The 122,089-nt window shown below is 49.8% G+C and overlaps 5 protein-coding genes, 1 long non-coding RNA gene and 1 pseudogene across 17 annotated transcripts; 4 read left to right on the top strand and 3 right to left on the bottom strand.

The window, feature by feature from the left end:
• The first annotated feature begins 1,605 nt into the window (after positions 1–1,605).
• On the top strand, positions 1,606–31,104 carry AXL (AXL receptor tyrosine kinase). Of its 5 annotated transcripts, XM_059666449.1 has the most exons (20): positions 1,606–1,922; positions 3,009–3,231; positions 3,550–3,650; positions 5,064–5,240; positions 10,321–10,401; positions 10,539–10,654; positions 12,928–13,138; positions 13,444–13,583; positions 14,249–14,399; positions 14,609–14,635; positions 16,533–16,665; positions 16,960–17,051; positions 19,248–19,343; positions 19,478–19,555; positions 21,174–21,266; positions 21,645–21,766; positions 22,377–22,486; positions 26,474–26,633; positions 27,131–27,267; positions 28,887–31,104. In XM_059666449.1, the coding sequence occupies exons 1-20, from the start codon at positions 1,859–1,861 to the stop codon at positions 29,236–29,238; spliced, it is 2,664 nt and encodes an 887-aa protein (XP_059522432.1). In that variant the 5' UTR covers positions 1,606–1,858; the 3' UTR covers positions 29,239–31,104. The 5 variants fall into 5 exon arrangements, with proteins under 5 accessions (XP_059522432.1, XP_059522433.1, XP_059522434.1 ...); XM_059666450.1 differs by lacking the exon at positions 14,609–14,635; XM_059666451.1 differs by lacking the exons at positions 13,444–13,583; positions 14,249–14,399 and having other exon boundaries at positions 1,716–1,922.
• LOC132216854 (ubiquitin-associated protein 1-like) lies at positions 23,771–25,798 on the bottom strand (annotated as a pseudogene).
• Positions 31,105–33,512: 2,408 nt separating the features above from the next.
• Positions 33,513–70,211, top strand: HNRNPUL1 (heterogeneous nuclear ribonucleoprotein U like 1). 2 transcript variants are annotated; one of them, XM_059666438.1, is made up of 15 exons: positions 33,513–33,961; positions 38,326–38,448; positions 40,777–40,933; positions 41,943–42,016; positions 43,638–43,777; positions 46,268–46,367; positions 48,301–48,413; positions 53,969–54,235; positions 55,365–55,487; positions 55,591–55,719; positions 64,310–64,478; positions 65,015–65,299; positions 66,372–66,661; positions 68,200–68,391; positions 68,987–70,211. In XM_059666438.1, the coding sequence occupies exons 1-15, from the start codon at positions 33,661–33,663 to the stop codon at positions 69,101–69,103; spliced, it is 2,580 nt and encodes an 859-aa protein (XP_059522421.1). In that variant the 5' UTR covers positions 33,513–33,660; the 3' UTR covers positions 69,104–70,211. The 2 variants fall into 2 exon arrangements, with proteins under 2 accessions (XP_059522421.1, XP_059522422.1); XM_059666439.1 differs by lacking the exon at positions 33,513–33,961 and adding an exon at positions 33,982–34,105.
• Positions 70,212–71,984: 1,773 nt separating this feature from the next.
• CCDC97 (coiled-coil domain containing 97) lies at positions 71,985–94,354 on the top strand. Of its 4 annotated transcripts, none has more exons than XM_059666441.1 (6): positions 71,985–72,720; positions 76,501–76,956; positions 78,624–78,905; positions 79,381–79,510; positions 81,360–81,422; positions 93,945–94,354. In XM_059666441.1, exons 1-6 carry the CDS (start codon positions 72,672–72,674, stop codon positions 94,111–94,113), a joined length of 1,149 nt encoding a protein of 382 aa, XP_059522424.1. In that variant the 5' UTR covers positions 71,985–72,671; the 3' UTR covers positions 94,114–94,354. The 4 variants fall into 4 exon arrangements, with proteins under 4 accessions (XP_059522424.1, XP_059522425.1, XP_059522429.1 ...); XM_059666442.1 differs by lacking the exon at positions 93,945–94,354 and adding an exon at positions 93,548–93,811; XM_059666446.1 differs by lacking the exon at positions 93,945–94,354 and adding an exon at positions 82,890–83,450.
• On the bottom strand, positions 87,441–102,756 carry TGFB1 (transforming growth factor beta 1). The gene is made up of 7 exons (XM_059666440.1): positions 101,502–102,756; positions 98,489–98,649; positions 96,714–96,831; positions 95,052–95,129; positions 94,742–94,889; positions 88,915–89,068; positions 87,441–88,490 (listed from the first exon to the last, which is right to left on the bottom strand). The coding sequence occupies exons 1-7, from the start codon at positions 101,854–101,856 to the stop codon at positions 88,332–88,334; spliced, it is 1,173 nt and encodes a 390-aa protein (XP_059522423.1). The 5' UTR covers positions 101,857–102,756; the 3' UTR covers positions 87,441–88,331.
• Positions 89,067–91,666, top strand: LOC132216841 (uncharacterized). Its single transcript, XR_009448807.1, has 2 exons — positions 89,067–90,638; positions 90,889–91,666. It is a non-coding gene; the product is annotated as an uncharacterized LOC132216841 (long non-coding RNA).
• A 503-nt stretch (positions 102,757–103,259) lies between the features above and the next one.
• On the bottom strand, positions 103,260–109,818 carry B9D2 (B9 domain containing 2). 4 transcript variants are annotated; one of them, XM_059666434.1, is made up of 4 exons: positions 109,437–109,671; positions 108,975–109,066; positions 106,005–106,130; positions 103,260–103,849 (listed from the first exon to the last, which is right to left on the bottom strand). In XM_059666434.1, exons 1-4 carry the CDS (start codon positions 109,469–109,471, stop codon positions 103,536–103,538), a joined length of 567 nt encoding a protein of 188 aa, XP_059522417.1. In that variant the 5' UTR covers positions 109,472–109,671; the 3' UTR covers positions 103,260–103,535. The 4 variants fall into 4 exon arrangements, with proteins under 4 accessions (XP_059522417.1, XP_059522418.1, XP_059522419.1 ...); XM_059666435.1 differs by having other exon boundaries at positions 109,497–109,665; XM_059666436.1 differs by lacking the exon at positions 106,005–106,130 and having other exon boundaries at positions 109,437–109,818.
• Between the last annotated feature and the right edge of the window lie 12,271 nt (positions 109,819–122,089).

Raw genomic sequence — 122,089 nt, 5'->3', positions numbered from 1 at the left:
AGCTCGCCCTGAGGGCAGTAAGGAGCTAAGGTCAAGCAGGGGAGGGACAGGGCAGATGTGAATTTCTGAAACACCCGTCTGGTTGCTGAATGGGAGATGGTTTGGAGAAAGCAAGAATGGACGCAAGGAGGCCAGGGAGGAGGCCAGGACAGGGGGCCGGTAAGAAAGGATGGGGCTGCATTCAGATGGGAGAAGGGGCAGTGGGAGACATCAGGAGGCTGAAAGGACAGGACTTTGTGATGAGCTGTAGGGATAACAACAGACAGAAGGGTTAAGGGCAGAGAGATGGCTGCCCAACTCCACCCACCCCTCCACCTCCCCCAGCCCCCAGAAATGCAGGCTTACAGAGAACTCCATGTGCAAAATACATAGGGGTATAGAAATGGACAGGCAGCAGAACCCACATACAGGCCCCAGGTCTGCAAGGACCACAGTGCAAGTGCACAGAGAAACACACAGAAGGCATGCCAAAAATCAAGGGCGCCTGGTCAGCGGTCATCATCATGTGCAAAGAAGAACTGCTCATGCACTGGACCAGGATGTCCTCCCTCTAGCCTGCTTATTCCCATCTTACAGATGGACAAACTGAGGCCTAGAGAGGCCAGTCACTTCTAAGATCACCAGTTCCTGGTGGGGCTGGGATTCCAGCCCAACTCTTCAGGCACCAGCCCCAAAGTGCACCCTGGGGTCTTGTTCCTTTTTAAAAAATAGATTCTTTTTTTAAATTTTATTGATTTTTAGAGAGAGGAAGAGAGAGAGAGAGAGAGAAGAGAGAGAGAGAGAGAGAGAGAGAGACCAATGTCAGAGAGAAACATTGATTGACTGCCTCCACGTGCCATGACCGGGGATGGAACCCACCACTTTTTTGGTACAAGATGATGTTGATGCCACACCAGCCAGGGCGGGTGCTGTTTCTGTGCCCAGGTGGGTCTCTTGGGCAGGAGGCTCCCCATCTCCCTGAGTGTGCCCCGGGGATGCCACCAGCAGGTGTTCTTCAGGTTCTGGTTTCTGAGATTTCTCCAGGACTGGAGTTCCTGACCTGGCTTGTCTTCTGAGTATGTCCCATGGGCTGGCAGCGTGCCCCTGCATGTCTCCTCCTGTCCCAGCCTCTGTGTGTTGATGACATCTGACTGTGTGAGTGTGTGTGTGTGTCCTTGGAGGAGGAGAGGAGGGGGGAGGAGAAGAGGAGGGGGGAGGAGGGGGGAGGAGGGAGGAGGAGGGGGGAGGAGGACAAGGAGGGGGAGGAGGGGGGAGGAGGAGGAAGGGGGGGGGAGGAGCTGTGAGTGTGAGAGGAGTGCCTGACTGGGGCTGGGCTGGGGGTGGAGGCCGGGGAGGGGGCATCGCCGGGCTGAGCGGGGAGTGGAGTTCTGAAGGAATGTTTACGGGACATCCAGAGGGCCCAGGGCGACAGCGCCCTGCGCCGGGCAGAGAAACACACAGCCTCCCTGCCTCTCTGGCCCAGGCTCAGGGGTGAAGCCACCAGGGCTCCTTTCCCTCCTCAGCCTCCCTCCAGGGTCCCTTTAAGACAGGGCTGGTCCTCTCCTCTCCAAAGTTAACCCCTCGAAATCCCAGTGGCCCCCTCGGCTCCCAGCCCGGTGGGTGGAGGCAGGGGGAGGCAGGGGCGGGGGAACGGGTTTCGGAGGTCTGGGAGGGAGAAGAAGATCAGGGAGCAGGGAAGGTGGCCACGGAGTGGAGTGGAGCCGGTGAGGAGCCCTTCCTGTGCCAGGCAGGCAGAGCCAAAGCCGGGGAGCCCGGAGCTGGGGGGAGGGCCGGGGACAACCCGGCCCTGCCCCCTCCCCCTCCGTGTGCCCAGCAACTTCTGAGGAAAGTTTGGCAGAGCTCGCGCGCTGCCCCGAGGATGGGCAGGGTCCCGCTGGCCTGGTGGTTGGCTCTGTGCTGCTGGGGGTGCATGGCCCCCAACGGTGAGTGATGGTGGCCTGAGGGGCAGGACCACCTGTGGAGGGGCTGGGGCGGGTGGGGGGGGGATGGCAGGTGTTGGGGTGGTCCCCAGTTGGCTCAGGGAATTTTCTTGGGACAACAGAGAGGGAGACGGGAGACACAGAGACAAACCCAGGGAGGCCCCGGGGGACAGAGAGGGGCTCTGAGAGAGGAACAGAGGGACAAGAAATAGAAACTAGGAGGCTCCGAGACGGGAAGAGATGCACGGGCTGAGACAGACACCCAGGAGAAGCTGAGGGCAGGGTGGGGGCTGGACTGGAGTGGGGTCCCTGGGGAGAGGCTGAGATGGGGGCTTCCAGGGAAGGAAATTTCCAGAAAGGAGTACTCAGTCCGGCGGCAGCGGACGGGGAGGGCTTGGGAACCCTAGGGGAAAACCCTCAGCACAGTCACCCCCACACCCTTGTCCCTGCCCCACCATTGTCTGCTCCATCTCTGGGACCGAGGCTCTGTCTCAGGCTCCAGCTCTCCCATCTCTGCGGGTCTCCCTCCCTCCCTCTCTCCCTGTCTCTATCAATGTCACTGCCGTTTTCTCGTGTCTCTCCACCACTTTTTTCCCCTAGGGTGTCTCTTCATCTCTCACCCTCTGTCTCTCTCTGGGTCTCTGTTCCTTTCTGTCTCTGACTCCCCCTGTTCAACTTTTCTCTGGCTTCTCTCCCCGTCTCTCCTTCTCTCTCTCCCTCCCCCTCTCCCTCTCCTTCCCTCCTTTTCTTCCCCACCATCCACCAGCCTGACCTGTCAAGTCTCTGGAGACCCTAAGGGAGGGCAGCGGGGCAAGAGCTGGCCCTGCCCGGCAGGCCGGGACGTGGGAGGCTGCCAGACCCCGGCCTTCTTCCCAAAGTTGAAGGATGAAGGCTGGACCCTAATCCCTGGGGAGGCTCCCATCCTCCCCTCAAGGCGCCTCCCTCCAGCCCCCGCTGAGGTCACTCTACAGCTATGTGGGCCTAAAGGCCTGGCAAGGTCGTGGCTGCCATAAGCAGGCCCGGAGGGTGGGACTGAGGAATTGGAGGGAAGTGGAGTTTCCTAAGCCGGCTCTTCCCGTCTCCCTGCAGGCTCACAGGCTCAGGAGAACCCCTTTGTGGGGAGCCCAGGGAACATCACTGGTGCCCGGGAACTCACTGGGACCCTTCAGTGTGAGCTTCTGGTTCATGGGGAGCCCCCTGAGGTGACCTGGCTTCGGGATGGACAGGCCCTGGAGCTGGCAGACAGCACCCAGATCCAGGTGCCCCTGGGTGAAGATGAGGAGGACGACTGGAAAGTGGTCAGCAAGCTCAGGTGACCAGCCTCTCCCTGACCAACCCCATCCCTACATCCCCCCTGACCCCTGACCCCCACCACCTCCATCACATGGTGGTTGAAAAAGTCACCACCAGGCGCTCCACCCGGGTTGGAGCCCCAGCTTGGCCACTGGCCGGCTGTGTGGCTGTGAGCATGTGATGTAGCCCCGGGTTTCACTTTCCTCTTTTGTAAAAGGAGTTAATAATAGCGCCCACCTCTTAGCTCACGTGTTTCCAGTCCAGACCCCCATCTTTCAGTTCTGATGAGTCCCTTGCAGTGTCCAGCTCTGATCCCAAACCTCTCTGTCCCTGTCAGGATCTTGTCCTTGCAGCTCTCGGACGTGGGATGGTACCAGTGCGCAGTGGTCCTGGGAGGAAGGAACTTTGTGTCCCAGCCCGGCTATATTGGACTGGAGGGTGAGCTCTGGGCTCAGAGGTCATGGGAGGTCAGGAACCCCAGGGGTCAGAGGGTGCTGGAAGATTCAGGATGTCTGCCAGGGACATACATACTAAGAATGTCAGAGATCTGAAGGGATCAGGAAGCTTGGGCCATAAATTATTGGGATTATATATCCTGCGGAAGAAGACATCTTGGGGTAGGGGGAGTGTTGTTGGATATCCTGGGGTCAGCCATGGTTGGGTGCTGGGGTCCAACCCCAGTGGGTCCAGGGATCCCCAAAGGTGTGGATGGAGTCGGCGAAGAAGGAATGACATGGACACAGCGTTCAGTTGATCAGCAGCCTAGCCAGGATCTCTAGCCAGGATCTCCAGCCAAGTTCTGTTCAGGATCTCCAGCGAAGTTCTGCTTAGGATCTCCAGCGAAGTTCTGCTTAGGATCTCCAGCCAGGTTCTGTGTCCATGTTCTCTTGCTAGGTTCTCCAGCCAGGTTCTGTCCAGGTTCTCCAGCCAGGTTCAGTCACCAGGTTCTAGTCAGGTTCTCCTGCCATGTTCTATCCAGGTCCTGTAGCCAGGTTCTGTCTCTAGGTTCTTCAGTCAGGTTCTCTCACTAGGTTCTGTCTCCAGTTTCTGTCCAGGATCTTTTGCCATGTTCTCTCGCTAGGTATGTCTCTAGGTTCTGTCTCCAGTTTCTGTCCAGGATCTTTTGCCATGTTCTCTCCAGCGAAGTTCTTCTGTCTCTAGGTTCTGTGTAGGTTCTGTGTCTAGGTTCTGTGTCCTGTTGTCTTGTTACATCTGTATTTATACCAGTTGATTCCAATCCTATCAATCTCTATTCCAAAGGTTAGGGCATTTCTTATCTCCATTCCAGGGAGTAAAGATTATGTAGCTTAAGCATGATTGTTCATGGTTAAAGTGATTAATTACCCGCCTGGCACTTAGTTAAGGGGTTTTATTCCCTCCCTAACTTCAGGGGAAAATCCCTACCTGGGGAAACAACCTTTCTCAGAGAGGTGACCTTGGTTAAAACACAGTGCCAAGAAGGTGAGCAAACATATTAAGAGCAGTATGCCATATATGCCAGGTCCCTTGAAACAGCAAGCATGGACCGGCTCCCGGCAGTTGGGGTAGGATATTTTTCGAACAGATAAGGTTTCAGAGGCATGACTTAACCGTCTTCCCATCCTCAGGGGCCCCCGCTTCCTCATTGGTAAAATGGGATGAGAAGTCAGACATTCTGGAAAAGGAGGGGCTTATATGTCCTGGGGGTTCGACATTGGTTGGGGGAAACAGGTATTGTGATGATGTGTCCTGGGGGTAGAGGCTTGAGGGGACATACGGGTTAAAGAGCCTGCAGGCTCCAACAGCCTGGCAGTGAGTCAGACACCTGGGGGGCTCAGAGAGACCCAGCCTCTGCCATCACCCCCCACCCAGGCCTGCCCTACTTCTTGGAGGAGCCTGAGGACAGGACTGTTACTGCCAACACCCCCTTCAACCTGAGCTGCCGGGCCCAGGGTCCCCCAGAGCCCGTGGACCTGTTCTGGCTCCAGGATGCTGTCCCCCTGGCTGCGGCCACAGGCCACACCCCCCAGCACATACTTCATGTTCCAGGTGAGTCCGGGGATGTGGCCAGCTCACTGTAGAGGCCCTGGCAGGATGGAAGTGGGAGAAGCGTGCCCTTCATGCTCCTGTGTGAGTGTCTGCCTGTCCCTCTGTCCTTCTCTGTCCGTCTCTCTCGGTTCCTGTGTCTCTGCCTCTGAGTCTATCTCTGCATCTTTGCCTCTGTCTACCTCCTCACTTCTCCCCATACACTTTCTCCATCTCCTTCTGTCTCTGTTCTCCATCGCTCTGTTTCTCCATGTCCTGTCTCTCTGCTCTTTCTCCCTCCAACTACCCCAGCCCGTCTCTGAATAGAATTCTTTGTCCTGGGTTTCCTCTGAGCTGTTCCATAGCCCAAGTGTGTGTAGGCCTGATGGCCCTTTGTCAGCCCTTGACCCCAAGCAGGGCACCAGAATCAACCGTGCCCTCCTCTCCTCCACCTCCCCCAACCTGTCTACCCCTGTCACTGAAGGGCCCCACTGGTGGGTACAGAACGTGAAGCAAAGAGAGAAAATGAAAGTGGGAGACAGAGAATGAGAAAGAGAGAGAGAGAGAGAGAGAGAGAGAGAAAATCAGAGACAGAGAGGGACAGACCACAGAGGTAACCCAAGATGGGGCAGGACCAAGCTTGGGGTCACACAGCGGTCCGTGGCATTGCTGGGGGACCATGGACACGGGGGTTCCCCTTCACTGAGAAAGGAGAGAGAGGAATACAGAGGGGGAGACTCAATTAGTCAGAGGGAGGTGGCTGGACCCTGTAGGGTATCAGCTTCCAGCACCCCCAACCTGCTCTCCAACTGCTGGGATGGAGAGGGGACTCCTTACTGAGGGTCTCCCAGGGTGGAGGGAGGTGCCCACATTCCCGGCATTCTGGGGACCCTGAGTGTGCAAGGGAAAGGTGGTGAGCATGCCAGCCCCCAGAGGGCTGACTCAGGCCAGTGGCTCTGGGGACTGAGTCAGCTTGGCAGGACCCCAGAGAGGGGGAGGGAGAGGAGCCCGGTTGCCCAACTCCATCCCAGGAAGAAGGAAAAATGTGGGGGAACACAGGTGGGAGAGGTCTGTGCATGTATCAGTATTTGGTACAACTGTGAGGGCGATCTGTGTGTGTGTGTGTGTTAGTGTGGGGGGGGTTTCGGGGGGAGGTTCTGGGTGCGTATCCATGTCCCTTTGGATCTGTGTCTCAGTGTCTGTCAGCATCAACCTCTTTGGATGAGGCGGGGGGAAGGGAGGGGGGTGTTAGCAAGGGCCAGCTTCTGTAGCTGTCTCAGTGCGTGGGGGAGGGGTGAGTGTGTGTGTGTGCCCGCATGTACACCAGTGTCAGCCTGCGTCTGCCTTTGTGTTTGTGTGCTCACAGCTGTGACACTCTGTGTGAGGGTGGAGTGTGTATGTGTGTTGGGGGAGAGGTGGCAGAGTGAGGGATCGCAGTGTGTTTTGTGGCTATTTCCCATACCTCCCTATATAGAGGAGACAATGTCAGCTTACAGGTGTGCACCTATGGGTGTGAGTATCATGGTGTGGGCTTTTGCTTCCATGGAATTAGATTGTGTCAATGGACAACTTACTGTGCTTTTTAGTGTGTTTCCACTGACTGTGGTTGTCTGTGTGTATACATATCTGTGTCCATGGATATCTGTGGTGTCTGTGTATTTGTCACAGGGTGAGCATATTGGTATGGACTATGTCGCATGGACCCCTGTGTGTGTCTGTGTGTGTGTACGCACGTGTGACTCTCAGCAGACAGCAGCAACACCTTTCTGCCTTTGTCTGCTCTCCCTGAGTAGTACCAGTCCGGCCCCATGCCCTCTGGGTGGATGGACATGGGGTGCTAGCAGCCAGTGTGTAGATGTGTCTGTGCCACCTGTGTGCACATGTCTCCCCTCTTGTGTGTCTGCCACAGCCCTCGTGTCCATGCAAATGAGTGTGCTGTTGTATCAGTCTGCATCTCGATGAATGTCTTAAGCATCCTGAGTAAGTCCAGCTGTGTTTTGAAATCTTGGCTATATTTTTGTGCGAGCAAGTCCACATTAACCTCTACGGGTTCCGGTGTGTATTATCTGTCCGCTTCAACCTCAACTTGTGATTGTCCCTTGGTGTGTGCCTCCCAACATGCAGGGAGGTTTGTGTCTGTCGGCTGCAGCCTAGGTGTATGTGGTCTTGCCAGGTGTTTGTAGTTCATGTGTGCACGTCTGATTGTGTTTATGTTTGGTCTCTTCCTTTATTTGCGTCAGCCCGTGTGCATGGAAGTCACGGAGTGTGTATTTGTGTCACTGCGTGTTTGCCACAGCATCAGCCTTGTGCGTAGCTTGTTGAGCGCCGCATTCTCTGCTTTTGTGCCAATAACGGTCCCTGTGTGTTAAGAGTGATTCATTGAGGCGGGGGGGGGGGGGGGGGGGGCTGTGTTAAGGAATGTTAGCCCATTTGTGTGCATCTGTCCCTTGATCTGACTCAGGGCGTGCCCCCTCTCTCCTTCCATCCCTCTCTTTCCCTCGGAAAAAGCACAGGGTTGGGGGGAGGAGCAGGAGCAGACAGGAGGTGGACAGAGCATCTGGAAAGCACATCTGGAGTGGGCCTGCTCCGGCTGTGAGGGAGAGCCTGCTGCAGGGAAGGGGTCCCAGGTCCCTTCATCCCTGCTCTCCCCTCCCTCAAGGTGTTGGTGTCCAAGCCTGGGAAGGGGGATCCTGGGCCTCTCCCCCGCAAGGCCAGCCGGAAGTGCAGGGGGTGGGGCCTGGTGACTCACTCAGACGGGGGCAGGAATGCTGTGGTCGGAACAGGACCAGGCTCCAGAACCCCCATCCTGCCCCAGGGCTCCTCTGGAGGACAGTGCCAGCTCCCACACAGTGACCCTGGCGGCCCCCACATGCCAGGTTGTTGGAGGGGACCCAGACTTCCCGCCCCTGCCGGCTGCCCGCCTGCCCAGGGCCGTCCTGTCCCTCCCCCGGCAGCAGCGGCTGGCTGTGGGGCTGCGGGGGCAGGCGGGCACCTGACCTTGGCTGGGAACTAGCGCCTGGACAGCGGAACTGAGGAGCTTCCCTGCCCACCCCTTTGGGCCCCCAGCCGGCTTTCCACTCCCTCTGCTGACTAAGAAAAGGAAACTTTGTGTCTGCGGTAGATGGTGGTGAGAACAGGCGCAGAACAAACGCAAGAGGCACACGCAAGCACCCAACATCCATAGACACTCACAGGTCCACTAGCACACTGGTACAGGCATGGGCAGACAGGCACGAGCTACAGTTATACATGCAGACTTAAGACTTAGTCCTCCTTACATCCTGTCACCCAGGGCATGCATGTGTGTGTGTGTGTGGTGTGTGTATCTGCCTGTGTTCCCACCATCATCACACTGGGGAGGAGAGGCAAGACACTCAAAAACAGTTATTCATGACACATACATTAACTCACCCTCAGAAGTACCCATGCTCACATTTCTGCATACACAGCCAGAAACACTCATAAGTACACAAATGTATACACATAAATTCATTCACTCATTCGACAAGCATTTATAGAGCACCTACTGGGTGCCAGGCCATCTTAGACACAGGCGATACAGCAGGGGACAAGGCAGACAGAAACCCTGCCCGTGTTGCTGACATGCTAGTGGAGTTGACATTGTGATGAGAATAGCCAAAGGGAAAATAATAAAGCAGAAAAAAGGCTAGATATGGAGGGAGGTTCCAAATTTATTTCTTTTTAAAATTTTTAATATGTTCCCATTCATTTCAGAGAAAGGAAGGGAGAGGGAGAGAGACAGAAACATCAATGATGAGAGGGAATTCAATCCTCTGCCTCCCAAATGCCCCCCGCTGGGGACCAAACCTTGACCTCCTGGTTTAATCCCTGAACCACACCGGCCATGCAGTTCTGATTTTAAACAAGGTGGCCAGGGACAGAGGGCTGAGAAGGTGGGATCTGAGTAACAATGTGAAGGGGTGGGGAGTGAGCCACTTGGATGCCAGTGGGAACACTGTTCCAAAAAGAAGGAACAGGAGGACAAAGTTCCCGAGGTGGGAACGTGCTTGATGCGTGCTTCCCAGAAACACCAGGAGAGTGAGGTGTGAGTGAGCGAGGGGGAGTGGACTTGGTAGGAACCGAGCTTATAAACAAACTAGAGGCCCAGTACACAAAATTCATGCACGGGGCGGGGGGGGGGGGTCCCACAGCCCAGCCTGCGCCCTCTTGCAATCCAGACTTCTCAGGGGATGTCTGACTGCCGGTTTAGGCCTGATCCCTGCAGTCGGACATCCATCAGTCGGACATCCCTCTCGCAATCCAGGACTGCTCGCCCCTGACCACTCGCCCCTAACTGCTCACCTGCCTGCCTGTTGCCCCTAACCACTCACCTGCCTGTCTATTTGCCCCTAACCTCTCGCCTGCCTGCCTGCTCGGTGCATGTCAGAGCAACCGGTGGTTCTACCATAATGGTCACTTAGGCTTTTATGTATATAGATAAATACCTCTACATTTATACACACCCATGAGAGCCTGTTTCTTAGGTGTGTGCTTATTATATGTATATGCCTCTATGTGTGTCTGTGTTTCAGCCTCTAGGTGAGTGTGTGTGTCTGTCTGTGTGTCTAGCTATGAGTATGTGTGTTTCTGTCTGTGAGTGTGTTTCTTTGTGTGTTCATGGGTATAACTGTGGGTATTGGTGTAGGTGACTTGTGTATAACTATGAGTATGTGTTTCTACGTGTGCCTTTGTATAACTCTGTATCTGTGTGTCTTGCTGTGTGAATGTGTTTCTAAGTGTGCTTATGTGTATGTGTGAGTACAATATGTATCTCTATCTGTGCATAAGTGTGTGTACAAGAGTGTGCGTGTCTCTATGTGTGTGTATGTGTTTCTGTGTATGTATGTGAGTCTATCCATGTGTGTGCCTGTGTCTGCTTATATGTGTGTCTATGTGGTGGGGCACTAGGGGCACTAGGGCTGAGGCCCCCAGACCTGTCCCAGTGTTTGGGATGGAGGCCTGTGTTCCCTTCCCATAGTCTCCTTCTAAGCAGGTGCCCCTATAGGCTAGACTGGCCCTGTCAGGTGGGGCATGGTATGGGCACCTCTCTGACACTGGGCCCCACCCTCATATGACTTCCCAGGCCTGAACAAGACGTCTTCTTTCTCCTGTGAAGCCCATAATGCCAAGGGGGTCACCACATCCCGCACAGCCATCATCACAGGTAACAGAAAAGGGATCTGGGAAGTTGGGTGTCAGATGGTGTGGGACTGGGGTCAAAGGCCAGAGCTGGGGTAGGAGGCAGGGTGAGGAGTTTTGGGCAAAGGCCCCCCAGGTCAGTCCTTCCTCTCATCTCCACAGTGCTTCCCCAGCGGCCCCATGACCTCCACTTGGTTTCCAGTCTGCCCACAAAGCTGGAGGCGGTTTGGACACCAGGCCTGAGCGGCATCTATCCCCTCACCCACTGCACCCTGCAGGTGAGACTCAGACTTTACTAACCTCAGGCTCCCCTCCAACCACACCCACAAGCCCTCAGCATCTCCCTGGATAACCAGCCCTCCCCAGCTTTTGTGTGTTGAGAGGCAGTAGAGCCTCGGGTTAAGGCAGCTGTCGTGGGTTCAAATCCTGGCTCCACCAGCTGATGGCTGCATGAGCTCAGGTAGGTGACTGTGTCTCAGTTCTCTCATCTATAAAATGGGCATAATGGTAGTACTACTGGAAAGGCTTGTTGTGGGAATTCAATAAGTAAATGCAATGGAAATGTATAATAAACTATTAGCTGTTTTCAGTGGGTGTTTTTTTTTTTTGTATCAGTGATATTGACTGTAGTCAGAATGGGAACCCTGAGACAGCCATCTTGGTCACCACTGGCTACCCCCAACCCTGCTTCTCACACCTCAGCCCTGACCACTCTGGGTTGTCACTGTCTGGGGGTGAGTCTGTCTCCCCACTGGACTGAGCTCTGGGAGGGCACAGCCAGGATGTCTCAGTCACCACTCAGTCCTCATTATTGCCTGGCTCAGGGCCAGTCAGAAGAAGACTACCTGACAGCTGAGAAGGGCCAGACCAGCCTTCTGCACCCAAGTTGCTCCTCCTCTAGTGTAAGAAAAACAAATACACAGACATGTGAATACAAGACCCAGTTCTGGCCTGAAGATCTCTGTGATTCGGAAGTTGGTATGGCATTGCCCATGATAGGAGATGATAATTAATAATGGCCAGTTTTCATTGAGTGCCAACTATGTGTTGGGCCTATGTGTTACCCTTGTGTGTTCGTGAAATGTGGTCTGTGTTTACAACCTTTTTTCAGATGAAGAAACTAAAGCTCAGAGCAGTTAAGAAACTTGCCCAAGGTGACAGCCAGGAAGTGGAGAGGTGGGATTCGAACCCTTGTCTCACCAAACCCAAAGGATGCTCCTTACTGCCTTAGAGACCCTTTCGAGCCAGTACTTGATTAAACAGCAGCTGTCTTTCTTACAATTATGTGCCTTGGACACAACCTGATTCACTTGTCATTTTAACCTTAAAAGTAGTGGTTGTCAATCTTCCCATTTTCAAGGTAAGGAACTGAGGCCCAGGGAGAAGAAATGACCAGTCCCCCCACAGTGCCTAAAGAGGATGAAATTGATCCAATCCCAGAGGCCAGGCCAGTTTGGGAGAGCTCAGATGCCAGGTCAGGTGTCAGCTGTACCCCCACCCCACACCCATCCAGTGTCCGCAGGAAAGCAGAAGTGTGTCCTCTTCCCTCTGCAGGTCTCACTTCCTGCTGTGCATAGGCTGGGGCTGAAGGGTTCGAATGGGAGGGTCACAGCCATCCCAGGGAAAAGAGAAGTGGGAGCGGGCATGGGAGGCTGAGTGTCTGCATCCTTGTCCCCTTTGTCCCAGCAGAGGTTCCTCTTCCTGGCTGTCACTGTGGGCCAAAGAGCAGGCAAGGGGACAGTCTCCCCTCATCCTGCTACCCACCTTTTGCCCGCCTCCTCCCCAGGCCTCTGGGTGGTATTATCTCCACATGTGGGAGCCCTGTGACTTTGAGCAAGTGTCTGAATCTCTCTGGGCTTCTGTTTCCTCATCTGTAAAATAGGAATGAAAAAAGAAATTGACCCCATAGAGTGGTGGTAAGAAGTCACTGAGTTCACCCAAACATGCACTTGACAGGGTGCTTGACACATAGTTAACACTCAAGAAATGTTCGCTGTTGGTGTGATGTTCAAACCAGTTTATGTGCTGCACAGGTGTATTCCCCAGCTGTAGCCCTGCCATCCTGACCTGGCCGTTCCTGGGGGGCAGGTGGGTGTGCCAGCCTATGCCGATGTGCAAGGTGTGTGGAATTGGACACTTGTTGCCAAGGCAACCTCACACACACACACACACACACACACACACACAATACTAATAACGGCAAACACTCAATACATACGGGCACTCTTCTAAATGCTTAGGAACATCATTTCAGTCAACCCTTCGAAGTAGGGAGACATTATACCCCATTTTAAAGATGAGGAAACTGAGGTTCAATGAGGGAACGTCTTGCCAGAGGTAGCTTTTGCAAGTGATGACAGAATCACATTGTGCACCTGGATGGTCTCCTCACTTTGCAAATGCAGGTGCCCATGGAGCACTAGAATGAAGCTATCACACACACACACATCCTTTCAAAGTTGTGTAATCACAAGGACCACCACCGAGCGTTGTCTGACTGCTCATGTGATTGCATGGCCATCCTGTCCTCACACCCCTTTCCTGTCCCCAGGCTGTGCTGTCAGATGATGGGGTCGGCATCAGGCTGGGAGAGCCAGATCCCCCGGAGGAGCCCCTCACCATGCAAGTATCCGTCCCCCCTCACCAACTACAGCTGGACAGCCTCCGTCCTCACAGTCCTTATCACATCAGGGTGGCATGTGCCAGTAGCCAGGGCCCCTCACCCTGGACCCACTGGCTTCCCGTGGAGACGCCTGAGGGAGGTAAGAAGGGGCTGGTGGGGGAGACGTTGCCCTCTTCCCCCTGGACCTTGCTCATATCAGTGCCACCCTCAGCATCTCCTCTCACCCATTTACCCCATGTGGCCTCCATCTCCTTCCTGCTCAGTCCCCACTCCTCAGCACAGCACTGGCATCTCTCCCGGACCTCTTCCCTATGCTTCCGCTCCTGGGAGGCCTGCATGAGTTGCCCATGCGCATGCTCTTTGCACCCTGCCTTCACTTACTGGGGTCAGGGAGAAGTCAGGAAGAGGTAGGGGTGCCAGCTTCCCCTCTTCCCTGTCCTCCAGTGCCTCTGGGCCCCCCTAAGAACGTTACCGCCATACGGAATGGGAGCCAAGCCATCGTGCGTTGGCAGAAGCCAATGGCACCTCTGCAGGGCACTCTGTTAGGGTACCGGCTGGCCTATCGAGGCCAGGACACTCCTGAGGTGGGTGCTGCTGGCTGGGGTTGGGTAGAGGAGCTGAGAAGGAGGGAAATGGGGAGGAGAAGATGACAGGGCAGATATGGACAGTTAGTTGTACAGGTTGGGTAGTGCAGAGGAGAGCACATTGTGGGAAGGTTAAAGGGGTCCAGGGGAAGGGGAGGGAATGGCTATTTATGAATCATTATAAATAGTGTTTCAGTGGACATGTTTCCTTGGTCATTTATCCCAGGAGCCTCCATGTTTTACCATGACGATGTTACAGCAGATAGTTGTATAGCATCTTGAGGAAGGGATGCCTTTTCTAATTTGCACAGTTATTATCTGTGCAAACAGCATCCCTGGGGTGGAGAAGTAGGGTGGGAAAAAGGGTGAGATTTAGAAGGGGATGGAGAGATGAGAGTGAAAGATGAGAATTCAGTTTTCAGCCATGCACTGTTGTAGGACTTGCGGACATGGCAGTGAATGAGACAAAGTCCTGTCCTAGTCCTGTCCTAGTGGAACTGATATTTTAGTGGGCACGGGGATGGTGATAAAAGGAGTGGGGATGAAAAGGTAGGAAGAAGAAGGTAAGAAGGTATTGGAGATGAGAAGGTTTCCAGAAGGTTGGGGAGTTGAGGCCTAAGCGTTTAGAACCTGACCTCTACCCTGATGCTGTCTGGATGTCCTAGGTGCTAATGGACATAGGACTAAAGCAAGAGGTGACCCTGGAGCTGCGGGAGGACAGGACCGTGCCCAACCTGACGGTGTGTGTGGCAGCCTACACCGCCTCTGGGGATGGACCCTGGAGCCTCCCCGTGCCCCTAGAGCCTTGGCGCCCAGGTAACTCCAAAGTCATGCCAGCCCCCTTCAAAGTACCCAGAAGAACCTTATCTCCCCAAGATGCTCCTGACTTGCTCTCTGCAACTTTCAGTGTTGCCCAAATCTAGGCTCTGTTCCTATCAGAATCTTACTGAGCCTCACACCTCACCTGCGTCCCACCAGTCTTGCCCTCCTTGAGCATGTCCTCCCTCTGTCCTTTCTCCTCACAGGGCAAAGACAGCCAGTGCACCAGCTGGGTAAGGGCTTTCGCATCCCCTCACCTCCCTCCCTTCCCAGTGAGGACCCTATCACCACACTCATATGCTTTACACATCCCTTTCATGTTTCTCAGACTCATCACTCTAATCCTCTATGTCTTGTTTTTATGTGGTCCTTGATGGAGGTGCCTGGAATAGCCCAGCATATTGTAGGTACTCAGTGAATGGTAGACGGGTGGATGGATGGATGGATAGATAGGTGGATGAATGGGGTGGGTGGAAGGAACGAAAGAAGGATGGATGGGTGGGTGGATGGATGGATGGATGGATGGATGGATGGATGGATGGAATAGTACATGAGTTATCCCCTTCACATTCATCCTTCTCAAATGTTTCTTAAAAATACTCAAACATTCCTCCTACTCCCTTTGTATCCTCCTAGCACCATTCCATTCCACCTCTTATAACTCATCCCACTATCCTTAAATATTTTTCACGTCTTCCTGCACTTCTTTGCATACCCTTTCCACACTAACCCACCCTCATTACATGTTCATCCCATTATAATTCTTCATACCTTACACATGCCTCCAAAACCTAATACTTCCCACACCTCTCATTCACAAACTCTGTGCACACTTTTTACACACACACCATACATTCCACATTGCAAACACTGAAAAACTTTCAGTCCACACTATCCCACACTCTACAACTCTCCTTGTAGACTCATCTAATACTCCTTCCATGTTACTCCCTCACCGCTAGGTAATCCTAACCCATCCCCATTCTCTGCACACACCCACACAAACTCCTGGCACCCTTAGCACATTCCCATTCTCTATTTCTTATTCACCCACTCCCACCCTATTTGAACACCCTTTTTATTCATCCTTGGCTCATCTGTCCTTTCCACACATTTTACATGCTCATTGCACACTCTTCTCACACCAAAGTTAATTCTTACAAATCACTGCTCACTCCTTGAATCTAAAACTCCTTGAATAATCCTCACTCACACACCCCCAATTCCTTCAACATCCATCCGCACCCTGTACACATTCCTTTGCACACTACACCCCTTTGCACATTTACTTCACTCTCTTAGTGAAAACCCTTCCACAGTCATCACACAATCCTCAAAAATATTCTTTGGTCATTTATCCCAGGAGCCTCACTGTTCTTGCATACTTATTGCACATGCCTCATATACCCATCCTACACTGCATGCATTCTCTCCCCTACTCGCCTGTTTTTCCACACCCAAGTTCCCCTTCTTGCACAATTATCACATATATCACACACCCCTCTCCTAGCAATTTACTCACACCCATCTCATGTTCATCAGCCCTCCTTGCATTATTTTTGTTGTGTTGTTATTCCTCACCTGAGGATATTTTTCCCATTGATTTTTAGAGAGAGAACAAGGGAGGGAGGGGGAAGAGAGAGAGAAACATTGATGTGAGAGAGACACATCGACTGGTTGCTTTCCTCACGCACCCTGACCTGGGCCAGGTATCAAGCATGTAACCTAGGTATGTGCTCTTGACCAAGAATTGAACCTGTGACCCTTCGGTTCACAGGCTAATACTTTAATCACTTAGCAACACTGACCAGGGCACTCCTTGTATTATTATAACCCATCCCACACTCCTTTCACACTCAGCACACACTCCTCAACTGTCCTCAACTGTCCATCCCACTCTTAAGTCACCTCAGCCACCCTACAAGTCTCATGCTCCTACTTTAACACTCACTCATATCACACTCATTGCATGCCTTGCCCAGCCCAGCCCTGTCTCCTCATATATGTGAATGCACCCATGATAGACCTAATCAAATATATCCACATCTGCTCCCTCCAACATCACCCCCTTGGGTCTCAGGGAGATGGACACAGGGCCTTAGCCATGACCTGTCCCCCATGCCCTGACAGTGAGTGAACCTCCAGCCCCCTCCTTCTCATGGCCCTGGTGGTATGTACTGCTGGGAGCAGTTGTGGCCGCTGCCTGTGTCTTCATCTTGGCCCTGTTCCTCATCCATCGGCGGAAGAAGGAGACCCGCTATGGGTGAGTTGGAACTCTGTGAATAGGGAGGCTCACATAGACTAGAATGGAGAACTTGGAAGCAGGGAGACCATGGAGAGGCTAGTGCAGGAGGAGAGATTACCAAGAACTGAAATTAGGGCGAGGGTCTGGGGAATGAATGGAAGGAAGAAGGTAGCAGCAGTCCAAGATATGCTCAGCAAACGCTGGAGGAGAGGAAAGGCAGGACTTGGGATTGGGACAGTGCTTGCTTTCACTGCTAGTGGAAGGAGGGGGTTCCACATGGCTCTACCCTCACCTCCTCCCCATTCCCCCCAGAGAGGTGTTTGAACCAACAGTGGAGAGGGGCGAGCTGGTGGTCAGGTATCGTGTTCGCAAGTCCTACAGTCGCCGGACTACTGAAGCCACCTGTAAGTGAACTCCATGCCTCCATGCACTGGTTTGGGGATAATAAGTGTAGAGATTCAGTCTTCTGTATATACGTGAACCAAACGTTTCTGAAGGCCTTGGAATACTAGGATGTTAGGACCACAGACTCTAAGAACAACAGAATTGTAGAATCACACAGAAGAACCTTAGAACAATAGAATCTTAGACACAATAAATCTTGGAAGACAAAACCTCAGAGCCATAAGATATTAGAACAATGTGTTGACCATTTTAATGACAATGATGTTATGATTATGATGCTGATAATGACAGCCAACCCTAACATTTCCTTTGTGACAGACACTGTTCTAAATGCTCTACACATGTCACTTAATTTAATCCTCAGAGCAATCCAGTGAGGTAGGCATGTTATTCCCCCTTCACTTCACAGATGAGGAAACGGTAGCATAGAGTGGTTAAGACACGTGCTCAAGGCCACACAGCTTGTCAGTTGGAGAGCTGGGATTCTAACCCAGGTAGTTTGGCTCTGAAGTCCATCTTCTTTACTGCCTCTTAGGATTATAGGATGTGAGAGAGGTAGAATAGATCTTGGCCTAAAAAATTATAGGCTCAGTACTATAGACTCTTGGGGTCTTGAAAATTATAGAATCTTAAAACTATAGGCTCTCTGTTAGAGGATTGTAGAGTTATGGAGGGTCCCAGCTCCGGAGGAGCTCAGAGGCCACCCAGTCAAATCTCTTCATCTTTCCATTGGGGAAACCTAAATCCAGGAAAAAGGGGGGGGGCAGAGTTAGGTCTCTTCCTAGCACACAGTGAGAAGGCTTCCAGGCCCCAAGGAGATTCCAGAAGGGGCTGGAAAAGCCATTAATTTAAGAGAAGGAAGAGGAAGTGAGCAGGTCACACTCATCTAATGGAATCACATGCAGCACCAATTCTCAAAGTATGATCCAGTCCCTGGGGGGCACTGAGATCTTTGCAGGAGGTCCATAAGGTCAAAACTATTTTCATAATAATATCAAGATATGTTTTGCCCTTTTGCACTCTCACTTTCTCACAGGGATTCCATGGAGTTTTCCAGGAACTTTCTAATGCGTGATGATGTCATCACTCTGTTGGTTGACAGAATGTGTGCTTATGTATTCTTGTTTTTTAAAAATCTATTTGCTTTAATTTTGAATACAGTAAATATCAACAGACAGGATATCTCAAAAACGTATACACACTTTGTTGTTTCTTTGTGTGTGTGGTTTTTTTAATCCTTACCCAAGGATATTTTTTTCCATTGATTTTTAGAGAGAGTAGAAGGGAGAGGTAGAGACAGAGAGAAACACTAATGTGAGAGAGACACATCGACCGGTTGCCTCTTGCATGCCCCCAAGCAAGGCTGGGAGCCTGCAACTGAGGTATATGCTCTTGACCGAAATGGAACCTAGGACCCTTCAGTCTGAGCCAAACCAGCTCAGGCTATACACACTTTGAATAATTATTCATTCCAATGGGTTAAATCTGAAAAGAAAGAAACATCAATTGAGCTATCAGCAGTTAAAGTGTGTATACATTTTTGAGGGACACTCTCTACATACCCCACGTAAATAAGAGCTCTTTGCAGTACTCCCTAATTTTAAGAATGTAAAAGGGTCCTGAGGCCAATAAGTTTGGGAACTCTTCCTATAGAGCAATGAAAATGAATCGATTATAACTACGACAAGTGTGTCGTAGACATCGGGTTGATTGAAAGAAGACAAACACAAAAGAGAATACAATATGTGATTCTATGTTTATAACATCCCCAAACAGAGAAGGCCAATCTATGGTAAGAGAGTCAGGAAAGTGGCCACCCCTGAGAGGGTAGGTCATGGTCTGTTCTTGACCTGGGTGCTAGTTAGACTGCTGGGTTGGTTTGTGAAAATTCATTGAGCTGGTCACTTATGATTTCTACGTATTATATACCTCAATAAAACTTTAATAAATATTATGAACAACTGGTATGGCAGAACACTAACCAATCAATGTGCCCACTGATGTGAGATTATGTGACAGGCTCCAACCTTTTAGGTGCCCCTCTTGGGGAATATTCAAGGGGTCTAGAGGAGGAGCTAGGGTGGGAGTGGAGGGTGCTCAGGACAGTAGGTATTTCTGAATAAATGCAGAAGTATCTCTGAGCATGTAAATGTCAGCCCAGCTCTATGGCTCTGTCATCCCCACTCCCCATGCAGTGAACAGCCTGGGAATCAGCGAAGAGCTGAAGGAGAAGCTGCGGGATGTGATGGTGGACCGGCATAAGGTGGCCCTGGGGAAGACCCTGGGAGAAGGTGAGTCCCCCTGGCACACATATATATCCCCCCGAACTAAGGAGTCCTTCACTTCCCCACGTCCACCCAACCACACGAAAATGCAATCCCTGTGAGCGCCCCTGAGGTCAGTGTCTCCCTCTGGTCCCCTACAGGAGAGTTTGGAGCTGTGATGGAGGGCCAGCTCAACCAGGATGACTCCATCCTCAAGGTGGCTGTGAAGACAATGAAGAGTGAGTCTGTGCACACATGTGGGACCCCCATCCCGCCTACCCTTCCCAATGCCCCAAAGGAGGCAGAAGAGCAGAAGAGTTAATAGCAAATTGGCTTTACCACCGAACCTCAGTGTTTCCAGGCAGGAAATTAAGTCCGTGCTAGGTACTTCTACGGGAGAAATTTAATATGGTGAGATTACTACAAAGGTGTAGGAAGGACTGAAGGAACACCTGGGAGCAGCGACGCCACCTGGAGGTCAGCAGCAGCAGTAGTCGTTCCCACCTCTAGGCCTGAAGGGCAGAGGGAGGAATGAGCAGGATTACCAGGGCCCATGGCCTGTCAGGGTTTGGGAATCACAGAGTTAGCAGAAACCTCATGGGAGCTTGAAACACAAAGGAGACACAGCCACCACCAAGGAACTACTGGAAGGCTTCCAAGACCGGGTGAAATACCCTGGCGTCTCCCCTCCTCCTTCCTGCCCACCTGCCAGTCTCCCATTAGTGCTTCCCATTGGCAAAGTCCAACAACAAACCAGTAGGAAAGGGAGCCTGGGAAATGTAGTTTTCAAGGGCCAGCCCCCTGTGATACATAGCAGAGCAAGAAAGATCTGAAATGAGGTACACCTGGCTTCATCATTTACCAGCAGTGTTATCTCAGGCAAGTGACTATCCCTCTCTGAGCCTCCCATTCCTCATGTGGAAAAAAGGATCATAATGGCCCTACCTCCTAGGACAGTGGTCGGCAAACTGCGGCTCGTGAGCCACATGCGGCTCTTTGGCCCCTTGAGTGTGGCCACAAAGTTTCAATCGCACTGTACGTGCGGGCCTGCAAGTGGTATTTTGTGGAAGAGCCACACGCAAGGGGCCGCAGTTTGCCGACCACTGTCCTAGGATGTTGTGAGACAAAGCACTTAATGTTAGGTGTGGAACATGTACATGCAGTTGATGTGGACTGTGACTGTCCTATTTACACCATCAGAGAAGGTGCAAGCCAGTCCAGGGGCACACAGCACAGGAAGTCCACGGCAGGAAATCATTTCCATACAGGGAAAAAGCATAGAGGGTCAGGCTGGAGGTGAGGGAGGAACAATCCTTTCTGAATCACTGGGGCCAAAAGTTTGGGTTATGCAGTCATCACTTAGTCACTCACTCAGTCGTTTTTGAACATCTCCTATGTTCTTGACCTGGGTTTCAACCCCAGCTGTGTGGCCTTGGGCAAGTCACTTTGCCTCTGTGAGCCACTTTCCTGAGCTGTAAAACAGGAAAATCACACAGACCTCACCACTGCTATTGGAAATGTGTTGGGACATAGCCTACTGTGGTGTGTGCACTTGGACCCGGAGCCTGACTTTGAATTCTGCCTATTCCTTCTGCAAGCTGTGTATGCCCTCAGGCAGGTTCCTTAACCATTCTGTGCCTTGGTTTCTCTCCTTTAAAATGGAGAAAATAATCCTCAGAGGATTAAATGAGTTAATACATGTAAAATTCTGAGTATAGCACCTGGCACTTAACAGTCATGTTTAATGAAGAAGAAGATGATGATGATAATGAAAGAGAGGAGGAAGAGGGGAAATACTCCCTCCCCTGCTTCCCCTCTCATCCCCTCCTTCTTACCCTCCTTTCTCTCTCCCCCAAGTTGCCATCTGCACAAGGTCGGAGCTGGAGGATTTCCTGAGTGAAGCTGTCTGCATGAAAGAATTTGACCACCCAAATGTCATGAGGCTCATCGGTGAGGGACAGCAGGTTTAGGGGGCCTACAGGCTTTGTGGAGGCAACACTAAAGGGAAGATCCCTCTGGCATTGGGAAGATCAAAGCTCCAAGCTCCGATGTTTCCCCCTCTCTCAGAGTCAGCAAACTGCCCCCTCCTTCTCTCCCTCAGCTTGGAATGTGACCTGTGACCTTTCCCAGAAATAGCTGAGGCCCCCAGGAGGACTGGGGAAACATCCTTGGGAACAGTGTTGGAAATGTCTTCTCTGAAGCTTGGTCCTTGCCACCCCTAAAACAATTTGGAGGCCAGATTTGAGGGAGAGGGAGAGACTGAGCTGGGAGAGGGGGTGGCTTCCCTTTCTGTCCAGCTGGAGTGACAGGGTTGCCTGGGGATCTCAGGCGTCTGTTTCCAGGGTTCCGAACTAGATGGCTTCCCTGCACCTGTGGTCATCTTACCTTTCATGAAACATGGAGATCTACACAGCTTCCTTCTCTATTCTCGACTCGGGGACCAGCCAGTGGTGAGGGCATGTAATCATCTACAAGTTTTAATTATCTACAAGTATTAATTGAGCACCTACCAGGTACCTGGTGCTACTCAGACACCAGGAAGACCATGGTGACCAAGAACTGGCTCTCATGGAACTGTCTGCCAGTGGGGGGACAGCAATAAACAAGTTAAAAAATAAATAGGCAAGATGATTTGAGTACTAGGAAGGAATTATAGAGTAAGAGGAATGAGAGGAGGCCAGGCAATTAGTTTGGATAGACAAGGAGGTCTCACTAAGGAGCGGAGCCAGCCGGTGGGAGGTGGAGAGATCTGGGAGGAAGCAATCCTGAAGGGAACATGGGCAAAGGCTTGAGGTGGGAACAAGCATGGCTTGTTTGAAGACTAGAAAGGAGGCCCCTGGAAGGAGTGTATGTCAAGGGAAAGAACAGTAGGAGATTAAGTCACAGAGGAAGGCAGAATGGGATTATATAGGGCCTTGTTAGAAAGGGTTAGATTTAATTCTTGTAGCCATGGGAAACCTTTGCAGGGCAAAGCTAGGCACACACAGGAAGGAAAGGGGGAAGGAAGGAGGGATGGGTCTCAGGAACTCAACTGACCTTCCTCCTGCCCTGGTCCCCTAGTTCCTGCCCACTCAGATGCTGGTGAAGTTTATGGCAGACATTGCCAGTGGCATGGAGTATTTGAGCACCAAGAGATTCATACATCGGGACCTGGCCGCCAGGAACTGCATGTGAGTGTTGAGTCTTCCAGGGACACCCTAAACCCTATAGGGAGTGCCTTTCCTCCTTCTCAGGATGAAAGAAGGGGCTAGGCACACACACACATACCCTTTGCACGGGTCAGAATTCAGGACTGGGATAGAGAGGTCAGCAAGGGGATTGGGGAAGGCTTACTAGAGGTGATGGGCCATGAACTGAAATCTTAAAGGAGTATTTGAATGTGGAGAGAGAAGAGGCAAGAGGGTGGGCTCAGTGGGCAGCATGAGTGAGCAAAGGGGCAGAGGTGACCGATGAGGGTGGTGACATTTAAGCCTCATTTCTCTCCCTCTCTATGCTGAGTGTCTTATCTGGGGCTGCCCTTGGGGAGGGGCCAAATTGGATAAGGAGACTAGACCCCTCCCCCCATTAATAGACGTGTGTGTGTGTGTGTGTGTGTGTGTGTGTGTGTGTGTGTGTGTAAATACAGGCTTAGAATATTAGTCTCATTATAATGTTGGACTCATAGAAATTGGAGCTGAAGAATCAGAGTATCTGTTATAAAATGTGTAAATGTTCACAACTCTCAGAAATATAGAAAATATTTTATTCCTCCCAACACTTTTTATTTTGAAAAAATTTCAATCCTACAGAAAAGTTGAAAGACTTCTATAATGAACACCCACATACCCTCCTTGTTGAGATTTTTCCATTTTCCTCTATTCTCTTTTTCTCTCTCCCCTCAACCATTTGAAAGTAAGTTGCCAAGATGGTGACCCTTCACCCTAAATCTTCAGTAGGTATTTTCTAGGAATAAGGAATTATGCCTAAGTAAAAACAGTAATTCTGTTATCACATCTAAGAAGATTATCAATAATTTGTACATAATCTAATATCCAATCCATATTCAAATTCTTCCAATTGTCTTCTGAAATATCTTTAGGGCTATTTTTCTCTCTAAAACAGGACCTATTCAAGGTTCCCACACTGCATTTGATTGTTATGCCCCTGTAGTCTCTCTTATTTATTTATTTTTATTTTTAATTTGTTTTTCAATATCAACTTTTTCATTTTTATTTTAAATATATTTTTATTTTAAATATATTTTTATTGATTTCAGAGAGTAAGAGAGAGGGAGATAGAAACATCAACAATGAGAGAGAATCATTGATCAGCTGCCTCCTGCACACCCTCTACTGGGAATTGAGCCCACACCCAGGCAAGTGCCCTTGACTAGAATTGAACCCAGGGCCTCTCTGGAGGGCCGAGGTGGGAAAGACACTTCTCAAAATACAAAAACATTTAATATAGAAGGAACCAGGACAGTTTTAAGGGCATTCACATGCCCAAACCTTCCCCACCTTCTCCCCAGCTCAGGGCCTAGACTCATAGAGACTGACCCTCCATCCCCAAAAGAAAATCTGGAAAATCTTCTCCTTCCCCACAGGTGAAGGGCTTAAGCAGGGCCTTGCCTCAGCTGGCTTCAGCCTGAGCCATGCAGTCTTCCAAAGTATTACCCTGGTCATTGTCATGTAATAGCATAACTCCCTTACTGTCTTTCAGTTCAAAGACCATTTCCTTAAATTTGCTAATTAATTGAAGGAGCTCTATCATATTGTCCTCTGAATACTGATGTATTTCCAGAGCCTCTTCCACTAAAAGAGGGTGGAAGCCCTTCCCACAGAGCTGTCTGTATACAAAGACAGTCAAGAATCTGCTCAGAGCCGAAAGTGGTTTGGCTCAGTGGATAGAGCGTCGGCTTGCGGACTGAAGGGTCCCAGGTTCGATTCCGGTCAAGGGCATGTACCTGGGTTGCAGGCACATCCCCAGTGGGAGATGTGCAGGAGGCAGCTGATCGATGCTTCTCTCTCATCGATGTTTCTAACTCTCTATCTCTCTCCCTTCCTCTCTCTAAAAAATCAATAAAATATATTAAAAAAAAAAAAAAGAATCTTCTCAGATTTCTCTCCTTTCCTCCTCTTCATGGCTCTCAGGACATACTCATATGAGTAGCCCATGTTGACCACTGTCTCCACACACTACTGCTCACAGAGGACAGCGTCTGCAGGTCAGAATAAGACTGGGGACAGCTGGGAGTGTTGGGCACTTGTGACATTGAGAGATTAGGAGGTGTGACCATGGGACTTATATTTGGAGGTGACGATTCTTCTGTACACACAGACAAGACAGAGAGGGAAGGCATCTGGGAAATCATATCAGAAAGGGTCAGGTTTGGCACCTCTGTGCCACTGTCTAAGTTCAAAGCTGAAAGCCCAAGATTTTGATGCCCATTGAGCTCACTGGTACTGCTTTGGGTGGAAGATTTTAGGGAATTCTGGAATGTGCCATTTCGGAGGCAGAATGTGTTAGGAAAGTGCTTGCTAGCTTGGCTGTCTTCTGATTGCTGTCATCAGAGTTAAGTTTGGGGAAGGTCAGGGATTTGATATTGCTTATTGCAGGAATGGGGGGGAGGGACACTTTGGAAGACAGTGACATCTTTTCACAGTTGCCCAACTGTGGTAAGGTTATAAAGCCATTGGGTTTATGAAGAAGCTTGAAATCTAATGTTGCCTGCTCCAAGGATGCCTGTAATACAGACCCAGAGCCTCCTCTAGGCAAGTTACTGTCCAATAACAGCCAGTGGTTCCTACCAGAATGTTTCTCAGCTCTTCCTTCTCATCAATCATTTTTAACTCGAGATTATCAAATGGGTCTTCTTCACACTCAAAGTCAAGAGGATTGAAATCTGCCTTTGTGTGGGGTGAGCTGAGGACTTTCTGTTTCGTGGCACTGCTGCTGATCTGAGAAGGGGTGAGGATGCTGTTGTGCTGAAGGTGGCAAGGATGGGGTTAATAGGAAGTGGCACCATGGCTGTGCTATGAGTCTTGGGGAGGCTCATTTTGATATCGCCTTCGGAGCCACTCTTAGAATTCACTTTAGCTTCTGCTTCCTCAACCTTACCCTCTGCTTCCCGCTGGGCTTCTTCGATTTTCTTAATATCTTCAGCCCACTCAATGGTTTCATTTTCCAAGGAGGAGTCATACTGTACTTTTCTGACAACCTGCAAACAATCAGGCAAGGAGAAGCCAATAGGTAGACCAACTTTAGCTGGTGTTTTGAATTTGTCTCCGATCTTAAATGGGACATCATCAAAGCAACTGAAAGTCCCATGAAAATCTGCATTCAACTTAGAAACCATTTAGAACCTGAACGCCACTGCCACCGCAGCTGTCCCAGAAGCCGAACGGTGCTGGCACCACTGCCAACTGCCTAGGTTTGGTCCCCACTGAGCTCCTGATGGCCCCTCGGGAGAGCAAACACCACCACCTTCAACTCTGCCGACCCAGGGCTAGGTCATCACCACAGCCACAGCCAGTACTACAGTCACCATCTTGAAGTCCTCTTCCCCTCACTGCTCTGCTGTCCCTTATCCTTATAGGTCACACAAATGAGACCATGCAGTTTGTACTCCTTGATGTCTGGCTTCTTTCGCTCAGCATGATGTTTTTGAGATTGGTCCATATTGTGTGTGTGTGTGTGTGTTTGTGTGTGTGTGTGTGTGTGTGTGTGTGTGTTTCAGTGGTTTGTTCTTTTTTTTGTTGTTTTCTGTATAATATTCCTTGTATGGGTGTCCCATAATATTCTGTTTCTTTAATCTGTGCACTGATTCCATGGGAGTGTTTGTGAAAATTCAGATTTGTGCATATATATTATACATCAAGAAAACAGTTTTGTTTTGTTTTTAAAACAGATAATCAAACTCGAGGAGCTTAGGAAGGACTTTAGAATCTGGCAAGAAGCCAGAGCTGGGAAGGCCCTTAGTAGCTTTTTGTCCCGCCCTCATTTTATGGAAGAAACAAGAAGTGACACAGTTCCTTCCAAATCTGGGGCAAGGAGGAGAGACAGGCCCTAATCCCAAGCAGGACAGCCAGGGTGGAGATAGAGATGTGTCTGAGAGTGAGAGTAGGCTTCCTGGTGGAGAACCCATGTCATGACACTGTTCCTTTCCCCAATCCTGGCAGGCTGAATGAGAACATGTCCGTGTGTGTGGCGGACTTTGGGCTCTCCAAAAAGATCTACAATGGGGACTACTACCGCCAGGGACGTATTGCCAAGATGCCAGTCAAGTGGATCGCCATTGAGAGCCTGGCTGACCGTGTCTACACCAGCAAGAGTGATGTGGTATGTGCACCTCTGATAGGAGTGGGTAACAACAGGAGGGTGTGTCCCGATCATCTCACACTGCACCTGGGCTCACAGGGATCTGTCCACGTGGGCTACTCATGTCTGGGTTATGGTGGGCGACTATGAACAGTGTTGTGGACATGCTAGGGATGTGGACAGGTCCATGTGTGCATGGTGGCAGGTTCTACATGGGACATATAGACAGTTAAGGTTATAAGAGGTGGTGGTAAGTATGTATACATGTGTATAGGCAGGCTGTGGCGGGTGACACATGAGACCATGTGTCCATTAAGTGTGTAAATGTGTGCATGGGTGAGCATGTCTGTGTGCACAAAAGTTACCTCTATGAGGGTGTACCTGTGCCAAAGTGGTTCTGTTAATAGCTGTGATGCACCCACAAAGATAGCTTTGTGCACATGTGTACATAAATGTGTGTTCAGGGGTGTCTTTGTGCAGGAGAAACACTCTAATTCTCTCCCCTCTGCCCTCCACAGTGGTCCTTCGGGGTGACAATGTGGGAAATTGCCACTCGGGGCCAAACCCCATATCCAGGAGTGGAGAACAGTGAGATTTACGACTACCTGCATCAGGGAAACCGCCTGAAGCAGCCTGTGGACTGTCTGGATGGATTGTGAGGACCCTTAGGACCCCCTCCCCCATCTCCACTTAATCCCAGATTTCACTCCAAAACATATCCAGGACCCTATAAAACCTGTACAGAATCCCTTAGACTGTTGGGGAGGCCACCTGCCCTCCCCACCACTGTTCCACAGGGGTGTGAATTAGCAAAAGGTGCCCTTTCCTCCTTTGCCTTGTGCATGGAGTGCAGGCTGGATCAGCCTCCTCAGCCAGTTATCCATGAGCAGTGAATAACTACACAATCTTACCTGGGGGCTCTGCCTGTGAGACTCCCCCACTCCCAAAGAATTCTAATCCATCCCAGACTCCTGAGCACCCACGCTTTCACCAGATGCTCTTCAACCCCCAGGACCCTCTGCAAAATCCTTCAGGTTGTTATATTGAGCTTCCCCAAACCATCAAGTCTCCTCTGAGATGTTCTCGGGCTTCTTTAGGATGGTGCTTATCAAACTTCGTCGCCTGTTGACACCCAGAGAGCAGAACATTTATCCAGCATGATATTGCTGGGCCAGGAGAGGATAGCCTGGGGCTGCAGACTCCCCAGGTCCTCCTTGGGTGTCCAGAAGCTGAGGGGAGCAAGAATAATAGCTAGTGTTTCTATAGAACTTACTCAAAGGCACTGTTTTAGGCACTTTGCATATATTAACTCATTTGGTCCTTAAAATGGCCACATGAAGTATTATTATTCCTATTTGCAGGAGAAGAAACTGGGGCCCAGAGATGGTAAATCACTTGCCAAAGGCTGCATAGCTAGTGTATTAGTTACCCATACCCCCAAATCCAGTAGCTCAAAATAAGAAGCATTTATTACCTTCAGTTTCTGAAGGTCAAAGTCTGAGAACAGCTTGGCAGGGTGATCCTGAATTAAGATTTCTAATGAGGTTACAGCCAAGATTCAGGGTGATTCTGAGTCAGGGTTTCTAATGAGGTTGCTGTCAAGATGGGCTTGCAGCCATCTGATGATTGGGACCTGAAGATTGTTTTCAAGGCAGCTCAATCACATGGCTATGGCAGGAGGCCTTAGTTCTTCTCTATGAAACCCCTGCCATAGTGCTGCTTGAGCTTCCTCACAACATGGTGGCCGGCCTCACCCAGATGAGCATCCTATGGGAAAGAGCAGGGAGGAAACCACGGTGCCTTTTTCAGGCTCGTCTCAGAAGTCACACACAACATCACGGCTGTACGTCAGAATCAAGTCAAGAAGCCCAGTCCACATTGAAGGGGAGGGAAATTAGGTTCTATCTTTTGGAAAAAAAGAATGTCAAAGAATTTGAGCACATATTTTAAATCAGCACAGCTTGCAAGTCTTTGATGCCAGTCTGCTCTGGGGAGCCACACTGGAAAGCTCTGCTGTAGCAAACTATCACTAGAATACCATCCCATCCGTAGAGAGGTTTTCCAATACCCTTTCCAGCTCCCAAGTGTCCCAGAAATCCTTCAGAAACTCTTGAGAAGTCTTCAGTCCTCATAGATGCCCCCAACTGTAATAGTTCCCTCCAGCCCCATGAAATGTCCTTGGTCCCCTGAGTGTCCTCAATTTTCCCCTAACTCTCAGAATGTTCCCCTTCTAAGTCCCTGCTCAGTTTCTCACCCCTCACTCTGCTGTCCTAGGTATGCCCTGATGTCCCAGTGCTGGGAGCTAAACCCCCAGGACCGGCCAAGTTTTTCACAGCTACGGGAAGATCTGGAGAACACACTAAAGACCCTGCCACCTGCCCAGGAGCCTGATGAAATCCTCTATGTCAACATGGATGAGGGTGGGAGTCATGCTGAACCACTTGGAGCTGCTGGAGGAGCTGACCCCCCAAACCAGCCTGACCCTAAGGATTCCTGCAGCTGCCTCACCGCGGCTGAGGTCCATCCTGCTGGGCGCTATGTCCTCTGCCCTTCTACAGCCCCTGGCCCCACCTTACCTGCTGACAGGGGCTCCCCAGCACCACCAGGGCAGGAGGATGGAGCCTGAGACAACCCTCTGCCTGGGACTTCCTCTCAGGACCCAAGCTAGGCACTGCCACCTACGTTCCCATTCCAGACCTTACTCACAACTGCAGCTCTCTCTTCCTACCAATTCCACTTCCATCTCCCACAAATCCTTTCGCTTTCCACATCTTAGTGTCCCCGTGTGTAAAAGGAAGGGGTTGGACTGCAATCCCTAAGCGTCCTCCTAAGTCTAACATTCCAAGATTTTGGATTCTAAGGTTTAAAGAGCCTAGGTTCTGGGTTTCAAAGACGTTATGAGTCTTAGGTTCTAAGGACCTGAAATTCCAAATTATCTAATTTTAAAGTGCTAAGGTTCTAGACATGAAAGCTCTAAGGTCTATATTGGCAAGTTCTGAGATTCTACGGCCCTAGATTTTCCTGTTTTTAAGATTCTTGATAAAATCTGTAAGTTTTGGGGTTCTAAAATTCTGATTCTAGGCATAGGATATAAGACTCTAGGTTCTAAAATTCTAGAATTCTAGACATAGAGGTTTTAAGGCCTAATGTTCTAAACTTTGATGTTCTAAGCCTCTTAGAGTATAAATCCCCTGGCTGACTCTAGACTCTAGCAGTGGTTCTCAACCTTCCTAATGCCGTGACCCTTTAATACAGTTCCTCATGTTGTGGTGACCCCCAACCATAAAATTATTTTCGTTGCTACTTCATAACTGTAATTTTGCTACTGTTATGAATCGTAATGTAAATATCTGATATGCAGGATGTATTTTCATTGTTCACGACCCACAGGTTGAGAACCGCTGCGTCTAGAGCATAAGGGCTTCAAGATTTTATCCCTTCAAGTTCTAAGATTCTAATGATGATACCCTAGCTGGTTTGGGTCAGTGAATAGAGCGTCGGCCTGCGGACTGAAGGGTCCCAGGTTCGATTCCGGTCAAGGGCACATGCCGGGGTTGCGGGCTCGATCCCCAGTGTGGGGCATGCAGGAGGCAGCCTATCGATGATTCACTTATCATTGATGTTTCTATCTCTCCGTCTCCCTTCCTCTCTGAAATTAATTTTTTAAAAAAATTTTTAAAAAAAATAAGATTCTAATGATGGTCAATTAGAGTTTCTAAGGCTTTATGATCCTTGAAGCTCTTGTTATGAGATTCTGGATCCTAAAGGTCTAAGATTCTAGATTCTGTAATTCAAAAGTTCTAAGAATCTACAGATGGAGGTTCTAAAGTCTAATGTTCTCAGATGTGATGTTCTAAGACTTAGTCTAAGAACCTAGATTCTCTGTGTCTAAGATTCAGGATCATATGTTTCAAGGTCCTAGATTATTAAAACCTAAGATTTTAATGTTAAGTTCTGTATTCCAAGGCACTCTAGATTCTATTGGTCCAAGATTCTGGATCCTCAGCATCAAAGGTATAAGACTCTACAGTTAGTTGTGATTAACTAGATACCAAAGTTCTAATAATTTCTAATGTTGGACACCTTTAGGCTCTATGTTGCATTCTGCCTTTCTAGGATTTTAGTTAAGGGTCCAAGAATCCATGATTCTAAATCTTAAGATTCTAGGCACTGCAGTTCTAAAATTCAAATGTAAGGTTTTAAAGGTCTACAGATCTTGAACTCCAAGGTTCCAAGGTTCTAACTTTATAGTATTCTTCTATGTGACCCGCCCGAGCCACCTCTGCTTCCTCCTCCCCTCATGTGGGGTTTGCCCCCCCCCCCCCCAAGCCTGTGCAATGCATTAGGAATGCCTCCTTTCCCCAGGGGACAATCTTCCTCCTTTTGGGCCATGCTGCCCGCACCCTGAGCCAGTCCCTCATATCCCCCTGTACAGAGTGTGGACTCTGACACCTCCAAAGGGGCTTATATCACATAAAACTTTGTAACCACACTTCTATCTCTTGTCTCTCTCTACAATCATGTGGTCTCCTTGGAACTCAGTTTCCGCGTCATAAAAAGAAGGGTTTGATGGGATCCAGGAGTTCTCCCCTTTTAAAGAAGATAGAAATAAACATGCACATAGACAAAAAGTCACACAAAGAAAAGCAGACTCGCCAAAACCCCTACTGAGGAATAGGCACATAAATACAGGGTCACATAGAGACACCCATTAGTGGGCATACACCCGGTCACAAATACAGAGATACTGAAATTCAGACACATAGAGCAACAGAGACAAAATTATAGATACAAACAAACATGATACACAGGCAGATACTCACCAACATTCGGAAGAAACTAAAGTAACACAAAGAGTACAGCTACACAGAGACATAGAGTACAACAGGCACTCACAGACCCAAACATTCAGATTCACATAGCAACACAGGCACAGGATATCGCCAATAATCTCCAGCCCACAAAGGAACTCCTGCAAGACAAGCCCACACTGTTTTGCATGCAGGGCGGACACAAGTTCCTGGGTGTGTCCCACCGCAAATGGAGGAGCCCTTGGCAGCGCCCGGACGCCCCCCGGTGGCAGCTCCTGGACGCTGACAACAGTTCAATCTGGGCCACAAACTTTTTTAGGATAAATCTGTGGGAAGCTGGGAGGAGAGAGGAAGTCAGACGTTATGTTGATCAGGGGCGGGGTGTCTGGATTGGAACCTCCGGGCCCACGTGAGCGTCTGTCCGGCTTCTGAGTGGGCGCTGTGTGTCTAGGTTGCTGTAATGTAAGCTTGTGTTGTAATATACCCCGTGCCTTTATCATTTGGCGCCTCCTGCCGGTGCGGAACTTAGTGGGCATATCTACACTGCAGTTTGGTGTATTGTCCCTTGAATTGATGCATGTGATCTGATCTCACCGTCACATGTTTATCTGTGTTGTGTGTGCCTTTGTCTACATAGAGGTTGTGTGTGGCTTTTGTGGGCTTAAGGTAAGGCTCAGTGGGCAGCCGGAGTTTACATGTGTATTTCAGTTGTATATCTTACAGAAGTTTTGTGTCCGTTCAGTTCCAGGCGACAGGTGGTGCAGGGTTAGATACTGTGAAACTGGCGCTCATATTTAGCTCAAACATACAGGCTTAGCTACCACCGACCTGTGTGTTTGAGCTTGTCAGTACAGACGCCAAACAGCCAGATATACTGAACAGCAATTTAAAGGATTTGGGGTAGAGATCCGAGAACTTCTGGAGGCCTTCCGGGGAAGGGGGGAGGGGGGGGGAGGCTCTATGTTCGCATCAGAGCACCCATCGGAATACCAATCATAGAGGAAGATGGCAGCGAAGCTATAATCGTGGCAGGAGGCGCCCTGAGATTTACTTTCAAGGGGAGAGGGTGCGATTTCCTTTACAACTTTTCTCACGCTGTTAGTCTAGCCTCTATTATCAAACCTTCAGGACTCACTGAAGTCAACTAGTATTTCCAGATCAAGAATAACTTATCTAGCCCAGCCGGAGTGACTCAGTGGGTGAGCATCTACCTATGAACCAGGAAATCGTGGTTGGGTTCCCGCTCAGGGCACATGCCCGGGTTGCCCCCTCGAGCCCGTGTGGATCGTGCAGGAAGCAGCCGATCAATGATTCTCTTTCATCGTTGATGTTTCTTCCTCTCCCTTCCTCTCTGAAATCAATAACAGCATTTAAAAAAAAAAAAAAGAATAACTTATTTACTTAATCACTAGCTCATGTACCTCACTCCACAGTGAAATTTGTGAGGCTATCCGCTGAAGAATAGCCAATCTGGTGAGTTTTTCCTAAAGCGACCCAACTGTACGAGCTTTGGTGAGATAAGACAATAATTGCGATTGGTGGACAGATTGTTTTGAAACCGCCCTAACGGCAAGGGGCGGGTCCCTCGTGAATTCATCTCTTTCCGGTTTCTTAAAGGCAATAGTGAAAGAGGGGGGTGTCTGTTGACCCTCCACTTCATTGGTTCTAGTGAGTTTACCCGCTTGGACTCCTCTAGGGGCGGGAGATTTAGACCAATCAGGATATGTGTTACAGAGACACTAGTTTGATGCTGGGGCTGCGCAGGAAAGGCTGTGAGGCGCGCTCATTCTGAGATCTCATCGCTGATTGGCCTAAATTTTTACTCCCTTTACCTCATTCGACCCTACAGAAGCGAGTGCAGGGTCGTCACCCAATCACCGTGCGCCCCGCCTCCCGCCTCTTCCCGCCCTCCACTGGGGCCGCTGAATCGACGTAGGCCAACGCTTCCTCCCCGGCAGCTCCTGCGCTCTTTCATCGACCAGCTTTTGAAAGGCACTTTCTGATTGGTCGAGTCTCGGGCCCGCGCCCGTTGCTCCCAATGCGGTGGCCAATTGGCACCCATGTTGCACAGCATGGAGCCAGGGAGGAGGGGGAGGTGGCGGCGGCCATTTTGAGTTGCCGCCGCCATTGGAGTGAGCCCCCCCCTTTCCCCCTCGCCGCCTGACAGTAAAGGTTTAAGGGGGACAGGGCCCTGGGAGGCCGGGCCGGGCTCGGGGGCCACCCCGGGGGCCCGGGCCATGGATGTGCGCCGTCTGAAGGTGAACGAACTTCGGGAGGAGCTGCAGCGCCGCGGCCTGGACACTCGGGGCCTCAAGGCCGAGCTTGCTGAGCGGCTGCAGGCGGCGCTGGAGGCCGAGGAGCCCGAAGACGAGCGGGAGCTCGAGGCTGAGGAGGAACCGGGGATACCTGGGCACAATAACGAGGAGGTCGAGACCGAGGGGGGCTCCCAGCTGGAAGGGACCTCGCAGCCGCAGCCACCGCCGCCGGGGCTGCAGCCGCATCCGGAACCTGGCGGCTACTCGGGGCCGGACGGACATTGTGAGAGTGCGCGGGGCGGGGGGCCGGGGAGTCTAGAGTCCAGGCCGAGGAAGGGCTGTGGGATGCGGGAGTCTGGCGCCTGTGGGCTCCCGCTACCCGCCGCTGGAAAGGATCCGGGGACCAGGGCCTCGGGACAGCCGACGGGTGGGTCCTGGCGTTCGGTGCAGGAGAGAGGCAGGGAGTCGGGGCTCAGGGTCGGAGAGGAGGGAAGTCCGGGGGTGGGGGCGGTTGTGGAGGACTCTGGAGCCTAGGGCTCGGAGACCCGAGGCCGTGGTTTCTGGAAAGGGAGTCGGAAGGACAAGAGGTTGTCTCCTGGGGACCAGGGCGGTCTTGGAAATGGTGATCCCAGGGTTTGGAGCGGGGTGGGCTTGGTGGCTGTGCCGGCCCGGCCTGGGGGTTGGCCCTGGGAGCCGTGTTCTCCGGGCTGGGGGAGGCATGACCGGGTGTCCGGGGCTGGGAGTGCCGTGAGGGTGGAGGATCCTGGAGTTTGCTGCTGGGTGGGATAACGGGAAGTCCCATTTCCTACTCGGAGGGGTTGGTGCGATGGGGAGAATCTGGAGGACTGGGTGCTCTGGCGTTTAGCTGGTGAGCATTTGGGGATGTGGGGGACCCACATCTGTCTGAGGGTGGCCTGGGGACTCGGATCCAGAGCCGGAGGCTAACCCTGAGGCAGGGGCGTTTGGTGTTGGGGAATCTGGAGACCCGGTTGGCTTCTAGAGGAGGCATAGGGAGTCCTAGAGTCCAGAAGCTGGCAAGGGAGGAGAGGATGCTTCACTGGACTCGGGACCTAAAGGTCTAGAGCTGGCAAGGCTCTGAGGACAGACAACTCGGTGGCCAGTGCTGAATGGGCTCGGATTAACTGTATGGAAAACAAGGGTGGTTGGGGTGGGGCAGATACGGAGTTGGAGTTTGAAGTCGTAGGAGTATCTGGGGGACAGGATGCTTGTGTCCAGCACAGGTGTGTGTAGCTGATCTAGTCAGTCTGGGGAAGGGGGGTGTGTGTACGATGTGGAGGGAGGGGAAAAAGTGGGGGGTGCTTAGGGTGGAGTGGAGGGAGTGTTTCTGGGGCCCAGCGTCTCCCTAAGAGGTGTGCCTGGGGATGGAGGGTTTGTGTGTGTCTGAGGAGGTAGCAGGGAACCTCTGCATCACTCAGAAGGTATGACTGGGAATGAGGGATAGGATAGGTCTGTGACTGTCTGAAGAGGAGACCTTGGGTGGGAGGGAGTAACTCTGGAGTTAGAAAAGGGTGGCTTTCTAGCAGGACTGGGGAATGGGGATCAGAGAGGTTAAGGAGTAAGTAGAAAGGACTCTGGCATCCAGGGTTTGTGGTTATTTCTTTGAAAAGAGGGCACCCTGGGCCTTGGGGCTAAGAGAATGAGAAGAATAAAGAGGTCAGGGGAAAGATTTGGGGTTAGTATCGGGTACTCACTTGTTCATGAGAGATGGGATCTCCTGGAGGGGGGCAACTCGAGTGTAGATTTGGGGTGGAAGGTGGCCTGGGGGTTGTCCAGGACCCAAATGCTGGGAAGAATACTTTCCATTGAAGAGCTCTGAAGAAAGGAGCGAGTGGCCCAGCATGCAGGCCTAGGGCAGGAGAGCCCCTGGCAGGAATGCCTGGAAGAAGGGCCAGTGGCCAGAGGTGTCTCAGGAAAGTGAATTAGGTGCTTCAGAGTACAGACTCTAGATTCAAGACAGGCTTTGTTTCAATATGGCTCCATGACTTGAACAAGTTACTTCACCTCTGTGAGTCCTGGTTTCCTTGTGTGTAGATAGGGATAATAATAGTGCCCCCTGGATAGCTGGGAACGAGGTCACATGTTTAAGGAGCTTCGCCCTGGGCCTGCCTGTTCCTAGGAGGTGGGTGTTGTAGAGAGCGGAGGACCCCAGCATCGCAGCGCGCCTCGGCAAGGCTGCCTCTGGGGGCCCAGGAGAGATTCTCTGGACGAGATGTGAGGCTTTGTGGGAAGAGCACTATGCTTGGGGTCTGAGAGAAACCGAATGGTTTGAAGGGGCACCCAGTGTTCCAGTTAAGGAGATACACTCTTTCTCTCCTACCCCTATAACAAAATCCTTGGAGCCCTCTTCATGCCTCCCTCCAACCATTCTTCAGTTCTGGTAAACAGACCTGTTACAAGCCACGTTATCTGTAACTTTCCTCCCTTTGAGCTGCACCTAGTTTGTGCCCAGATGTATTTGTCCTCTGAGAAAGGATCCAGTCAGTTAGCAAATGGGAGAATAGTCTCTCCTTCCCTGTGGTTGTGCCTCACAGGTCCTGGCACAGTCACTTACAGGGCCCCAGAGGCACCCAGACAAGCTTGCCCCTGGGTGGAGAGCCTGCTTGCTGCTCATCCTAGGTTTCCAAACTTCTTTCTGGGTTTGACTGCAAGGTTCTTGAGTAAATTTCAGGCTTGGTACTCTGGTTTTAGTCTCACCTCTGAGCTTTCACATATTACCCCAATCCCGGGAGTGTTTTCTCCGTCCTCATCATTTATCTTTACTTGTCTGAGTCCCAGTCTTAGCTCCTGGTACTTGTTTGTAGCCCTTAACACAGTCATAATTAGTTTTTGTGTGTGTATTTGTTTAATGTGGGTATGTCTTTCTTGAACTGGAGGCTTCAGTGGAGCAAGTTTATTCTCATCTGTATCCCAGGGTCTGGTGTGTAGTATGCACTCCATGAATAGTTAATATTATTCATACCACCCTTCAGCTAAGTTTCTTCTGAACCCACAAGACACCTTCCCAAAACTCTTCCTACCTAACTCCAAATATTTCAGGACATGAGTCCTGTTTTCTTAACAGTTCCTTTCCTTTCTCCCCATTTCCCCTTCAGCTGAGACGGTTGCCCCTTATCTTTGCAGCTATTGGCAGGGTGGAGGACAGTTTTAGGAGGGTGGGGTGTGCAGGTGGGAATACTGAGTTGGATTTTAGCTCTAAACAATCTTTTTTTTTTTTTTAATTTATCTTTATTATTGAAAGTATTACAAATGTCCCCTTTTCTCCCCCCACATTGACCCTCCCCAGGCCTTCATCACACCATTGTCTGAGTCCATGTGTTTTGCATATAAGTTCTTTGGTTAATTTTCCCCCTCCCCCCACCCCCACCCTGAATCATCAGTCTATTGTATGCTTCCATGTCTCTGGATCTATTTTGTTTGTCAGTTTATTTTGTTCATTAGATTCCACATATAAATGAGATCATGTGATATTTGTCTTTCTCTGACTGGCTTATTTCACTTGGCATAGTACTTTCCAGGTCCCTCCGTGTTGTCTCAAAGAGTAAGAGATCCTTCTTTTTTGCAGCTGCACAGTATTCCATTGTATAAATGTACCACATCTTTTTTATCTATTCATCTGATGGGCACTTGGGCTGTTTCTAGATCTTAGCTATTGTAAATAATGCTGCTATGAACATAAGGGTGCGTATATTCTTTTTGATTAGTGTTTCAGGATTCTTAGGATATTTTCCTAAAAGTGGGATCACTGGATCAAATGGCAGTTCCATTTTTACTTTTTTGAGGAAATTCCACACTGTTTTCCATAGTGATTGTACCAGTCTGCATTCCCACCATCAGTGCACTAGGGTTCCTTTTCTCCACAACCTCACCAGCACTTGTTTGTTGATTTGTTAATGGTAGCCATTCTGACAGGTGTGAAGTGATACCTCATTGTCATTTTAATTTGCATCTCTGTGATGATGGGTGACGTTGAGCATTTTTTCATATGTCTCTTGGCCATCTGTATGTCCTCTTTGGAGAAGTATCTGTTTAGGTCCTGTGCCTGTGCTCTAAACTTAAAGGCTGTTCCCTGAAGGTAGCTCCCTCCCTAAGCACTATAACTTGTCACAGAACAGCTAGGCCTGTGGTTTTTTCTTTTTTTAAAAGTAATTCTTTATTGTTGAAAGTATTACGTATGTTCCCTTTTATCCCCCATTGACCCCCTCCAGCCTGCCTTGTACCCCCTCTCCCTGCCCCAGTAGGCCTTTGGTTTTTCAGCTGTGCCCTACAGAGTACTGTGTGTCTGTCGAGTTTCCTTCCACCCTGGAGTGGAGTCTTAGAGGGCAAGGGCAAGTTGGGCCCCTTCTTTGATCCTCTTGTCTCCTTGCTTCAGCCAGAGCAGTTCTGCTTCCATTGGTTTTCTATTTTGGGATTCTGTAGAACCCAGTCACAGATTGATGTTCAACCTTCTGTGGGGCAAGAGAGCATGTCCTTAGGCAGCTGGGACTGCTGACTGCCCAGATAGGTTTCCATCTGAAGGTGGTGTCACACATTTTAGCCTCTGGCAGACTGACTGTCCCTAGGGTAGCATTAAAAAGCCACCTCTAGTCCCAAGAAGAACCCTTCTAAATGTCTGTTTTTTGTTTTAAGATGTCATGGACAATATTACCAGGCAGAACCAATTCTATGAGACTCAGGTCATCAAACAAGAAAACGAGTCAGGCTATGAGAGAAGACCACTGGAAATGGAGCAGCAGCAGGCCTACCGCCCAGGTAGGAAAGTACACATGGTACATCTCTTTTGAGGGAAATGGAATCTATAGGGTAGGGGGAAAGTGGGTTTACAATTTTTTGTATGGAAAATACAATAATTAATAAATAATAATATAAGAATAAACTCTGTAATTTGCATGCTCACAACTGTAAACTTACTTTTGCCCCACCCTGTGTACATGGCCCTTACCCTCTACATAGATCCCATCTTTCCAGAGAGACTTTGCATCTTCCATTTGCGCTTTGTCACTCTGGCAAGATTCTTTTAAAAGAAAGAACATAGTCCTGCTTCCAGGTGTTAGAAGAGGGGAGTCTTCATGGTTATGTTTTCAGATGTTGGTTTCAGCACCCTGGAAAATTTAGACCTAGAAGCAGTTACTTGGGTCTTATTTAGAATCTTCGAATGTGGAAGCCAGAAAGGACCTTCTAAATCTAGTCAGGTATTTCCCAATATTCTCTGAAGAATATTGTTCCAGGAGATGTCATTAGGGACATCTCAGAAAGGGTTTCTTGCCCAAACATCTGGAAACACGCATATACTTTACCACCTCTGGGAAAGTCACTGTGCTCAGAGCATTAAAAGCCCTGAGAAGTCCTGGATTGAAAAAAGTTCTATCGTGTGGTTTAGGATTTCCTAAACGTGTAAATATATCTTTGCAGAACAAAGATTTTCATTATGCCAGTTTGGGAACACATGTAATCCAGTTCTCTCCCTGTTTTATAGATTGGGGCTATGGCTTGTCTGATGGTAGAGCTTGGGTTAGAACGCAGGAAATTGGCTCCTGGGACACTGCGTTTGTGTCCTACTGTTTGGAAAACTGGGTCCCGCTCTTGAGTAATGACAGAGCCTGGACTGACTCCTAGTCTTGTGCTCCTTTCACTATTTTGTGGCCCCAGTGCCATAGTGAATCTAGTTGAGTCTATCTAATTCCATTCTGGTTCATCCATAAAGTGAAATCCCCAGACATTTCTTGTGGGTGGGTCAGGATTTTAATAAGTGTAGGTTAAACTGCAGATTTATGTCAGACTCTGTGAGACTTGTGGTATCATTTGGCCCAAGGAGAGTATTTTTTGTGCTGTTATCAACAGACATTTATCAGGGCCTCCTGTGAGCCCAGTGTTGTGCTGAGAACCAGGCAGGCCCTCTTCAGATGGGTGAACACCATCCCTGTCCTGGAGAACTTCTCTGAGAAATTTGGTCTGCATGCCCAAACTAGGGCATGGTCCAAGGTGGTCTTGGGTTGCGTGCTGAGACAAGTAGATATAAGTGATCTACAGCATCAGGCATACTGAGATGCTGTGGAAGTAGGAAGATTAGGTTGAATCCAGGGTTTGCTCTCGATTAGGTTCTGATTCTTGGGAGTCTGCCTAAGATTAGGACATTCCTGTGGTCCACAGCATGTTATACTATCCTGACTTTCTATTCAGGATGATTCACTGAGGCCATCACAACTAAGGGCTGGCTTAAGTGAAGACCCTCCCTTCTGGAGTGCTTAAAGCCAGTGGAGTTAGCTGCAAAATGACAATACATTGTTGAATAGATCTTCCCCCCTCCTTTGTAAGATTGAAGGAGCTTTGTAAGAACTGAGATGGAGCAATTCTTTGGGAGGAGAAATTGAATGGACTCCTGAAATCTCAAGTTAAAAGGATCTTAGAAGTCCTCTCGGGATCCCTCCCCCTGCATGCAGGCCAAGGTGATTGCCAATTGTCATAGGCCCTTTGTAATTAGCCAGAGGCAGCTATGCCAGCTTTAGGTCGGTCTTTAGAGAGCTTGTTCTTATTTAGTGCTGAAGTCCCCTCTGCCTCCCCATGAAGCCTAAGATTATCTGACAACTCTCATTTCATCAACTGCCAGTGCTGATGTGCTGGCCAGGCATCCCCGACCTCTCTTTGCCCTAACCCTATTCTTTAGTACAGCCTTCTGGCTCCCTTAGCAGGCTTCCATTGAATTCAGCAAGCTGCCTGTGCCCAGCCCTTTATCAGTGCAGTCAGGATCCTGCCAGCATCTCCTAAGGCAGTGATGGTGAACCTATGACACGCGTGTCAGAGGTGACACGCGAACTCATTTTTTTGGTTGATTTTTCTTTGTTAAATGGCATTTAAATATATAAAATACATATCAAAAATATAAATCTTTGTTTTACTATGGTTGGAAATATCAAAAAATTTCTATATGTGACACGGCACCAGAGTTAAGTTAGGGTTTTTCAAAATGCTGACACGCCGAGCTCAAAAGGTTCGCCATCACTGTCCTCAGGTAAAGGGGACCAGAAAACTGATAACTGAGGAATTTCTGAATGTCTTGACCATCTGGAATTGTCCCGACAGTGGAAGGGAAGACAGAGATGAAGCAAGAACCACCCACCAGCTTTCTCCCTCCTGAAGCATCTCAATTCAAGCCAGACAGACAACAATTCCAGAGTCGCAAGAGGCCTTATGAAGAAAACCGGGGAAGGGGGTACTTCGAGCACCGAGAAGATAGGAGGTGAGTGTGTGATGCAGTAGTCATTCTTGTTCCTGTAGGTCTCTATGTCTGTAGTCCAGTGCCTGCTAGGGCCTTTGTACTAACCAAGAGGAGCAGGCAGAGCAGGGTTCTCGCTGTTCTCGCTGCTCTTGTACTCTCCCCCCACTTCTTCCTGCACTCACTATCAAATTCAGCTTCCCAAAACTTTTGGCCCTTCCTCTTACTACAGGGTCAAGTCCAAACATCTTAGCCTTTCACGTGTAAGATACCAACCTACCTTTTCAGTCCTTTGCCCCACTGCCCTGCAGTCCTGCATAGTGTCCTCCTTCTTTAAAAAAAACAAAAACTTTTTTAAAAATTGATTTCAGAAAGGAAGGGAGAGAGATACAAACATCAATGTTGAGAGAGAATCATTGATTGGCTGCCCCCTGCACGCCCCCTATTGGGGATGGAGCCCGGAACCCCGGAGAAGGGGGGAAAGGCAAAGACAAAATATGGGTCATTACATATCCTTTCAGATGGGAACTTTTAGGAAGCCTGGTTTGTGAACACATTGTCATTACTGAGGTTTAGCCACGCCTTTGCACATTCCCCTTCCTTGCCCAAGTACCCTTTGGGCTACCACAGCCTCTCTTTAGTAACAGTTCAGTATGGAGGCATGCAGAGGTTATGGGTCAGAATCTTGGGGTGTGAGAGAAGAGTCTCCTTGAAAAAGTTCTCTAAATGACTCTGATGGCCCTCTTTAGCAGAGCATGCCCTCTCTGATCCCTGCCCCCCCCCCCCCACCACCACCACCACCACCAGGAGTTAACAATCATTGCTCTCATTGCAAAGATGTAGGATTAACAGAGGGTTGGGTGGGGGGTTTTTGTGTGTGTGGGGGGGGGGGGGGGTGTTAATTTTGCTAACCTCTGTGGGAACAAATTGAAATCCGGGAAGGCCACTTGTACATTCCAGCAGAACCTTCATTTCTCTTCCTCTGCGTTCGTTCAGCTGTTCTCATGTGACTTAACCCCTATTTCTGACACAGGGGTCGGTCTCCTCAGCCTCCTGCTGAAGAGGATGAAGATGATTTTGATGACACCCTTGTTGCCATCGACACATGTGAGTCTCTGTGTGCCTGTCTGATTCTGCCTTTCAGTTACTATTTGGAAACTGCCTTGGCCTTCACAGAATCTCTGCCCAGCACCATCCAGAGCCAGTGTAAGTCCAGAGAGGGTGCTGGTCTGGAGACAAGACCTGCTCCCGGCTCCAACTGTGGAATCCTGAGCAAGTCGTTCTACTTCTCTGAGCTTCTCTTCATACTCTAATACCTCAAAGGACTTCCAGTGACACTCTGCAGAGGAAGGATAAGAGAGTGGTTTGGAAAACCCTGAGCACCCTGTACACACTGGGGGTTCTAATCTAATCAGGAAGGGAACCTGAGTGCTTCTGGGGAAACTTAACTCTTTGGCGACCAGTTTCCATTAGCTGCTCACGTTCCTGGTGAAACCAATGCCACTTTGTCCTCGGGCATTAACCTGGCCGGCCTTGCTCTTTGTCCGCCAGTTCAGTTTTCTTTCCACTGGATAAGTGGCTTTCCCCTTAACTACGTATCTAAACACTTAGAGGAATGATTATAGAGGTCCTGTTCTTCAGACCTAAGACAGAATCAAAATGGTAGAGACTGTGAATTTGAATTTTTAAATGCACCCAGGTCTAAAAACACTGGACTTTTCCACAGCAAAAAGTAAATAACAGTTTGTGTATTTTGTTGCAAAGCTCATATTTATAGAGCAGTGACTACATGCTTTCAGAAGATAAAGCCATTTTTAAAGTGCTGGGTGGCAGTGGTCCATGAAGCAGTATCTGATCAAATGCCACATGTACAGACCGTGGCATTTAGCCTTTAAGACGGTGGCTCTCAACCTTCTGGCCCTTTAAATACAGTTCCTCATGTGACCCAACCATGAAATTATTTTCGTTGCTACTTCATAACTGTAATGTTGCTACTGTTATGAATCGTAATGTAAATATCTGATATGCAGGATGGTCTTAGGTGACCCCTGTGAAAGGGTCATTCGACCGCCAAAGGGGTCTCAACCCACAGGTTGAGAACCGCTGCTTTAAGAGAAAAGGGCAAAGATTCTCTCAGGAAAGATTCTTAGAGGCATGGCTGGCTCCTTGAGTGGGAAGAGTCCGAGCTACAGCAGGAGAGTCCTAGGCCTACAAGAGGAGGAGGGGACCTATGTGCCTTGTCATGTGTGAATCAGGGTCAGATATTTGTGCAGATGTTGGAGATGGGAGTCTGACTTCCTTACTGATAGTGTTAGTACAGGGAGATGTTGAAGTGAATGGTAGTGGGGATTATTTTTTATGAATATAAAATCCTTTGAAATTGGTGAGGATATGGACCCTAACAAGTGTCTATCTTTGTAAAAGACATTTGTGTGCAATTTCCAAAGGTGCCTCCCAATGACTGTCTTTGTCCCATCCAGGTGAAGGACCCCAGTTTCTATGTGAAGTAGCTGCTTTGATCCTGTGCGGGCCAGTTTGCAGTAGTCCATACCCTTTCTACTGAAAGGGAGATTGGCGAGGCGGTGTGGCTGGTTTCTCATGAGCCTGTCCCCACAATGTGTCAGCTTGTGTACTCCTTGTTAACTTTCTGAAGGAACTTAATTTTTGCCTATGCATGTCTCTGGGACCTTTAAAACATCAACCAAACTCCAGGCTTTTTCCTCCACAGATAACTGTGATCTCCACTTCAAGGTGGCCCGAGACCGGAGTAGTGGCTACCCACTTACAATTGAGGGCTTTGCATACCTGTGGTCAGGAGCCCGTGCCAGCTATGGGGTCAGAAGGGGCCGTGTGTGCTTTGAGATGAAGGTGAGTGGGAACAACAGAGGGGATGGGGGCAGAAAGCAGGTTCATCCTTTGGAATGGCCTGCCATCAGCCACCTTGGCCAGACCACAATATTAAGAGATTTGATTGAGCATAGACTTTGTGTTCATGTTTAAAAAGTATAATGAACTTAAGAGAACTATACCATTGCTAAACACTATATCAGAAAAGCAGGCCTACTGTACATTTCTTCATCAAGCAGATTTTTCCTTGGTGGGATTTGACCCAGATATTATACAGCCAACCACTCTAGGGGTGACATGTTTGTAGAATTGAGAAAAGGAGTTGTTTGGAAGAAAACTGAGCTAGAAAGAATGAACTGAGGCAGCACCAGTTAGAGGGAAGCTTGAGGGAGAGCAGGGCAAAGAAGGGTTCTGCCATCAGGCTACCCTCCACCATCATCTCTCTGCAGTTTTGTGTCAGGTTATGTTTATGAGAATAACATGTTTCTGTTTAACAAAAGTTCAAATGGTACAGAACAGTATGGGGGGGGGGGTGCAAAATTTATGCTCACATCCTCCCTGTCCCCTTTGTACACTCCAGAGATAACTTGTATTAACAATTTTTTTTTGTTGATTTTGTTTCCTTTTTTGTTTGGTTAATTCTTACCCGAAGATATTTTTCCATTGATTTTTAGAGAGAGTGGGAGGGAAGGGGAGAGACAGAGAGAAACATCGATGTGAGGGGGACACATCAATTGGTTGCCTCCTGCATTCACTCCAACTGGGACCACGGATTGAGCCTGCAACTGAGTTATGTTCCTTTGACCTGAATTGAACCCACGACTCTTCTGTCTACAGCTGATGCTCTATCTACTGAGCCAAACCAGCTAGGGCAACAATTTCTTGTGTAACTGCCTTTATGTATCAAAACATTTATGGTAGTTGATATTTATGGAACACTGCATGCAAAAGATATGGTGCCAAGCTCTACACAGATATCTCCGTTAATTCTTACAGTGCTATCATGAAATAGGAACTGTTAACTCCATTTCTTTAGAGGTAGAAACTGAGGCCTAGGGTTATTGCTTTTCATTGACTCTTAGACACTGTTGATTGTAAGTTACCCGTTGTTTTCTGTGCTGCTCATAGAGCAACACAGCCAATGAAATGGACAAAGTTCTCTCTTATCCCATCAATTTTAAATATATTTTTACAGATTTCAGAGAGGAAGGGAAAGAGAAAGAAATACCAATGATGAGAGAGAATCATTGAATTGATTGGCTGCCTCCTATACGCCCCCTACTGGGGATTGAGCACGCAACCCAGGCATGTGCCCTGACTAGGAATAGAACCTGTGACCTCCTGGTTATAGGTCGATGCTCAACCACGGAGCCATACCATACTATCTTTTTTTTTTTTTTTTTAATTGATTTCAGAGAGGAAGAGAGAGAGAGAAACATCAATGAGAGAATCATTGATCGGCTGCCTCCTGCACACCCCCTACTGGGGATGGAGCCCGCAACCTGGGCATGTGCCCTTGACCAGAATCAAACCCAGGACGCTTCAGTGTACAAGCTGATGCTCTATCCACTGAGCCAAACCAGCTAGGGCCTATTTTTTTTTTTTAACTGCTGCATCATATTCTCATAATCGGGTATGCCATATTCATTGGATGTGCCATAATGTGACCAGTGCCTTACGGATTTTTTTCTGTTTGTTTCTGATAATATAAACAGTGCCACACTAAATTGCTGGGTTGTACAGTCTTGTGCATTTGCAATTTTAAATGGAGACTCCCAAATCGCCCTCCAAAGACATTGAACCAATTCACCCATCTACACCAAATATGAGTACTTGTTTCCCTGCAGCAAGTGTTAGAACTAAAAATAACTATATTTTGAGCCCTGACTGGTATGACTCAGTTGGTCGGGCCAGTTCGATTCCTGGTCGGCACATGCCCAAGTTTCAGGCTCGATCCCTGGTAGAGGGTGTGGAGGAGGCAGCCTATCGATGATTCACTCTCACATCGATGTTTCGCTTTCTTCCTCTCTAAAAATCAATAAAGTATTTAAGTAAATAAAAATAACTATTTTGAAAAACCTATCTCTGTGGTCCTGAACTCCCCTGAGCCCTTCAGAGGACCTGGCTTCAGAGTAGCTTAGATGCCTTTTCCCCAACAACAAAAGTCATCACTGTTTTTTTTTGTTTTGTTTTTTATAATAGGTTTTTATTGATTTCAGAGAGTAAGGGAGAAGGAGAGAGAAACATCAGTGATGAGAGGGAATCACTGATCAGCTGCCTCCTGCACATCCCCTACTGGAGACTGAGCCTGCAACCCAGGCATATGCCCTGACCAGGAATCGAACCCTGACCTCCTGGTTCATGGTTTGATGCTCAACCACTAAGCAATACCGTGGCTGGGCAAGTCATCACTGTTTTTAATGCGTTACGTACTTCCTTCCTATATTGCCTCATAAACCACCTGCCTCCAGAGAATGAATCAGTCTGTGCCCTCTTGTTCTCTGTCCCCAGATCAATGAGGAAATCTCCGTGAAGCACCTTCCATCCACAGAGCCCGACCCGCATGTTGTCCGTATCGGCTGGTCCCTTGACTCCTGCAGCACACAGCTAGGTAAGGGGAGGGCAGCCAAACAGTCCAGAGAAGAGCAGTTACCTCTATCCCTGGATTCTCGCGCTTCCTAAAAATCTCTTCCCAGTCTTGAAATCAACAGAATTAGCCTGGGGTGGAACAGACATAAGGATTACATATTGCCATTTCCTGTGTGGGCCAAAAAAATTCAACTGGACGGACCACAGTTATGTAACAACTTTTCTGTGAAAACTATCCATCTTTTAGGAGAGGGTTCAAAGTTCTCTTTAAAAAAGATTAGTTGTCTCCTGTCCTTAAACCATGTTGGAAATAAAAGTAAGTTTCTTAAGCCCCGTTAAGTTCTGTCTAGGATTTTCTATCCAGAACCTAACTCAGAGTAAAAGGTGAAACAAAGAACAGTGGGGCCCTGCAGGGCTGGTTGGCAGAGGCAAGGGCTACCCTGTGAGAGGTTTTGAATTTTCCTAGGACCCCAGGGCACAATGACTGTCCCCAAATAACTGATTTCAGTGACCAATGCTGAGACCTTCTGCCTTGGTCATAATCATCTGATTACAAAAATAATATATACTCCTTGTAAAAATTTAGGCCATACAAATAGAGGAAAAATTAAAAACCTCCTAAACCTGAGGGATATAATTGTTCTGACTATTAACTTAAGACTGATTCTTTTTTTTTTTTTTTTAAACATATTTTATTGATTTTTTACAGAGAGGAAGGGAGAGAGAGAGAGAGCCAGAAACATCGATGAGAGAGAAACATCGATCAGCTGCCTCCTGCACATCTCCTACTGGGGATGTGCCTGCAACCCAGGCACATGCCCCTGACCGGAATCGAACCTGGGACCCTTCAGTCCGCAAGCCGACGCTCTATCCACTGAGCCAAACCGGCTTTGGCAAGACTGATTCTTGAAAGTGAAAATGTTAGGTCAAAAAGAGTGTACAGCTTTTGTTCTGATACATATTAATGTTTTTTGTTTAAGACTTGCATATCATCTCATTTTATTTTTTGTCTAAGTTTTAAGGTGTAAATGGTGAGTTGTTGATACAGGTGAAGATACAAAGTTCAGAATGGTCAAGCAGCTGTCCAGGGTCACACAACTGGTTCATAGAAGAACTGAGCTTGTTGGCTCTCGCTTTTCTGGCGGGATGCTCCTTGGGTTCCTGGCCAAGGATCTCTGTGTCATCCCGGTGTCATCCAGGGCTCTTGGGGTCTCAGTCAGAATGCATTAGCCTCCAGTTCTGTAGCCTAAGGAAATCCAGTGTCTTTCCAAGGAATTAAGACTTCTTGGTTTCCAGAAGCAAAACCCAGCCTCTTGGCTGATTGCTGCCCAAATCCCCTGGCACAAATATTGATGCCTTTAGTAGATTTACTGAATATTGAATGTCACAGGGAAGGGTTGCATCTCACCACACAGCCTTCCTCTAGTCCAGCTCTTTTCTTCCCCTCCCTTTCTTTCCAGATTCTCCCTTTCTGTGCAGAACAGTTCAGTTCTGCTCCTGTTCACAGACTTAACACTAAACCCATCAAGCCCTCAGGAGTTCTGCATATGCAGTGAAAGGCTTCCTTTCAATGGAATCTTCCTCACCTTCCCCCTCCCCCCAAAAGCATCTGATTAGTAAACTAATAAAGAAAGTTGTTTGTTTGTTTTTTCTTAAAAGTGTGTGACAGCCCTGCTGGCATGGCTCAGTGGTTCCAGGAGGTCACAGTTCGAGTCCAGGTCAGGGCACATTGCCCGGGTTGCGGGCTCGATCCCTGGTGTGCAGGAGGCAGCCGATCAGTGATTCTCTCTCATCATTGATCTCTCTCTCTCTCTCTCTCTCTCTCTCTTTCTCTTTCTCTGCCCTTTAATCTCTGAAATCAATAAAAATATTTTTTTTAAAAAAGTGTGTGACAACCATAAAGGCTGTTGTGACCATCGCAGGTTTAACCTGCCTTTGCCTATTTCTTTCATCAGGCGAAGAGCCTTTCTCCTATGGCTATGGAGGCACTGGGAAGAAGTCCACCAATAGCCGATTTGAAAACTACGGAGACAAGTTTGCAGAGAATGATGTGATTGGCTGCTTTGTGGTGAGTGCCGGCAGCCTGTGGGAGTTGGCAGAACCAAATGTTGGTCCTATCAGGTGGACCTGCAGACTTTTTTTCCCCAGAATACCTCTGTCCATTGTCTGCACCACGCCAAGCCACTCTCGCCATACCTCTTTGTCCTTCTTTGACACATTGGAACGTTTGCTGTCATTTTGTTTAAAAATCTACCATTCTACCTGCCTCATCTTTGTGCAAACCTATTAGATGGCACCTTGAAGAGGTTTGGGGTTGTTGGTTTGCACACCCTTCCTCCATTCCTAGATACCAGAGTGACATTTTCTAAACCCAGGAATTTCTTGCTTTTCTTTGCTGCCAAATAGCCTGTCTGCTCTCATTGGCAATTGCCCACTTTGGCATCATCTCATCCCTAAACTTCTCTCTTCCTTCACCTCACATTGGTTGAGGCAGGCTTCCTACATTGCACTGCCTCATAGGAGAACAGGAGTGGATGTAAAACAGAACAAGATAGAGGGTGCCTGAGCTGCTGCCAAACTTCAGTCCCCAACAGCAGTGACCCACACAGTGCTATAGACTCTGGCCGTCCGCTCTGGGACCGACTCCCTAACTCCAGTCCCTGCTCTTCCACTCACAGCCATGGGCAACTTACCCTCCCTGTATTTCAGTCTACTCTAAATGAGAATCTTTGCACCTACCTCAGAATTTCATGTGGGATCATTAAATTAATCTATCAAGCACTGAAAATAATGCCTGGCACATGGTGTGTTCTCAGTAAATCCTACTTAGTACTGTTATCTTTAGGATTTACAGATGTTTGTGAAATGTGCCAGGGAACCCTGGCAAGGAGTGGCTACCCAGGTGGATGCTTCCTCTGAGTCTTGTTTTCTCCCTCCCTCAGGTGTGTACACATGTACTCCTTTTTTTGTTTTTTTCTTTTTTTTCCCCTCTTACTTTGAAATAATTTTAAACTTAAAGAAAAGCCCTAAACAGGAGTGGATGTAAAACAGAACAAGATAGAGGGTGCCTGAGCTGCTGCCAAACTCCTCATAGAGTCTTGTCCAGATTCTAACATTTGCTTTACCGTTTTCTCAAATATATATGATTTTGTCTGACCTATTTGAGAGTGTGTTGCCTACATCATGTCTTTATTTCTAGATATTTCAGCATGCATTTAACCACAGTAGTTATTAAATTTAACGTTAAAAAAAAATTAACGTTGATATAATGCTATTATCTACTCAATCCACATTTAAATTCCGTCCGTTGTCTTGACAACATTCTTTGAAGCAATTTTTTTTCTGGTTCAGGATCTAATCTAGGATCACTTACTGCATTCTCTTGTCACATCTTTTTTTTTTTTTTTTTTAATATATTTTATTGATTTTTTACAGAGAGGAAGAAAGAGGGATAGAGAGTTAGAAACATCGATGAGAGAGAAACATCGATCAGCTGCCTCCTGCACACTCCCCACTGGGGACATGCCCACAACCAAGGCACATGCCCCTGACTGGAATCGAACCTGGGACCCTTGAGTCCGCAGGCTGATGCTCTATCCACTGAGCCAAACTGGTCAGGGCTCTTGTCACATCTTTTTAGTCTGAAACAGTTTCTCAGTCTTCCTTTATCTTTTGTAACCTCATTGTATTTTTAATAAAAACCCTGTTTTCTTAAAAATTAGCCCCATGTTTATACTTTATTCTAAACCTGGAATTTTTTTTTCCATTTAACAATAAAACTTGGCTATATCTCTCCCTGTCTACACAGATAATATAGATGTAACTGAGGTAGAGACATTTTTGAATAGTTAATTCACATATTCACATGGTTTGCAAAAACACCAAGAAATAGAAAAAGATACACAATGTAAAGTCTTCTTCAGATCTTCATCTAAAGCAGCTTAGCTTATACATGTTATTCTACATCTTTTTTTTTTCTTAAAAATATATCCTAGAGATCTTTTTATATCACTTCCTAGAGGACTTTTGTTCTTTGTGTAATCTGTAGTCATTATGTAGATAACCATATTTATATAATCAGTCCTCTGTTAGTGGACATTAGGTTAGTTTCTTGCCTAGTCTGTGTAGTATTCTGATGTGTCAGTTTACCCTGGTTTAGTTCTATTGGTGGATCTGAAAGTTACTTGCTGGAGTGGTTGATGCGGCAGTGACAGCTTATCTTTTTCCCACTTACCAGAGTATTTTCAAGATCTTTTTGTATTCCCACACATGGTCTCCTGTGTGGCCCCCTTCCCCATTGGAGCACTTTTAGCAGTGCTGGAGTGAGCAGATTACATATCTGTTTTTGTGGAACTATAGTTGTATTTATTTCTAAAATCATAACTTCTGGGTCAAAGATATATTTTTAAATTTTTATATCTACCACCAAGAGTGCACTCCAAAGAGGTTGTAGCAATTTAACATGTCACCATCTGTGACAATGCTCCCTAGATTTTGTCCCATCTGAGCGTGAGGTTCTGTCAATGTGTGGCAGTTTGGAACTCCAGGCCTTGACTCTTGCTTCAACCACATCATCTCTACTTCTGTTTTTTTTAAGATTCCATGTGCAATTCCCTCTGTTCAAAGGATGCCATAAATTTTTAAAAGGCTCAGGTTGTGAAGTCGGAGGAGATGTAAAAATCCGTGACCTGAAGAAAGCTGGGCAAGGACACTTGTGTCAGATCTCGAGTTCTCAACATTCACAAAATAAAAAGGACATAATGGCCTTCCAGGTAGAGAGAACAGTATAGTCCATTTCAGGTGGAATCTTGGGGATGACAACAAGGAGATGGGTCAGATGAGGCTACAAAAATGGCACACTGAATAATGCCATGCCTAAAGACTTTGGGTCATTGGGCCTCGGACTAGTACCAGGACTTTTTTTTTTTTTTTTTTTTTTTTTTTTTTTTTTTTTTTTACAAACACACACAATTTTATTTAACAGAGGAAACCCCCCCCCCCCCCCCAAAGCAAAATTTGGCAAGGACTAGACCAGCCGTGGGCAAACTACGGCCCACGGGCCGAATCCGGCCCATTTGAAATGAATAAAACTAAAAAAAAAAAAAAAAGACCGTACCCTTTTATGTAATGATGTTTACTTTAAATTTATATTCACACAAACACTCCATCCATGCTTTTGTTCCGGCCCTCCGGTCCAGTTTAAGAATCCATCGTGGCCCTCGAGTCAAAAAGTTTGCCCACCCCTGGGCTAGACAGTTAATAGCTAGCAGAGACAAGACTTAAATAGATGTTTGTTTGTTTAAGAGCTAGACTTGACAAAGAACACATGGGTTTGAATCCCATGTCCACTAATAATTCATGTGACCTTGATATATCACCATCTCTAGCCTCAGTTTCCTCATCTGTATAAAGGGAACAGTGATACTGCCTCTATCGTAGGCAATGCATATGTACATAGCATAGTGTCTGACACATAGCAACCACTCATTAGCTCCTTCTCTTTTTATATTACCCCATTTTCATTAAAATGAGAATTAGTAAAGTTGATTTTTCAACCTAATTTTGTCACTAACAACTAAAGTCGTGTGACTTTCACGAAGCACTGGCCTTCAGTTTTTCATCTGTAAAATGGAGATAATTCTTCCCCAGCGTAGTTTGCAGGTTGTTATAAAGAATTAAATGAGATTAAGAAGGCAAAAATGGCCCTAACCGGTTTGGCTCAGTGAATAGAGCATCGGCCTGTGGACTCAATGGTCCCGGGTTCCATTCCAGTCAAGGGCATGTACCTTGGTTGCAGGCACATCCCCAATAAGGGGTGTGCAGGAGGCAGCTGATCGATGTTTCTAACTCTCTATCCCTCTCCCGTCCTCTCTGTAAAAAATCAATAAAATATATTTTTTTTAAAAAAAGAAGAAGGCAAAAATGCTCTGTGCCCAAATATGAGTTGTTTCATTTATGTGTTAAAAACTGTGGCACGAGGACTTTTAGCAAGAGTGATAGGACTACACTTGCCTCTTGAACAGAAGGCCCTGTCATTAGTAGATTTATCACGTAGTTTATGTGTAATGTAAGTTCCTATAATAACGCTGGTGGTCATAAGGAAGGTTAATCCCCATGATGTTTATTTTCATGTTAGAACAAAGGTGACCGGGCCATTTATGCTCAGGTGAGAAGAAATGGCAGAGACCATGCTACAGGGATTGGTGCAGGATTTAATCTGGCAAATGTTTGCATGTCTGCTTTGAGTTGTCTTGAGCTGTGTAGGCACTTTGAGGTGACAGATAGGAAGGACCGTATAGAGCTGTGCCCTGTGAGCACGGAGGAGGGTGGTGAGAAAACTCCTTGGGAGAAAGGGCTTTCACTTTGTTAAAGGGCAGATCGCAAGAAAAGAATACCACATCTTGTACTTTAAATCAGGACCCTGAACTTTACTTTTCTTCACTCTGCTGTCTGATTCCAGGTTTTGAGCTTAATTGTAAACCTTTATCCTGTACCCAAAGTGATCTTTCTGAAACAGTTTTGAAAACCAGGCCACTTCTATATTTGAAACAGGTCAGGGGCTCTGCTCTGCCATCAGCATAAAGCTCTAACTCCTAAGGTGACAGAGAGACCCTCACATGCCGCAGGCAGGAGCCATGTCTCCATCTCACACTCCAGCCCAGCATGGTGCCTGGCATCTTGGAGTGAGAACCCCTATTTTGTGCTCACTATGGAGTAAACACACTAACCCACTTATTCCTGTGCACTGTAGTATCTTATCATGACCTTCCCTTTTCGATAGTAAATGGTAGAGCTGAAATAGCCTGCCTTCCAAAGCAGGATCTTAACCACTAAACTTCAGCTTCTCACTAGGGACTCAATGAAGAGTTACTGAATGTATCTGGTCACTGCCTGGCTCTCCAGCTATACTGAAATCACTTCCCCCTCGTCCTGTATGCTTCAGCCAGTCTGACCCTGTGTTCTCTTACTGCCGTATTTGTACACAAACAACACTTCTCTTTATGGCTCCCTCCCCATTCCCCAAACTTGGCTTATTTCATTTTGTTTAGGACTTGGCTTACAGGTCCCCACCTTTCAGAGAATCTTGCTCCTCTGTAGGCACTTGTACTCAATTAAGATAGTGTCCTTATCTGGTTCCCCACTAGGCCCTGACCTTTGTTAGGCCCAGATCAACATAGACATTCATACCAGGAAGAGCAGAAACTTGGAGAACATGTGTCAAACCAACAAGTGAATTCATTTGTGGAGCTGGATTTGACTGCCGTGGCTTTCTTCCCATCTGTTATCTTCACAGACTGCTCTTGAGTTGAGGATGGACAGGATTGCCTGTTCCTTCACCTTCTCAGGCTAGGCACAAGGCTTAAATAATTGGGCCTTCCTAAGATAGCATGCTTCATAGCCACCAGCCTTTGGGTCTTAAACCAGGAGGGTTTGGGGACACATTCTCTGAGCTGTTCCCTGGTGCTGCCCGTTGTATGTGTATGTTGAGAAGTGGGGTTACAGGTAAATCAGGGAAGCTGGCTGTATTGCTTCTCTCTGCATCTGCTCTCTCCAACTTGTGGTTCCCAGTGCCTTCAAGCTGAGCGTTGGCTTAAGGTTCTCTCCCTTTGCTTTTTCTTCTAGGACTTTGAATGTGGAAATGACGTGGAACTTTCCTTCACCAAGAATGGGAAGTGGATGGGCATTGCTTTCCGAATTCAGAAGGAAGCCTTGGGGGGCCAGGCCCTCTACCCTCATGTGCTGGTGAAGAATTGTGCAGTGGAGTTCAACTTCGGGCAGAGGGCAGAGCCCTACTGTTCTGTCCTTCCTGGCTTTACATTCATCCAGCACCTTCCCCTGAGTGAGCGGATCCGGGGCACTGTTGGACCAAAGACCAAGGCAGAGTGTGAGGTGAGTGGGCCTGGAAGACTAAATTAATGGCTGTCTCTCCTGGCCACCATACTGCTAAGGCAGAGGGGAGACGTGGCAGCTGGGTGTGGTGAAAGCAAACCACCTCCCTGCATGAGTAATCTTAGAGAAAGGGCCCTCTCCCTCCTAACTCCTCAGGGCTGGACCAAGTTGAAAGCTGCTGTGAGAGTGACATGAGGTCTGTGGGTATGGTTTAGGCCAAAGAGAGAGGGGATATGATGAGAGACTTAAATCTTGGGAAGGTTCCAGAGGGAAATTGCCACACTGCTCCTTAGGTGAGGTCAGAATCTTGGAATAGGAGAAGAGGATATGAAGGTACTTCCAGGTGAGTGTTCTCCAAGGAGGTTGTGCAGCTTCTCACACTGACTCGAAGCTGTCTAAGAACAAAAATGACAACTGGCCTTGGGGATGATTTGGCTGCAGAAGCTGTAATGGTGATCTTTATTTCCAAACTTTTTTTCTGATATATAAGTGACTTTATGTTTATTCTAGAAAATTAAAGTTTCACCTTCCACCAGTCATAAATAAGTTTACTTCCAAAGTTTTAGATTTTATCTTGTTCTTTTTGCCGTGCTAAGTGCTCATTTCATACATAGACACATTTATAATTGAGATCTTATGGTATAAGCATTTTGATATTTAATCCTTTTCACTTAACATTATTTTGTAAATACCTATGTTTACCATTTCCCTCTTATTGGGCATTCGGTTGCGACTGGTTTCTGCAAATTCTAAATGCACTGATTAGATACGATGCCTGTCCTTGTACATACATTTTGTCCCCATCTCAAACTCCAGGAAGGTTGTACCACTTTCTGTGCCCACTCTTGTGTACCATTCCCAATGCATGGCCTTCCCTGTCAGAGGCCACTGAATTCTGCTAAACAAAAATGTAAATGCTCATAACAGCTCTTGGTTTTGTATTCGTCCCATACCAGGCCTAAGAGGATTTGATGAGCCTCATCTCTTTGAACCCTGACAACACTGAGGTAGAAGCTATTGCTTTCATTTCCTGGAGATGGCCATGAGATTTAGAGTCACCCTCATGGTCTCCAGCGAATCAGGGTGGTGCCTGCTACTGCTTCAGTGCCTCTCCATTATGTTCTTACAGATTCTGATGATGGTGGGCCTTCCCGCTGCCGGCAAGACCACATGGGCCATCAAACATGCAGCCTCCAACCCCTCCAAGAAGTACAACATACTGGGTACCAATGCCATCATGGATAAGATGCGGGTAAGGGCAGCCCCTGGTCTTTCCTTAGCCAACTCCCTCATCCCACCTTCCTGTGCTGACCTACAACCAGGACCATGCACTCCTCATCACCCCCTACCCACAGGTGATGGGCCTACGTCGGCAGCGGAACTATGCCGGCCGCTGGGACGTCCTGATCCAGCAGGCCACCCAGTGCCTCAACCGCCTCATCCAGATTGCTGCCCGCAAGAAACGCAACTATATCCTAGACCAGGTACTTACTGGTGACCATGATGCTCCTAGAGAGGGATGAAGCCTATTGGGTATCTAGATATTACCCTCTTGTCCTCTTATTTTTCACCATAATGCTCATGGACTGCAGTGCTGGTAAGACGGTCAGTCATACATGACAGCACAGTCCCAGGCTCTTAGTACAGCTCTCAGCCCTGTATGTGGGTGGGGTCTGGGGCCATGATCCAGGCCTAGCTCATGTTCTTAGCAGTCCAAGAGAACATTATCAGGTAAGGGCCATTTAATGAAATGGAAAGGGCATGGGTTTCTGAGCCAGACAGACCTGGCCTTAAACCCCAACTCTTCTACTAGCTGAGTGTCTGCAGCAACTGGCTTCAACTTTCAAATCTCAGTCTCCTGGTCTGTAAAATTGAGATTATAATGGTGCCCATCCCTAATACAGGGCCTGGCACATAGTAACTAGAAATTACTGTTAATTACTCTACAGAATAGGTATGTCCCAGTTGCTCTTAGCATGTTTTATGACTGTCAGGTACATATCTAAATCACATATTTTATACTGTGTTTAAATTAGGATCAGGGTTCTTCATATCAGGTGATCTGGGAACCTTTGAAATTAAACACAATTTTGTATGCAGGTGTAAGCATGTTATTTTAAAAAACAAAAAAGCAAGACAGTTTTGATTGAGAATGGGAAGATTATCTGTGGCTTTCAACATTCCCAAAAGTATAATTGACTCAAACATAGTTAAGGATACCTTTCTCAGGGTAATGAATTCCTCATGTTTACCACCTATGAGACAGAAGGACATGTGTCCTGAGGGTACCAAATCCTGTATTTGGGGATCTGTGAACAAGCCTCTGTTTCCTTAAACCTTGCATTCATGCTTTCTTAAAAACCTGTGAATGTGCAAATACATAAGGCCTTCCCTGGCCGCCTTGCTGGAGTGCCTTCCCTGTGTGCCAGTACTTGGTTACGGGGTTCCGAGGCCTCCTGGTGAAGGTGGGGCTGGGGTGGGGTTGGAAAGTCCAGGGGACCAATTTGCCTGTGCATGGGAGTTGGCATCTTATGCAAAACAACTGAGCGGGAGCTTGGGGTCATAAACGTGGAGATGTGGGAGAGTGGTATGTGCGCTCACGAGAGTGTGGAAGCTCTGCGCCCCTTTTCACATAACTGTGCCTTATGCATCTCTTCCATCTGGCTGGTCCTGAGATACAGCCTTTCATAATAAACTAGTGATCTATGTTTACAGTTGAAGAAATGATGCCTTATATCCAACATTTGAAAGGAGTACATAGTAAAAACTTTGTTCTTAAAGACAAAAAGAAAAAAGGCTATTGGCGGGTGATAGTTCTTGATAGGCAAATTAATTTATAGTGGGGGTTTTTTGTTGTTTTTTTAAATACGTTTTATTGATTTTTTACAGAGAGGAAGGGAGAGAGATAGAGAGTTAGAAACATCGATGAGAGAGAAACATCGATCAGCTGCCTCCTGCACATCTCCCACCGGGGATGTGCCTGCAACCCAGGTACATGCCCTTGACCGGAATCAAACCCGGGACCCCTGAGTCCGCAGGCCGACGCTTTATCCACTGAGCCAAACCGGTTTCAGCTAATTTATAGTTTTTTAAATCCTCATTCAGGGATATATTTGTGGATTTTATTTTATTTTTTTAGTCTTTATTGTTGAACTTATTACATATGTTTGTTGATTTGAGAGAGAAGAAGGGAGAGGGTGAGAAACATTGATACGAGAAAAACATGGATGGGTTGCCTCCCACACATGCTCTGACCAGGGATCAAACCCACAACCTTTTGGTGTACAGGACAATAGCTCCAACCAACTGAGCCACACCAGCCAGGGCTAGACAAATTTAAATGGTCTTGCCAGGCAGTTAGGTGTTGGGAGTGGACATCTGCTGTGTGCTGATGGAACAGCCATGCTAAGAAAACTGAAAGTTGATCAAGGCTGGGCCATACCCTGGCCCTCTTCTGTGATGGTGGACATGTGAGATTTGCTCTGGGTTCTGCAACCATTGGATTGATCCTTTAAAGACTCACATATGTGAAGAAGACAGTACATGATTCCCTAATACTAAATTTTGATGCAAACAACAAATTGAGCTAATGTTTCAAATATTTATTTCTGGGGACTGGAAGGGACTGTTCAGCACAGGATAGTCCAAAAGCCAAACAGGGCTACTGCCCCAGCTCAGCCCCATCAGTAATGCATATAGCCAGCCTTTTCTTTCTTCAAAGACTTCGTTCTTTAACCCTGGCCTTGCTTTGTCTCATTGTTGTCAGGCCATTTGGAATTGTAGTTTGACTTGGCACCAGTGGGACTCAGTGTCTTACAAGGGGGAGCAGTGTTGATTTAGCACCCTGAGGATTCTCAGCAAGTATTCCCTGCCTGTCATTTTGTCAGTTTGCTGATTAAATTGGCTGTGAAACCCATTTCAAATGTGTGGCTCAGTAGCGGAGGATTATAGTCCTAGGGGTAAGTCATCCTAACATTTTTATCCAGCATATAAAAGTGGGCCATCCCTGGAGGTCAGGCTCCAGCTCCTTAGCCAGGCCAGTACAGCTGGCTCTGTAAACAATACACTTGGTTTTTTGAGTATGTGCTGGCTTGTTCATAGGAGGGGTCCAGGGCTCTACCAGGTATACTTTGGTCCTCAGGGCTGTCCTGATGGAGGGATATGCAGGTTGGGCCAAGTGATCCAGGCCAACAGTAAGGCAAAACTACCTAAACTCTGAAGGTGGGGGAGGAGGGTTCTCTGGTTAATCATAGATTGGAGGATTGACTTGGGGCCTCAAACTATAGGTTACTCGAGCCTGGGAAGAGGTCTGAAGCCAGTGATTTTACCTGTTGGGGCTTAAGCCCCAAACGTGGGTTCCAAGAAACCCTCTGGTGGGGGTGAGGGGAGGCAGTGTAGAAGATTCAGAGCAGGCCTTCCCACCCCACTAGCTTTAGCTGTGAGGGATAAGTTGATGCATAACTGTCTCCTGAGCTAGATAGAATTCCCCGCAGTCCTGGAGCTCATCTTTTCCCTTCTCTGGTTCTTCCCAGGAGATCAGACCTCCATGCATTTGGCTCCTCTGAATCTCCTATTATGTAGGTTGGATTCTGTAATGCCCATTATTGAGAGAAAAGCAGAATGTGCCTGCAGAAGGCAGGTGAGGCTGTGTGAGCCAGGACTCTGCCTATGTATGGTTAGGGCCCCAGCGCCTACCCCAGGGTATGTCTCATTGAGCACAAGCTCTTGGTATTATTGGGTCTTTGACCTACATTCCATGATGACCTGAGTATCCTCTTCAGATCATGTATGTGTTATAGCTGTGGAACATCTGAGGAGAAAAAGAAGAGATGGATCACAGGGGAAACAGGCCTCAGAGAAAAGGAACCTGTTCAAAGTCATGCTGTTGATTTACTGGTAGAACATGTCTCTGCTGACTTCCCAGATGGCCACGGCCCAGAATAGTTGGAGCCATGGTGAGAAATTGGGAGGTGGGATGTCTAGGCCAGCACATGGAGGATGATAAAAAGAATTGAGGCTTTGTCCTGTGGGCAGTGAGGAGCCATAATTATGTTTTCATCAGGGAGGGATATGTTAAATTTACCTGCCTACTAAAAGACTTGAGAAAGGGGAAGTAGGCCACATTGCTTCAAGTGGTTCTGTTACTGGTGAAAAAACCTCAAGAATGAGATACTGCCCAGCCTATTCCTAGCCTCCCAAGGACCCACAAGAGTGGGTGCAGAGCAGGAGTTGGTCCTCTGAGGCAACAGAGTTGCCCTCCTAGAGGCTTCTGAGAAGGCTTCTGTGGGGCAGAGTTGAGGGCTGCAGGCTAGGAGCTCCCTTAGGGCTCTAGCAGTCCAGAGCCAGGCCAAGCAGTGATCCCTAACCTCACCTCAACCATCAGAATGTGTGGTTCTAGTCCTGCTTTGCACCCTATTGACCTTGCCACTCCTTTGTCTGAAACAAACCTAGGGATAAAGCAGAGGCACAGACCTCTTATTGGCAGGCATTGAGAGAAAGGGGTATTTCTTTCCTCCACCCTCCCTGTTCCCAGGGCCTCAGCCAGTTCCATAGTAACATTCCAGCTAGTTCTCACCCTACATGTGGGTTCATTCCACTGGGTTTACCTTACTGTGAGCCCAGAGTGAACGCTTTTGTCACCAGCTTTAAATTTGTTCTTCTGGGATCCAGCCAGGTTTCTCCACTGCCAGCCTGACCCCACTGAGCTATGGATGGGGGGACAGGTGAAAGTGGACATAGGACAGTGGGACTCTTACAGAATCTGGGCTGTGAGCAGCATGCTGTGTTCCTCCCTTACTCCCCCAGGCTGTCACGCACCAAAACTGCCCAACCAGCTCCTCTGAGAAACCTAACTCCTATCCTTTAGCCGACATTGCTGGAGATTGGGGGTGGCCCAGGGTCAGGGAACACAGCCCCAGCATACCTTCTGAGAGTCAGCAGCTTCAACCTGGGTGGGACTGGGAGAAGTAGGAGCTAGGCAGAGAGAGCTCACACGGCTGGGAAAAGCTGATCCAGCTGTTGTGCTGGTCTCTCTTAGCAACAGACACTAGCAGCCCCCAGTGACCACGACAGTCCTGGGCCAACCTAGGGTCTCTGACCTCACTGTATTTGCTGTGGCAACAGTCGCCGCAGCTAACTCCCTTTTTTCCAGGAAAGGCAAGTATTTGTATTTCTGCTGGTGTGGTTTAGACGCTCTTCCCTTCCCCAAGCCAAGAGGTATGGCAAGGGAGGTGCCATCTAATAAATGGTAACCAAGAGGGTTCTCTGCACCTCAGTTCTAGAGTGTCTGACGAGGCATTGCTCAGAGTCTAGCCACTTCTCAGAACAGAAGCCAGCTCTTTAGGAGTCCAGTCTGCTTCACCCCCATTCCTCCCATCCCGTGAAACTTTAGGGACTAGCCCTCTTGGCAGTATTGCTTAGGACATTGACACAGCATGTCTGCCCCATAGAATCCCTCCAGGAGGTGTTTATCTCTGTCGTCGGGGTTCAAAGGAGTCAAAATAGGATCACATCTTATGGGCAAATAGACCCTGGAATGGGTTATCCATAGAATGGTCTGGGGGCACATTCTTTGTGGCATCCATCCACTCTGGCTTTTGTGCCAAGAGAAAACTCATTATTTAGCTGGAGAAAGCCAAATTCTATCTTCTTATGACCAGATGCCCCCTTCTCGGTTTTTTAGACGTAGAGTCCAGGAAGAGCAGTGTGGAGAGGGACTTGACTATTCCCCTCTAACCTGATGTGCTTTTTAACAGCATTTGTGTGCCCACCACACACATTCTCTCCCTCTCCTTAATGAAAGTGGGGACACTTTCCCTGGGGAGTAGGGAAGAACATCTTTGCCTGGTGTGTGTGTCAGGGTCACTTGGATATTGGTTTAGAGCAGGGCTGGGGAACCTTTTTCTGCCGAGGGCCATTTGGATATTTAGAACGTTGTTCTTGGGCCAAATAAAATTTTTAACTTAAAAATTAGCCTGCTATATTTGGTCAAACATTTAATTAACTCACCCCTAATGCCTTGGCAGGGCCAGAACAAATGATCTTGCGGACCTTAAATGGCCCACAGGCTGGACATTCCCCACCCCTGCTCTAGGTGAGGAGCAGGTGTGTCCTAGGCTGGTGCTGGCACAGACCAGGGCCCTAGGACACATCTGGGCAGTAGTAACAACAGCTTCCCTTTATTGAATACAGTAGGTCCTCGGGTTATGTCGGACTCGACGTATGTCGTTTTGTGGTTACGTTGCCATCTCCCATTTATTTATTTTAAAAAAAAAGTTTCATCATTTTGACGTATGTACATATGTGCTTTATGTTTTTTATTATTTACTAGAGGCCTGGTGCACAAAAATTCATGCACTTGGTGGGTCCCTCAGTCTGGCCTGCACCCTCTCGCAATCCAGGAGCCCTCAGGGGATGTCCACCTGCCGCTTAGGCCTGCTGTTGGACATTCTTAGTGCTGCCGAGGAGGCAGGAGAGGCTCCCACCACCACTGCTGCGCTCACAGCCGTCAGCCCGGCTTGTGGCTGAATGGAGCTCACCCGGTGGAGCACACACCTTGTGGGAGCGCACTGACCTCCAGGGGACAGCTCCTGTGTTGAGCAACTGCCCCCTAGTGGTCAGTGTGTGTCATAGTGACCGGTCATTCCCGGTAGTTCTGTTAGGGCCAATTTGCATATTACCCTTTTACGATATAGGATTTACCACAAGTAAAGGTCGGGAATTGTTACCTTTCTTTTAAATTTTTTTTACTGTTTCACTTCATTGTTCCATGTGAGTGACGTGGGTGCTTATGTAGGTGGGTTCCGACTTACGGCAAAAATCGCGTTACGTCACACTGTAGGAACGGATCTCCGACATAACCCGAGGACCTACTGTATTCAATAAAGGGAAGCTGTTGTTACTACTGCCCAGATGTGTCCTAGGGCCCTGGTCTGTGCCAGCACCAGCCTAGGACACACCTGCTCCTCACCTAGAGCAGGGGTGGGGAATGTCCAGCCTGTGGGCCATTTAAGGTCCGCAAGATCATTTGTTCTGGCCCTGCCAAGGCATTAGGGGTGAGTTAATTAAATGTTTGACCAAATATAACAGGCCAGTTTTTAAGTTGATAATTTTGTATGGCCCAAGAACGATGTTGTAAATATCCAAATGGCCCTTGGCAGAAAAAGGTTCCCCATCCGTGACCTAGAGGAAGGGACGAGAACATTACTAGCAATCTGCCCCTTGTCAAGCTTACTAGTTAGAAACTTGAGGGTGAGGCCGATGTTTCAGAGAAGGACTGAGGGAATGAAAGAATCAATGCTGTGAAAACAATTTATGCAACTGTCACAAGAGGCTGGATATCATAATTGATATCCATTCTGTATATATTATGCAGTCATTAAATGAAAACACTGGGATAGAAAAATGTTACAGAAACGTTAAAAAAAAGCTTCAGAAGAATGTATAGTATGATTCCATTCATGTTAAAAATCAAACATGTTTTTATTTTTTAAGTATTTTTAAATTTATTTTAAATATATTTTTATTGGTTTCAGAGAAGAAGGGAGAGGGGCAGAGAGATAGAAACATCAGTGACGAGAGAGAATCATTGATCCACTGCCTCCTGCATGCCCCACACTGGGGATTGAGCCCACCACCTGGGCATATGCCCTGACCAGGAATTGACCTCCTGGTTCATAGGTTGACGCTCAACTACTGGGCTACAACTGACCAGGCCACACAGATGTTTTTAGAAAGACATAAATTTGCCTACCTGGTTTGGCTCAGCGGATAGAGCGACGGCCTGCGGACTGAAGGGTCCTCGGTTCAACTCCAGTCAAGGGCACATGCCCAGGTTGCGGGCTCAATACCCAGGGAGGGGCATGCAGAAGACAGCCAATCAATGATTCTCTCTCATTGATGTTTCTATCTCTCTCTCCCTCTCCCTTCCTCTCTGAAATCAATTAAAAATATTTTTTTTGCCCTAACCAGTTTGGCTCAACGGATAGAGTGTCAGCCTGTGGACTCAAGGGTCCTATGTTCGATTCCGGTCAAAGGCATGTATCTTGGTTGCGGGCACATCCCCGGTGGGGAGTGTGCAGGAGGCAGCTGATCGATGTTTCTCTCTCATCGATGTTTCTGACTCTCTATTCCTCTCCCTTCCTCTCTGTAAAAATCAATAAAATATATTTTTTTAAATAATAAATAAATAAAAATATATATATTTTTTAAAAGGACATAAATTTAATCATCTCTAGGATAAGACTGGAAGTAGGTGGATGAAGAGATTCTTATTCTAAACTTTATACCTTGTACAGTAGGTCCTCGGGTTACGTCGGAGATCCGTTCCTACGGCACGACATAACGCGATTTTTGCCGTAAGTCGGAACCCACCTACATAAGCACCTACGTCACTCACATGGAGCACATACACAGCAGTAATGAAGTGAAACAGTAAAAAAAAATTTAAAAGAAAGAACAATTCCTGACCTTTACTTGTGGTAAATAAATAATAAAAAACATAAAGCACATATGTACATACATCAAAATGACGGAACTTTTTTTATAAATATATGGGAGACGGCGATGTAACCACGAAACAACATACGTCGAGTCCGACATAACCCGAGGACTGCCTGTACTCTGAATTTTTTATGATGAACATGTACAGGCATTTCTCTGAGATATTGTGGGTTCTGTTCCAGACCACTGCAATAAAGAGTCATGATCTGGTGGAGGGTCTTGCCTTCAATTTGTAAAACACACATCTGTGAAGCTAAATAAAATGAGGCCTATATTACTTGGTGGGAGAGGGATAATTGTAAAGCAAAGTTCTGAGAACAAGGAGGAATAAAAGTGCAAAGCCCAACCATTGAAATTCCTTGTCCTGTGACTGTTAGCAGTCGCTTTACCGAGTCAGTTCATTTTCTGAGGGTGGATTCAAAAATCTTAAAAGTGAAGAAGAGCAGTTTCTTGGGTTTCTCTGCTTAGAAGAACTAGTGCCCTTTTCTCAGTCCTTGGCTGACATAGTGCCCCACAGATGAGAAAACCATCCTGTAATGTGCCATCTCTTGCCTCTTCTGTCACCTACTCTAGACAAATGTTTATGGGTCAGCTCAGAGACGAAAAATGAGACCATTTGAAGGCTTCCAGCGCAAAGCTATTGTCATTTGTCCCACCGATGAGGACTTAAAAGACCGGACAATAAAGCGAACGGACGAAGAAGGGAAGGATGTCCCAGATCACGCCGTCTTAGAAATGAAAGGTAGGAGACGAGCGATTCCCAGAGGAACATGTCCACCAGGTCCTTGCCCTCCCCTCGCTCCTTTTTTTTTTTTAATCTTATTTTTTTCTTTGCTTCTGCTTTGTCCCTTCCCTGTCTAGTTCAACTGTGAATGGAAAAGTTGCCCATATCTCTCTTTTGCAAAGTTTTCAAACAGGTGGGACTGGGGCATGATGGAGAGAAAGTGTGGGAGCAAATGCTAGAGACCTACATGCTCACCTGCCTCTGGTTCCCATTGACTGAGCTGACTGTGAGCAAGCCTCAGTCTGCCTCCCTGATCCTACCTGCCTCGCCTGCTCCTGAAGGGAGCATTTATCTATCAGCACTGGTTTGGTGGGTCTTGGCTACCTCTAGGAAATGGAGAAGTCTTCATTAGCCACTGCTTGTTGTCAGAGAGTCTAAGGTTGGGATCCTGTCTCGTCTCTTGCCTACTACTCCAACGTTGTGGTTGTGGAGGGGACCACACCTCAAAAAGTACTGACCTATTTGTTCCCTCTGGGGACCTCCCTTCCTTCTAGCCAACTTCACGTTGCCAGATGTTGGGGACTTCCTGGATGAGGTACTGTTCATTGAGCTGCAGCGAGAAGAAGCAGACAAGCTGGTGAGGCAGTACAACGAGGAAGGCCGGAAGGCTGGGCCACCCCCTGAAAAGCGCTTTGACAACCGAGGCGGGGGTGGCTTCCGGGGCCGTGGGGGTGGTGGCACTTTCCAGCGCTATGACAACCGAGGCCCGCCCGGGGGCAACCGAGGCGGCTTTCAGAACCGAGGAGGAGGCAGTGGTGGAGGAGGCAACTACCGAGGAGGTGAGCTCTCGCACTTCTGGTTCTGGGTCGGGGTTGGGCTTTGTGACCGTTTATTCAGTCAGTGGGTGAAGGTTCCCTAGCACCAGCCCAGGGCTGAACTTTGGTAGAGAACCAGGATGAGTCAGACTCGGGGTCTCAAGGAAATGCTCCCACTATCCTGTTCCCCCTGGGCACTTTCCGGCCTTTTTGTACATCTTCCTCATCTGACCGTCAGCTTGAGAAGAAGAACCAGACCAAGTTACTGTCAGTCCTGGGTCCCAGCTCAGGACCTGGTATAAGTCAAATGTTAGGACTGCTTTGGGTTATATATTTTTAAACGAATGGAAAAAGAGGCTTAGAGAGGTTAATTTACCCAGAATTTACTAAATCTAGAGTTGTGTCAGGTGGCCCAAATTCCAAGTTCTTAGTCACTAAGTTCTGCTGTCAGCAATAAAGTGTATGATCATAATTTAACAGGCATGCCCCACCATGTTTTGGTCTGTGCTGCATAGCTTGGGGACACAGCCCGGACCTTGACAGACACATCACCCTGTAGAGACAGTCGAGAAGGATTCTGAGCTTAATAGGAAAGCCCAGCGGGACTGTGACCTTAGGTAGCACCTGACCCAATCTGTAGGGGAGCAGGGCTCAGGAAGGCTTCCTGAGCGCCTAAGTTAAGGTCTAGAGACCAGTAGGAGTTGGAAGAGGAAAGAGTCTCAGGCTCAAGAAACTACTGCATGAGGGTTCAGGAGAGACTGGCCGATTTGGACAAGCCTAACGAGGACTATCCCCAGTGTTTGGCAGCTCTCTTCCAGAACATCACTTCCGAATTATTCAACAGCTATCGAGATGCTGAGGACACAATTGGAAACCAGGACAAACCTGTCAGTCAACAGCGATAACCAAGTGTTGCCAGGGCTGCACGGCAGAGTGCACCTAGGGGTCTGGGGAATCCCAGAGAGGATGCTTTGTTTACTTGACTGAGCTGCTCTGAACCTAGCCATACTGGGCTGCAGCAGTCACCAAGTCAGCCCAGCTCTTGAGGGGCCCAAGTTGAGAATGACAGGCCTCTCATCTGGTTTCTCCAATGCAGGTTTCAACCGCATTGGAGGTGGTAGCTACAACCAGAACCGCTGGGGTAACAATAGCCGGGATAACAACAACTCCAACAACCGAGGCAGCTATAATCGAGCTCCCCAACAGCAACCACCCCCTCAGCAGCCACCACCACCACAGCCACCACCACAGCAGCCACCGCCACCACCCAGTTACAGCCCAGCTCGAAACCCACCAGGGATCGGCAGCTACAGCAAGAACAGCAACATCCCTGGCTCGAGTGTCAGTACCAGCACCCCCACTGTCAGCAGCTACAGCCCTCCACAGGTGAGAAGAGGTGGGATCAGGGAAATTTCCAACACCTGCTTCAGCCCGTCTCCACTCCTACCTGCCCTTCTTTCTCCCAGACAGTGCTTTTGACGAGGATGGCCCCTCGCCATCTCCAGGTTCATCCAGCAAGTGTATTTCTCTTGGCTGTGTCACTGGCTCACTGAATCCCCAAGAAAGCACTCAGAGTTGCCCCTTGCCCAGGCTGGAAGGGCTGATTCTGTTGTTTTCAGGATGTGGAGACAGGCCCTAAGGTTGATGAGGACTTGGCCTCTGCTCTGAGACCTTCAAACAGAGCAGCTCCAGACTCAGTTTCAGTTCTCTGAAAGCCAGTGCTCGGACTCTGGAATGCACAGGCCCTTGTCAACCAGAGTATGTCTCCTTTTATTGTGCAGCTGTTTCCTGAATACCTTTCACATGCCAGGCCTGGGACAGATGAATGGTTCCCCACTCCTGGTCTAACAAGAATATTTTCTAGAACAGGAGTTGAGCAGGCGCAGATTCAGGCCCCACCCTAAAACATCCTGGTTTTGTGATCTTGGACTGCCTTACCTCTCTGGACCTCCTTTTTCTCATAAAGGACTATAGTTGTTAATAAAATTCACATCCAAGGCTTGTTGTGGGAGATGGTTGGTGGCATCATAGCTTCATGGAACCATAGATCTGGGGTCAAGTCCTGGCTCTCTGCCACTTGGGCCCAGTCAGTGATTTAACTTCCCTGAGTCTCTGCTTTCTTCTCAATAAAACGAGGCTGACAGTGTACACCTCTCGGAGCTGGTGCGGGGACTAGGTTAGTTAATGATACAGCCTGGACATGGGAAGCACTTAGGAAATTACCACTACTATTTTTTTCTTTTCTTTTTTTCTTCTTCTTTTTTATATGAATAAGCGCTTTTTTTTTTTTTTTTTTTTTTTTTTGTTAATCCTCACCATAGGATATTTTTCCATTGACTTTTAGAGAGAGTGGAAGGAGAGAGAGAGAGGAAGAGAGAAACATCAATGTGAGAGAGACACATCAAATGGTTGCCTCCCCCCACACACTCTCACCAGGGCGGAAGATTGAGCCTTTAACCAAGGTACGTGCCCTTGACCAGAACTGAACCCAGGAACCTTCCATCTGCAGGCCAATGCTCTATCCACTGAGCCAAACCTGCTAGGGCACCACTACTCTTTCTCAGTAACTCCTCCCATAATGACTCTCAGAATATACTGAGTACCCAGTGGTTTGTGTTCACATGCTTATTGAATACAGAATAAGATAATCGAATAGTTCTGTTGTAATTTTTTTGTTTTACGGGGCCGGGGGATCCTGGGATTTCAAGAGCTGCCTTGTACTTAACTCCCCAGGGTCTCAGAGTCCGTAACACCTCTGTATCCTGCCCTGCCTTTCCTGCCATGTTGCTAACCCACCTCCCCCTCAGTCCTCCACCTCCACCTGGGAAGTTCCTTTGTGGGCCCACTGCTTACAGAAGTCTTCCCTTCATCCCAGCTGAACTGGCTATTTCACAGAGCCCTGGTTTTTTCCCCCCACTTTCCAGCCGAGTTACAGCCAGCCACCCTACAACCAGGGAGGTTACAGCCAGGGCTATACAGCCCCACCACCTCCACCTCCACCACCACCTGCCTACAACTATGGGAGCTACGGCGGCTACACCCCGGCCCCCTACACCCCACCACCACCCCCTACTGCACAGACCTACCCTCAGCCCAGCTATAACCAGTATCAGCAGGTAGGTATCAAATGGGGACACGGGTTAGGGAGGCTGGGGGCAATGGAATGGAGTGACTCTCAGGGTCCCCTTGCGGTGTGTATTCCCAGACTTGAGCCCTTGCTTATCCCATGAAGATGAGCAGCCTGCCAGGAATTCACCTGATGCCCTAGCAGTAGTAGTGCCCTCGCAGTACACTTCTGTACTGGCTGCTGAACAGCTGGTATCCTAGCTCCTCTCCCCAGTGCAGCAAGGAAAGGGTATAGCAGTGGCCTCCAGATCCTGCCTCACCACCATAGCCAGTGTCTGTTCCGGTGGGTTGGTGCTAGGCCACCATACCCGTGATGGAGTATTTTGAATGTGGTCCTTAACCTGTACCTGAAAAGGGCCTTAGGTTGGCAAGCCAGGAGACCTAGGCTGCAGTCCCTCGCTTCCCACCCATGTGGCATCAGGCCAGTCCCTTGTCCTCCCTGGGTGCCTTGATTTCTCTGTCAGGGGACCATGTGTCAGCTGTTGTCCCTGTACCCATCTCTACCCAGGGTGAAAGTGGGGTGAGGGGAGGAGCCAAATGGAGGTCTAGATGAGAGACAACTCTGTACTTTTGGTTTCTCCCTAGTATGCTCAACAGTGGAACCAGTACTATCAGAACCAGGGCCAGTGGCCACCATACTACGGAAACTACGACTACGGGAGCTACACCGGGAACACACAGGGGGGCACAAGCACTCAGTAGCCAGTGTACCCCTGCGGCCCCTACCGCTTCCTCTACCAGCGCCCGCCACGGCCCCTCATCTGCCCCCACCAGGTCCTGTGGTGCTGGGGGACAGGTCATCCCAGGGCTGCCTCCCTCCAGCCCACTGCCTCCCCTCTGAGGGGCTTCTTCAACCACAGGGCTGGGCATTTTTCTCTGGTTTCAAACAGACGACAATGACCTTTTATTTTCTCTTTCTCTCCCCATATCCCTCTTCCTCCTCTTCTTCCCATCCTCCTTCTTGACTAAATACACCCCCTTCCTTGGTCATGCAGTGATGCTATAATGACTGAGGGGAGGGCCCCTTTCTGTCCATTCTTCAGCCCTGCTCCAAACCCTCAGCTTCCCAGACCCTCATGCAGTTGGTTGTAAATTCTTCCAGAAGCTGTTTTACTGTCTACTTTTCAGGATTTAAAAAAAAAAATCAAAAAATTAAAAAAAAAAAATTTAAAAAGCAAAAAAAAAAAAAAAAACCAAAATAGGAGGGAGGAAGCAGTGACAGATATTTTTTTGGTAATTATGCTTTTTTTAATTTTTAGAATTTGTCTGTTTTTACTGTGGGTTGGCTGTTGATACTTCATCAGGATAACCATTTCTTTGCTGAGTTCAGGCAACCAATGAAGAACCACACCCTCAAAACAAAACCACAAAATCAACTTTAACCTAACTTTTTATACAATGTCTCAGTTTCCCTTAACTTTGCACACAAGCTTCTGTGTTGAGTTGAATTGTAACTGCTTTTTGTATTTGGAGAGAGTGTGACTATTGAACTTGAAACCTTTTATTCCAGGCGTCTTGGTAGTTTCTGGTGGGATTAAGCCGGCGAGAGGGAAAATGGGGGAGGGGTGTCTCCTTTCCTTCAGAATATGAAGTTTTTCCCACTGCTTCCTCTCCAGAGATCTCCCAGGTGCCAGACCTAAAGGTTTTTCCTACAGTGACCCTATGATTATTTTTACTTGCCCTTGACCCATATGTTTTAACAGGATTTTAACAAACTGCACTTACTAAGAAATGTGTTTCCCCTGTTTTGTTTTGTTTTCTTTCAATAAATGAGATGGCACCTCCTAGCAGGAAGGAATAAGGGTTGAAACCTTGAAGTGCAATTGGCCTTTAATTGGGGTGAGGGGCCTTTTCAAGGGGACATTATTTACCATTCATTAAACACTTATTGAGGGATTCATGCCTAGCCCCATTTTGGGTTCTGGGGATGCCACCTTAAACCTGGGGCCCTCAGTTTAAAACCCACTAGTTCGTTTTTGAAGTGGTTCTCTGGTCCCTGCCTTTTCCAGTCCACTCATAGTCCCAAATCTCCAAGAATTTGTTTAGAAGATATGGAACCAGATCCCTTGGTGTGGAGGGTAAGTATGGCTAATAGGGGGAGACCAGGACTGGACTCGTCATCACTGGGTATCACTGCTCATCCACCTCAGGCCTGGCCTGTGAGCTGGACTTATGATAGTTCCTGCCTGTGTGTCTGGGTCCATTGGGGATTACAGGAGCTTTATCCAGCCAATAGGTTAGGAACTTGCTCTGTTCCTCACTGGGCCTGGATGGTGCTGAGAGACAGAGCATGGCCAAGGCAACCCTGGACCCTGTCCACCCAGGGCTCCCAGGTCACAAGTAACACGGACCTGTCGTCAAATAGTGATAGCACCTATTGGTCAGCTATGAGAGCCTAGGGTGGTGGTGGTGGTAGTGAGGGCTTCATAGAGAAGGAAAAATATCTTAAAATAGGAGTGAGCCAGGTTAAAGGACGTTCTGATTGCATTCCCACAGCCCGTCGTCCCCAGCAGTTTGCGTCATTTCTTCATTCCCTCCGGACAGCCTGTGCTCCTGGCCCTTTGTGAGGGGCAGTGCTGGAGCACAGGATTAGCCAGTTAGCTCCATCCCTTCCCTCACAGGGAGTATCTCAGCGTGTGGAAGGGACACCGGCCACAAAACGGAGAAAGGCCAGATCGTTTTGAGGTCAGGGTGGGACATCTAAACATAAGGAACGGAAGTTAGTGGCTAGTTAGACTGAAAGACGCTAGAGTAAGTGCCTACTCTCCCTGCTAAGCAAGGGCCTCTAGCCGGGGAATTCTTACCAACTCTGGTCTATGTGTTGAGCAACAGCTCCCTCTGCTGGCCTCGATACATTTAAGTGTAGTCTCCATCTATCCTGTGTGGGGTATGTGCTGGGAATGCAAACTGCTCCTGGCCAGTGTCTAGATAGCTGCACCAGCCTCCTCACAGATCTCCCTTCCCCTGAAACCCCTTGCCCTATCCCCACAGGATATAAAGGAGCTCAAGCTACTTAATATGCTTATGAGGCCCCATACCTGGCCCCTGGTGACCTCACCTTCATCTTTTACTGCTCCCCCCCTTTGCACTTCGGATAAGTGGTTTGGGGGGAGTCAAGTCCCTTGAATCTATAAATGCGATGATCCAAATTCACATGTATGTGGAATTTTGCATAAAGATACACGAGGTTCTCAATTCTCTGCCCCCCAATCAAAGCCTTCAAGTTAGAACTTATTCCCATTCCATATGAAGTCCTTTTTTTTTTTTTTAAATATATTTTATTGATTTTTTACAGAGAGGGAGGGAGAGAGATAGAGAGTTAGAAACATCGATCAGCTGCCTCCTGCACATCCCCTACTGGGGATGTGCCCGCAACCCAGGTACATGCCCTTGACCGGAATCGAACCTAGGACCCTTCAGCCCACAGGCCGACGCTCTATCCACTGAGCCAAACCGGTTTCGGCAATATGAAGTCTTTACAGCAACCAGAACTATCCATGTGTGTGCTCTCTAGATCTTTGGCTTCGCCCTACCTAAACTCTTCCCTACCGCCCTTCCTCTTGTCCTAAATCATCTTTCATCCTCCCAAAAGAAGCCTTCCCTGGGCCTCCAGAATGGGTGGCAGCTCCCTTATCCCCCTCAGTCCATTAGAGCCCGGAACATTCAGGACGGTCACTGGTGACATGTCTACTACCTAAGGCAAAAAGCAGTTTCCTAAGGCCACGTTTTTCTCCACATCTGCAGATTGTCCCAGCCCTCACCACCCAGCTCATGCTAACCGGAGGCCGGGTGTGATGACAGAGCAAGAGACAAGGCTTAGTAAATATTCTTTGAAATGGTGAAAAGATAAAAGGAAAGGCTGGCGTTGAAACTAGACCACAAACCCTTTGAGGCCCTGAAGGGTTTCTCATTCAACCGATCATCCATCCCAAAATTAAGCATGCGGGCTTTGGAGTCACTGCAGTGAACAGGTTGAACATCTTCCTCCTGATATCCCAGTTCCGTAGCAGTTCAGATTGGAGGTGGGGGGAACCAAGTGTTAGGCCTCTGACACCGGTGGCCTTTTCCTTCCTGGCTACGGAGAGTGAAACCTAAGTGAGACACGCATGCGCGTAGAAAGGTCCGCCTTCTGCCCGGAACTTTGGTTCTGGGCGCAGCGGGGCATCGGAACCCCAGCTAGTGTGCTCAGCCGGAAGTGGCCGCTTAGGGCGTGGAGCCGAGTTGACGGTACGGAGCCTACCACGGCGATTAGAAAGCGTAGAAAATCCGGATGGAGGCTGTGGCGGCCGCGGCGGCGACAGCAAGGAAACCTGATGAAGGTGAGGTCAAGGCGACGCGGAGGCGGCGGGAGGGGGAGCTGCGGTGTCTGGGAAATTACTCCTAGATCGCGAAGGAGGACTCTGTAGACCTGCTCTCGGCCTTATCTGTCCCTTCACCACTTTGTCCAGGTGAACCCCTCTCTCTGCGGGCTGACCTTTACTGTACCCCCTTCCCCGAAATTAACCTCTAACACGTTCCAGGCCAGCCTTTTCCATGTCCCGGTTCCTCCTGGCTAACTCCCGGGTTAACTAACGGGAACCTCTCCCCTGCCCCGGGCTTACTCTACCTGTGTCTCAGCCAACCCTGTTTCTCAAATTACTCCTTCATTTTGTGTAACAGGCTTCCGTTTCCCCAGAGTAACCCTCCTCCTGCCCCATGCAAACTCTGCTTATCCCAAACCAACGGTTTCCTCCGTCTCATTCTAATTCTTCCCCCAAAGTTCACAGCCCCATCTGCCACCTCAGGGTGCTTGCCGGTAGTCCATTGCTGTGCTACCCCGGTCTCTCTCTATAGCACTTTTAATCTATTGCTCCTGATGCCTTCCCATAAGCATCTAACATGCTTTTGTTTTGCTCGACTTAAAATTCCATCCCCTGCTTCAAAGTAATCCCATGTGGGGTGAAGTGTGGCTGGGAGGCTGAAACATCACTGGCCGGAAATTGATCATTGTTGAAGCTGGATTGGGGGGGGGGGGTACTCTCTATTTTTGTGCATGTTTGAAATTGTAATTCCTTAACTAATAAAGAATTTAAAGGTTAAAAAAAATGTTTTAACCTAAAGAGAAAATCTATCCCTTGATCCCATGTACCTTCCAGAAACCATGTTATCATTTCCAAAGAGTCACCCATCCTTGTTTCCATCTCCCCATCTCCCACCCACTGCAGTCTGGCTTTTACCTTCAGGAACTGCTCTGGTTAGGGTCCCCAGTGACCTCCCTGTGTCACCCCATTCAGTGTTTTTCTTATTAGACGACATGGAGAATACAGTGCTATTGACCCCTCCGTCCTTCTTTAAGGTTTTCCCTTGGTTTCTCCGACACCCCTCTTTCCGATTTCCTTCCTATCGAGCTCAGCCTCTACTATTTGTTTCCCAAGACTGCTGTAGCAAATTACCACAAACTGGATAGCTTTAAACAACAGAAATTTATTCTCTCACAGCTCTGGAGGCCAGAGTCTGAAATCAGTATCACTGGGCAGATATCTAGATGTCAGCAAGACAGAGAGGGGCACCCTCAAAGGCTCTAAGGGAGAGCCCATTCCTTGCCTTTTCCGCCTTTTGGCGGTTCCTGTCATTCCTTGATTGTGGCCACATCACTCCAACCCCTGCTTCCATCTATCTTCACATTGTCATCTCCTCCATGTATGTCAGATCTTATGATGGCTTTTAGAGCCCACCTGGATAATGCAAGATATTCTCCCCATCTCGAGATGCTTAACTTAATCACATCTACAGAGACCCTTTTGTTGCTCTTGTCGTTGGCTATACAAGGTAACATTAACAAGTTCCAGGAACTAAGACATGGCTATCTTTTTGGAGACCATTTTTTTAGAAGTCTTTCACAGGCATATCTTCTCCCCATCCAGTTAGGGCTCTTTCCTAGCCCTTCGTGTCTCATCTTCACACATGTCCCCGCCCCTGCCCTCCCCATGACCGTTAATTTCTTTCAGCTTTAATTGTTGTCTTGATTCTGTAACCCCCACAACTCTGTCCCCAGCCCAACACTTCTCTCTGAGAAGTCTCTAGCCCAATGTACTAATGGTCTCTAAAATACTCCTTGGGTGTCCCCTGGTTCCCTCTTACCTTCCATGTCCTGAACTGGCATCAGCATCTTCTCTCAAACCTGCTCGTCCATGTCTTTGTCTCAGACAGTTTGACTAGTTCAGGGGCCAGAGCTCTGGATCTTAATTGGATACCTCCCTTACCTCCCAGCCCTTCAGCCCCATGGCTTATGTACTTGGCCTCCCAGATATCTTTTTTAAAAAAATATATACTTTTAATTAATTTCAGAGAAGAAGGGAGAGGAATAGAGAGATAGAAACATCAATGATGAGAGAGAGTCATTAATCGGTTGCCTCCTGCATGCCCCACACTGGGGATCGAGTCCACAACCCGGGCATGTGCCCTGACCAGGAATCGAACCCTGACCTCCTGGTTCATAGGTAAACACTCAACCACTGAGCCATGCCAGCCAGGCCCGACATCTTTCTAACCACCACTCCTCTTGTCCCTTCCTCCACAGCACCTGCTCTGGTCTAGTTCAGCTTTAAAAAAATTTTTTGTGTGTTTAAATCTTCCCGTGTCCAGCTGACATGGCTCAGTGATTGAGTGTCGACCTATGAACCAGGAGGTCACAGTTCGATTCCCAGTCAGGGCACATTCCTGGGTTTTGGGCTCAATCCCCAGTGGGGGACATGCAGGAGGCGGCCAGTTGATGATTCCCTCTCATCATTGTGTTTCTATCTCTCTCTCCCTCTCCCTTCCTCTCTGAAATCAATAAAAATATATTTTTTAAAAAAATCTGAAACCCATGTACCTGTAATCATTATCCCCTTATTTTTCTCCATCCCAGCTAAGCTACCTAAAGGAGTTGTCTATACTTTCTTTTTTAAAACATATTTTTATTGACTTCAAAGAGGAAGAGAGAGATAGAAACATCAATGATGAGAGAAAATCATTCACCAGGACTCGAGCCCGCAACCCTGGCATGTGTCCTTAACTAGAATTGAACCCAGGACCCTTCAGTCTGCAGGCCAATGCTCTATCCACTGAGCCGAGCCGGCTAGGGCTATACTTTCTTTCTTTTTGTTTTAAAAAAAGAATAGTTTATTGATTTTTAGAGAGAGGAAGGGAGAAAAGAGAAATGTCGATGTGAGAGCGTAATATCAGTGAGCTGCCTCCTGCACACCCCTCACTTTTTTGGTGCACAGGCCAACAACGCCCAACCAACTGAGCCACACCAGCCAGGGCAAGGAGTTGTCTATACTTTCTGTCTGTACTTAGCTCCTGCTTGCTGCAGCCTAGCTCTCAGCTTTCCACTTTCCAGGGCCTGTATTGTCTTTGATCTTTCCTATTCCTCCATCAACTGGGTGCTTCATGAGGACAGGAGCTGGCTTAGATTCCTCCTGTGGCTCCTCAGCATTACTCAGTTCAGGGCCTAGAATAGCTTTAGAGTTGCTAAAGAATGGTTTGGAAGAGAATGAATGAGTGAGTGAACAAGTTAGTGAATGTATTACATTTTGTGAACAAACGAAAAGGCAAAGAATTGAGTGAATCGGTGAACGAAGTGGTAAAGGACCAAGTAACTGCACCAAACACTCCTGCCTCAGGGCCTTTGCACTGGCTGTTCCCTCTGTCTGAAACTCTTCTCCCCCAGAAATGTCATGGTTCAGTTCCTCACCACCCCAGGTCTCTACTGAAATGTCACTTTCTAGGCAAGCTCTCTCTGTCTTAAAATTACAGCCTTTCCCCCTCCCTGTCCCCCATTTTCTCCTTTCCTCTGAATTTTTTTGCATAGCTCTTAAACCACCTAACACTGTATGTTTTCTAACACACTATATGTTTTTAGTAAATGTTTTTGATTATCTGTCTCCCACTGAAATGTCAACTTCTTGTTTATTGTGGTATTTCTAAGGCCTAACACAGTGCCCAAATTATAGTAGGTGCTCAATAAATGTGAAGTGAGTGAGGGACTGAGCACCCAATCCCTCCTACTCACCCCCACTCCCTTCTACTCACCCCCACTCCCATCCCAGACTAAATCATCTCCCCTCTACCCACAGGCTGCACAGAGCCCAGTTCTGGGCACTGGGGGGAGCTGAGCTGGATGCCAGTCCCATCCAGACCCCTGGACAAGGTGGAAGCAGCAGAGGGCGTTCCAAAGGCCCTGGGCAATGACGCCTCTGGGACTGAGAATGCAGCAGTGAGTGCTATGCTGCATGCCGTGGCGGCCAGCCACCTGCCCGTGTGCAGCCAGCAGCAAGGAGAGCCTGACCTGACCGAGCAGCAGAAGGTGGCCATCCTGGGCCAGCTGTATCACGAGAAGCCACTGGTGTTTCTGGAGCGTTTCCGCACAGGCCTCCGCGAGGAGCACCTGGCCTGCTTTGGCCACCTACGTGGTGATCACCGTGCAGACTTCTACTGTGCGGAGGTGGCCCGGCAGGGCACCGCTCGGCCCCGCACCCTGCGTACACGCCTGCGGAACCGGCGCTACGCTGCCCTGCGTGAGCTCATCCAAGGTGTGGGGGCAGGTGGACTGGACAGGAGGGGAAAGCGAGGCAGAGCTAATAAGAAGGATGCAAGAGCAGAAACAGACAGAGATCCTGGGAGACAAGTGCTGAGTCAGGGATTCAGGGAGAGACAGACAAATGTGAAGTGACAGGGTGACATTAGGTAGACTACACAAATAGGGACCCAGGGAAAGAGAATGGGAATGACCGAAGTACCATTTCAGATCTGTGAACCGAGGACACTGCCTAGAGCCGTGATAACTGGTTATCTGTCAGGAAAATTAGAAGCCTCCCTCACACCGAACTCAGAGGCCGTGTTGGGAACCTAGGGGCGTGTGTTTATGACCCTGGGACAAGGCCTCTCAAACAAGGCACACGTGAACGAAAAGCGTGAAGGAAACATCCATCAGTACCTGTTTGGCCGCGACCTGACAATGTTTTTGTGGCCAAAGACACCAGAACTAAAGGTGCTTTTCCTCACTACAGTGGGACCTCCTTCAGGGCTGGAATCCTCTCATCGGTTTTGTTTCCTGCTCTATCCCAAGCCTGGACACAGCAGGCACTCGGCAAGAGGTGGCTGAACACCATAAGATGAGAGCAGTGAAGCAGAGACAGTGAAGTTTCTTGTTAGGGAAAAGGCATGGGCTGCGGGAAATGAAAGAGTGGGACACAGCAACAGATGAGCAAGATGAAAACAGGAGAGAGAATGAATGGGGGCGCTGGATGACAGAGACTGAGGTCAGAGAAGGAGAGGGTGACTGAGAGCCAGGAAAAAGGAGGGAGAGAAACAGAATCTGGTTGGAAATATAAAAGCTGGGGGTAAGAGAGGGCAAGATGGGAGGCAGGACAGGATGGTCACGCTCAGGTGCTCCAGAGGCCAGGATTCAGGGAGATTCCCGCCCTGGGCTCTGAAAGTAGGGCAGGAGGGACCGGGCTCCATTTAACTGTCAACTGAGGCACAGAACTGCCCCTGTAGGAACAGGCAGCCAGGAGAAATGCAGAGGACCCGGGTTTAGGGTGCTAGGGATGCCAGGCCCACCTGGTGGGTGGCTGCAGAGAGGAGCACTAGGGAGAGCTGGGGTCTGGAAAACCACACCTGGGCAGAGGCCCTGTTCTACCTGCTCCTGTGCGCACACATGCCAGCTCCCATAGACATACACTTAGGTGTCCAGATGTGTGCACCAACAGCCAGAATGGGACTCAGTGGACAGGCACACAGCCTACAGACTGCGCATACATCTGCCTGCAACATCTGCACACTGCAGTCACAGGTACCTGTGGCAGTGTGTGGACACCCATGGGAGGATGTGGGCATGGGCAGGCGATTGTGAGTCCTGCCCTGGCATATTGTCCGCAGGCCGCCAGTGCCTCGGGCAGGATATTAATGGGCCTTACTGTGCAGACACATGCTTGGACACATGAGTAGGCATGCAGATACAGGCCTGGTCCCACAAATGTGCTCAGATGCATGCATGAATACTGGTGGCCACAGGACCTCAGGCATCTGCGTATTTTCCTACATATTTGTGTGCACATTTGCACTTGTGTGTTCATGTCTTCCTACCAGCATGATCACACACACACGCATGGACACGTCTGCCTAGATACCCTTACCCTGAACGCAGCCCCTGGCCCCGCCGGTAGGCTCCTGACCCCACTCTGTCTCCTCTGTGCAGGGGGCGAGTACTTCAGTGACGAGCAGATGCGGTTCCGGGCCCCCCTGCTGTATGAGCAGTACATCGGGCAGTACTTAACCCAGGAGGAGCTCAGTGCCCGCACCCCAGCCCACCAGCTGCCCAAGCCCGGCTCCCCCGGCACACCCCCTTGCCCACTCTCCGACCTGCTGCTGCAGTCCTACCAGGAACAGGAACTGCAGCAACGGCTGCTCCAGCAGCAGGAGGAGGAGGAGGCCTGCCTGGAGGAGGAGGAGGAAGAGGAAGAGGACAGTGACAAGGAAGGTGAGGACCAGCAGCAGGGGATCCCCAGTATCTGGACTCCACAGTCCTGGAGTCTCCTCAGTCCATGGCACCAGGCTGGGCCCCACCTGCAGTAGACATTGAGTCCCTGTCCTGCCAGACCCAAGAGCCCTGTGTGCCCCAGCCCTTCCCGACCTCTCCAGCATCTCTGCCCCCACTCCTCAAAAGCACCAAGCAATCCCTCGCCGCCAGGCCTTTGCTCATGACGTTCCCTCTGCCGGGAATGCCTTCCCTTCACCACCCTCAGGTGTCTAGTCCTGACCCTATTCTGCAGCCCGCGGAGCACTGGTTGTCATGTGCTTGCTGTGTGCTCCAGGAGGGCAGGGACTGCGGGCTTTCTGGTCACTGTTATGTTCCCAGTGCCACCCAGCACAAAGGATGCAGCTCTCTGAACTGTGTTCAGCACCTACCTGAGTGTCCCCCTCACACTCCCACACTGTGGGTGTCTCCCCCGCAGACCAGAGCCCTAGCAAAGATTCGGAGGCCTGGGTTCCCGACTCCGAGGAGAGGCTGATCCTGCGGGAAGAGTTCACCAGCCGGATGCACCAGCGCTTCCTGGACGGCAAGGACGGGGACTTTGACTACAGGTGCTTCATGCCTCTACCTCCTCGTCCCCCCAACCCAGCACCCTATAGCCCTCAGCTGCATGCCAGGTCCCAGCGTCTCCATGGAGGGCCTCCGTGTTGCTAGAAGGCCCCAGAGCAGTTCCAGGCCATGGGCCCTGAGGTCAGACAGCCTCAGGGTTTCAGATCAACCAAAGATCAGTGGGTGACCTTGGACTAGCTTTGTCCATCTGAGAGCCTCGATCCTCCCCAAATGTAAGGAGGGAATGAGCAGGGCTGACATTCAACTCGATAAGATATTGAAACATTTTCACTTGGTGGCCTGGCAGGATGCCACTACCCCAGGCCTCCCAAATGTCCCCCGGAACCCCACACCTCATGCTGCAGGAAGTAATCCCTGGCAAAGCTATTGTGTAGCGGGAGGGGCCTGTGGTGGGGGCCCTGCAGTGTTGGTGGGTAATTTCTCCAGTATAACCTCAGGGCCAAGATGCATGGGCCACCTGCTTTGAAAAGGATTTTACTATCAGGGAGAAGGACGCAGGAGAGCGAACTATCAAAATCGAAGATAAGTGGTTTGTCCACTGAGGCAATCTGGCTTGCGGTCCTGAACACCGGCATGGCAGCAGAGGGCTCTGGTTTCAAACACAACTCTGACGCAGTGTGACAAGCAGACCTTTGGGGGCACGTCAGCTGAATGGGGATCGTAACAGCCACTGGCCCAATCTGGACACCCTGGCTCTGGAGTCAGGTCCAGGTGGTCACTTCCAGCCTGGACCAGCCTTGCAGCCTGAATGTCCACAGAGCGAGGGAAGGAGCCCTCACTGAGGGCACCATTGCTGCCATGAAACCCACAAGGAACCCAGGCCTGGCGTGAGGAATGAGGAGTGATGGAGACAAAGCCTGTCCCCTCTCCAGAGGCCACTGCTGGGCAGCAGGGCCACATGGTCCCTCATGGTGTTCAGCCACCTCTTGCCGAGTGCCTGCTGTGTCCAGGCTTGGGATAGAGCAGGAAACAAAACCGATGAGAGGATTCCAGCCCTGAAGGAGGTCCCACTGTAGTGAGGAAAAGCAGCATCAAGCGTTTGGTGGTGATGGGCCACGAAGAAAAGGTGGGGATGGGGGGAGACAAGGTGGCCAGGAAAGGCTCTCTGAGTAGATCTGCAGGAAGTGAAGGGTGAGTGACAGCTATGTGGGGGAAGGGCCCTAGGGTGGCACGGAAGAATAGCAAGGCTGCCCGAGTGGCAGGAGGGAGCAGCAGTAGGAGGTCCCATCAGAGAGGGAGTGCAGAATGGACAGGGCTTTCTGCACAAAGTGAGCTTGATGGGAGCTGAGGGAGGATTTGGAGTGGAGTCCGGCTCCTCGCATTTTAGGATCACTTGTCACTTTAATGCAGTTTCTGGGCCTCAGAACTAATGATCTTGACAGCATAATTCTTTGTGAGCCGGGCCTATCCTAGTGCACCAGAACGCTGAGTAGTATCCTGGCCTCCACCTACTAGGTGCCAGTAGCAGCTCCCCAGTTCTGACAACCAAATGTCTCCGGTTATCACCAGATGTCATCGGAGGGGACACAGCCTTCCAGGTTGAGAACCACTGCCTTGGGAACGTGGGCCCCAGTGTCACCATATCACATCTTCCAGCTTTTAAAGAGAAACCAGAAGTTTTTATGTAAAATCTCTGATTTGGAAAATACTGCCTTTTGTTTGAAGCCCTGAGAGACCCAACACCCACCTCCAAGGGGGTTAGCTGAATCTTAGAGCTGCCAGCATACGGCCTTTGACCTCACAGGGCCGAGCCATTTCCCCAGCTTCCCCAAAGGGTGGGGTCTGGGCCCAGGCAGAGCCAGCCTCTGACACCCCCTCCTCCCTCTGCAGCGCCGTGGATGATAACCCCGACTTCGACAACCTGGACATTGTGGCCCGGGATGAGGAAGAGAGGTACTTTGATGAGGAGGAGCCTGAGGATGCACCTAGCCCGGAGCTAGACGGGGACTGATGGCCCAGCCGCCCTCCCTGTTCCCCCTCCTCCCCCACAGACAAGGCAGCTGAGCAGTGGCTGGCTCAGAGACTTTCTCCAGGGACCCCAGTGAAGCTGCCTCATAGGGTCTGGTCCCATCTCAGACTGCCCCTCCGCTGTGTCTGCAGTTCCCCACCCCCCCAACCCTGCTTCTGTCTCCATTGCTATTTCTCTGGGTTTCTTCCTCTGTCTTTGGTCTCTTTCTCCCTGCCTTTCTGTCTCCCTCTCTCCACCGCAGTCTCTTTCCTCTCTGCCTTTCTGTTTCTCCTCCTCGTTCTGTGCCTTGGCCTCTGTCCCCACAACAGGGTGAACATCCCTCCCTTGACCAAGTCCAGCAGGGCCCTTTGTAGCTAGAGCCAGCCAAGTCGACACCAGTGCCCAACTTGGGGTCGGGCTGATCCCTGGGCCCCAGAGCAGCTCGCTGTCTCCCCTCCTGGTCCCTACTCTGTTATTCACCTATCCCATTTGTCAAGCTCTCCTTGCCTCTATACGTTCCCTTCTCTCCTTCAGCCTTGTGGGCCTGTGGTTCTTCCTGCCAGTCCATTTCCATCTCTCAGCCTTTATCTCTGGGTTTCAGTGCCATCCCCAGTCTGGCTGCTGAGTGTGGCCTCACTGCAGGCAGAGGGAGACCACAGGTGTCCACAGCCATCACCTCTCCACTGGGACCCAGCCCTGGGAGGGATGGGCAGGGGAAGCACTGGGTATCATGGGCCTGCCAGCTTGGAAGTGGGGGGAGGGGCCCTCTCCCCTCCCAGCCCACAGCCCCCCTCTGCCCAGCCACAATTTTCCCTTTCTTCACTTCCTCTGCCTCTCTCTCCCTCTTGTTTACACTCCCCAAATACGCACAGGCTGTTATCATGGGTCCTGAGTCATCCCACACACACAGGCTGCCCCTCGTCTCTGCCCCCAGCCAGCCACAGGCCCGCCCCACAGAGCCCCCTGCCTCCCCGGCTAATGGGAGCCAGATGGCCGCCTGGTGACTCAGCCACCGGCCTGTGGGAACCCAGGCATCCCGCCTTCCCATGCCCCCACACCCAGCTCATGCTCCCCCAGTAGACACATGGAAAAGGGCCGTCTGCTGGAGGAGGGCATGGCCACGGGTCAGGGAGGTGGGGCCTGGGGCCTCAGCCCTGTGCACAGCAGTAGCGGCATCCTTCCACAGCCAAACCTAAAGGACCCTTCAAGCTGCCTCTTGGGGCATGTAGTCCAGAGTGAGCAGAGGCCTGGAGGCCTCCTAGGGCCATGACGACCCCCAGGCCTTAGCTCTGCCCTCTGGGTCAGCCAGAATTAGAGCCAGACACAGAAAGTGAGAGCCGGATACGTTCAGGCTGTTCAATGAGAGAAAAAAAGGAAAGTTCTGGTTTCTGAGCAGTTCTGTCCTGTGCCAGGCCCGAGCCAGGTGCTTGACACTGCGCTGAATCCTCCAGACATCGCTGCGAACTAGGGACTCAACGCACAGACCGGGCAAGGGAGGCCCAGGAAGGCGGGCAGCCTTCAGAGGTGAAAAGGCAGGTCTAGAACCACAAGTCCTAGAGCGCTCCACTGGCCTGCGGTCAGCTATTGGCACTCAGGGTGGACAGATGCACAGACGTCCTCACATGGGAAGACGAGAAGACTTAGCTGTTGATGACGATAGCAGCTAAGCTTTGGGGGCCTCTGTTGGCACCAGGCACCGTCCTCCACACAGACTTGGCTGAATCATCTTGACAGAGAAGTCAGTATTTGAATCCCAACCATCACGGTCCTGTGCGCCTCGTGCTATCAGTACTGATAATCCGCCTCCCGGAGGAGGCCCAGGGTCGCCCAGGCAGCTGACTCACAGGATAGGCGAGTGTCCTGGTCCCTGTGCTTATGCCCTCAGGTTGTGAGCACACTCCTACTCCAGGCATCAGCCCTTAGTGCACATTTTTCACCATTCAGTCATTAAATCTGTGGTATACTGTGCTGTACATAAATTTTTGTTTTAAGTGAACACTGTTGAATAGGAATTAGGGTGAGTCAGATGGTGGGAGACCAGCCTCTGTAGCGGAGGTGGAGGTGGAGCTAGTCAAGAGGAATGGAGAGACACTTCCCAAAGGTCACGGCCTCTGTGCTGAGGCCTGGAGGTGCCCCGGTGGCCTGGCCCTCGCTCCCAGGTCTGGGGTTGGGGTGGGTGGAGAGGCTGAGTCAGGAAGGGAGGGCCCTGCTGGGGGAGCGTCTCTCAGTGCACATCCGGCCCCCACCCCCGGTCTCCTGTCTGTCCTGGCTGCCACCCCCACGTCTGACACCTCTGTGCGTCCTGCCAAAGCTGACAGGGACTCCACGAGCCTCTAATGCCTGCCTGCTCTGTCCTTTGTCCTGCTTCTCTCCCTCTACCCCCCACCCTCCTCTCTATCACCCTTTCATTCTGTCTCTGCACCTCTCTGGCTGTCATTGTCTCCCCTTTCTTCCTCGTTCTTCTGGGCGTCTGCCTCCTTTCTCTCCCTCATGGCTCCCTGAGCTTCCCTCACTGTCTCATGTCCCCATTTCCCCTGCCTTTCTGTTGGGGCCTCCCCTCCCTGTGTCACTCCTGCTTGTCTGCCCTCATGTTTTCCTATCCCTCTCCCTGCTGTCTTGGCCAGCCCCCGTCATATCCATCTCAATCTCTGTCCTCTCTTCTCTGGCTCCCAAACCCTGGAAGCCCAGAGGAGACATCCTCCAGGTTAGAGGTTCACTGGTGGCTCCTGGGAGCCCAGAATGAGGGGTCACCTCCACCCAGAAAGGGGGTGGGAAGGGCAGTGAGGTTGCAGCCTGTCTGGCCAGAAGGAAGTGTCTATGCTGTGGCCTGGTCACCCCCCCCCCCCCACACTGGCCCCCAGGACCTGCTGGGCTGCCACCACCCCCGGGGCTGGGACAGAGTAAACACTGCCGCCGGCAGCCGGGATATTTATACCAAGGGCTGGGCGCAGGTCCAGTGCCCACCGCAGCCCCTGCCCTGCCCTGCCCGCCACAGCCAGCCCCGAGCCAGCGTGGCACCAGCCGGCGAGGGGACATACCGCAGAGGCAGCCTCCACTCAGCCCGGAGGCCACTGGGCTTGCTGCCCAGGATGCCAGCAACTTCGCTGAGGACGCACAATCCCCCCTCCCCTGGAAACAGCAGCACAAAATGCTCGTGAACATGAACACACATACACACCCCACTGCGAGCTCAAAATGCCCTGAAAGGCGATGCAAAATAGAAACCTACATAACTGCTCACACACTGAGGCCACCAACCCACATGTGGGACAACACAGACACCACCTGCTCAGACACCCACAGAGGCTGAAAACACCAGTCCCCACGACGGGCGGACATACACACACACCCCGGAGAACAGCAGCAAGCATGCTGGAGACACACCCGTGGACACACAAACATGCTCAGCACACCAGCGGCGCACACACTGGTCACAAAGTATAACCCAGAAACATCTTGCCCAGACACGGAACTGTCACACACACACACTGAAAACACTGCTCATGTGTAAGAAACAAAATACACACCACCTCTGGAAACACATCGTTCTCCCAGGCCCATAAACACACACAAAATATCCACATTTCAGGTCAAAATTACACTGAAGATACATAAACTCACCTGGAGGAAAACAGCAAAGATGCTAAGAAAAAAATTCAGACACATAACACGCCCCAGGCATATGACCTATTGTAACACAGACCTCCCAAATCACACGTGTCAGGACACAGCCCAGAGAGCACACCGAGTTGTACAGCAACCACACACACCAGGAACACGGCAGTCACCAGCACACGGAGCTTAACGCGTGCTGGGAACACACACACTGAAAATGCCCACACAGCCTGTGGGCACCCAACTGGTATGTTAAGACCCCTATGCTAGACACATAAAACTCACCACAAAACTTGGGGACACACACACACAAAGGTCCTGAACACATTCAAATTCACATTAGAAACACAAGAGACCAATGCTTGGAATGTCCAGCAATTTAGGAAGCAATGGGCTGATTGTCTCTCTCTCTCTTTCTGTTACCCACTGACCCCAGTCCCAGGCCTGTCTGGGGGAGGGGGCAGGAAGGCCTGAGCTGGCCTCCCCTAGCCCAGCTTCCTGCCCTCTGGGGGCTGGATAGGAAGCTGGGGCTTCAGCCGGAACCCAGGCTACCCGCCTTCAACTTCCCTCCCTGAGCCTGGGCTTTGGGGGAGGGGAGGACACCCTGAACCCCGGGTCCTGCCCATGCGGTTAGCTGGGGGCCTGAGCTGCCTTATCCCTACAGGGCCTGGCCACCCCAGCGAGGAGGGTGGGGGCAGGAGCAGAGCTCACGTGGTGAGAAGGTGCTGAGCCCGAGAGTCTTTCTGGCAGCAGGCAGGTGGGCGGGGTGTGCCAAGCGGGCGTGGCCAGGGCTCAGCACTGGGAGCGTGAGTGAATCCCCAGGGTGCAGCCAGGACTTGTCCTGAGGCCCAGGCGCGAGCTGGGCTTGTGAGGGCCACGACCCTGGGGAAGCGTCTGGGTTTGTGGGACTGCTCTGTCTGGGGCCAGACCGGGCTGTGACAGTGTGTCTGGCTAAGACGGGTCAGCTGCCTTCTGCAGGGCCATGTGGGACTCCCCAGGCCTGAGTGTGTGGGGCCGTGAAATGTCAAACTGAGTGGGCATGACCACCTGGCAGTCTGTGAGACCGTGACGTGTCAGATCTCCGTGTATGGTGTGTGTCTGGGTGGGACTGTGACGAGTCAGTTCGTGTGCCTGTTTGTGACTATGACCCCATCCATAGAGGATGTTTGTGTAAACTGCTGGTGGCCTGTTTCATCTCCTTATTCTGTGAGGTGTGTGGCACAGTCTCTGAATCTGTGTCTGGTGTGTGATGGTTGTGACTGTGACCCTATAGGATGTGTTTTGCTGTGTCCCTATTGACATCTCTGCTTGTGCTGGGCCCCAGTGAGGCTCCAGGCTGGGCTGTGTAATGGGGTGTCACATGTGGGCTATGCCTGCTGCCAGGTGTCCTGCAGGAGTTCTGGTGTGTTCATTGTGGGACACTGTCCATGCTTCAACCCCTGTATGTGTGAATGAATGTGTGCACACATGTGCCACATCCTCGGGGGCCACAGTGACTTCCATGTCACTGTGTCCTTTCATAGGAGGCCAGTGACAATGGCTGCATTTCCTTGAATAGTGAACTCCTCCTGCCCCCACACTACCCAGCCCTCATTGCTCCCAGACCTGTGGCAGGTGGAATAACCACATTGCTACCCCAGGCTGGGCTGGTAGGATCCCAAGGCCCACTCATTCAGACCTAGTGCTGCCCAAACCTCCCCCTTCCCCCGGGCACCTCCGGGCAAAGCAGTAGTTCAGAGCCTGGGACCTGGGAAGGAGGGTGGGGGCCAGATGAGGGAATTGAAACCTGGGAGGAGGAAAGGAAACCAAGATGCCAGAGAAAGAGGAAGCAAGGGAGAATTCACAAGCAAGACCACAGCAGAGGGGAAGAAACAAGGCCCAGAGGGAACCCACCCGGTGCAGAGTACCAGCATCTCTCACCTGAACCCCTGCTGTTCCTGCAGTCGCCCACGGCTCCATTCAGTCTACTCTCAGCCACCAGCCAAAGGGATCTCTAAGCACCGAAGTCAAATCATATCCCATCTCTATCCAGAATCTTGTCATGGCTCCATCATCCCCCAGGTACAGATTCTCACAGCTTCCCACCTCCCCCAGGGCTGATGTGCCCTGGCAAGCAGCACCAGTGCAGAGAGCCTTAACTGCCGCTGCCTGGTTTGAGTGCCAGCTCTGCTGCTTGTGAGCTAACAAGTAACCTCTCTGTGCCACAGTATTCCCATCTGTAAGGTGGTCTCTGTTGCAGGAGTTGGCAATATTTTTCTATAAAGAGCCCAATAGCAAAGACTTTTGACTTTGCATACAGTTTCTTCTCGACTTCGCCCTTGTAGCACTAAAACAGCCAGAGACATGGCTGTGCTCCAATAAAACTTTATTTACAGAAACAGGCAGCAGGTCAGAATTTGCCTGCAGGCTGTAGTTTGCCAACCCCTGCTCTGCTGCGCTGTGGGGAGAATGCAGTGAGTTGGTAGATTCATACCTGGCATGGACGATTATCACTCTCTGGCCTATGGGTGTTACCATCTGACTCAGCTCCCAACACCCTTCCCCTTGGCCCTCCTTTCCAACCACACTGGCCTTGTTCCTCCCTCCCTCACCCCAAGTTTATCCTCACTCCCTGGCCTTGCCTTCTGTCCTTCCCAGAACACTCTCCCTCTTCCTCACCTAAGCTGCCTTCAGGTCCCAAAAGCTACCTCCTCCAAGAGATCCTCCCTGTCCCATCTCACACTCCATCCTGCTTTCCTGCCTTCGTGCCATTTACAATGTCTGTCTCTTCCCAGGAAAGTAGGTTCCTGGTGGGCAGGAACGATTCTCTTAACCTCTCTGTGCTTGAGTTTCCTCCCGTTATAAGAATCCCCAGAGCTTGTTATGGTGAGTGAGTTGATTAACATAAGCACTTAGAACAAGGCCCAAAGTGCTCAATAAATAAATGTAGTGCTTACCAGGAGTACCTGGAACATAAGAAGTGCTTGGTAGGTGGTAGGAGGGGCAAATGAAAAGTGAAGAGAGAGACAGGAGGCGGCAGATGGAGCGGGAGTCCAGGAACATCGGTAGAGACCCTGTCAGCCAACGACACCGAGACCCCAGTCCTCTCTCCACCTTTAATGGGCCCCGAGGTGGGCTTGGCCGGGAGAAGGGGGGTGGGGCCGGTGTCCTTAAATACAGCCCGGCGCGACGGGCAGGGGAAGGGGAGGCGGGGCCGGGCCTGCCGGGGCGGGGCGGGGCGGGGCGGGAGGGCAGGGGGCTCAGCTGCACTTGCAGGAGCGCACGATCATGTTGGACAGCTGCTCCACCTTGGGCTTGCGGCCCACGTAGTACACAATAGGCAGGGGCTCCAGCGCCTGCGGCACGCAGCAGGGCGCCGCCGACGCGCCGGGGTTGTGCTGGTTGTATAGGGCCAGGACCTGCGGGCGGATGGGCGGATGGGCGGGGTCAGGCCGGGGGTCAGATTGCTCCCATCTCCCTACACCTCTTCTCACCCGTTAGGGCTCGATCTCTGCCGCTCCGCATTTCCCACTCTTGATTTGTATCTCAATCATTCTTTCTCCCATCTTCTTGTCTCTGTGTATCAACCTGTGCCTTCCTGCCTTTTTCATTCTGTCTCATCTCTCGGTTTCTCTTTCTCCTTCCAAGCTACTCCGTCCCGTGGGTCTCCCCATATGCCTCGTCTCTAACTGTGCAGACCGGTCTCCAGCTTCTCTCCCATCTCTATCACCCTCTCCTCCAGTCTCTCTGTCTCTATTTCTCCCTTCCGCCCTTCATCTCTGCGTGTACCTCTCTCCCTCCCCTCCCTTGGTCCCTGCTATCGCCAGCCCGGGCCAGACGCACCTTGCTGTACTGCGTTTCCAGGCTCCAAATGTAGGGGCAGGGCCCCAGGCAGAAGTTGGCGTGGTAGCCCTTGGGCTCGTGGATCCATTTCCAGCCCAGATCCTTGCGGAAGTCGATGTAGAGCTGCCGCACGCAGCAGTTTTTCTCCGTGGAGCTGCGGGCGGGACACGGGTGAGGAATCCAGGTCAGGGCGACAGAGGGGCCTGCAAGGGCTAGCCATGCCCCTCCTCGTGTGTGTGTGTGTGTGTGTGTGTGTGTGTGTGTGTGTGTGCATGCACCATCTCCATCTTGGTCTCCCTTGCACCCACTGTGATAACAACAGCCAACAGTTACAATACTGATGATGGCCAGCACTGATAAAGCACTTCCTCCAGTCAAGCACTGTGCTAAGAGCAACATAATAAACAGGGTCTCGTGCAGGGCCCAAAACAAGCCTGTAGGAAGCCAGTGGCCATCCACAGGGACGGCTAAGTAAATCATGGCACATCCATACACTAGAACATAAAACAGCGCAGCTCCATGTGTACTGGTACATTCTACATGTGCAACAAATGTTTACTGAACTAGTGTGTGCTGCCCTGGGATCTACAGGGACTCAGTACAAACAAAACAGACTGAAACCCCTGTCCTCTAGGGCCAAATGCGAGAGACTGTCATGTCACTCTTCTGCTCTGAACATGGCCCTGCTTCACTAAGGACAAATGCCAGAAGTCCTCACCGTGAACCACAAGGCACTACTGGATTTGGCTCATCTCAATTCCTTCTCCATTTTCACTCTACTCCAGTCATACTCGTGTCCTCACTGTTCCTCAAATGGTCCTACCTCAGGGCCTTTGCACTTGCTGTTGTCTCTGACTGGCTTACTGTTCACACAAATTTCTGCTCCAGCTTATTTCTTTACTTCCTTTAATTATTTGCTTACATGTCCTTCACTCAGGGAGCCTCAATCCTAGAACACTGCCTGGCATGCAGTGGGTGCTCAATAAATAGTTAAACAAATTAATGTCATCTCTTTTTTTTTTCTTCAAATTAATTTCAGAGAGGACGGGAGAGGGAGAGAGAGAGAGAAACATCAATGATGAGAGAGAATCACTGATCAGCTGCCTCCTGCACACCCCCTACTGGGGATCGAGCCCACAACCTTAAATGGAACCGAACCTGGGACCCTTCAGTCTGCAGGCCGATGCTCTATCCACTGACCCAACCCAGCCAGGGCTAATGTCATCTCTTTAGAGAGTCCTTCCTGGACCATCCTACCCAAAATACCAATCCAAAAGACAGTTCCATTCAGTGTAACGACAGCATTGCAGGTATGCAAGAAAATATGAAAATGTCTGTGTCAAAAAAAAAGAAAATGTCTGTGTCTGAAGTGGGACAAAATCTTAAAACCTGTGGAAGCTGAATAAGAGTTCATTATACTATCCTGGTTGCTTTTATATACATTTGAAATTTTCATAATAAAAATCAGGATAGGAAAAATACTCTCCAATATCTCTTTCTTTCTTTCTCTTTCATCTGTTTTATTTTCCTTCTTAGAACTTTTAGCTACCTGCTCTTTTATTTATTTGATATTGATTGATCTGTTCATTATCTGCCTTCCCCTGAGGACAGGACTATTTGTCTGTTTTCTCTCCCAATGTATCCCTAGTGCCTACAACAGTGCCTGGCACACTGTAGGTACTCTGCAAATATTGGATGTATAAATTAATTGTTCAATGGGTTAGGTTTTTATTTTTTTTTATTTATTTTTTTTAAAAATATATTTTATTGATTTTTTACAGAGAGGAAGGGAGAGAGATAGAGAGTCAGAAACATCGATGGGAGAGAAACATCGATCAGCTGCCTCCTGCACATCTCCCACTGGGGATGTGCCCGCAACCCAGGTACATGCCCTTGACCGGAATCGAACCTGGGACCCCTCAGTCCGCAGGCCGACGCTCTATCCACTGAGCCAAACCGGCTTCGGCGGGGTAGGTTTTTAAAAAGCACATTGGAGCCCTGGCTGGTTTTGCTCAGTGGATAGAATGTTGGCCTGCAGACTGAAGGATCCCAGGTTCAATTCCAGTCAAGGGCACATGCCCGGGTTGTGGACTCGATCTCTAGGAGGGGACATGCAGGAGGCAGCTGATCAATGATTCTCTCTCATCATTAATGTTTCTATCTCTCTTTCCCTTCCTCTCCGAAATCAATAAAAAAAATTTTTTTTAAAGCACATTGGAGAATAGTGGTGTATAAGATGTGCTACCGTTCTGGATTTATGGTCTCTGTGCCATGTTCAGATCCAAAGGCCAGTCCTCCCAAGTTGGGCCCAGGCTTCTGTTTGTTTGAGAGGACCCGGGCACTAAATGCGCAGACCCCTGGGACCATGGCTGAGACGGACAGAGCGCTTGGCTAAAAAGCCTGACTCATGGGCAGACAGATCTTCATATTCCATGTTTACAACATGGAAAAGAAGCACTGTGCAAAGCTACAGTACTGTATGAGCCAAATTCTGCTTGGCATAAAGCAACTGGAAGGAAATTTATTGAAATGTTGATGGTGATATTTTGTATGTGGTATAATGAGTAATATCTTTTATATTTCTATTTCTATGGCATTTATCCTTAGTATGATGGACAATATTCTTTATCCTTTCCAAATTCTTAAGAGTGGATATGTGTTACTTCTAGAATCTGGAAAGAAAATGTAGTCCCTTCACTCCCCTCAAATATAAGACTATAATTTGGACAAAATAAATTAATATATGGCTATATGTAAGTGTCTCATGCAGATACTCTTTGGAAGGAGACACAAATATAATAAAAGTAGCTGCCTCTTCAGTGAGAGGTTGGGGGTTAGAGCTGGAGGGTCTCTGAGATCCTTTCTAGGTTTGGTCCATGTGCCTGTATTTACCTATTCAAATAGTAATCAATAGAGAATTCATCAATTCACTTCAAAACCCCGCAAGGCAGACCTTATTATTATTCCCATTTGAAGGATGAAAAACTGAGCCTCAGAGAAGGATGTTGCCTGCTCACATATAGTATGTAAGGGGTGGAGCTTGAGGCCAGGTTCACAGCTGACTCTATGCCACCCCAGAGCTTTGGCCTCATCTGCCCAGTACAACCATGTCGGCTTGGGCAGAGGGCAAAGGAGCGATGACACAGGATCTCCTGGGGCAAGTCCTTTCCATAAGCCACAGAGCCCTAAGAAGGGAGTCAGGGAACTGAGACCCCTGGGCTCTGCTGGTCCCTCCACAGTCTGGTTAGGACTCAGTTTCCCCATCAAAGATGGGGCAATGTTGGATCAAATAAAGTGTTGATAACCTGAGGGACTAAGAGGTATCAGGAAGTCTCTGTATGGGCTCAGGGAGGGTCCTGAGCCCCCCAAACCATATGCACAGAGATGTGTATGTATGCACATACTTCTGGGAGGAAAGGTGCCTGGCTTCTGGCTTTTCAGTGGGGTCCTGGACTCACAAAAGTGGAAGAGTCACTGTCCAGAATAATCTTTACTTTGTGTTCCAAATCTGACGGGTTGTGAGGGCTAAGATTTGAAGAGTCTATGATTCTATTACCCAACTCAGCCATTCTCCATGTGAGGTCCCCAGGATAAGCAGCAGTATCACCAGGAACTTATGGGGAATGCAAATTCTCAGGCCCCACCCCAGACCTCCTGAACCAGAAACTGGGGGTGGGAGGTGAGGGCTAGCAAGCCAGATTTAACAAGTTCTCCAAGTGGCCCTGAGGCACTTACACTTCAGGGCCTGCTGCATTCCGGGCCCTGTTATACACACAGTGGAGGCCCTTACAAAGCTCTCTCAGTCAGTCAGCCCATTAGGATCCAACAGGGCCTGATGAGTATAAGAAACCCAGCGCCCCACATGGACTCTGGATGCTGGGGAAGGAAGGGTCAGGGAAGCTTCCCAGTGGAGATGGTGATTGAGCTAAGAACAAGAAGATGGTGTTTGAACCTCAAACATACACAAAAGCAGAGAATATTATATTGAACCCTCATATCTCCATCACCCAGCTTCAACATTTAGCAAGTCATGGCCAACTTCACTGTATCTCTGCCCCTACCACTTCCTCTCCCCATATCACTCCACCCATAAATATTTCTATATGTATCTCCAAGAAATTCATGGCTATTTTAAAACATAACCACAATACCACATAAGACAAATTAATAATTCCTTGATATCATCAGATATCTAGTTAGAGTTCACATTTCCCCAACTGTCTCATAAACATTTTTTTTTTTAATCTGCACAAATTAAGATCCAAATAAGGTTTACGCATTGCTCTTGGTTGATGTATCTCTTAAGATTGTTTTTTATATCTACAGAACCATTCTTTATTTCCCACCCTTGCATTGTATGTGTTGAAGAAACTAAGTCAGGTTTCCCACAATCTAGATGTTGCTGACTGCGTGCCTATGGTGGTGTTTAACATGCTCCACTATCCCTATATTTCTAGAAAACTGGAAGTTGGATCTACCATCTTGATCAACTTCAGGTTCAATTTTTTTTTTTGGCAAGACTTCCTAGGTGATATTGTGTCCCTCTCAATGGAGGCTTACATGGCTGGCTGCCTTTCTTTGTAATGTTATTAGCTTTTGGCACTCAAGACCTCATATGTTCATTCATTCACAGAGTTGCTGGGCTGAGGGTAGGATCTGCAAGGAACTTGGGAGAAGAGCTGACTTTCCAGCTGGGGACTAGCACATAACAAAGCCCCAGAGGCACCATCAAAATATTAAGCAGAGGCCAGGCCAGCATAGCTCAGTGGTTGAGCGTCTACCTATGAACCAGGAGGTCAGGGTTGCAGGCTCGATCCCCAGTAGGGTGCATGCAGGAGGCAGCCGATGAATGATTCTCTCTCATCATGGATGTTTCTATCTCTCTCTCTTTCTCCCTTCCCCTCTGAAATCAATAAAAAATTATATATTTAAAAATATATATCTATATTTTAATTTATTAAGCAAGGGAGGGGCAGGATCATATTATAATTCTAACCACAACATTCTAACTCTGAATTTTAACATTTTAGAAATCCAAGTTTTCAACTTTCTTGGACTGCAGTACGCCAGCACCTCAAGACACTCACACTCCAACATCATTTCCAACTTTCTAGGAGTTCCACATTCCAACTCTCGAGGATCTTGGCATTCTTGAATTCCAATATTTCAATACCGCATTCCAACATTCCAAAGTTCTGAGCCCATCATCACTCAAGAGGGCCAAGCTGCCACTGCCTAGATCCCAGCCTTCATAGAATGCAGCATGCTCACACCAACCCACAGTCCTCTAGTGTACCCATATTCTGGCTTTCTCCAGATCCCATTTGTGAATCCTAACATTTTAACACGGGATTTTATCCTTCTGAGCCCCAGATTCGAGGACTGCAATCTGCCAGCACTGGAGACGCCAATCTGTCAATAAACAGGAATCCAACAAGGGCAGCCTTCCAATTCTGAGTTCCCAAATTCTAGGGTCCCGACACTCTGAGTCCAACACTGTTAGCTTTCAATAACTAACACTGAGTCCTAACATCCTAGAATCCGAACACTCTAGGATCTCAACCTGCCAGTAATGTCAAAGACTGAATCCCCACGTTCTTGGTGTTCAACATTCTAATAGCCTCTGATTCCCACACCCCCGCAAGAAAACAACCTGATCTCAACGTTCTAGGACTCCCAGGTCACACATCCCTGCATTCTAGGACTCAAACCTCATCCCCTGAGTTTTCCAGGCTGAAGGAGATACTAGCCCAAGTATAGTACCAGCCAGGTGCCCACCCTGCAGCACCTGGTCAGGCCTCCCAGGCTGGAAGGCCTCAGTTTTCACCTGAAGCAGTAGTTGGTGTCCAGGGCTCGGCGGTGTCGGGGGCTGTGCAGGTGCTGGGCTCTCTCCAGCGGGGTGGCCATGAGAAGCAGGAAGGGCCGGTTCATGCCATGAATGGTGGCCAGGTCACCCCGGCGGCCAATACTGATTCCTGTTTTAGTTTGGGAGTCAGGGGGTAAGGGGTGGGGAGACAAACACACACTCTTAGGTGGTGAGTGGGGGATGGGCAGGGAGAGGAGGGGACACACACACACACACACACACACACACACACACACTGCACACGGCACCGGGACAGAAGGGTGGGCCTCACCGTTGATTTCCACATGGAGTATGTTATCTTTGCTGTCACAGGAGCAATGGGCACTGAGGCGAAAGCCCTGGATTTCGCCTGTGAGAGTGAGGAGAGAGGAGCCAGTGTGAGGGTGTGGCTCACCCAGTCCCCGGGGGAGAAGGCAGGAAGGCTCAAACCCAGCTGCCCTCTCACTGCAGCCTCTTGACCCTGTTGCTGCAGCGCTCTGCCTTGCTGCCTCTCCCTCCACCTTCAGGTCTCAGTTCAAATGTCACCTCCTCCAAGAGGCCCTGCGGGATGCAGGCCCCACTCCCACGATGACACCACTTTACTTTCTCCATAGCCCTGACCCTCTGGGTCCTTTGTATTTGGCTATTTATTTCCCTCATTGTTCTCAGTGGAGAGCAGGATGCATGGGGGCAGGGATCCTTGCTTTCTTGTTCCCTGCAGGGCCTGGCCCACAATGATAAACTTCTACTGAGTGCAGGAGGGCACACGGAGTGCCAGGCATGTTCTGAACACTCTGTGGGCATTATCTCCTTAGACCCTCACCACAGCCACCCATGTTCCAGGAGAGGATGCCCAGGCACACAGGAGGTGACTTGCCCCAAGTGGGAAAAGGCAGGGCTGGGAGAAAGGCTTCTTGAATGAATGAGTGGATTTTCTAAGCTCCTACTATGTGCTGGACCCTGTACTGGGTGCTCTGGGCTCAAATAATGACCAAGATAGGCCTTTGTCCAGTGGCCCCAGACACTCCTCCCAATGCCCACATGCTCCCTAACCCCCATCTTTTCATCTGGCCAAACCACCATTTATGCCATGAGTCTCAACACATTCACCCTTAACCTCGGGAAGCCCTCCTGGACCACCTCCTCCAGATGGGTTTGCTTATCTGCTCTGGGCTCCCCTCTTCTGGCCCTGATCATTCTAGTCATCACTGCCTGCTAGGGCTTTGGCAAGACTTCCTAGGTGCCTGGAAGTAATGGTGAGGACAGCACCTAGAAGTCTGCTTGGTTACCACTGTCTCCCTTGCACCACCACCCAGGGCCAGGCACAGAGCAGGCACCTACTAGCATTTACTGAATGGAAGCATGAGTAAGAGGGATATTAGGAAGGGAGATGTGGGCACTGTGGGCTCAGCTGGGACAGGACAGAGGCCATCTTCTTCCAGACAGATTGGATGTGCCAGGCCCTCCCCTGAATAAAGGCCTTTGCATATCCTGTCCCTCTGCCTCCAACAGTCTTGCCCTCCTTCTTTCCTGGGCTGGTTCCACTCATCCCCCAGACATTGGCTGTGCTGTCCAGGAAGGCCTCCTTGATCCCAGACTGTGCAGCCACCTCCTCTGGGCTCCCCATTCCAAGCCTGCCCACTCTGGGTCATTACTACTTGATTTATAGGTCTTTCATCCTCTTCCCCTACCCCAACAATGGATCATGAGCTCTGTGAGGACAAAGATGGAGTTGTTTTTATCACTACTGTGTCCCCAGAATCACCCAGCACAGGTCCGGTGCTCAGGAAATGGGTCAAGCCATTAATCACTCAGGTTTGAGTGTCTGGGAGGAGGGCCAGGTCCCGGCTCTTTGGCACCAACATAGGGCCAGGGGGGCGGGGTGCTAGGCAGTTGCAGGACAATGGGGTTGACCCCATTGCAAAACAGGGTGGGGCAAACAAGTGGTCCTCACCTCTGTAGTTCAGCCACTGCCGCACAACTGCAGTGACCTCAAAGGACAGCCACTCAGGTGTGTCGCCGGAATCCAGCACCTGGTTGCTGAGGTAGCGCCAGGAATTGTTGCTGTATTTCTGGGGGATGACGAATAGAAAGAGAGAGATGGTGGGTAGATGCTGCCATGCGCCTCCATGTCCACTGCCTGCACCCCCACCCCATCTGCTCCTCTAAATGGGCCTTCAGACAGTCCCATGGACAGTTCCCTCCCAGACATCCATGCCCTGGGGGCCCACGGGAACCACCTGTGCCACAGCGAGCTCCAGGCTGGGGGTCGGCACCTGAGCTGCTCAGCCTCGGGCCCTGCTCCTCTTTGGAGCCAAGGAAATTCTTTTCTCTCTCTCGGCATCAGTTTCCTTGCTGGTGAAATGTCAGGCCCCTTTGAGCTTGGACAGCCCACTGCTCAGATTTCCCTGCAGACATCCTGGGCTTCGCTCAGCACACATTTCTGCACATTTGACACCCTGCATTCTGAGTCTATCACTTTCTAGGGGCTTATGTTAGAAGTCATTCTATAACTCCAGGGTTTGACAGCATCCCAAGAATGACAGTCAATGAGCCCAAGAAGTTCTAAGACAGTGGTTCTCAACCTACTGGCCCTTTAAATACAGTTCCTCATGTTGTGACCCAACCATAAAATTATTTTCGTTGCTACTTCATAACTGTCATGTTGCTACTGTTATGAATCGTAATGTAAACATCTGATATGCAGGATGGTCTTAGGCGACCCCTGTGAAAGGGTCATTCGACCGCCAAAGGGGTCGCGACCCACAGGTTGAGAACCGTTGATCTAAGAGACTAATGTTCCACAAGTCCAGGAGTTTGACACGCCATAAACCTAGCCTCTGCAGACACTGCTCTCCTGTGGAATGATCCCTGGTTCTGGACAGAACGCTCCAGAAGTGGCAGCATAAAGTTGGGGTCTCTAGATGCCAAGAAGTTAACATGAGACAAAGTTCCCTCTACTATCTACCATCACGTCTAAAGTTCCATATGACATGGATTCTAGGCCACTTGACCTTCTAGAGACCCCATCTCTTCCAGAGGCCCCAGTCTTCCTGAAGATTCCAAATTTTCTAGAACAGAGCTATCCAAGAGACCCCTTCGTCACAACAGAAATATTCTTTATCTGTGGTGTCCCAAATAGCTGCTAACCACATGTGATTATGGCTGCTTGAAATATGGCCAGTGGGACTGAGGAATTGAATTTTAAAAAAAATATATTTTATTGATTTTTTACAGAGAGGAAGGGAGAGGGATAGAGAGTTAGAAACATCGATGAGAGAGAAACATCGATCAGCTGCCTCCTGCACACCTCCTACTGGGGATGTGCCCACAACCAAGGTTCATGCCCTCGACTGGAATCGAACCTGGGACCCTTCAGTCCACAGGCTGACGCTCTATCCACTGAGCCAAACCAGTCAGGGCTGAATTTTTGCTTTTAATTGTTAAAAACTTAAATGGCCATATGTAACTAGTGGCTTCCCTATGGTACAGAGAAGGTCCAGAACCCTGAACTGTTCTACAGATTCCAACTTTCAAGATACCTGCGTTCTAGAATCCAATTGCTAAGATTCCAACCTTCTAAGTGGTTAACATTCTAGGGTACTAGGAGTCTGACATTTTAAAGAGCCCTATGATTCCATGGCCTGTGCTCTTCTGTCTTTCAGGGTCTGTCTGTCTGGCCCTTGCCGTCACCCATGGCCCAGTGGCCCACCTGGCCCATGCCCCCACCTGGTACAGCTCCACGTGTTGCCCCACTTTCAACTTGTGCCTCTGCAGGCGCAGCTCGGCCCGGAAGAGCAAGTGGGGTTCAGGCACTGCTTCCCGGAGATCCGACGTGTTGAAGAACATATATATGCTGTGTGAGTTGTGCTTGAATTTCTTATAGATTTCTAGGCAGAAGGAGTGGAGAAGGGGATGTCAGGGGTGTGGCAGTGGCAGGGAGCTGATGCACCCCAAGTGTGAAGAGCATGGGCTCCAGAGCTGACAGCCTGGGTTGGAGTCCGACCCTGACCTTGGATGAGTGGCTTGCTCTCTCTGGGTTCGTTTCCTCCTCTCTAAAACCCTTCTCTTCCGTCATCAGTCAAGTGCCCACTCAATACAGCCTGGCACCAAAGGTGTCTGCTTTGTTTGCTCAGATCTTCCCAGTACTTGGAGCCTCAAGTGCAAGTTCCATGGCAGTGTAGGGGCAAGGGCATTTGGAGCAGACCATGCCTCTGCTGCCTTGAGCTCTGTGACCTTGGCAAGTCCCATCCCTTCTTGGAGCCTCAGTTTCCTGCTATTCTTTGGAAAATGGCAACCACATCAAGCTCCCTGCCTTCCACCCCAGGGTCTCCTAACTGAAGTGCTGGTGTAACTCTGAGCAAGTCAGTTCCTGTGCCAGATTCTCACCTGTGACACAAGGATGGCTTGCAGGATGAGAGTGAAGTGAGATGAGGCAGATGAAGCACATGGCACAGAGTCTGCACACAGTAGTCACCCTAATGTGTGTGTTAAAGAGCTCACTATTTGCCAGCTGCTATTCAAAGCATTTTGCATTTAAACGTCACAACAATCCCATGAGGAAGATACTATTATTATACCCATTCTCTAGGTAGTAAAACAGAGGCACAAAGAGATCAAGTAATTTGCCCCAAAGTCACATAGCTAGGAAGCTGCAGAGTGGGGATTCAAACTCAAGCAGACAGCTTCCAGAGACAACCCCTAAGCTAATGTGATCTTATTATTGTTGTTATTATCAATTGCTTCCTCCCTCAGCTGGTTAGAAAAGGCAAAGTTCATTCTAGGTAGGAATGGCCTGGGAGTGGGGAGAAAATTAGCAAGTGTTTTCTAGGCTAGGACAAGGGTGGGGTTGAGGTGGAGGGAACTCCGGGATGAACGGGGGCATCTGCTTTAGGCCTCTGCAGTGGGGAGGTGAAAACAGAGACAGGCTCTGAGAAATGTCAGAGGAAATCCCTTCTGTGGGCCCCCATCCTCTACTCGTCCCCACTCGAGCCAGGCCAGTCCTGCCTCCTGCAAATAAGCACTATCTTGGCCGAGGGGTTACTCAGCAACCCCCAGAGGAAGGGAGACAGATAGGGAGGGAGGGCGAGAGAGAAGGGGCAGGGATCCACAGAGGGAGGGAGGGAGAGACCACAGAGACCAGGGACCAGACCGGGAGCGGTAGGGGGAGGTGTGGAGAAGTAAAGGCAGGAGATGGAGACTAATGAAGATGAGGGCGAGATGGAAAGACACACACACACACACACACACACACACACACACACACACACACACACACACTCGGAGAGGGACACAGGGTTTGGGAGCCAGAGGGAGAGGATTGAAGGTATCATTGTTAAATTTCTACAAAAAAAGGTGAAGCGATTACGGAAAAGGTGAGGCGGATCCGTGAGGGGGATGGGCGTCATTTGGCTGGAGCCACAATTGGGCAAAAGAATGGGCTGGGGACCCACAAGTCCAGCGCCCACGAGAGAAGGTGAAAGGAGGGGGACCGCCCCAAGTCGCAGGGCCACTTGGGACCCCTGGGTCCCCGCGTGGGCGCCGATGGGGCGGGCCCACGGTAGTCCCGCCCGGAACTGGGGTGAAGAGGGCGGGAGGCGCCGCCGCCGCCGCGAGGGCGGGGACCGGACCTGCCTCATCTCGCCCCAGGCTCCGCGCGCGATCCCCACCCCCCGGGGCACGGGAAGGAAAGGGAAGAGGGCGGGCGGGCGAGGCGGCCGGACGCTGGGGTTTCCCCAGCCTCGCGGGGAGGAACTGACACTGTGGGGTCTAGACTCTCAGCCTTTAACTCTGTGGGGTCCTCCCAGCTCCGGACGCGCAGCTCCTCCCCCCGCGCGTGGCACCCACGTGGGACCTCCTCACCCCGACCTTGTAGATCGCACCTACCCACCTCTCCCCCTGCGCTCCACTCCTCGCTCAGCCCGCTCCCTTCCAGCCCGCAGCTCGGGGGGCTCGCTGCGCCCAAGGGCCCCGTTTATCTCTCCTTCACCACCACCCCGTCCGCCTTTCCCACGCCTGTCTCCCCACCTCTGTAACACTCCTTCCCGCGACCCCGTCTTCTAGGTTTCCTGGGGGCTCGCTTCCTCGCTGGCCTCCTCCTCGCACGTCCATCTGCGGAACCCGCTGGGCACCTCACCGCGCATCCCTGGCAGCCCCGCCCTCGCGCCCCTTCCTTCCCCGGATTCTCACCCCTCACCGCCCGGCTCTCTGCACCCCCCCACCCCGCTCCTTGCACCCTCCGCAAGCGGGCCCACTCCGTTCCTCAGAACCTCCAAAGGGCCTTAATGCTGAGGCTGGGCTTCATCCTGCGGGCACTGGGGAGCTAATCTTCGCCTAGCCTCTCTGTCCTTGGCTTTTCCCACCTCACGACCCCCGAGCTCCGCGTCAGCTCTCCCCGCTGCCTCCCCCAGCCCCAAAGCGGCTCCCTCCCTGCAGCCCCCACCGCAAGACCCCCGACCCCAGGGCACCCCGGAGGCGAAGTCTTTTTCTACCCCCCCCCCCCATGTTCTCTCCCACGAGGGGACGCCCCTGCGACCCCTGATGTCCCTGTCGCCTCCAGAAGAGGTCCATCCGCTCACTGTCTCCTCCTCTCAAGACCAGGCACCTGGTGGGTAGGAAGCTCAACCCTATTTATTCTCGGGGGGCGGGGGGCCTCCAGCGTTCCCAGGGCCCCCCAAGTCCTCTTCCTCCAGCCAGCTTCCTCCCCGACCCCAGCGTGCCGGCGCCCCCCCTCCGCGCTCACCGTGGTTGTTGTCCACCGTCAGCACGCGGGTCAACTCCTTGGCGTAGTAGTCCGCCTCGGGCTCGGGCTCGGGCTCCGCGCTCTCCCCGGCCACCCGGTCGCGGGTGCTGTTGTAAAGGGCCATCACGGCCTCCGGCAGCGGGCCGGGCGGCACCTCCCCCGGGCTCGGGGCCTTGGTGAGACGCAGCTTGGACAGGATCTGGCCGCGGATGGCCTCAATGCGCTTCCGCTTCACCATCTCCATGTCGATGGTCTTGCAGGTGGACAGTCCGGCGGCCGGCCGGCCAGGCGTCAGCACTAGTAGCCAGAGCAGCGGCAGCAGCAGCGGCAGCAGCCGCAGCCCGGAGGGCGGCATGGGGGAGGCAGCGCCCCCCGGCACTGCGGAGAGCGCGGGCCGGGCTGCCGTGGGGAAAGGGAGGCGCCGCTCCCGCTGGGGCTGGGGGTGGGGGTCTTCCGACGAAAGGTAGGAGAGTCAGAGGGTGAAGGGGGTTGGGGGGAAGGTGAGGTCCAGGGAGGAGGGAGTCCCGGTGAGCGGCTGCTGGTTGTCCTACGGAAAAACCCAAGGTGGAGCGATCTCGTACCAGAGGTGGGTGGTCTTGAACAGGGGAGTGGAGACAGGTCAGAGGTTCGGCTCGGATCCCGGAGGACAAGGGTTCTTGGACGTGGGGGCTCGGGGGAGAGGCTGGGGGTGGGGAGCGTGCAGGGGGTGCGCCCAAGGTCTTGGGTCAAGTCTTCGCGGTGGTCGGGTTAGCGTTTCCTGAGGGCTGGTCCGGAGTGGGGTGCCTGAGGGACGCCGGGGGGGGGGGGGCAGGGAGGGAGCAAGCGTCCGAGGCAGCGAGGCGATCTGGGATCCCCGAGTCCTGTCTCCTCGCTGGGCAGCGTCGCGCCAAGCGGTCCCCGCGCCTGCGGCTCCCAGCGGCAGCGGAAAAGTCTCAAAACTTTTTTCCTCTCCTACCAGCTCGTCCCTCCTCCCGCTCCTCCTCCCCCCTCCCCACAGCGGCGGCGGCGGCGGGGGCGGCTCGTCTCAGACTCTGGGGCCTCGGGGCTGCTCCTTCCTCCGCTCCCGGCGGGTGGCTCCGAGCCGGGGGGGTGCCCCTAAGGGGGCGTCCCCCCTGCCCCCGGCCGGGGCCTAGCTGTCTGGTGGATCCGCCGCGGGAGGAGGGAGTGGGGCGGCCCGGGGCGCGAAGGGCGGCGGCAGCGAGGGCAGCGAGGACCGGCTAGAGTGGCGGGGGGTTTTGAAGCCGCCCCAGCCCCACCCAGGAAGCGCTCGGGGCGGGGGCGGCCCCCGGGGGAGGGCAATGGGGGGGGCCTGGCCACGGTCCTCAGCTCGCGTGGGCGGGCTCCGAGGGGGGTCCCTTAAGCCACCCGGGAGGGGGCGGGCACCCCGGCCCCGCCCCAAGCAGGGTGCTGCCTCCTGGTGGCTGACAGCTAGCAAAGCGGATGCGTGTGGCTAGGATGGCTACGCGGGATTGCGGGGGGGGGGGGGGGGGGGGACGGGGGGGGGGGGGGGGATGGGGTGACGGAGAGAAGGAAGACCTGGCGGGGCGGGCTCAGTCGGAGGATAGGGACCCAGAGTACAAGGGATCCGAAGAGGGGACCCAGAATGGAGAGAGTGGGAGACTGGGGCAGAGGGGCCCAGGGGCACAGAGGAGGAAACCCCCGCAAGGAGAGGGGTCATAAGGAGGCACCCAGAGTTTAAGGCAAAGATGGGGCACCGGCCAGCTGACAGGTCAGGAATTCAGGAAGGCACCCACACTGGTCAGAACTGATCTTTATTTAGCACTTCCGTGTGTGAGGCTGCCTCTTCTCCCGAAACCCCTGGGACCCCACATACTTGCTGCCCCCATTTCACAGATGGGGAAAATGGACTTCGGAGAGAGAGGTACTGGGCTTGCGGTGCTGGCCAGACAGAAGCTGCCCCAGGCCTCCGCTGGGTCGGGTAAGGCAGTCTCCAGAGCCCACGTCTCTGACGACTGCACCATCCTACCCCTTACGGGTGCCCAGGGGTGTGGATGGGCCATGGAGGCAGGTGCCTCAGCATTCCACGCCATAGCGGTCAAAGTGACGCAGCAACAGGCCCAGGTCCAGGTGCACGGTGCCACCAGCGGCTGTATGCAGGCGATAGCGGTCGGCCCCACTGTAGATGGCGTCCCCATGCAGCAGCTGAGGCCCACCACCCACGAAGGCCCGTGCCAGCTGCTCCCGCCAGCTGCCCAAAGGCCGCCATGTGGGACAGTCCAGCTGGTGGGTGCCTGGACTGCTGGGCACGTGACAAAAGCCGTAGCCGGCAAGCTGGCAGCGGCCGAAGCTATCCTGGGACCACACCTGGAAATGAAGTCGGGGCCAGCCTGCAAGACAGGAGAGAGGGATGGTGCAGCCGCTCTCTGGGCTCAGTCCTCTTCCCTGGCGTCTGCCCCAGCCTCCTCTCTGGACTCCCACTCCCACACAACAGCCAAATGGATATTTCGGAATCCATATTCCTCCCCTGCTCAAAACCCTTTCATGGCTCCCCAGTGCCTTCAGAATAAAACCCAACCTCAACACTCAAGGCCCTTGAGATCAGGCCTCTGCTGATCCCCCCTCTTGTCCATGTTCCCATCTCCAGGGAGCCCAGTCCACAGGTGAGCGAGCACCTTCAGCCTTGTCCTAGGCCTCTCCCCCATTCCCACCCTGTCCTGTCTGGGTTCAGGGACTTCTTGTCCCCTCCAGTTCACCTTCCTCCTGGCATCTGGAAGCATCTTTCTCTTCCCACCAGTCCCCAAGTGTCCTAGGAATACAGCTCAGCTCCTCAGCCTGGCGGCAAAGCCTTGGAGACCCAGCCTCATTTTACTCTCCTCTCTGAGGCCCTCTGTGGTTGGCCCTGTTCTACAAGCTGGGGACACAGAGGTGAACATAGCAGATCAAAATTCCTGCCCTTGCGTAGCTGACATCCTAGACAACGAGCATAGTAAATAAGCAAATTATAGGGTATGTCAGATGGTGATAACTGCTCTGGAGAAAAATAAAGCTAGGTAGGGTGGGGGTGGGATGCAGTTTTAGAAAGGGGATGACCAAGAAAGGCTTCACTAAGAAGAGGCCATGTGAGTGAATGTTTAAAGTCAGGAAGGGAGTGGGCCAGGGAGACATCTCAGGAAGAGCATGCCCAGCAGAGGGAACAACGTGTAAAATGGCCCTGGTGGGAGCTGCCTGGTGGGACCAGTGGAGAATGTGGGGTCTGAAGAGTGAAAGGACAGTGCCTGCCTGCCTCACCCTCCAACCCATCACCCACAAGCAGCCAGAAGGGTCTTTTAGAAGCAAAATCTGACTTGTCAGTCACCTGCTGTGGCTCCCCAGTGCCCTCAGGGGATGGCCTCAGCTCAGTGGCCTGGGATTCAAGGCCCTGCATGGCCTGTCCCCTGTCCCCTGCCACCTCACCCCTGCAGGCCTCCTGCTCTCCGTCCATCCTCCAAATGCCCTAGCTCACCTTACCCTTTGGGCTTTCCCTCTTCCTTCCCTCTGCCTTATTAGCTCCCACTGGTCTCTCACAGCATCTCAAACATCCACTCTTCCAGGAAGCCCTCCCTGAACTCCCTGGCAGTCAGGAGCCTCCTCTTGGCTCCCATAGTCCCCAGAACTCCCCGTCCCATCCCTGCCCACTCTGGGCTACCACTGTCTGGGAACAGCTCTGCCTTCCCATGGGATGGTGAACCCTGTGAGGACAGGGCTAGGAGCTGTCTCAGTCACCGACACCTCCCCGGCATCACTCGTCATAGGGCATGTCCTCAGTAACTATTATTTATATTGTTGAAATATATGGCATATTTACCTAGGCTATTTCCTGGAATTCACTCCTCTCCAATGACCCAAATTTTCCACCAGAAAAGATTTTCTGATACTTTCCTCCTCCGCAAACTCATTTTTCCTCTGAACAGCAGAGGAGCCCTGCCTGGGGACAGCCACCAGCCCTCCCTCCCTCCCTCTCATACACCCTCCAGCTTCCTCTTGATGGAAGACTCTCTTGGTTTCTCTCTTTGAAAGCCATCCCTCCTCTCCCCTTGGTCCCCACCTTCCCCTCTTCCCGTCACCCCTGGCCTCTGACACACTCTAGAGCAGGGGTGGGCAAACTTTTTGACTCGAGGGCCACAATGGGTTCTTAAACTGGACCGGAGGGCCAGAACAAAAGCATGGATGGAGTGTTTGTGTGAACTAATATAAATTCAAAGTAAACATCATTACATAAAAGGGTACGGTCTTTTTTTTTTTTTTTTTTTTTAGTTTTATTCATTTCAAACGGGCCGGATCCGGCCCGAGGGCTGTAGTTTGCCCATGGCTGCTCTAGAGCCAGCCATGGGAGGCCTCAGCTGAGTTTCTCCAGGGCCAGGCCTGGCCAGGAAAGGGACCCAAAGGGCGGGGAAGCAGGGACAGGAGTTGGGGTTCTCAGTCCCATGGAGTGTTGCTAACCCCCACCCCCCAGCCCCCTATCTCGTCCCCTCAGCCTGGCGCAGGGCCGACACGAGAACCCACCTTGGAGGCCTTTGGTGGCAAAGTGCAGGTCAATGGGGTGGGACCAGTAGGCCATGTCCCCTATTTGGGGGGTGTCCACCTGTGTTTGGCCCTCCCGTACGCCGGACAGGAGCTTCCATGCCGCCCCTACAATGAGAGCCAGGACACTAATGAGGCAGGGAAGGGTGGGAGGCAGGCATCAGGAAGGGTATGCCAATGTGGCTGTGAGACCGTTTCTTCTAGCGCTGGGGGACAGGGGGTACAAAGTGTGGGCTCTGGGGCCAAAGGGCTGGGTTCAGATCCTGGCATGGCTTCTTCCTGCCTGCACACACTTGGGCAAGTTACCTTTTCCTGCCTCAGTCTCCCGATCTGTCAAGTGGGTGTAATAATGCATTCCTTGTCATTTTGTGAGCAGATTAAATGAGCTAATACACACAAAGCACTTAGAACAGTGCCTAGGGCGTAGTAAGTGCTGGATAAGTGTTGGGTATCGTTTTGTCACTATTCTCACACTGCATTTAGAGGCCTAGTCCAAGGACTAAGATGGGACCAAGGGTGCCCTTCGACAAAAAGCATGGACGCACTGTGAAAGGCACATAATAAGACCAGTCCTACTGAGGGTGATAATAATAGCAAAATGCACCGATTGCTTACCAAGTGCCAGACCCTGTGCTAAGCACTTCAGTGATGAGTCCATTTAATCCGCCCTCTAGGACTTTTAATCCCACCCCACTCCCAGTCTACACTCTCCCCATAGCTTACAAAGCCCTATATCTGGCCTTTGTCCCCCTTCCTGCACTCATCTCTTATCACTCTCCCCATCCCTCACTACCACTAGCCTCACTGATCCTGTTTTGTTTTTTAAAAAAATATATATTTTTATTGATTTTCAGAGAGGAAGAGAGAGGAAGAGAGAGCTAGAAACATCAATGATGAGAGAATCATTGATTGGCTGCCTCCTGCACGCCCCTACTGGGGATCGAGCCCGCAACCCAGGCATGTGCCCTTGGCCAAAATCGAACCTGGGACCCTTCAGTCCACAGGCCAACGCTCTATCCAGTGAGCCAAACCGGCTAGGGCTGATCCTGTTTTTATTTCCTTTCTTGCACTGGCTGCTCCCTCTGCCTAGGAAGTCTGCTCCTGGATGTCCCCATGCCTGGCTTTTATTCATCTTCCAGGGATCAACTCAAATGCCACTTTTACAGAGGGGTTCTCCCTCACCCTTGTATCCAAAACTAATCCCTGTTACATTATCTCATCTAATTTGTTCTGAGTACCTGCCACCATCTGTAATCACGACAGTCATTTCTTTATTGCTTATTTATTTTGTCTCCCCTCCTGTGAGCCCCAGGAGAACAAGGATATTGCATACTACTGGATTCCCAGGGCCTCCAAACCAGATCTTACTAGTAGTATACAGAAGGTGCTCAAAAAATGTTTGTTGGACAAATAAGGGGGCCTGGGAGGTGGGTGCTAATATAAGCCTCACCTTACAAGTGACAGACTCTGAGAAGGAGAGTCACTTGTCTATTCATTCCATGAACATTTATTGAACACCTACTGTGCGTCAAGCACTGTTCTCCACATGGGGTACAGCAGGACTGCAGCAGACCAAGGTGCCACGGTGAAGCTGGATTCAGACTGAGCTCTGTCAGACTGCAGAGTCCAAGCCCTTTATCTGACTGCCTCTGAGCTTGCTGCTGGATTAACTGCCCCTCCCCAACAGCCCCCTGAACTGTTGAGTTACTGTTCTCTCTGATTCAGGCAAGGAAAGCACCAGGCCTTGAGTCCGGCTTTACACATACAATATGTCCCACTTTACAGATGAGGAAACTGAGGCTCAGAGAAGGGACAGCACCTGCCCAGGGTCACAGGGCAGATGGGGCCCAGACTGGAAACCAAGTCTGACTCCAGAGCTGCCTCTTCATGTGCTCAGCTGGAGGACCGCAATTTCCCAGGGGATCTCAACCACCACCAAGGACCCGGGGCCTGCAGAGATAAGGATAGCAGTAGCCACACTCGTTTCATGTGCATTTATCTGTTGGGCAACATACCCAGAGCTTTACAAACAAGACCCCATCCAATTTTTACATGAGCTGGGTAAACGCTTACTGAACACTTACTAGGCCAGGTCCCCTCCTAAATGCCGTTGTTATTCATTTAGTTCGCACAATCACCCCATGAGGTAAGTACTGTTATTATTACCATTGTACAGACAGGGAAACTGAGGCAAAGACAAGTGCCCAAAGTCACGTAATTAATAAACAACTGGTTTTGAATCCAGGCAGTTTGTGCTCTTAACCTCAATATGTGCTGCCTCTCAGCTATTAGCTTTTCAGACAAGGAAACTGGGACTCAGAGAGGTTAAGTTCACAGGCCCCACTTTAACCGATGGGAGAGTTAGTGTTTGAGCCCAGATCTGGTGGCCCTAACCATTACACATACCACCACACTATTCTGCCTCCCGTGGGAGACATGCACACTGGGGCCTCTGAGGTCCTCCCTGGGCCATATGGATGGGCGTGGATGATTACCAGAACAGGTTCCTCCCTTCTCACACAGAATGATGCACAAGAGGGTGGCCTTTCCTCTGTAAATCTGGAATGGAAACTTCCATTTTACAGTGAGAACTCAATAAATGGAGACTCTTAAGCAAAGAATTAAGACAGGGGAGGGACCCAGGACACCCCTAGGGCAGTGAATGAAGTCCAAACCATGGGGTTAAGGCTGTCTAGTGTTCTGAGGATTGGGAGTGTGTGTGGGGGGGGTCTAGCCTATAGCCCCATAATCTTAGGGGCTGTGTGTTCAGAGCCCCCAGAGATGGGATGGAAAGGGATAAGCCGGGAGCATGAGACACATGGACACAGTATGGTCAGGCCAGGAGTCCTGAGAGCCGATGGGAGATGGGGCTGAGGCGGGGCCAGGGGGTCAAGGAAGGAGGTGGAACCTCTAGGCTGGTATTCAGTGGGCAATGAGCCAGGTCGGGAATACCTGTGTGGACGCCCCACTTGCAGAAGAGGCTACTTTCCGAGAAGCCGGTGGCCCCTACGATCTGCCCGATCACGTGCACTTCAGCCATAGCCCTGAGAGGGTAAAAACAGAGTCACAGCCCTGTGAGGTGAGTGTACTGTTATTTCCACCTGACAGATGAGGAAACCGAGGCCCTCCAAATAAGGAACAGTACTAGGATGGCAGAGTAGTTTCGCCAAACCACTGAGTGTGGGGTCTTAACGCGATCCTAAATGCCTCTCCAGGGGAGCCCGGAAAATAGAGGGGAGGAGGGCCGGGCTGAAGAGCAGGCACCTAACTCCACAACTTCCAGCTCAAAGCAGAGGGAAGCCCCGCCCAGGGCCAGTGGCTCCGCCCCCAGAAGCGCAAAGGCTCCAACTCCGCATGCGTCCTAAGACCTGGCGCAAAGCCCCGCCTCCAGGCGTACGCATGCGCTACGCCTACTTCAGAACCGCTAACAGGAGGCGCGAAAGCGGCATCGGGACTGAAGTTGATGGGCCTGACCTGTCCCTCTCTCCACCGGCGCTGCCTTCCCGCGTGGCTCGCGCTCTCCCGCGATCTTTCCGGCTGGGAGAGACCCGCGGCGCCGCGATCCCTGCCGGGCCGCGACCGCCTTCGTTCTCCCGGGTGGTTGCTGGGGCAACAGCAGCCTCCTCCCCCGGCCTCGCACCCGCCCTGCGGGTCGCTAATTGGCCCTCGCTGCCCTCGGGGGCGGGGCCAAATTCTGATGGACGTTCTCGCCCTTCCCGCTCTCCATTTTGGGAAAAGGGTCTCTCCAGCCGCTGGGGGCGTGGCCGGGCAGCCGCCATGTGAAGCGCGGCTGAGGAAGTCTGAGCGCCGACTGTTTCTCCCAGCTGCCCTCTTCCCAAATCACCCATTGATGCCTCGCGACCCCCACACCTCCCCTCAACGGGGACCTCAGACCAGAGGTGTGAGCCAGAACCAAGGGGGGCTCTCCCTCAGCAGAGTGCACCCTCTTGCCTCATAACTAGAAAAAAATCCTTCCTCATTCACAGATACCCAAGAAGCGGGGAGGGGTTTTCCTTCTTTTATTTTTAGAGTTCCCCGCGCTTCGCGGGACTGATGATCCAACTTCCTTCTCAGAAAAACTGCGCAGCTCTTCACGGTGCTGATTCTGAGCGAGGATGGGGCGCGGGGGATGGGTGTGAGAAATGAGGAACTGAGGCCTTATCTGCAGAAAATCCGATTCTAGAAACTGGACTCTGCCAGTAACTTGTCTTGTGACTGCGTGGCTCTGGGGTTCAGTTTGCTCATCCGTGTAATGGGCACAAGGAGAGGGACGGGGTCAGGCACTCGCACGTCTGACTTCCCGGAGCGGTGCCTGGGTCCCTTCGCTCCTGGAGCCCGAGGGGCTAGAAATGGGGCTACAAAAGGATATTGCACTGGTACGTATACTTGAAAGCTACCACGTATTGAGTTATTTCTTTGTACCAGTCCCCCGGAAACTGATGGTTTTGCATGTACCATCTCCTTTAATCCTCACAGGCATCCCGACAGGTAGGTAATATTATCAGCTTTATTTAAAATGAAGAAATTGGAGCCATAACCGGTTTGGCTCTGTGGATAGAGCGTCGGCCTGCGGACTGAAGGGTCCCAGGTTCGATTCCGGTCAAGGGCATGTGCCTTGGTTGCAGGCACATCCCCAGTAGGGGGGGGGGGGGGTGTGCAGGAGGCAGCTGGTCGATGTTTCTCTCTCTCATCGATATTTCTTTTCTTTTTTTAAAAAATATATTTCATTGATTTTTTTAAAAATATATTTTATTGATTTTTTACAGAGAGGAAGGGAGAGAGATAGTTAGAAACATTGATGAGAGAGAAACATCGATCAGCTGCCTCCTGCACATCTCCTACTGGGGATATGCCCGCAACCCAGGTACATGCCCCTGACCGGAATCGAACCTGGGACCTTTCAGTCCGCAGGCCGACGCTCTATCCACTGAGCCAAACCGGTTTCGGCTATTTCATTGATTTTTACAGAGAGGAAGGGAGAGGGATAGAGAGTTAGAAACATGGATGAGAGAGAAACATCGATCAGCCGTCTCCTGCACACCCCCTACTGGGGATGTGCCCGCAATCAAGGTACATGCCCTTGACCGGAATCGAACCTGGGACCTTTCAGTCTGCAGGCCAACGCTCCATCCACTGAGCCAAACCGGTTTGGCTCTCATCGATATTTCTAACTCTGTCCTCTCCCTTCCTCTCTGTAAAAAAATCAATAAAATATAAAAAAAAATTAAAAAATAAAATAAAATGAAGAAATTGGAGCAAAAATTATTTGCCTTAAGCAAACTGATCATAGCTCTGCCTGACCCTGTCTCTGCACTTTCTGTTCTTGGCCTCTCTGCTAAAGGAATAGGGAGGCTGTGTGTGGGTGTCACCCGTATGCTATCACTTCTCACATCCAGCCAGTTATTGAGTCCTGTCAATGCTCCTTAAATATTTTTTTTTTATTAGTTAAGGTATTACAAATGTGTCCTCATCCCCCCCATTAACCCCCAACCTCCCCCCCACACACAAACTCATGTTCCCATCCCCCTGTTGTCCATGTCCATTGGTTTGGCTTATATACATGTATACAAGTCCTTCGGTTGATCTCTTCCCCTTACCCCCCCCTCCCCTACTTTCCTTCTGGGGATTGATAGCCTGATCGCTGTTTCTCAGTCTTTGGGTCTGTCCCTTTTCATCAGTCTATGTTGTTCTCTATAATCCACAAATGAGTGAGGTCATGTGGTATTTATCTTTCTCTGACTGGCTTATTTCACTTAGCATAATGCTCTCCAGTTCCATCCATGCTGTTGCAAAAGGCAAGAGTTCCTTTTTTTTTTTTTTTTTTTTTTTACCGCAGCATAGTATTCCATCGTGTAGGTGTACCACAGTTTTCTAATTCACTCATCTGCTGATGGGCACCTAGGCTGTTTCCAAATCTTAGCTATGGTGAATTGTGCTGCTATGAACATAGGGGTGCATATATCCTTTCTGATCCTTAAATATTTTTTAATTAAAATATTTATTTATTTATCTTTACAGAGAGAGAGGAAGGGGGGGGAGAGAGAAGAAATGTCGATTTGTTGTTCACTTATTTATGCATTCATTGGTTGATTTTGAAGCATGGTTAGCAACCATCTCGGGTAAAAATTGCTGTTTGTTTAATATTTTAACCCTGCTGTTCTAGCTTCTGTAATTATCTGCTTGCTAAAATAATAGAAAAGTTATTTTGATTTTCTGAACTTATATAAATCACCCCATTCAATTGAATACTCCATTGGTTGTGGATTGAATACCCCATTGATTGTGGTTTTACTGGTCTTTCAAAACACATCCCCTGCCCTGACCGGTTTGGCTCAATGGATAGAGCGTCGGCCTGCGGACTGAAGGGTCCCAGGTTTGATTCTGGTCAAGGGCATGTACCTTGGTTGCGGGCACATCCCCAGTAGGGGGTGTGCAGGAGGCAGCTGATTGATGTTTCTCTCTTATCGATGTTTCTAACTCTCTATCCCTCTCCCTTCCTCTCTGTAAAAAATCAATAAAATATATTTAAAAAAACAAACAAAACAACACACATTCCCCTGCACCTGGAGACCAGGACAGCACAATTACTTTAAATTGCTTCAGTGGCTCCAGAAAATGTGTTTCCGTTGACTCAGTGGTCCCAAGACCTGAAACTATAATTAATCTTTGTAGATAACTAACTTGCTCAATCTAGCTTCTGTAACAAACTGCTTTTTGCAAACCACGTTCCTCATTCCAAACCTCGAGATGCAATCAATACCTTTGTGATATTTGCCTGTATAAGTCTGATGCTTCGGCCACTGGGCACTGCCAGACGTGGAGCCGCTTCTCCCTTGCAGTCGCCGGCCTTACTGATTAAATGACTCATGATTTGATCCTTTGTCCTGTGTGTTACTCGTGGGGTACATTACAACAGTTTCTGTGTGTGCCCGGATGGGGATAGAACCCACAAGCAACCTTGGCATATTAGGATGATGCCATAACCAACTGAGCAACCGGGCCAGGGCCTTAAATATTTTTTATTCAATTGGTTTCTTCTATTGGTTGATATTAGTGATTAAGAAAAACTGCCCAGTTTGACTGCCTGGATTTCAGTCTTGGCTCTTCCCCTTCTGTGTGACCTTCAATACCTCAGTTTCCTCCTCTGTGAGAATGAATGATGGTACCCACCTTGTTGGATTATTGTCAGGAGTCAATGTTTTGGAGCTGTTTTAAAATATGTTCACAGGTTCTTTGAAACTCATCCTTTCACCAGGTGGAGCCTGACTCCTCTCTCCTTGGGTATAGGCTGCGCTAGGTAAGTTGCTTCTAGCCAATAGAATGTGGCAGAAGTGTTGCTAAGTGGCTTCCAAAGCCAAGCCCTCAAAAGCATCCACCTTGATCTCACCCTTGGATAGTTTACTTTGAGGGAGGCAGCCATCATGATGTAACAACGGTAAAGCCGGCAATGGGGAGACCAAATGCGGAAGAACTGAGGCATCCTGCCAACAGCCAGCACCATGTGAGTGACCCATCGTGGAAGCAGATCTCCCAGCCTCAGACAGATCTTCAGATGAACGCTACGTCTGGCCAACATGCTGACTGTAGCTTCATGAGACACCCTGAACCAGAACCCTCAGCTAACCCATCGCCAGGTTACTGACCTACAGAAACTATGTCAGTGATAAATAATTGTTTTAACCACTAAGTTTGGGGAGATAATTTGTCACCCAGCAATAGATTACTAATACAAATACGTAATGAATTTAGGACAGTGCCTGGCACATAGGGAGGACAATAATGTTTGCTATTATTGATGATTTTTGTTGTTGTTACTGAAATGGCATATTTTACACATTTTTTTATAAGAAGCACACTGAATATTTATTTATGTACTTTTTTATTTTTAACTTTTAAAACTTTGTAGTAAAATACATCTAACAAAATTTACCATCTTAACCATTTTTTTTAAAAATTGATTTCAGAGAGGAAGGTTGAGGTAGAGAGAGATAGAAACACCAATGATGAGAGAGAACCATCGATCAGCTGCCTCCTGCATGCCCCACACTGGGTATCAAGCCCACAACCCGGGCACGTGCCCCTGACTGGAATCGAACCTGGGATCCTTCAGTCCGCAAGCTGGTACTCCATCCACTGAGCCAAACCAGCTAGGGCCATCTTAACCATTTTTAAGTCTACAGATCAAGTGGCATTAAGTGCATGTACATAATTGTGCAACTGATCTCTAGAACTATTTTTATCTTGCAAAATTGAAACTCTGTACCCATGAAAAAACAACTCCCCCTCTTCATTCTCCCCAGCCCCTGGTAACCAACCGCCATTCGCTTTCTGTCTCTATGAATTTGCCTACTCTCTGTACTTCATATAAGTAGAACCATTTAGTGTTTGTCCTTTTATGACTGGCTTATTTCGTTTAGCCTAATGTCCTAAAAAAAATCATCCATGTTGTAGCACATGTCAGATTTTTCTGCCTTTTATTTTTATTGTTTTAAGCTTTTATTTTAAAAAAATATATCTCTTTATTGATTTCAGAGAGGAAGGAAGAGGGAGAGAGAGAGAAACATCAATAATGAGAGAGAATTATTGATCAGCTGGTTTCTGCACGATCAGGGATCGAGCCCGCAACCCAACCCGGGCATATGCCCCAACCAGGAATCGAGCTGTGACCTCCTGGTTCATAGGTACAATGGCTGGGCAATTTTCCACAATGGCTGGGCAGATTTTCCTGCCTTTTAAAGGCTGAATAATATTCCATTGTATATATACACTCCATTTTGTTTACCTACTCGTCTGTTGATGGACACATGGATTGCTTTGACCTCTTAGCTATTGTGAATAAAGTTGCTATGAATATAGTTGTACAAATATCTCCTCAAGACCCTGTTTTCAGTTCTTTAGGGTCAATACCCAGCAGTGGAATTGTTGGGTCATATGGTAATTCTATTTTTAATGTTTTGAGGAACTACCGTACTGTTTTCCAAAGTGAGTGTACATACTGTTTTACAGCTTGCTTTTTCATTCAGTGATGAATCTTGGGAATTTATCTATGTCTGTCTTTAAAGATCTAATTTTTAAAAAATAACTGTTTTAAAGTACAATATATGTACAGAAAAGTGCACAAGTCATAAATGAAGAGCTGGATGAAATGTTATAAACTGAATTCAATAGGTGACTAGAACTCGGCTGAAGAAGAGAACATGAGCAGCTCCCCAGGATGGCTGTCATGCCTCTTCCAGGATGCCTCCAAGGGTAATCACTAACTGGACTTCTAACATGGGTTAATTTGGTCAGTTTTTGTACTTTACATAAATAAAACCACAAAGTATCTATTGTTTCATGTCTGCTGTCGGCCCCGTTTTGTTTGTGAAATCCACCCACTCTGTTGCATGGGGCTGTATTCTTATTGCTGTACAGTTTTCTGTGTGTGAAGATGCTACAATTTATGTATCCATTTGTTTGTTGTTGGGAATTTATCTTTTGGCAGATATATGTTCACATCTGGTTGGAGTGGAATTGCTGGGTCGTAGGATATGTTCAAGAGTTTTCCTGGTGTTTGAACAAATTTCTAGTGTATGAGAGTTCCCCTCCTTCACGCCCTCACCAGCATTTGGTGGTAGTGTTCTTTTTCATTTTAGCCATTCTGATGAGTGTGTATTGGAAATGCACTGTGATCTTAATTTGCATTTCCCTGATTACTATTTGAGTACCTTTATTTTTTTAATTAAATCTTTATTGTTCAGATTATTATAGTTGTTCCCCTTTTTCCCCCCATAGCTCTCCTCCACCCAGTTCCCACCCCACCCTCTGCCCTTACCCCTCCCACTATCCTCATCCATAGGTGCACGATTTTTGTCCAGTCTCTTCCTGCACCCCCACACCCCTTTCCCCCCAAGAATTGTCAGTCCATTCCCTTTCTATGCCCCTGGTTCTATTATATTCACCAGTGTACTCTGTCCATCAGATTTTTTATTCACTTGATTTTTAGATTCACTTGTTGATAGATACGTATTTGCTGTTCATAATTTTTATCTTTACCTTTTTCTTCTTCCTCTTCTTAAAGAATACCTTTCAGCAATTCATGTAATACTGGTTTGGTGGTGATGAATTCCTTTAGCTTTTTCTTATCTGTGAAGCTCTTTATCTGACCTTCAGTTCTGAATGATAGCTTTGCTGGATAAAGTAATCTTGGTTGTAGGTTCTTGGTATTCATCACTTTGAATATTTCTTACCACTCCCTTCTGGCCTGCAAAGTTTCTGTTGAGAAATCAGCTGACAGTCGTATGGGTACTCCCTTGTAGGTAACTGACTGTCTTTCTTTTGCTGCTTTTAAGATTCTCTCTTTGTCTTTTGCTCTTGGCATTTTAATTATGATGTGTCTTGGTGTGGTCCTCTTTGGATTCCTTTTGTTTGGGGTTCTCTGCACTTCCTGGACTTGTAAGTCTATTTCTTTCACCAGGTAGGGGAAGTTTCTGTCATTATTTCTTCAAATAGGTTCTCAGTATCTTGCTCTCTCTCTCTTCTTCTGGCACCCCTATAATTTGGATGTTAGTGCACTTGAAGTTGTCCCAGAGGCTCCTTACACTATCTTCATATTTTTTGATTCTTTTTCTTTCTGCTTTTCTGGTTGGGTATTTTTTGCTTCTTCGTATTTCAAATCTTTGACTCGATTCTTGCGATCCTCTTGTCTACTGTTGGATCTCTGTATATTATTCTTTATTTCAGTCAGTGTATGCTTAATTTCTAGTTGGTCTTTTTTCATATCCTCCAAGGTCTCACTAAATTTATTGGCGATTTCTAGAAAATTCTTGAAAAAACTTATAACCGTGGTTTTGAACTCTATATCCAGTCATTTGCTTTCCTCCATTTCTGTCATTTGTGACCTGTTTCTTTGTCTCCGCATTTTTTATGCTTCCCTGCGTTGGTAGAGTGGCTTTGTGTGCTAGGTGTCCTATAGGGCCCAGTGGCTCAGCCTCCCCAATTACCTGAGGTGGACACTCTTAGTGCTCCCCTTTGTGGGCTTTGTGCACAGTCTTGTTGTAGTTAAGCCTTGATTGTTGTAGGTATCACTGGGAGGAATTGACCTCCAGGCCAACTGACTGTGAGAATCAGCTGTGTCTACGGTGGGAGAACTTCTGTGCTGAAGACACCCTTCTGGGGCAAGACTTGCTTCAGTGGGGCTTTGGTGCTCACTGAGTCTGCCCCCTGAGTGTGTCCCTTATGGATCTGAGGAGTTGTAATCTGGATGGTCCCACTCTGACCACTGGGTACACTGGCTCTTGGATCTAAGGAGGTACTAATTTAGCCTCTGCCTGAGGCTACCCAGCAGGAGCTACAAAGAGATCTGCAGATTACCCTTCCTTGTTTTGGGTTTGGAGGTGCCCAAATGAGGCCCAGCTGTGAAGCAATGCAAGCTGCTGTGGGGCCTTGGGCCTTCTCTTGGAAGTTCTGGGTCTGTCTGGCCCAGCTGCAGTTTGTTAGGTAATTTTCAGATTGCAAAGGGCCAGGGCATTCATATGCAAAAGCCTCTGCCGCAGCTGGGGTGGGGCGGGGTCTCAGGGGATCACAGGGCTGAGCAAGCAGCTATGACTGATCCTCAGCTCTGCCCTAAGGGACCCTGCGTCTCAGTGTCCCAGTAATCGCTGGAAGCACCTTTGAGAGAAAGCCGCCCTCGAGTTCCGAGTTCTGCCTGCTGCCAGACCGTCCAGTCTCTCCCCGTATGAGTCTGGGTCCCCAGAGACTCACCCGGAACTGGAGTTCAGAGCAGTCAGGGGCTTGTGACTCCCTCCCGATTCAGAAAGACAGCTACGTCCTCAGTTGCCAGCCCTTGCCGCATCTGCCTCCGTACCTCTGCACTTTATTTCTGCACCTCCTCTGAGTCTCAGTGTGCTTTTCTCTTTTCTTCTAGTTGTAGAATTTCCACTCAGCCAGCCTTCCTGTAGTTCTGGATGATGTCCGTTTTGTCTTTTAGTTGTATTTTTGAATTTGTTGTGGGAGGCAGCAATTTCCGGTGTTTACCTATGCTGCCATCTTGGTTTCTCTTGAGTACCTTTATTAATGTTCATTGTTGTCTTGGCTTTTCTTTTTTGTGAAGTTTTTTTAAAAATATATATGTTTATTGATTTCAGAGAGAAAGGGAGAGGGAGGGAGAGATAGAAACATCAATGATGAGAATCATTGATCAGCTGCCTCATGCACGCCCCCTACTGGGGATTGAGCCCGCAACCCGGGCATGTGCCTTTGACTGGAATTGAACCCAGGACCATTCAGTCTGTAGGCCGAAGCTCTATCCACTGAGCCAAACCAGCTAGTTCCTTTTTTGTGAAGTTTTGTTCAATTCTTTTACCTGCTTTATATATTTATTAGTGACCTGGTGCACAGATTCCTGAACATTGAAAGGAGATTAGTTAAAAGGTGGCAGGTGGGGTGGGACTGGACAAGACAGGCAGGACACGCCCTGGAGCCAATCTCCCTTGGTCCCTCCCCAGCCAGCCACACTTGGAGTGGCGCCGGGGCTTGAAGATCGTCTGAAGAGTGAGTGGTGTCCCTCTGGCAGGTGGGGTCCCGCAGCCCGGCCTGCAGGGATCGAGCTGAAACCGGCTCACCAACATCCCCTGAGGGGTCCCAGATAGCGAGAGGGCAGTTCTCGGGTGATGCACCCCGGAATTGGGCTCCTTCCTCTGGTTCTGGGTGCGTCACCCGAGAACCACCGCTGCCAAGTCACCACAGCTCGGCAGCTCCTGCATTGAGCGTCTGCCCCCTGGTGTTCATTGTGTGTCATAGCTACCAGTCAAATAGTCGGATGGTCACTTAGGCTTTTATATATATTTATATATATAAAAGGCTAGTATGCAAAGTGTCCCCTTGGGTATTCGACAGGGAGACTGGGAGTTCGATCACTCGCTATGATGTGCACTGACTACCAGGGGGCAGCATGGAACAAAGGAAGGTCCTGGCTGGCAGCTGGTGGCTGGCAGCTGGCAGCTGGGGAAGAAAGGCACCAGCCGGCAGCCAGAAGGCCCCAATTGGTCCTGATCGCCGGCCAGGCCTAGGGACCCTACCCGTGCATGAATTTCATGCACCAGGCCTCTAGTCCTATATAATAAAAGCCCAATATGCTAAGTGTCCAACCGTTCATTCAACTGTTCAACCAGTCGCTATGATGCGCACTGACCACCAGGGGGCAGGTGCTCCAACCAATAGGTTAGCTTGATGCTGGGGTCTGGCTGATCAGGACTGGGCAAGACAGGCTGCACATGCCCTGGATGAATCCGTGCACCAGTCTGGTTTCGGCCCCTTGCCCACAGGCTAGGCTGAGGGACCCCACCAGTGCATGAATCCATGCACCCAGCCTCTAGTAGATATATATGTACTGATATACTGTATATACATGGTGGAGCAAAAGCAGGTTTACAGTTCTGAGTACACAAAACACAGTTTATTCCTATATTATTATTTATTAATTATTGTATTATTTTCTATATGAACAACTCTAAATTTAGTTTTGCCACACCCTGTATATATATTATTCATAACATCAGTTTCAGGAGTCAAATTCTCCTAAGAACAAGAGGGGAGCTCTGGCCAGTTTGGCTCAGTAGATAGAGCATTGGTCCGCGGACTGAAGGGTCCCCGGTTTGATTCCAGTGAAGGGCATGTACCTTGGTTGCAGGCATGATTTCCAGTAGGGAGCATGCAGGAGCAGCTGATTAGTGTTTCTCTCTCATCAATGTTTCTAACTCTCTATACTTCTCCCTTCCTCTCTGTAAAAAAATCAATAAAAATATATTTTAAAAAATAAAGAACAAGAGGGGATTTTCCTATCTTATATAATAAAAGCTATCCTATATAATAAAAGCCTAATATGCAAATTGACCAAACAGCAGAACAACTGGTTGCTATGATGGGCACTGACCACAGGGGGTAGATGCTCAATGCAGGAGCTGCCCCCTAGTGGTCAGTGCACTCCCACAGGTGGAGCGCTGCTCAGCCAGAAGCCGGGCTCATGGCTGGCAAGTGCAGCAGCGGTGGCAGGAGCCTCTCCCGCCTCCACTGCAGGCTGGTGGTAAGGAGCCAGGGGTCCCGACTGCGAGATGTCTGACTGCTGGCTCAGCCTGATCCCTGGGGGGATCAGGCCTAAGCTGGCAGGTGGACATCCCCTGAGGGGTCCCGGATTGCAAGAGGGTGCAGGCCCAGCTGAGGGACCCCTCCTCCACCCCCACCCCCCCACCCAGTACACAAATCTCATGCACCGGGTCTCTAGTAATCATAATGTCAATTTAACATTTTCCACCATATAAATTTAACATTCATATAAAACTTTCATTTAATTTATAGTTTATATTCAAATTTCTCCCATTGTCCCAATAACATATTTTATCACTATCTGCCCTCTATCCAGAATTATACTTTGTTGTCATGTTTCCTTAGTCACCTTTAATCTGGAATAGGCCTTACAGGTTTAAAATCTTCTGTTATTGTTTTGTTTTTTATGACACTGACATTTTTTTACAGTCTTCATCAGGCTTTTTATTTTACCTTTTTATTAAATTTATTGGGGTGACATTGGTTAATAAACTTTAAAATTTTATAATTAAAAAATTAAACCTTGGGAGATTAAAAATGGCGGCAGAGTAAGTGGATGTTGCACACTCCCAGGAACAAACTGGAATTAAACTAAAATACAGAAAAACTTCCTGAATAATCAACGGAAGAGAACTCTGATACCTGAGGACTGAAAGTGGAGACTGCATACAGACCAGTAGGAGAGGACGGGCGCCCGCAGACAGCAGCAACTGAAGTCCCAGAGAGATATCTCAGCTGAAGGGGGTTGCCACTGAGAACTCTGGGATCTAATCCCCAAGCTGGGCCCCCCAGCAGAGAGCACCAGAGCTTAGAAGAGTACCCACATAACATCTGGCTGTGAAAAGCAGAAGTATTGCTGTCTGTCAGGGAGTGAGGTTGGAAGGCACCCTCTTAAAGGGCCAATGTACAAAATTCCCTGTGGAGCCACTCACCTTGTGCTCCAGCAGAGGGAGGGCAGAGTGGACTGAAGCTGAGTGAGCAGAAGCCAGGTTTGGGACTCAGGGGTTAGAGTTCAGAAAGCAGACACCCCTGGTTTCCTATGCTGAGTCATTCCCTCACTCAGCAGAGGACATCTTTCCCACACAGACATTTGCTGTACAGGTGGCCTTGTCTGGAGGAAAGATAGTTGACCCACTTTATAGGAAAACACCTTGCGTGGAGGTCACTTAAGAGACTAAAAATAGCCCTAACTGGTTTAGCTCAGTGGATAGAGCGTTGGCCTGCGGTCTTAGGGGTCCCAGGTTCGATTCTGGCCAAGGGAATGTACCTTGGTTGCGGGCACATCCCCAGTAGGAAGTGTGCAGGAGGCAGCTGATCGATGTTTCTAAGTCTCTGTCACTCTCCCTTCCTCTCTGTAAAAAATCAATAGAATATATTTAAAAGAGAGAGAGAGAGAGAGAGACTAAAAATAGGCCTACCTCGGTGATGGCGAACATTTTGAGCTCGGAGTGCCAGCATTTTGAAAAACCCTAACTTAACTCTGGTACCGTGTCACATATAGAAATTTTTTGATATTTGCAATCATAGTAAAACAAAGACTTATATTTTTGATATTTATTTTATATATTTAAATGCCATTTAACAAAGAAAAATCAACCCAAAAAAATGAGTTCGCGTGTCACCTCTGACATGCGTGTCATAGGTTCGCCATCACTGCCCTAGCTGGTTTGGCTCACTGGATAGAGCATTGGCCTGAGGACTGAAGGGTCCCAGGTTCAATTCTGGTCAAGGGCACATGTCTGGGTTGTGGGCTCAATCCCCAATAGGAGGTGTGCAAGAGGCAGCCAATCAATGATTCTCATCATTAATGTTTCTGTCTCTCATCCTCTCCCTTCCTCTCTAAAATCAATTTTTTAAAAAAAGAGAGACTAAAAATTAGCCTCCAGGCAGAAGCAACTGCCCCACCCTGCTGATAAAAAACTCTCCACACGCCGAGGCTGGTTTGGCTCAGTGGATAGAGCGTCGGCCTGCGGACTGAGGGGTCC

Source organism: Myotis daubentonii, chromosome 15 (assembly GCF_963259705.1).
Source record: "Myotis daubentonii chromosome 15, mMyoDau2.1, whole genome shotgun sequence".
NCBI classification, from domain to species: Eukaryota; Metazoa; Chordata; class Mammalia; order Chiroptera; family Vespertilionidae; genus Myotis; species Myotis daubentonii.
Note: the sequence above shows the minus strand (reverse complement) of the source record. Positions and strands in the feature narration are given on the sequence as shown.

Coding starts and splice junctions, on each gene's coding strand:
- CCDC97 (XM_059666441.1), top strand. CDS start 72,672: ATGGAGGCTGTGGCGGCCGCGGCGGCGACAGCAAGGAAACCTGATGAA. Junction 72,721..76,500: donor AGCAAGGAAACCTGATGAAG/GTGAGGTCAAGG, acceptor CTCTACCCACAG/GCTGCACAGAGCCCAGTTCT. Junction 78,906..79,380: donor AGAGGACAGTGACAAGGAAG/GTGAGGACCAGC, acceptor TCTCCCCCGCAG/ACCAGAGCCCTAGCAAAGAT.
- AXL (XM_059666449.1), top strand. CDS start 1,859: ATGGGCAGGGTCCCGCTGGCCTGGTGGTTGGCTCTGTGCTGCTGGGGG. Junction 3,232..3,549: donor AAAGTGGTCAGCAAGCTCAG/GTGACCAGCCTC, acceptor TGTCCCTGTCAG/GATCTTGTCCTTGCAGCTCT. Junction 10,655..12,927: donor TCACCCACTGCACCCTGCAG/GTGAGACTCAGA, acceptor TCCTGTCCCCAG/GCTGTGCTGTCAGATGATGG.
- TGFB1 (XM_059666440.1), bottom strand. CDS start 101,856: ATGCCGCCCTCCGGGCTGCGGCTGCTGCCGCTGCTGCTGCCGCTGCTC. Junction 89,069..94,741: donor GACACCAACTACTGCTTCAG/GTGAAAACTGAG, acceptor TCCCGCCCGCAG/CTCCACGGAGAAAAACTGCT. Junction 88,491..88,914: donor TGGAAACGCAGTACAGCAAG/GTGCGTCTGGCC, acceptor ATCCGCCCGCAG/GTCCTGGCCCTATACAACCA.
- HNRNPUL1 (XM_059666438.1), top strand. CDS start 33,661: ATGGATGTGCGCCGTCTGAAGGTGAACGAACTTCGGGAGGAGCTGCAG. Junction 33,962..38,325: donor CTCGGGGCCGGACGGACATT/GTGAGAGTGCGC, acceptor TTTTGTTTTAAG/ATGTCATGGACAATATTACC. Junction 55,488..55,590: donor CCATCATGGATAAGATGCGG/GTAAGGGCAGCC, acceptor CCCTACCCACAG/GTGATGGGCCTACGTCGGCA.
- B9D2 (XM_059666436.1), bottom strand. CDS start 109,801: ATGGCGGCTGCCCGGCCACGCCCCCAGCGGCTGGAGAGACCCTTTTCC. Junction 109,067..109,436: donor CTCCTGTTAGCGGTTCTGAA/GTAGGCGTAGCG, acceptor TTACCCTCTCAG/GGCTATGGCTGAAGTGCACG. Junction 103,850..108,974: donor CAAGTGGGGCGTCCACACAG/GTATTCCCGACC, acceptor CCTGTCTTGCAG/GCTGGCCCCGACTTCATTTC.